The sequence below is a fragment of the Macaca thibetana genome, chromosome 12 (assembly GCF_024542745.1).
Source record: "Macaca thibetana thibetana isolate TM-01 chromosome 12, ASM2454274v1, whole genome shotgun sequence".
NCBI lineage: Eukaryota > Metazoa > Chordata > Mammalia > Primates > Cercopithecidae > Macaca > Macaca thibetana.
The window spans coordinates 77070002-77187445 of record NC_065589.1 but is presented as its reverse complement, the minus strand read 5'-3'; the positions used below and the strand labels follow the sequence as shown (position 1 = coordinate 77187445).

Sequence of the window (117444 nt, the reverse complement as noted above, 5' to 3'; positions counted from 1 at the left end):
CAAAGAAGGTAAGGATTTGCTTCAGGTACACTTGGTCAAATGCTACAGGTGTATGAGAGATGAAACTTAAGACTCAATTTCCTCTTGTATCAAGATCAACTTTCCTCTTGTACGGCTGTACCTAATTTAGTATGTGCACTACTGAAAGAGGTGTTGATTCAAAGTGACATGTGCACAATGCATTTCTTAGTTTGCAGTCTTTGTTTCTAAAATTATCTCTAAATTAGTTGCTTAGAGCCATATAAATCTATTTTAGGAGATGTAGTAAGTGGTTGAAATGGTTAATATGCTTTTAGATTTTTATGATATGATTTTAAAAATCTATTTGAAATAACAGCAGAAGAACAGTTCAAATAGTCCTATCTTAAATTCTTGAAATAGAGGCCAGGCGCAGTGGCTCACGCTTATCATCCCAGCACGTTGGGAGGCAGATGTGGGCAGATCACAAGGTCAGGAAATGGAGACCATCCTGGCTAACACGGTGAAACCTCATCTCTACTAAAAATACAAAAATTAGATGGGCGTGGTGGCGGGCGCTGTAGTCCCAGCTACTCGGGAGGCTGAGGCAGGAGAATGGCGTGAACCCGGGAGGCGGAGGTTGCAGTGAGCCGAGATAGCGCCACTGCACTCCAGCCTGGGCGACAGAGCAAGACTCCATCTCAATAAAAAAAAAAAAAAAAATTCTGGAAATAGAAAGTCATGGGGAGAAGAAAGACTGCACCTAAAGAAGAAACAAACGAGTCCTACATTTCCTGCACGTAGAACAGTCTAAGGAAAACGCATTTGCATGTTTCGTTGTCTTTTTTCCATCTCTCATTGTTTTCTCCATCCGTCTCCTCTGGACCACAGCACCCTCACAGATATAGTACAAGTAGGCCAGCCACACCCCAACCAAAACTCTCCTCCACTTAACAAACAAATCTTTTATTTCCTCAACACAGTGCCAAAGTCTCAACTAAGTTTAGAAAAAAGGCTTTATTTCATTCATAACTTTTTATCATCTCAATGATACCTATCTTATTTTATGATGGAAGCTATAACTCAAGATACATATAAAATTTAGGGAATATTAGGCAGTATAAAAAACTAAAGAACAAATCAAGCTATAGACAAGAATGCCAGAGACTCTAATATTATCCCACTTTTTAAAATAACTTGAGGGGCACTACCTCTTATAGTATTCATGGTTGTCTGAAACGTGAAATTGAATTATCAAGTCCTAAAAAACTCAAATTCCCATCCCTCATGCAATCCCAATTCCCCTAAATAGGAAGCACTTAATAATAATTTGTAACCAAAAAAACTCAATAATGCCCAGGTTTCAGTAACATGACATGTCCGAGAGGTGGATCCATTCCTCTATTTAAATTAAGTTTATGTCATGATATCTTCATTATACTAAGGGAAAAGTAAGGTTTAAAAATAGAAATCCATGGTTGTTTTATTTTTGTTTTGTTTTTAGTTTGTTGTAGCTGTTGTTTGCTCTCCGTGTTTTATTTTTACATACTTTCAAATTTACAGAAAAGTTGTAAGAGTACTTTTATGGATGGGATGTTTGTATCCCTTCCAAATTCATATGTTGAAATCCTAATCCCCAGTTTAATGTATTAGGGAGTAGGGCTTTGGGGAGGCAATGAAGTCATCAGGGTGGAGCTCTCATAAGTAGGATTAGTGCAGTTATATATGGGACCCCAGAGAGCTCTCTTGACTTCTTTTGTCATGTGAGGATACAATGAGAAGATGGCACCCTGCCCCTTAGAAGAGGATGCTCACCACAACCCAACCATGCTGGCACCCTGACCTTAAGCTCCCAGACTCTGTAGCTGTGAGAAATACATTTCTATTATTCAAAAGCCCCCTAATCTATGGTGTGTGTATGTGTTTTCTTTTAATATACTAGTCCAAGCTGACTAAGTAGTACAGAAAATTTTCATGAACCCTTCACTCAAATCCCCCAAATATTACATTTCACCTTGTTTGCTTTAACTCTCAAACATCTTTTTCCTTGAATCATTTGAGCGTATGGTCTGGAAATGATGCCCTTCACCACTAAATCCTCCAAATCACCATGGATCCAAAACCTGCTAGCTGGGTGAGTCTCCAGACCCTCTGAAGGATAAAGGCTCATAACATCTCTCCCTGGGCTTTCAGATCAACATTTGGTTCCAGTTTCTAATAGCTAGAACATCTCCTTAGAAATTTGGAGCAGCTTCTGCACTTCTCTGAAAACAAGAACAGAGTAACTATTGTCCACTCTACCAGAGCCTTTGCTTTCTAATGCTTTTCAACATTTAAAGCCACTCCAGTATTTTTAAAAATACAGCTCTTCTTCTACCTTAGCTGCTGACCTAATTTAGCTGAATACATTTTATTAAATATTTATTAAACATCAGTTCATGGAAGCACTGTATCAAATGGGTACACAAGGGTAATGCCCACTGGGCAAGTTTCCAGCTCATCAAAAAGCACAGCTCTGAATTAAGAGGGTGGCTGAGGCTCTGAAAGGAATAAGTGCAACAGTGAACTTGACTATTTGAACATGAACTTGACTATTTGAAAGAATGTTCTGTGATAATAGCAGTAAATAAAAAAAGATGGGTTAAAGAAGCAGAACCAAAAACATGATAAACACAGCGTAAGATCAGCTGTATTTCATCTTCCTGCATAGGTACTGAAATATGATCTTTTCATTTAATTTGCAATTGTTCACTTTCTTGACAACCAAAGGCGGATAAGTGTTGTGGAAGCTGAAGATTATATAATTTGGGAGTTTCTCATTTAAAAAAATGAGAACACAAAATAAAGTGTAAAAATAAATACTGAAAATGATCATTTAAATCTCAACAAATACATTTTGAAATCTCAAAAATATCACAAAAGTTAATAAAAACAACAATTGGCCAAAGTGGCTCATGCTTATAATCTCATCACTTTGGTAGGCCCAGGCAGGCGGATCACTTGAGCCCAGGAGTTCAAAACCAGCCTGGTCAACATAGCGAGATGCCATCTCTACAAAAATAAAGCAAAAATTAGCCAGGCATAGTGACATGTGCCTGTAGTTCCAGATACTTGGGAGGCTGAGGCAGGAGGATTGCTTGAGCCCAGGAGGCCGAGGCTGCTGTGAGCCATGATTGCATTACTATACTTCAGCTTGGGCAACAGAGCAAAATCCTGTCTCAAAAAATGTAGTAGTAATTTTGTTAATTAACTTACATGTCTCTATAATATTTTTACTGCATTATTTAGCTGGATACTCTCTTCATATAATGAGCACTTTCTACATACAGAATAGAAAAAATAATTCCATCTTACCACTAGCATAATAGGATACAATTTTTATCAATAATAAATAAATTGACTCCATCACTAGAGTCAATTTAAACAATTCTTCAAACTTCCCCCTATAATTATATCCTTGATCTTCTTGACAGTACAGGCAAAATTTTCCTGTAATTAACAATGAGAGGGTGGGGGTAGTATATTATGTCAAGTCCCCTCTTGGAGGAATTTATCAGAGTCTTTTCAAATGTAGAACCTTTTGTTAGAGTCAGTGTAAAAGAACAAGAGGACCTCGGGACATGGGAGAGGAAGAAGGGCAATGAAAATAAACAATAGCCTTAAAAATAGAAGCAGAAAACAGAGCTAGGTGAGAAGATGTTGAAAACTATCTTTACTGAACATTGACTCATAAGGCTTTTGGTAACTTTTTCTCTTCTCTCATCACAAAATAAATTTGAATGCCAAAGGGCAGGCACAATTCCACTGTTGAGAGAAACAGATCTAAAAATAAGTAGCAAGTAGACAAGAACGAGCAGTGAACATGAGGAGAACCATGGTGTCTACTTTTAGGTTAACTATGGAGGCATGTAGGCACAGATGGAGGAAGTTAGTTTATCTTTGCTGCTGCACTTAAAAAATAAAAACCAAAAATATAAATGCCATCAAAACGTTGACTCTTCTTTAACCAAAATTTTTGGTTTTATATTTAAGGCCAAGCCCATTTAGAAGAAAAGCACATTCATTTGGGTTTTGTGGTTTGGAGAAAGGACTGCCATAGAGGAGGTAAAAGCCACAGTGGAGCATTCCTGGACAATCCATTGCAGGCTTGGGAAATCACCATGCAGGCAGCTCCTGCTCCGTAATAGTCAAAATAGCAACATGACCACAAATAATTCAAAGGCCGAAACATTTTGTTCCCACCAGTTCAAACTCTCCTGTTTCTGTCAAATGGCTGGTAATCCTATCTCCTCTACTAAGCCTTTCCTAACTGAAACAGTGGCAACTTCTTTTGAATTCTACTATTTATTACATAAACACACAATTCTCGTGGTTCCCTTATCACTCCATTAAATGCTCTCTGATTGAAACACATTGCAAATCCTTTTATGCTACATTTGTTCAATGCTTGTTGCCTTGACTGTATATAGCCTTAATATCCGGTAGGTGCTTCTAACTAATCCTAAGTTCCACATCTAATTTACAAAGCATTTTGCTTGGCAATGCCTCTTATGATGCAAATAAACTAGTATTTATCATAAATGCTTTATGATATAGACAAGCAGACTATTTTAGAGAAAATAAGAATTAAATAATGGTAAGGAAAGCAAACCACCCCTGTGATGTGCATGCCCTCCGCCACCGCCACTTTTCCCTCCTTGGATGGTGTCTCACTCTCCACCTTCTCTTTGTCACTTGTCCTCGGTCGCACATCAATCTGGCCTCCGCCCTCCAGAGTAGACTTATTCTCCCTGCCTAAAATGTTATTTCTGCCTTCTTCATCTAACCTTGTTCCTTTTCATTATTAAATGCTTCCTATATACAGAAGACTACATAAATTATGTCTTCACGGTAAATAATAGTAATACAGTGAACAGCTGTGCATCCACTTTAATAAATAGAATGTATTTTTGAAGTCTTTGTGTGTACTCTCATGCTCGTGTCCTTCCACATTCTGAGGTAACCATGTTCCTAGTTTACTGTTGATCACTGTCTTGTGGGTTAGTCCAACTCTTACTGTTCTTTAGAGTTTTACTACCTATTTCTCCCTGAAAATACATACATTTAGTTTGGAAAAAAAAAAAAAAAAAAAAACCTCAGAGCAATCGCAAGCCTAGTGGAGTAACAGAAAAATCAACATTGCCACTAAGAGAGGACATATCCCAGAAGATGAGCTGACAGAGGCTCTCCGTTACAGCACGGTTTCAGTTTCCCTGGGAGTTTACAAAAGTCATTTGCAGGGAAGTCAGAAGGAGAGAGACTGGGGATGTAGGGCTCTCCGAGGCAGGGCATCGAGGTGGTCTGTGAATGTGAATCTGGAGCTGGAGGTCTCCAACCATAAGGCCAGGAGAGGTGGCAACTCTGCCTTCTCTGCTTCTGAATTCACCACAGCCCACCTCCTGCTCTTCAGAGTAGGTGGAAGATCACCCTCTTTTGCCCATCTGAAGAAGAAACTCCAGATTACTAATGGGAAGCTAAAGGGCAGTCGGCCAGGCAAACTCTGAGTTGTCCTTCAAAATGCAGCTCAGGGTTTCCTCTTCCAGTAGAACTTTTCTGACACCCACATGCAATGACCAGGGTCAACCTTTTAACCCCCTGTGCACTCTGTGCTAACCCCTATCAACAGCTCTCCCTCCTACTGTGATCATAGCAACAGCTGTCCCTCTTCCTCATTAAACTGGATGTTCTTCGAGGGAAAAAATTATTTTATCAATTTTACTAATAATAACAGTATCATCTGATATTTGTTTTATTTTATAAATGTGGACAAACCTCATTAACATTAAATACCAATATTTAAAAATTGTAAGGCAGAATATGTGTTCTTGTTATTCCAAATTTATTGGAAATAAAGAATTTTGAGCGTCTCTTCCGTTAAAGAAAAAGTTCTGTGAGTGCTCCTTGCATTTTTCTAGCTTCAGGCATGCGGCATCTCATAACATTTCAGTTACTGTGTCATTTGCACAGGTGAGGAGACCTTTCCACGTGGATACATGTGAAATAATGGTGTTACAAAAAGTGGTACTTTTCACTTTACTTTATGCCTAGAAACAAACACATGTGCATGGTACTACATAAATTAAAAATATGATTTAATTATCTTCTACTTTTTATAACACAACTGGAAATTGTTTTTACTTTCATAATTAGGAGGTGAACAGCAGGTCTACAAAATATTAACAGAAAAAGCTAGTAGCTTTTAATTAAACTTTTCTAACTATAACTTTTAAGATAAGCCCCTATGCTATTTTAAAGTAAGCTATAAAATTAAAGTTAGTAAAAAGAAAAAAAAAGACATTAAAATATTGGACATTACCTCACCATCCAGAATTAAGCAGGTTATAATGCTGCACATCCTCCCTGAATTCATGTATTTTTAAATAAAATAATTCTGAATATTCTGGTCTTTTACCTGATTTGTTTCATTCAACATATCCTGGGTATCTACCCATTTCAATAATTACACTTCTAAAGCCATAATGTTTAATGTCCGTATATGAATCTCTAAGCATGTAGTAAAATCATAATGCAAAATAAATAAAAAAACTTTTTTTTCAGAAGACTGGGTGTTTTGTAAATGAGAGAATTGAACTTCTTAAGGGTTTAGCCATGATTCCAAACACACAAATATTTTTTATTATTTTTATACCATACATGTTTTATATGTAAAAATTTCCATATGAAAATTATATTATTTCATAATATATGAAAATACATTAAAGCAGTCTCATTCCAATAAGTGTTTGTATTTTTTCCAATCTTCCACTGAACAAACCCCTGACAAATATTCTTCTGTTAAAATGTTGCAAATATCCTCTTTTTTAATGCTAGGATAAATTTCTAGAACTAGGATTGTTGAGCAAAATGGTTTGTACAATTTTAAGGCCATTAATATATATTGCTAAATTGCCACCCAGAAAAGTAATGTCAGTTTCCATTCCCGCCAGCAATGAATGAGTGTCATTTTCTCTCATTCTTTGCCAGCACTGAACATAATGAAGAAGAAAAAAAAAATCTCTGCCAATTTGATCAGTGAAAATTTGTGTTTCATATTTTCTCTAACTTGCATTTCTTTAACTACTAGCGTGATTAAACATTTTAAAAGTTTTTACCCATTTTCTACTTTTTCTTTTATTAATTGCTTATCAATGGTTTTTTTTCTGTTAGGGTATTATTATTCTTATGTATTTATGAGGTTATATAATTAAAGATTTCAAACTTTTGTCTGTCTCACTTGTGGCAGGCAGAATAAGACTTCCCCCAAATGTCCACATCTTAGTCCTCATAAAGCGTCTGAATATCTTATGTTACATGACAAAAGGGAATGGAGGTTATAGATGGAACTGAGGTTGCTAATCAACTGACCTAAAATAGGGAGATTACCTTGGATTATCCAGTGGACTAAATGGAATTATAAGGTTCTTAGAAGTAGGAGAGAGGTGGAGGAGGGATCAGAGTCAGAGAGAGGCTTGAAGGTGCTGCACTGCTGGCTTAAAGATGGAGGAATGGAGCCACAAACCAATAAATGCTGGGGGGCTCTAGAAGCTGGAAACAGCAAAGAAACAGATTCGCTCTTCGAGCTTGCAGAAGAACACAGCTCTGCCAGCATCTTGATTTTTGTCAAATGAGACTCATTTCAGACTTCTGATCTGCAGAACTGTAAGATAAACAGATTTATGTTGCTTTAAGCCACCTATTGTGTGGTAATTTTTGTAGTGGAATCGGGAAACTGATTCACATGTTGCAAATGTTTTCCTGATTTTTATATACATAATCTTTACAAAGCAATCAAAATGTCCCTTATATTTAGTGCCATTTAAAAATGTATTCAGTACACCTCTTCTATGCTCAACTACAGCGATGCAGATAAAATTTGACCAAAAATACAATTTTTTTTTTCTTTAAAAAAGGAGGGTGTTTCCTCTTGGCTCTTTCTTTCTCCTTTTCTTTCCCTTTGCTTGGAGGTGACTGGGGGCTGAGGAAGTTAGAAGAACAAGGAGAAAATGGCTGAGGAGATAGTCGTGAGGTCAGGAGCCAAAAAAAAGCTGATGACATAGTCAGTAGATTGGTTACATGCAGGGGGATTAAGGAAATAAACAAATATTGAAGATAATGAGAGCCAGGTTTCTCACTGTCAGAGAAGGGATTTATAAAAATGCAAATGAGCCAGTGCTTTGGCTCATGCCTATAATACCAGCACTTCCGGAGGACAAGGTGGGTGAATCACTTGAGGTCAGGAGTTCGAGACCAGCCTGGCCAACATGGCGAAATGCTGTCTCTACTAAAAATACAAAAATTAGCCTATTGTGGTGGCACGTGCCTGTAATCCCATCTACTCAGGAGGCTGCGGCAGGAAAATTGCTTAAACCCTGGAGGCAGAGGCTATAGTGAGCCGAGATCTCACCACTGCACTCCAGCCTACATGGCAGAGCAAGACTCTGTCTCAGAAAAAAAAAAAAAAAAAAAAAAATATATATATATATATATATATATGAAAATGCAGAAGGCTAAGGTATTAGGCTGTCATTGAGAAAGAGGAGGGAGGGAGAAAGGTACAGATGAAACATATATATATAGATAGATAGATAGATATACTTTTATAATTAGATGGAGATATATAGAGATAGATGATCTATAAACCCAGCTCTGTCAGCCTGGTAGTAATGAGTATACTAAGCACCCAGATCTGGATTTATAAATGCCTCTACTAAAAGGAACCAGACTGCAGAGAGAAATGGTTGATTCCAAGGTTGGTAAAGAGAAAGTACAAAATTAGCCCGAAAGTATGGAAATGTTCTAAGAATGATGGAAACATGCAAAATAAACCCACAGAACTTAGCTTGAAGAGGGTCTCTTGGCCAAATATGAGACAAATGAAGTATCAGAATAAATGATGATAGTAACCAGATTATAACCCATTGAATAAAGTAGGAATCCATCAGACCATAATGAATAAATAAATGAATTAAAGGAAAAAATTCTTGCAGTATAATGCCAACGAACTAATGTAGAAGATGACATGTGTCAGAGAGGAAGTTGAATCAGGTAGGAGTCATCAGTGGATACCAAAGCCAGTGGGCAGAAATTTGATGAAGAATTATATATTTGCACAGTCTTGAGTATCTCCCCAAAAAACACTTTCACTCACAAAGGGGAAAATGGTGGACCTATGGTCCAGGAACATGTCAGACACCAACTTGAACAGGTTGTCAATGTTAACATCTCCAGAGTTCAGATGAATTAACATTGAAGGATTCCTGATATACTACTGGAAGTACAGTATCATTTCAGTGCTATTCCTGATAAGAATGTATGGCCTGATTGTGAACAGAGGAAATATTAGATGGCTCCAGGTTGATTGACATGGCTTATGCTCTAAAACTGAAAACTACATGAAAGTCAAGGAAAAGACTGTCAAGTCACTCCATGTTGAAGGAGACTAAAATATATGACAACCAAATGCAATGCATGATCCTGTTTTGAGTTCTAGAACAAGAAGGAGAAAGAAACATTATGGGAACAGGAATATTTGGATGAGATCTTTGGAATAATTGGATGCCAGTATTGTATCAATGTTTATTACTTGATTTTAGATAGTGGTATCTCTATTACGTGGGAGAGTGTTTTTTGTATGAAACGTACTATGGGGTGTTAGGAATCATGGGACATACTGACTACAACTCCTATGATCCCAAAATGATTCAGGCAAAAAAATAATGAAGTGTGCCTGTGTGTGTGTGTGTGTGTGTGTGTGTGTGTGTGAACTTTCATGCCACAAATATTTATTCAAGCCGATAAGAGATGTTAATCACTGTAAACTAAATATTGAGAATCCAAGAATTTAAAAAATGTAATAGTTATTCCTTTATCTTAGTGGGCAATTAAAAATATAAACAATGCCTAGAAAAATAGTTTTACACAAGAGGTAATTTAAATGGGCCTAGAAGACCATAGATTTCAAACATTAAGTAAAGTAATAAACAATAGGCAAAATATAGTAGTGTAAAATTGAATGGCATTTCAGGGAATAATGAGGTCAGTACATTAGATGTAAGTGACGCGAAGGAATATAGTGAGGGGAAAAAATCCCTAAAAAAAAAAAAAAAAACAACTAGAGGCCAAATTATGACACTGGAGCTTTTGGACATTATCTGACCAAAGAGTAGAAAGCCACTGTAGCTGGGCATGGATGCTAGTGCCTGTAATCCCAGCACCTTGTGGACAAACGCAAGAGGATAGCTTGAAACCAGGAATTTGAGACCAGCCTGAGCAATATAGTGAGATCTCATCTCTAAAAAAAAGAAAAAAATTAAAAAAAATTTTAAAATTAGCCAGATGTGATGGTGCACACCTGTGATCCCAGCTACTTGGGAAGCTGAGGTGGGAGGTTGAGGCTGCAGTGAGCCATGGTTGCCTCCTCACACTCCAGCTTGGGTGACAGAGAAAAACCTTGTCTCAAAAACGAGAAAGTCATCGTAGGCTTTCAGTGGGCAAATGATGTATTCAACTCTGTAAGTTATTAACCAAAAGCAGTTTCAATATAAAAGCCCATATAAAAATACAGTTTAAGAAATAAGCACCAGAACAAATAATTTCTGAAACATTTTCAGTGGATTATTCCAATGGAAATAGATAAAAATGTGTCCAAGTAAAGAATCTGTTATAAAAATAGGTTATAAAATAAAAATGTAAACATTCTTCATACTCAGCATCTCCAAGTACTCAAAGATCCCAGAGTCATAGCACTTTAAAACTAATGTGATTTTTAGAAAGGAGTAGAAAATGTGCTTAGCATGCAGCTTAAAAACATAAAAATATTAATTTGTGCTTTTTTAATATGGCAGAGAACATCTATTCTTTCATTTAAACTGGAGTCTCGCCTTCTCCACAAAGACACAGGGAGAGGAAAATAATTGGCAAGAATAGGAAGTGAAGAATTTATGATTCTCAATAGAAGTATGTATTGAAACAAAATCGGTACTACATGTCTTCTAAAAATTGCTGCTGGATGGCCTAATAAAGGCTAGGTGCGCGCAAGGCAGCTGAAAAATATACTTGTTACCACAAGAGGGAAGGTGTTTCTCCAAGTGCTTTGCAGCAATCTACCAAAGTTTGGAAGTTGGGGCAGTAGAGTTGACTGACATATCCTGAAGCCATCTCAGGTATCAGTCTAGGGGTAGGGCAGGCAACCTGAGAGAAGTCCCTCTGATATGCACTAGAACTTCACCTGCTGCCCATTGAAAGTTGAGTGAAAGGCCAAGAGAAGTACTCCAAGTTGCAGAAAAGTGGGGGCCATACTGCAGAGAAAATATAACTCCCAAGTGACCTAGAGAGTTGGACAGTCTAGTTATAAAACAGAAAGACCTCTTCCATGATTTGAAAAACAGGTGTCTGTGCCATAAAGTATAAGGAGATCTGAAATCTCACTGATGAACAATCCTCAAGCTCTGCTGAAGACCCTAATTCTGCCCTCAGAATGTCTTTATACAATAGTGAGCTGAATCTTATTAAAGTTATAAAAAATTCAAATGTTGCTTAAGAACAGATTAGATTCACCCAACTCCAGCAGCTTAACAGAGGAGCATACCCTTTTCTGTAGATAAACATTGTCAGTCTCTACTGTTTTTCATACACAACACTCAGTATGAGATCAATAACAAAAAAGACAAGAAGAAAAGTGTTACCCTCATGACATACAATTTACTCATGTAACAAACCTGCACATGTACTCACTGAATCTAAACTAAAAGTTGGAAAAAAAAACAAAAATAAGATATTTAGAATATCATCAAATTTGGAAATTAAGCAATATACTTGTAAAGAGTTCATGAGTTGAAAAGATAAACTGAAAAATAATTTGAACAAAGTGATAATAAAAACACCATATATCATAATTGTGGTGTGCTGCAGCTGAAGTATTACAGGAGAATTTACAGCTTTGAACAAGAAAAAGGGTTTAAAACCAATTACTCAAGTTTCCACCTTTAGGGATGCACCACCATGCCTGGCTAATTTTTGTGGGTTTTTTTTTTTGAAGAGATGGAGTCCCACTATATTGCTGAGGCTGGTCTTGAACTCCGGGCCTCAAGTGATCCTCCTGCCCCAGCCGCCCAAAGTGTTGGGGTTTCAGGCATGAATCCCTGCATCAGCCAAGAAATAATATTTATATTACACATTATCTTTCAGAAAATAAAGGTGGAGGAAACAACTTTCCAAATGGTTCTATGTCCAGCATAACCTTGATAATAAAACCTGGCACATTATAAGAAAATTCCCAACTAATATCTTTCACAAATATAGACACAAAAGTACCCCACAAAATCTTAACAAATTAAATCAATCAAAATATAAAAAGTATTTGTAATGCAGGTTGTAGTCAGGGCAACTAAGTGAGAACAGAAATAAAAGGTATCCAGATTAGAAAGAAAGAATAAAACTATTTCTACACACAGATAGCATGATCTCATATATAGGAAGCCCTAAGGAATCCACTAACAAACTATTAAATCTAAAAATTCAGCAAGGTTTCAGACTACAAGATCAATATATAAAAATCAATTGTATTTCTATACACTTGCAATGAATTTAAAAAAACCTCAAAAACAAAACTAAGAAAATTTATAATTGCAGCAAAAAGAAAGACAGGAATAAATTTAACAAAAGAAGTCCAAAATTTATAGTCTGCAAACTATAAAACATTATTGAAAGAAATTAAGTATTACAATAAATGGAAAAACATCCCATGTTCATGGATCAGAAGACTTAATATTGTTAAAATGGCAATCTCTATCAGAATCTCAGATATCATTGTGGCAATTGACAAGCTGATGGTAAAGTTCATATAAAATTGCAAAGGATACATAAGAGCTAAAACAATCTTGAAAACACAGAAAGCAAAGTAGAAAAAAATCACACCTCTCAATTTCAAAATTTACTCCAAAACAATGACAATTAAAATAGTGTGGTGCTAGCACAAGGACAGAATATAGATAAATGGAATTGAATTGAGAGACCATGTTTCTATGGTCAACTGATTTTGACAAGAGTGCCACAACCATTAAATGGGAGAAGAATAGTCTTTTCAACAAATGGGGCTGGGACTATTGGATATCCCCATGCAAAATAATGAGGCTGAGCCTTTACCTCACACCATATACAAAAACAAACTTAAAATGCATCAAAGACTTAAATTTAAAACTGGAAACTATAAAAATTCATTGAAGAAAACATAGACATAAATCTTTATGACCTCAGATTTGGCAAAGGATTCTTACCTATGGCATGAAGAGTATGAACAACAAAAGAAAAAAAAATGATAATTCAAACTTAATAAGAATTAAACCCTGTCCTTCAAAGGAAACCACCAAGAAAGTGAAATGACAATTTCACAGAATTGGAAAAAATATTTGCAAATCATATCTCTTATATGGGACTTTCCAGAATATATAAATAACACAACTTACTAATAAAAAAGACAATCCAAATTAAAAATAGGCAAATAATCACAATAAACATTTCTTCAAGGAAAATACACAAATTACCAATAAGCACATGAAAGATGTTTAACACAATTATTCATCAGAGAAATGCAAATATAAACCCAAATGAGATACCAATTCAAACACACAAGGATGGCTAGAATCAAAAAGTTAGATAAAAGTGTTGGTAAGGATGAGGAGAAATCAAAACCCTCATACATTGCTGGTGGAGTTGTACAATGGTGCAGCCATTTTGGAAAACAATACGTAATTCCTAAAGTGATTAAATATAGAGAGACCATACGACCCAGCAATTCCACTCCTAGATATGTACTCAACAGAATTAAAAGCATGTTTTCAGCTAGGTATGGTGGCTCATGCCTGTAATTCCAGCACTTTGGGAGGCCAAGGCAGGTGGATTGCTTGAGCTCAGGTTTTAGAGACCAGCATGGATGACAAAGTGAGACTCCATCTCTAAACAAAATACAAAAATTAGCTGGGCATGGTGGCATGTGCCTGTAGTCCCAGCTACTCAGGAGGCTAAGGAGGGAGACTGGCAAGGCTGCAGCGAGCTGAGACCACGCCACTGCACTCTAGCCTGGGCAACAGAGCCAGACGCAGTCTCAAAAAACAACAAAACAAAACAAAAACAGGCATTCAAGCAAAAACTTATGAACTAATGTTTTTGTGTATACACAGTAGAATTATTCATAAAAGTCAAAAAGTGTCAAATGTCCATCAGGTGATTAATGAATAAACAAATGTGGCTTATCCATATAATGAAATACCATTTGGTCATAAGAAAAAATGCTGATACTTGCTGCAATATGCATGAATCTTAAAAACACTGTGCCTAAATTAAATAAGCCAGTCACAGAAAACCATATATTACATGATTCCATTTATACAAAATGTCAAGCATAGGAATATCTCTACAGACAGACAAGTAGATTATTCTTTTTTTAATCCTATGTTATAAAAGGAATACTTGTTTATGACCAAGTATAGGTTATCCCATGTATGCAAGGTTGGTTTCACACATGAAAAGCACAACATGAGTAGGATAAAGGATAAGATCCTATCATGAACTCAATTGAACAGAAAACATGCTTGACAAAATTCTACACTTATGCATGATAAAAACTCTCAAACTAGGAATAGAAGGAAATTTCCTGAATTTGATAAGTGCAAAATCTATAGCAAAGACCACACTTAAGGGTAAAACAGTGAATATTTTCCTCTTAAAACTACAGTAATCAAGACTGCGGTTCCCATAAGCAAAGACATCTAGACCAATAAAATAGAAGAGTCGGTTCAGAAATTGACACATACAAGCATAGCAACCATTGATTTTTAACAGTGGTACCGACACAATTCCTATATTAGTCCATTCTCACATTGCTATAAAGAACTGCCTGAGACTGGGTAATTTATAAAGGAAAGTAGTTTAATTGCATGGCAGGAGGGGAAGCAAATGCATCCTTCTTCACATGATGACAGGTAGAAGTGCAGAGCAAAAGGGGGAAAAGCCCCTTGTAAAACCATCAGATCTCATAAGAACTCACTCACTGTCACGAGAATAGGATGGAGGAAACCGCCCCCATGATTCAATTATCTCCAGGACATGTGGAGATTATGGGAACTCTAATTCAAGATGAGATTTGGGTAGGGACACAGCCAAACCATAACAATTCCTTTGGGAAAGCAAGTTCCCAAATGGTGTTTGAACAATGGAAAATTAAATTAACAAATCTCAACCTCCTGCATCACTCTATATACAAAATACATTTCAAGATTAATTATTGACCTAAAATAAAAGTTAGAAAAATAAAGCATCTAGAAAAAACATTGAACTAGGTCTTCATACGTTTGGGATAGGCAAAGATTTCTTTAGAGCATAAAAAGCACCAAACATAAAACAAAACTTGATAAATAACACAGCATCAAAAATAAGAACTTCTGCACATTAAAAAATATTATAAGAAATAAAATCAAGCTTCAGACTTGAAGACAATATTTACAACACAAATATTTTACAATACAAATATTTACAATACAAATATCTAACAAAAGGACTTGTATTTAGAATATACAATGACCTGCAAATCAATAATGAAGAAATCTACTCAATCAATATGCATATAATATGTAAACATTTTACCAAAAAATTACTGTTTAATATGAACATAAAAAGGTGCTTATCAGGGAAATAACAATTAAAACCACCACAAGATACATACTAGAATGTTTAAAATAAAAAAGACTGAAAATACCAAGTTTTGGCAAGGATGTGAAACCCCTGGGAATATTGCTGGTGGAAATGTGAAATATTACAACCATTTAAAAAAACCTATGGCAATACCTTTCAAAGTTAAACATACATGGTAGTGAAAACATTTCTCACTGGAAAATGTTAAAGATGTTTCATTGTAGAACTTTTTCTCCAGTGAAAAACTAAAACCTTTTAATGTTCTCCCCCCAACCTTTTTTTTTTTGAGACAGAGTCTCTCTCTGTCACCCAGGCTGGAGTGCAGTGGCGAGGTCTCAGCTCACTGCAAACTCTGCCTCCTGGGTTCAGACCATTCTCTTGTCTCAGCCTCCGGAGTAGCTGGGACTACAGGCAGCCGCCAACACGCCCGGCTAATTTTTTGTATTTTTAGTAGAGACGGGTTTTCACCGTGCTAGCCAGGATGGTCTCCATCTCCTGACCTCATCCTCGTGATTTGCCGGCCTCGGCCTCCCAAAGCGTTGGAATTACAGGTGTGAGCCCCCACGCCCTGCCACATTTTCACTTTTTTTAAAGATAAAGAGACTTGTATATGAATGATCATAGCCCCCTTATTCAAAATATTCAAAAATTTGAAATAACTCAAATGTCTGTCAATGAAAGAATGGACAAAGAAACTGTGGTATATCTATATATGGAATAATACTCAGCAACTGAAAAGAAAGTCACAAATAGACAAAAACCTCACGGATTCATATCAAAAAACATTATAATGAACAACCAAAAGCAGGTACAAAAATATATAATGTATTATTCCATTTAGATGAAACAAATGAATAATTGATGCTAATGCATGCTGATAAAAATCAGGATGGTTGCTTTCAGGGTTGAAAGTTTGAGTGGAGGGAGATGCAAAACACTTTCTGGTTTGAAGGAAATATTCTAGATCTTGTTTTGGGTGGCAGTTATAAGGATATCTGCAAGTGAAAACTCATTAAACTGAACAAATTTTGTGCATTTTATTATATATAAATTATTTTGCAATAAGAATTAATTTAAAAAAAACAAAAATTGCTGCTCGGAGAAAACAAAATATTAATATACTACCTAACACATTTTGTGGTATGAAGGAAATATTCTAGATCTCGTTTTGGGTGGCAGTTACAAGGATATCTACAAGTCAAAACTCATTAAACTGAACTTTCAAATTCTGTCATTTTATTATATATACATTATTTTGCAAAAAGAATTAATTAAAAAACAATAAAAACTGCTGTTCTGAGAAAACAAATTATGAATATACCATCTAACTGTACAGAGAACAAAATAAAAAATATAGTAATATCTTTGACCTATTTGAAAGCCAACAAAAGCAAAGCAAGAAAGTTCCTACAATCTGATTAAGTGAATGGCATTTATATATGTGTATAATCATTTAAATGTTTACAGCTTAAAGGAAAAAATAGTGAGGAAAAGAATGCTATGGTTTTCAAATCCTAAGGTTTGTACTGAAGTTGTTTGTCATTTTTTTTTTTTTTCTTAGCCACCTGGCATCTGAACTCCCTTTCTGTGCCTGTGAAATTTCCACCTTCAACTGCAGAAGCTACAAAGCCAGATACTTGCTTTCATAGCCTCCATTCCTTGAGGGCAGGGCACATGAATAGGCTCAGTTACTCTGAATTCAGTTTGGATACTGACTTGGGAACTAGTGAGAAAAGAAGCACTCAGTGGAGAATTCATTCTGGCAGCAATAATGGTAGCAGTTGCTTCGAGGATCTAGTCACAGCTATAGCAGGGGGGTCATCCAGTAGCCAGTGTCAGCAGCAAACAATGCCAATGCCAGGGAAATGAGAGGTACAAACCATTCATCTAGCGTTTGCTGGCAGCAGAAACAATATCCTCACCAGTCAAGTTCTGCAGCATAATTTTAGCTTCAAAGCTACGCGCTTTGTTTTATCTTGCCTGCCCATTTTTTAAGCCTTTTCTCTAGTGTTCCAAATGACTCTGTGAACTACTCAATATCCTTTCAACAAACTTCTTTTCCACTTAAATCATCCAGAGTTAATTTCTATTGCTGGCAATACTGACTCTGATGGAAAAATAAAATAATAAATGCACTCTAACACAGAATAACAGAAATAATGCTCCACCTGGTTAACAAGGATTTTACAAACAAGTAGAAGCTTTTGGACTTCTTTTTAAAAATACATACTTAAATATAACTTTTTTGACACCATGAATTCCACCTGTGCTTTCAAAGAAAAGTATTTTTCACAGTTAACATCATGTTTTAAAGGAGATAAATTTTCAAAAGATCCACTGGAAAAAAAATAGACTTCTCCCATAATACTTTACACAATGATTAGCTGAGATTCTAAAGGAATATCATAAAATTATGATAATATTAAATAAAAGCAAATACTCTAATAACTAACATTCAAGGGAACATGCTATGACTGATGTAGTATCAAAGGGATATGTTTAGGAAGATGCTCTCTTCTGTGTGACTCTGAAAATATGGGGACATGCTATACATTCTATTTTTTCTTATTGATTGTGAATTTGTCATCAATTTTGTTGAGTCTATTCAAAATTTCCACTTACATAAACTCTTTTGAGTAATGAGTTTCACAGATATATTGTGTGCTATGCGAACTAGTACCTCTATTTCTTGGTTCCATTATTCTTGTACTATAGGATATTGTAAATAAACCTATGTTTTCTGTAACATATCTTTTGAAGAAATAATGCATCCTCTCAGAAAACTTTTCCTATCAAGAATTTTTGTTGTTGCTCTTCATCAGTCTAAGAAAAATCTGTCTTTTTTGTCCTTTTTTATTTTTGCCCATATTTTTCTCTTCATCCTCCATTCCTATGCTCATGGCCCATCCTCACTGGCACCAATTCTGTGTTTATTGTAAACATCCTTGAAAAATAGTGTTGTTTTATTTTGAGGATATGCTGAAGTTACCTAAATTTGAACATGATATGGATTTCATTATTTCTTATCTTGCTTTTGTGAAGATGACATTTATGGAGACAAAAGATAAGTTCACACATAAAATTTCAGGTAGTGGTGAATGTAACAAGGAAATAAACATGGTGATTCAGTAGCGATGGGGTTACTTTATAGAAGAAGATGGTCTCTTCTCAGAGTGTTTTATTTGAGCAGAGAACAGAAACATGTAAAAGATACTGTTACTAGGGGCATCCAGACAAAGAAAACATAGTCTCTAAAGCAAGAATCAGTTTGATACATAAGACAAATCCAGGAGGCAACTACTCTGTCTGAAGCACACTCAGCACAGATAAGGTGGTCCTAGATGAGGCAGGAGAAATTGGCAAGGAGTGGGTCATATAGGTCCTTGCAGGCTATAACCAGAAGCAAGAATTTTACTCCAAGAACAATGTGAGAGCCATTGGAAGGTTACAAAGCAGAGGAGCAATGTTGTTTCTTATTTAAAAAGTTAAGTTGCTGTGAAAAAATCAACTAGAGGAATGACCCAAAAATAGAGCAATTAGTTAAGACATCATTTTAGTCCATGTGAGATTGAATGATAGTTTGAAGCAGAGGTGAAGATAGAAGCTTGTGGTGCCATAGAATCCCAGAGGGGAAAGAGTTTCAGAAATTTCAGAAGTGGTAGCACAATCAATTGTTTCAAATGCTGCAGAGATTAAGTAAATGACGGCAGGAAAAGGGGTATTGAATGTAGCAACTTGCAAGTTGTTTGTGGCAGAAGATATATTGGAAGTCATGGAAGAATTAATGGGGATTTCTTGTCAAGAATATCAGATTCTATCTCATTTTCTTCTGCTCTCTTCCAAAATCCCATTAAAATGACAGTAAAGATATAGGAAAAAAAATACATATCCATGGGGAGAATAGTAGGAGAAATTTAATGACAACACCGTTTTGAAGCCTGGAAAGCAAATTAATTAGTAGTTAGTCCAAAGCTATCATTGGAGAAAGCAGGGTAGTAATGCATTTCATACTACAGAACCACAGAAAGAATCAAGAACTAGTGGAACCAGGAGCCTCCAAAAATAAGAAAGATACAGTTGGGGAGGAAGAGGAGTTGACACTCCATTTACGAATCAGTTAGACTCCTCATTCCTCTCCCACACCCAAATGGAAGCTTAGACATTCATTCGCTGGATAGGAAAAATAGAGTATCTGTAGAACAGGGGCTACCAGCACAGTTGAGGACAAGAATCTTATGTTGAAAATGTATCCCCAGTCCTCTTCGCCCAATGATACTCGGGTTTACACCTTCCAGGGTGATTGGAAGATTTTTCTCTGGGGATCTAACTTGTCATTTTGTTTTCCAGCACAATGGCTGCAGTTGGGTCAGCCTACAGGAAAGACTATAGTCAATAAGCCCTCCTCAGACTAAAGAGCTTTTCGTACGTATTCAATCCTCTGTTCAATATAAACAATTATAAATCACCAGACATTAGAGGAAAGCATCTGTTATGAAATGCAGAGAGTAAATAGGGGGGAAAAAGCAGCTTGGAGGAAATAGACTATGCAAGTAGATGAAACCTTTAAAAAAAGAACTACCATTAATATTTTTATTGATAATCTCAGAAAGACAAAAGAAAAAAATCACATTCACAAAATAATAGTGGTATACAAGAAAAATTCAGAGAACAAGAATGTGCTCTTGGAAATTACAAATGACAGAAAAGAAAAACTCAACAGAAGGCTTAAAGGAGTACATTAAGAATACATCCTGGAGTATGCAAAGAGATGAAATATAGGTCAGAAAACCTTCCCTCCTATATAGACTAGAGAATCAATATGTTAAGGGTCTGATATAATAAGATTCCCAGAAAGAAATTGAGACTACAAAGGATAAAATTAATAAATATTTGGAAAAGATTGTCATAATTTAAATACATGAGTATTTAAAGAGCACAGTAAAGCATACTGTAATATAAGACTTACAGTGAAATTTAACACATTGGGGCAAATAGGATATCTATAAGTATTTGGAGTGAAAATAATAAAATACTAACAAAGAATCAAGAATCAAAAATAGACTGGAGTTTTCAATACTGAAATTTAGAAAAAAAAAGAAACAAAAAAACAAAACTTTTAAAATACTGAAAAAAGAAATTCCATCCAAGAAATCTATACTCAGCTAACCTTCTAATTGTAAGGGTAGAACACAGGTATTTTGGATATAAAGGTCTCAAAAACTGTATGCATCCTAAACCATTCCCCAGAACATTACTGTGTAATGTACTCCTCCAAAATGAGGAAGTTAACCAAGAAAGAGGAAGTTATAGTATACACAAAACAGGAGACCTAACATATGAAAGAGAGAGAGGAAACAGGATATCCCCAGAAAGATGGTGAATGTGCCCAGCATGACAATTGTTTGGATGCAGAAGTAGTAGTTGCAAATATTTTGGTTTATCCAGGGTTTGGGGTTTTCTAGGTAAGCACGATGGAAAACAGACACATGAATTGACAGTGAAAGAGAGTTGTTACAATGATGAAATATTAAAACCATTCTGGATAAGAATAAAAGTAAAGACTAGAGGAGAATGATAGTGAACAAGTAGCAAAATCAATTGTTTAGAAGTCCTGAAGAGATATAAAAAAATTTCTAGAGAGCAAGAACTAGCATAAATGAGCTAGGAAAGGAGGTGGTAATCAGAGAGGTTAAGGTGATCAAGATGTTAGAGAAGATATGGTTTCTAGTGATGACTAGCGAATGTGTGGTTGAGGGAAGGAAATGTGGGTCAAATACTGAGAGCTCAGAATGCTGGAGTTATCTGCACCGATAATGAAGTCACCCATAGAGTGATACAAGTAGAGGTATTAAGAAAGACAGACCAACAGGAACTAAAGTATTCAATTAATGTAGGGAATGAATTAAGATAAATGACCTATAGATTCATGGTTGACAGTACCACGAAGGGGCAGGGCATAATATATCCACATGACATGGCTTCAAATAAGCTGAGGCATTTTTGAAGAAGGACACACCTATCCCAAATCCTAGCCTTGAAGTACAAGAGGAATGACAGAAAACAAAAACATCTTTCCTGCACAAAGCGTACTAAAAATGCATTGTCTAAAGATATTTATTTCTGCTGTCTTTAAAGTGAATTGTGAAGCAATCTGAGTACAATCTGAATCTTCCTAGATTTTTGTTTTCCCTATCTTTTAAAATTCTCATCTACACATAACAGCAGTTTAAAAATGATTTGACTTTTTTCTAGCCTTTCTTATAAAGTCAACCTTGTCCTTTTTGCACTTATATTTTGATGGTATATAAAGTACTTAACTAAATTGTCCAAGACTAGTCTCTGGTAATATAGGAGCTTAAAAAAATCCATCATCATTGGTTATAGTAATGGGCAATTTTAGTGTGTTGCTTATTTTCTCCTATAGTTAACTATGTGATCCCCTCTCAGATTTCGGTGGACTTGCCCATCAGGTTAACCCTAGTGGATTTGGCAGTGCAGCTTACCAACCTAGAATTCTTTTTTTTTTTTTTGAGACGGAGTCTCGCTCTGTCGCCCAGGCTGGAGTGCAGTGGCCGGATCTCAGCTCACTGCAAGCTCCGCCTCCCGGGTTCACGCCATTCTCCTGCCTCAGCCTCCCGAGTAGCTGGGACTACAGGCGCCTGCCACCTAGCCCGGCTAGTTTTTTGTATTTTTTAGTAGAGACGGGGTTTCACTGGGTTAGCCAGGATGGTCTCGATCTCCTGACCTTGTGATCCGCCCGTCTCGGCCTCCCAAAGTGCTGGGATTACAGGCTTGAGCCACCGCGCCCGGCCTCCAACCTAGAATTCTTAGGACTTGGTCCTCTGGAATGAAGGCAGCATGCCAGGTCTTCTGTAGCAACCAGACCATTTGCCATGGCAGCTTCAAATTGAGCAAGAATTCCACAATTTCACACTTGAGTGCAGTTAAGTCTCAGGTGGATGGCAGCCAGGCTCCATAAATAACTCCCCATTATCATTGTTCCAAAACTCAGACTTTTAAAAGGCACTGCCTACCCTAAAGGTCCAGTCCTTAATGACATGATTTGTATGAAACTTGAGCAATAGCCTGAGGCTGCCAAATCAGGTAAGAAGGACTTTCCCATAATAATATCAACCTAATCTAAGTACGTTTCAGTTGGATCATGATATGACAACATATGAGTGATACATGCAGGGCACTCACTTTGGTTTTTTAAAAAATATTCTTAAGTTCATTTATAAAATATATTTGAGAAATAATTTTGTGTTTAGAGATATAAGCTCTAAGAGAAATATATGCTCATGGATATTCATGCCTACTGGTACTATCTACTTTAAAATTATTTGCCTTTCTTTCTGACCCATGAGACACAGCTCAAAAGCAGTAACAAGTCTTACTCTGCCTACCAGCACTTCTGATATGGTTTGGCTGTGTTCCTACCCAAATGTCATCTTGAATTGTAGCTCCCATAATTCCCACGTGTTGTGAGAGGGGTCCAGTAGTAAATAACTGAATAATGGGAGTGGTTTCCCCCACACTGTTCTTGTGATAGTGAGTAAGTCTCACGAGACCTGATGGTTTTATAAGGGAAAATCCCTTTCACTTGGTTCTCATTCTGTCTTGTCTCCCAACATGTAAGACATGCCTTTCACCTTCCGCCATGATTGTGAAGCCTCCCCAGCCACACGGACCTGTGAGTCCATCGAACCCATTTTTCTTTATAAATTACCCAGTCTCAGGTATGTCTTTAACAGCAGTGTGAAAACGGACTAATACAACTTCTGGTAGAAAATTAGGCACATAATACACATTAGTTGAAATAATCAATTGGAGAATGTAGGCTTTGTGGTTTTTTTTTTTTTTTTTTTTGAAAGAGTCTTGCTCAGTCACACAAACTGAAATGCAGTGGTGTAATCATAGCTAACTGTAGCCTCAATCTCCCAAGCTCAAGCAATGCTTCTGCCTCACCTTCCTGTATAGCTGGAATTACAGATATGTGCCATCACACCTATCTAATTTTATTTTTAATTTCATTTTTTTATTTTTATGTTTTGTAGAGATGAGATTTTGCTATGTTGCCCAGGCTGGTCTGGAACTCCTGAGCTGAAATGATCCTCCCACCTTTTCTAACAAAGTGCTGGGATTAGAGGCTGAGCCACCACGTCCAGCTCGGAATGCAGGCTTTTTAATACAAATTCAAACCTACAAACAAATAATGAGAAGATGGGGTCAATAACCAACATATGCTCTTTTTTCGTACAGCTGAGGCTTTGCCAGATTTAAAATATGAAACCAATCATACTTTACTTCTGGAACAAGAATACAGTAGATCTAAATATAAAATGACCAAAACCAAAAAAAAAAAAAGTATTAAATCTCCTAAGCAAGCATCAATTTTTTTAAAAAAAGTCATCTATCAGATGCTCAAGGAAAAGTATCCGAAATTAACACAAAATTTTCTAAATATTGAACACAGAAATTTTGCTATTCCTCATTTTTTGTGCCTCAAGAAATATCTGATGGCTTTACAAACGATAGGTGCTTAGAAATTCAGCATACAAAATTCATTTTCCCCCACCTATTATCAATTATAGATTTTACCCAAAAGAGGAAAAACACTTAATCAAATAATTACAATAGTGTTGAGGACTTTTTATTGTGTTTTCCATATAGATAAAAAATAAGGCTTTTTGATGAAAAGAATCCATTACAAAGTCAAAAATCCATTACAATTATAATTAAATCAGTAACAAAATTTAGCTTTAAATGAGTCAAGTATTCTGCATTTGAAATTTAATATCACAAACATTCAAGATTAGTGAATTTTGGTAAGAAAAAAAACACTAGCAGAAAGGAAAAGGACACCTTTTCAACAGATAGTAATTTATAAAAGTGTTTTTAAAAGTGCTTTGGGAAAACACACAGTATCGTTACTTAAGAAAAGTCATTTAAGGAAGACTTAAGTGCTTCAAGTGGAGCGGGTTGCAGACTAAAAAATGGTTTGAAAATTTCCAAGAAATTTAAGTGTTAAAAATACTCCTCTCCTTATTCAGTTTCATGTTTAAAGAAACATTTAGCAGACAAGTAAACCAAAGGCAAAAAAAAATTCACCTGCATTTTAAAATAATAAATTCTGGATCTGTAAAAGCTCTTGGTTTGTACACAGAGGCCAATGCTGACCTTCATTGATCTATTTCTATATAGTTAAAAAAATACAGTAACAAATCTTTCTTCCTATCCCCCCAAAAAACTAGGGGAAATATTTTAAATTGTGAGTGTGTGAATGTAGCTATATATATCCCTAAGTGTACAAAACACACAAACATCACTTTACTTCGAAAATTATTTTCATCATACTGTAAACATCTCTTCCCCTACATCTGGACATTTTGAAATAGTCTTTGGTATTACTAGTTACTGTGCTTTGAAACAGAAACTTGCAGAATTTCTGTAGTAGTGCTACATAGATATTTTAAGATATAAATAAGAAAAATGCACTTGGAATAAGTTACATTTAGCTGCTTTTGCATAATTTTCAAAACCTACAGTGTATGCCTAGTCACAGTTTTATGAGAAAGAATGTCTCCTTTTTCAACTTAATTTTAAGGAACACTTAATCATTTTGGCTAAATATCCATTTTTGGAGTGGATCTGATGGGTTGCATGACACTAAACTTGGATGCTCTCCATTTGCTGAAAGGCACATTTTTAAGAATGGATTGTATAGAAGTTGATCCTAGAATAGAAGGAAACAACAGACATTAAATTTCAAGACTCAGAGTTAAGTGATAAATATGAAAAAGATTTTATGGCTTCATTGAAGCAAACCTAATAGTAAATCTTTCTAAGGTGAGCCATGTCTGATAAACTCTTTTTGACTTCTAGTGAAAATGCCACCTTTTTAAGCTACTACTGTTCAATTAGTAAGGTATTACATAATGAAGAGAGGCAGACAGAACAAGGTTTGAATCACATTTTCAAACAAGAAGTATTCCCTTGATATATTCGTAAGTGACAAACTCTTAAAAACATCATAAATCATAAAAGCCAGTGTTAAGGTTTTCTAGTATTGCACAAAACAATGTTTGGGTAAGAATTGCTACGATACAGCTAAGCCTTAAACATGTTTAAAAACAGAATAGACCTGTTATGTATTCTCTCAATTCTAGGTTCATGAAAAAGTGCTAAAACAGGGTAGAAAAAAATTAATCTCTTCAAGCGAGAAGATATAATAATTTTTCTTCTCTCTGCCAGAAAAAAAAATATGACTGCTGCCAAAAGCATTATAAGAAACCCTAAATAGTAAAAAGCAAGCGACTAATAATAATTCACAGAAGTGCTCATCTGCATATATCATGGTTCAACCAAGCAACCTAATTTTTTGTTACTAAGAGTACTTAATTCATAGATATATTCTCTTATCACATGGGTAGAAACACATAACAACAAAGTTAATAAAGAGAGAAATTCTGATAGATAATATTAATGTACCATGTTCCACTCATTTTCCCAGATAAGCAAGTAGAGCTAAGAAAAACAGTTAAAGAGATGAATTAATTGCACTGAGGTACCTTCTGGATCTCCCATATCTGCTCTCCAGTGACAACTGTCTTGTGACCTTTGTAGGTACATGCCTTCAGCTGAACGAGGCCTTGGGCAGCATGAAGACATAATTCCTTCTGGATGTTGTGCCGGATTTCATGTTGAGCAGAGTATTCAAAGTACTATGGAAGGAATACACTGTTATTGACAAAAGCAACCCATGTGCTCAGTTGCAAAATAAATAAATAAATCAGCACCTCATTAAATAATGAAGTCATTTCTATTTCAACAAAATAATACAATAAAAATAGTTATCAGAAACATACGCTGAGTTTTTATGATAGACGATACAATAGCCTTCCTTCATCAACAGTTGGTTACTTCATTAAGAAGGTACTGTCTTCCTCCCATACCACAAGTTGGAAGTTATCAAGGAGAATGGAGACTACCCCAGGCATTCCTCAGAAGAGGGAATGAAGAGCTAACAAGCACTTTAATTGCCTCTCTCCCACAAGTGTTCCATTGCTCTTCTTCATCTCAATTAAAGGTGTTTTCACTAAACTAGGGACTTCAGGGTGTTCACCATGCCTCAGTTTTCTCACTTGAAAATGGATAATTTACTAGTTCCTACCCCATAGGGTTATGAAGATAAGTGGGTTAATATGTATAATACACTTAGAACAATGACTGGCACATGGTGACTTTTCATACATTTTGGCTATTGTTACTATTGACGCTTCTCTTTCTCCACATATCCAAATAATTCGTCCATTAGCTGTACTATTTCTCTCAGATGTTAACATCCCATCCATTCTTACTTCCGTGTACTCACTTCTGTTACTCAGACTCTCAGAATTTTACTGAAACACCTAGAGCTACCTCCAGTTTCTGTTCCTATCATCCAGTAATCCAATCTGCTGCCAGATAGTCTTTTATAGCATTGGTTTGATCCCTGACTGCCCTTGCTTAAGTGAATCACTACTGTTGCTGAGATAAAAGTCCACACTCCTTAATTGGTACATGAAATCTATCATTTTTGATCTTGCATCAACCATTGCCCCAGTTATATATTATGCTTCTTTCACACAATTCCACCAGTCAGAACATGTGTGTCTATAATTCTAAGATTTTGCTTTACAGTCTGTCCTCTGTCTGGAATATATTTTTGACCCTTTTCTGCCTGGCTAACTCCTTTTTAATCCTTCAAGAGCCAACTCAAATATTACCTTCCTTCTTTGGCTTTGCCTGATTTTGCCCTGCTGCACAAAATTACACTCTTTTCAAGGTTCCCATAGTACATCAGACATAACTTTTCTAGCACTGTATTAGAATTGTGTGGTATATAGAGCTGGCTTCCCCATAGACTGAAGTCAGGTAATTTATCGAGTCATAAAACCCATTACAAATCCAATATTTCATAATATTGACATTATAAAGATAAAATAAGTTAACATAATTGATTTTCAATAATGAAATAATTAGTAGGAGCATTAGTATTTGTTAAGTCCTTATTACATGCGAGGCAGGCACTGTGTTAAACTCCTTATGTATTTTAGAGCAGGCACTCTACAAACATTTGCTGAATTCACAGAGCCACATATCTTGAGTTTCCCTACTCTTAGTCTCATGCTTAATTTATCTCCGCCCACAAGCAAAACATCAGTCATTTTTATAACTAGTAGTTCTTCAGATGGAAACACTGGAAGAAAATGGGTTTAGATGATGAAAATAGCATTCTAGCTATACTTGGCTAAGAAAGAGAAGCCTTAAGATCTCGAAGATGGTAACAAAGGCTGTCAAGTATTTTACCCATTATTAAAAAGTCATTAAAATAAAAATGATAAAAAATTGAAAGTACTTTGGTAACAAAAAAGAGCACATAATTGAATAGCTAAGAATGTTGGAGAGGTCCATTACTTAGAACGAGTAGAGAAAGTGGAAGAGGCAAAGCAGTAAACATAATCAAGTTATAATGACTCAAACTGCATTGCTCTAGTAATATTGGCCAACTTAGTCACATAACCAAAATATTTATTTTTACTTGGCATACATGAATACTGTTACAATGAAGTTTTATGCTATAAAGACATTATCTGATCAAAAGTAAAAGGAAACATGAAAAATGATCAAGTTATATAATGTCACGAAATTTTAGCACTCAGGGAACTGAAATTTACAAAACGGTTTAAGTGCAATGCTTGATTAAAAATAAAATGTCAAGGAAATGAACCAAAATAAAATCAATAGCTGTGTTAGGGTAACAAAAGCCAAATTTTTCTATTTAATATGTACACCAGATAATATTTATCCTCCTGTTCAAAACTCTTCAACCATTTCTGTCAAATTCAGAATTAAGTCCATGTTTCTTAATGCGGCCTGTTAAGCCCTACATGATTAGGTCCTTATCAATGTCCCTGACCTCATTTCCTACTCCTCTTTGCTAGACCACTCTGTTCTAGGCACACTGGCTGTCTGCTTTCTCCATGTATCTGCCTCTGGGCCTCCACCCTTGGAAATCCTTCCTCCAAGATGAGCATCTTTTCCTGGAACACTCTCTCAAAGTATTCAGGCCTCCACTCTAAGGTCGCTTTTCCAAAAAGGTCTTCCTTCACCTCTTAAAATAACCACCTCACCCCAAAACACACTATTCTCTTACCTGCTATATTTTTCTTCATGCCCAAAACTACATATTTTTTTTCTTTGTTCCTGTGGAACATAAGCTCCACAAGATCAGGAGCTTTGTCTTTTCACTACAGTAACAGTCATTACAAGCTACTTTATAGGTTCTAAACAAATATTTATTGAAAGAATATGTGAATTTTTCCCATCCCCCAATTTCTAAAAGATAGCTATATTCTATTTAAAATGTAAACATATTTTTGATACAGAGCTATCATAAAGCTATTATCTTTATGACAATAACAGAAAAATGGAAAAAAAGCAATGTGTACAATATATCCTCAGCTTTTAAGATGAAATAAATGTAATGCTAGAAGAAGCCTAAGAGAAATTTATAAGGATTTACATTTAGTGATAAGATTTTTACAAATGCAGAGATATTTCCTTTTGCTCAAAATCTTAATTTTTACAAGCATAGATCAGTGTTATTTCCATAGAATGCAATTATTTATGTAACTATTTTTCTTCTAATATATGAAGGGTAACAACATTCTTAAAAAGATGCATATAGATTTATGCACATACACATATATGTACAGATATATGTATATAGGTATAGGTATAGATGTATGTCTATATGTGTCCATATATATCTCCATCCTATTTCAGAATTACACCTTAACCATCCAGCAATAGATCCAGTTCACCAGCTCTGGTTTCTGGGCATCTGTATCGTCTGCCCTCAGTAGAAAGATTGGTTTAGGTGAATAAGGATTAGAACTAGATTAAGCTGAGCCTAATGGGTAGGAAGAAATACAGAAGAGGATGGACCAGGAGATAAACTGGTTCTTTTTTCCTAAAACTGACATCTCAAAGTTTCGTCCCATTAAAATAGGACATCATGGATATTAATTATTGCAAAACTCCTACACACACATCTTGGACTCTACATCGAAATAACTGCAATGCCCATAAGAGATACTCCAGGCTCTTCTCTTCAGTTCACTTTCCTTCACACTCTTCTTATTCTGTTGCCATTCCTAACAGCCACCTCACTAGCTCCTACCTACTTTTTTTTTTTTTTTTAATGTTTTCAAATGTCATCTTTCTCAGGAAAATGTGTGGCACCCACTCTCATTCAGATGCCCTTTTCTATACCCCGAGAACCCTCTGAATGCTTTATCCTCAGGAACTGCTAGTTTACCGATTTCCTAAAGGAGTTAGAGTCTAAATAGCTTGAACTCCTCAGAGTATCTGGCATACAGGGCTCACTCAATTAATTTGTTGAATGAACAAATGAGAGAAATAGTCTAATCTTTCCAGGAGTTAATTTGCAAAAGGTAAGGAAAGGAAGCTTAAAAAAACAGAAACTTTGTATATAACATGTTCTCTACCCATAGGCACGTTAAATAGTAATATTTGACATTTGAATCTTAATCAGTAAAATCGTCAAAAGGTAGTAAAGCAGGGATGTCACTAATCAAGGAGAATCGTCCTCTTTTGTGGGAGAAGGAGGAACATATTGAAATAATATTGTGGCCCACAAAATTAATTTATAATGCTCTATTTTGTTATTAACACTTGAAGTAATTTGTGATTCAATCCAGTTATATGTGGCCTTTATGTGTAAACTTGCAAAATTACCATGCCAATAGTCATGCAAAAGTCAAAGCATCAAAGAGCTAAATAGAAGTTTCTTTTTAAAAAAAATTCAAATGGCTTATTCTATTATTTTCTCATTTTCGTTTTTCTTCTTTTTTTTTTTTTGGTTTGTGTGTTTGTTTGTTTTTGAGACAGAGTCTCACTCTGTCACCCAGGCTGGTGTGCAATTGCGTGATCTTGGCTCACTGCAACCTCCACCTCCGTGGTTCAAGCAATTCTCCAGCCTCAGCCTCCTAAGTAGCTGGGAACACAGGCATGCACCACCACACCCGGCTAATTTTTGTACTTTTAGTAGAGATGAGGTTTCACCATATTCTCCAGGCTGGTCTCGAACTCCTGGCCTCAAGTGATCCACCCACCTCAGCCTCCCAAACTGCTGGGATTACAGGTGTGAGCCACTCTGCCCAGCCCCCCTTTTTTTTTTTTTTTTTCTTAGAATGGTTAAGCTACTCAAATTGTTTTCAGAGTCAGAATAAAAACCAAGAAAATACTCATCAATATCAATTGCCAAACTCAGTCCAAAAACATTTCACACACCAGCTTACCCAAGTGTAAAGCTGCTTTGGGACTTCTGAAATATAGGCAACATCTCATTTGTGCTGGTAAATGCTTTACAAGTGAAGGATTTTTAATGCAGTGAGTGCTCACCTGGTTTCCCCCAAGTCCATGACATGTATACATAATTAATGGTTTGCCTCCTTGATTGTTTTCTCCAACATCCAGACATAGAGGCTGACCAACGCTTTTAATCTAGAGGAAAATTTTCAAGTTATGAAAAGTTTTTTAATCCATGTGGTTTATATATTTTTAAAATAACTTAGAAAGTAATGTTAATGATTATAATGTAAAATCTCAAAAGCAATAAACCAGAAAGTATTTCAGCAATTTTCTTAGAACCATAAAGATTGGTGGCAAGGAGTATATTAAGTAAAAAAGGAACAGGAAAATACTCACATATCCAGATATAACAGGATTAAGGTCTGGCACATACACCTCTGGATAAATATTGTTCAGATACCATGTAAAATTTTTACACTGAAGGCGGTGTTTTATTTCAAATCTTTTTGAAAGATCACCAAATGCTTTCTGTAGAAAGATGAGAAATGAAGGGAATGCTTAATTAAAACAACATTGAGAAAGTACTTAAAATGCTACTATTTGTATTTCTATTTAGGTATTTAAAAAAATCCATGCTAAAAATTCAAGAGGCAATTCAACAGCCTTCATCATTCATTCAAGTAAAAAGTATGTCTGCCTGTTCATTTGTGGCTTTAAAAGACAGTCAAGACCACTTCAGTGCTGATTAAAATACTAAAATGATGCTATTTTATTCTTCATTTGTGCCACAAGCATTCCCTACAAGACAAAGATTTCTAGTAAAATGTTGTGGGCAAAGTAATGGTGGTAGGCGCATCCAAAATTGGTCCCAACTTTATACCTAAAAGTGATCTGCAAAGTGAGGTGTGAGAAATCAGGTAAAGACAAACTGTGCCAATACACAATGCAACTTCTATCTCTTCTCCATCGAGATCACAGAAAACCACCAGCAAGAAATAACCCACTGGGAGTAACTTTTCTAGTTTCAGGATGTTTCTTGTTCTTAACAGTATCCCCAACTGAACCTTTAGTATAAAAAGGCAATTTTCAAGTTAAATGAATTTTATTTTCCTTTATTTTAAGGGACTAAGAAAATAATTTAAAAAAAAAACTATTATTAAACTTCAAGGTATCTGACCTACAGGCAAAATATTAGAGAAAAAGTCCATGTAATATCTAAATGTATGCAAAAGTAAATACTCAATCTTATCAGTTCAACTAAAGAAAATATTTTCTTATGCCAACTTCGATGTCTTGAACCCAGGCATTTCAGCAAAAAGTATGAGTCTTTAGGACTTCTGGCTAGCTTATTACATTTACCATGTAGATCTATGTGTCCTGTGGTAACAAACAGGTATTTGCTGACTCGTGTGCCCCTTTGTGGGGGACAAGCAGAGCAGAAGCTTCATTTAGTGCCCACTTGCCTGCTTAGCCAAGTGCTATCACTTTGTCTTCAGGGCCTTGGGTAAAAAGATAGCAATCTAACTCAATAGTGCTCTGAATTTGCATCCTAACAGGGAGATACTGGAGACCAAAGAAAAGGCGAAAGAGGTAACCAAATCGTTCTTTACCACAACAGCCAAAATATTGATACCCTTGACTCCCAATAAATACTCCACCTTCCCTTGCCCTGCAAATTAGCACTATTTCCTATAAAGAGACGAGTACTATTCACTGAAGCATGGTCTTAAACTATCTAGTTAATTTACCATATCTAGTATTAGTAAGACTATTAGAACTTACTTCTAATATATTAAGTTTCATGATTCTGCAGAAAAGAATCTATTTATGGCAGGTTAATAACAAGAGTACCATATATTTGTTAGCACATATTAAGTTTCATGATTCTGCAGAACAGAATCTATTTATGGTAGGTTAATAACAAGAGTACCATATATTTGTTAGCACTTATCACTTTCTTATTTCACAGCTACTCTGGGAGAGAGGCAGGATGTGTATTTCATCTCTTAAAACACAGAAGGAGAGAAAAGAAACATGTTAAGCATGCACTCCATGTCCAGCCACCTTGCAGCCACTCTATGAAGTGTCTTCCCTATTTTACATTCTTAAAGGCTTTGCCAAAGTAACATCTCCAGTAAGTAGTGAAACTAGAGCTTGGAAAAAAAAAAAAAAAAGGCTTGGCACTCCTGGTTTATTCTCACGCCACATTAAGACACTATATCTCCAGTGCAAAAAGTCACTTAGAACCTTTATTTAGGTGTTTTTATTTAGGTGTTATATCTCCTAAAACCAGTAAAAACAGTTCCACTTAATTTTCTTTGAGTTAAAAAAAAAAGAAAAAAAAGAAAAGAAATATCTTTCATATTAAAAACATCAAGTAGGCCGGGCGCGGTGGCTCAAGCCTGTAATCCCAGCACTTTGGGAGGCCGAGACGGGCGGATCACGACATCAGGAGATCGAGACCATCCTGGCTAACACGGTGAAACCCCGTCTCTACTAAAAAATACAAAAAAAACTAGCCGGGCGAAGTGGCGGGCGCCTGTAGTCCCAGCTACTTGGGAGGCTGAGGCAGGAGAATGGCATGAACCCGGGAGGCGGAGCTTGCAGTGAGCTGAGATCTGGCCACTGCACTCCAGCCTGGGCAACAGAGCATGACTCCGTCTCAAAAAATAAAATAAAATAAAATAAAATAAAAAAATAAATAAAAACATCAAGTAGAATTCCTGATTTTTAAAAAGCAGTTTATTTAGCTTTTTTCTTAAAAATGGAAACTCGGATTCCTAAGTTATGTACTTTAAGAGTTAAAATTAAAAATCTACTTTCAAATTTTTTGATGTTTTGTACTTGAGATGAATTGAAGCAAAAGGACATGTGAACTTGTTATAGGTTTTATTGCAGTTTAACTACTTAGCTTTAACTTACTTGTTTAACAATTTTTGCTGCATCTGTATTTCTCCTATAAAATATTTCCTTGTATTCATCCATCCAGACTTCTGCAAGGCGAACTTGGTTTCTAGCAATCACCTGAGTGCCTTTTGGAAAGCTATGAGGGCTTTTGCTGCGAAAAACATGTCCAACAACAGAGCAAGGCATAATCTCCAACTGCCCACCACATTGCCATACCTGATAATTAATGATATTTGTTTAAATTTACAGTATTTTAGAAAAATCAAATTGTTGCTTTTAAGTTCATCTTTAAGATATTATGAAAAACAAAATTAAAGAGGAGATTACAATATTACAAATAGTCTCTGTCCCCTGCCATTTCAACTTAAGTTCTTAAATGTAAGGAATTATTTCATTAAATGGCATAGACACTAAAGACAACAGAAGTGCATTTTCAGTAAGTTAACAAAATGGTGATTTCAGATTTTTCATAAAAATGAATTCCAGGCTTTTGTTTTTGCAAATAATTATGTAAGTTCTCTAATATGCACAGAAAACTAAAGGCTCTTACGCATTTGACTTCGTCTGAACTACCAACATAGTCCCTTCACTTAAACTAGAGTTTCTCTTCTAAGCTTGGGTAGAAGTGGACTCAGACCCTATTTACCTCTTGTATATTCAATTTTGTAACTAAGAAAACAATTCCAGATGGCTATTATTACCAATGACCATTCTATTGAACTTGCAAAGTAGTGGATGATTATTTGAAAATTCATGCCAATTTAGAGATAAAATGTCAAAAAACCCCTGATTTGCATTAATGTTAAATAAAATGGCAAATCATGAAATCAATGCCTTTTCACTTAAATATCTTAATAATTGACTCTGCCATAGTTACCAAGCAAAGAATCAGAAAATAAGTCATATTTAATACTATGTGCTAGTAGTAGAGCAAGTGATTACAATCTCTTTCTCTCCTTTCTTTCTTGAACAAATGAGAAGACTCAGTGATACGTTCAATTCAACAAACTGTGCTTGTGACCCAACATGTGCTAGGGGTTGGAAATACTGAAATAAATAAACAAGACCCTGCCATAAGCAGTTCAAACTTGGCTGAGATCATCACTGCCAGTATGTGATGGAGCCAGAGCCAAAACTTAAATCTTCTAACTCCTAGTTCAGTTCTTTTTCCACTACATTCCAGCCTAAGAGATGAAAAATGAATGATAAAGTTACTGCAGAAAATGAAACTCATGAAATCAAATACATAAGGTACATACGGAGTCTACCCAAAGCCTTTTTTTATATTAACTTATGTATAGAAAAAATCCAGCTCATTCAATCCAAACAGTTAAGTCCAATGTCCTTTAAAATTATTCATAAATGTTTTTCCATTCTAACTCCCTTGATGATCAACTCATTTCCTGAAGCACTAGATTTAATTATATTTATCTTGGCTGGAATTCAGTAGCTACAAGTGCATTAATTGGTGTTATTGCCTGGACACAGGAGTTTAACTGATTCCTCTTGTTACATTGGCAACAATGAACAAATATATTAAGTTACATATTAAAAGAAAATATTCTTATTCCAAAATTTCCAGCAATTAAGTTTTAGAAAGCACAAAAAGTAGAGTGCGCACATCTGTAATCATCTGTACCAGCCAATTAGAACACAATATATTTCATTGTTTAATATATCTGCAATATTTAATTCCCATAAACTTACTCTGAAAGACATTTCTATATTTTCACCTCCCCAGATTTCCATTTCTTCATCGTAACTTCCAATATACTCAAAATATTCTTTTGATATGGAAAAAAGTCCTCCTGCAAAAGTGGGTGTTCTGAAAAATAATCCATTGTCAAATTTTGTTATAAAAACTAAACAAGATAAAACAGCATATTTTAAGAACTGAATCAAATTTTAAAAATTAAAGCCATATCACATTTTCAAAGCTTTTGTTCAGATTAATAAAAACTAGAAATGCTATCTTCAAAGTCAAGATTTTTGGGGTCGGGGGGAGTACCTCGTGTCTGCTCCCATTGGAACAAACTTAAATGTCTTCTCCTAATCATGCTTTAAGATTTTTAAGTAATGATTGATGAGGAGGACATAAGAGCTCACTTACTGCTACCTCTTACTCAGCAACATTATGAGTAAGTGAGTATACAAATGAATGACTTTTAGATTCTCTTTATATAGAATATGTGTGTTCTTTATCAATTACCTCAGAGGCAATCGCTATAAAGCAAACAGTGTGTACGTATTCAATGTATGGTACAGGGTGTAAATATAAAACTCTGAGAGCAATCATCTTACTTAATTGGGTAGGTTTCATCTTTCCTTCTTTGCTTCTCATGATCAGGAAGTGACTCCCAGCCAAATGAAAGACTCCAGTCAAAATTTCCACGGTTATGGTTACTTCCATAAGGAGAAGGTTTGTTGAATTCAAACGTGTTCAGATCTATGGATGCAATATCTGGACTCACAACAGCTGTGTAGTTCTCAGCTATTCTGGCCAACAGAGGTTCTAACCAACCATAGAAACACTCACCTGGAGGGAACAGAATTTTAACTAATTCAATAAAAACAATGAAGTTTGTTATTTAGTTATTTAGGTGAAGGTTTACAGAGAAATGAGAATAACAGAGTCAATTTGTGTTTTGAACATGTATATAATGGAGACTTCTTTCTCCCTCAGATTTATTGAGATATAACAGACAAAATAAAAATTCTACATATTTACAGTGTGTATCATAGTGTTTATATATGTATACATTGTAAAATGATTATTACAATCAAGCTAATTAACATATCCATCACCTTATTGGCTTATGGAGTGGGTGGTAAAGAACATTTAAGATCTACTCTTAGCAATTTTTGAGTAGACACTACATTATTATGAATTACAATCACCACATTGTACAATTGATCCCCAGAAGGTGAGATTTCTTAAAGGTTTCTTGTGATGAGATTAAGGTAGGATGAAAAAGGTGAAACAAGATTCAGTACAGTTAGAAAAACTCCCCTACAGATGATGACCTTCTTTCTTCTACAAAAGATGCAAAATAACATTAGTGTATTTAAAGTTTAGATGATGTGTTAAAATGACCTATGAATCAAAGGTAGCTTTTTGCTGTTCCATGTCACCTGGCCCTAAACGTGTTCTGATTTATTTAAACTTGTGTCTCCCTGAGTAAGGTATAGTAATTGAAATTTTCATTTATCTGACTGGGTCTTAGGAGAAAATAAGGAGTCAGTATAAATTCCGATTTTAGCAACTAGAGAAGAAGGACCATTCAAAGCTGCCCCAGACCTAATATAAAGGGAGGGCCAAGGAATTTCATGCTGAGATAGGTCTGGGCCCTGCTCACAGGCTAGGTTGTTTTAGATAACACACAGCAAGTTCAGCCAATGAAGTGCTGTCCTATTCTGGGCTCCCCACAAAGCAGTATTTGGCAGTCATGGTCCAGGAGGACCATCAGACACATTCACCCAGTGGGTAGTGGGTAAGAATGTCCAGTATGATCTTATTGTAATTTTGAACAAGGAGAAGAAATACCAGAAGATGGTATTTTCCTTTTTAAAACACCTCTCTAGGATTACCTTTAGTCTTCTCTTCATTTTCTAAATGTCTGGTATTAAAAGAGAACTGAATGTGATGGCTCTAAGCAACCCAAGCACATGCAAAAGCCCCTCTGTAATAATCAGTGTGTGCTCAAAACCAGTAATTGGGTGAAACATAACCTAAGCACTGGCCAATTCAAAGCTAGACATTCATAGAGTATAGCCCACTAAACTCAAAGCTCAAAGGACTAAATGACATTTTAGTAATAACTAGCATGCATATGACACATTGACTCTAAAAATGCTTTCTAAATACTTTAAAAAATTTGACTCTGAAAAAAATTAAAGGACAAAGAAAAACCAACAGCAACAAAGTCAAACAAAAATTGACAATGTTTATGTAAGGGATACCAAAGAAGATGGGATGGGGCACCCCTAACCCGGCATAAAAACTATATATATAAACATATTTTGGTTTTGTGGGTTTTTTTGAAAATTCGCAGACTCCTTTTTATGCCAAGGAGTCTGCAAATAAAAAAAAAAATTAAAATATAAAAAAGCAGCAGTACTAGGACAAAGTTTAATGATAGGGTGGATTACATTCATTCATTCATTCATCCATTCATTCATTCATTCATTTTGAAATGGAGTGTCACTCTGCCGCTCAGGCTAGAGAGCAGTGGCACAATCTCAGCTCAATGCAACCTCTGCCTCCCAGGTTCAAGTGATTCCCATTCCTCAGTCTCCCTAAGAGCTGGAATTATAGGCACACGTCACCATGCCTGGCTAATTTTTGTATTTTTAGTAGAGATGGAGTTTTACCTTACTGGCGAGGCTCGTCATGAACTCCTGACCTCAAGTGATTCACCCATTGCGGCCTCCCAAAGTGCTAGGATTACAAGCATGAGCCACTGTGCCCCGCCACATTTAAGTAGTAAATAAGCTTTCACTCAAAGTGTGGGAATCAAAAAAAACAACAACAAAGAAAAAAAAAAAAACTTTTTTTTTTTTTTTTTTTAAACAGAAAAGAAACATGAAAAAAAAAATTAGGCATGGATAACTGGCTGGAACAGCTAGTAACTGGAGAACATTAAAGTTGAGGAAACTTAAACACAAAGGAGGTAAGAATTCTGCATAAGTGAAAGGAATTTTCTCCGCTGAGCTGTTATCTGCTTGGGCTGTCATTGCTATAATCACCAGTTGAAAACGCTGTTAAAGAAAATGCAATTAGGCATTTAGAAAAGAAAAGCCTTCCTTACCTTTTAAATTAGAGACAGAGGGAGGGAAAATGTTACAACCATATCCATACATATATACTTACAGTGAGCATCTAAAAATGTGAGCGTTTCAGCTGTTGCGACTGTTGCTCCTAGCAACCGAGCAGTGATCAGACCTTTTCTTTCTCTTTGTCTGACTATTTTTACTATAGAAAATTGTTTTACATATTCATCTAGTTTATCATGTAAGTACTCTGTAAGGAAAAACAAATCAGGATTAATTCTTTCTAAATTTATTTTCATATATAGCTTATGAAAGCTAATGAAACCACAGAGTAATGATCCTTCCAAATTCATAATCTTAACAGTTGCATGTGTCCTTCCAGTAAAATGAAAATTTTATCTTTAACTCCTTACTGGGGAAAAAGGTTAGCTATGCAAATGATCACTACTGTAACACATAACACTGTAACACATACTTATTCTGTACACTTCCTATCAATAAATATAATGTGTTGGGAGAGAAGTGAGAACCTTCAAATGGAGTCAACCCTAGCTGTTCAGAAGACTCATTTAGAGGTCTGAGAAGACTGACTATCAGAGTGAAAGATATGGAATCTGGTCAAAAAGATATTCAATGCTTTGACGTTAGTGTTTAAATCTAGAAACCTTAAAGAAAAATGTCAAATATCAAAAGACCTCTCATATTTAACTAAGGATCAACATAATTTAAGATCAAAATGTTGAGACAAGTCAGAAAGTCCACGGCTACAGCATTTTTGGACGACTCCTACACAGAATCAGCAGAAAAATTTGCGAAAGCTTTGGAGTCTCCTGACGGAGTTTTATTTAGTAAAATATGAACCAGGCAAATTTTAGTATTGGGTATATACTTTAAGATATTCAATATCCCAAATTGGATAAGGTTTGTAATAAGCAAAAATTGAGATAATAGGTTTTTTAAAAGTTATTAATAAATGTCAATCAAGTGTTGTTTTTTGTTTGTTTGGTTTTGTTTTGAGACAAGGTCGTGCTCTGCCGTCCAGGGTGGAGTGCAGTGGCACAACTCACTGCAACCTCTGCCTCTGGGCCGCAAGCAGTTCTCCTCAGCTTCCCAAGTAGCTGGGACCACAGGCATGTGCCAATACGCCCAGCTAATTTTTCTTTTCTTTTTTTTTTTTTGGAGACGGGGTTTCATCATGTTGCCCAGGCCGGTCTGGAACTCCTGAACTCAAGCTATCTGCAGGCCTCAGCCTCCCAAAATGCTCGGATTATAGGTTGAGCCACTCGCCGAGCTGTTCGTATTCTGAAACAACTTCTTAAGCCTGCTTTTCACAATTACATTTTTGATTTCTTATTGAGTACAAAATGCAGTTCTTCAAGCAGCCTTCATGGGCCCAAAACATAGCCTCAAAAAGATTTGGGAATGTTAAGAAAATCAATAAATATCCTGGGGTAAAAGTTTTCTTCTGCCAGATTTTAGAAGCAAATGCAGATGACTTTGACTTTATCTGTGATAATATAACCTTTTTTTCAATTCTCCAGTAGTTCAGTTAAGAGAGCTGCTTATTTAAAGCTTAAACATTCATAAGAGAGGTAAGTGCAGGAACAACCCTTGTGGAAAAATAAATCTATCTAAACACTGTTGTCTCAGAGTGATAGATTAACTTTTTAACACCTTCTAACTACCTCAAAATAATTCTCAGATTAAGCTTTTAACACCTTCTAACTACCTCGGATATAATTCTCAGAAAGACAAGCAGAATTTTAACTCATCTTAAATACATAATCATAAACATTTTCTGTTTTAAGAGACTTGTAAAAATTTCAACATTCTTGATTAGAATTATTTTAAATGGAGTTACTACAGATTCCTTCAATATACCTTCTCACTGTTGGAATTTGTTTAAAAAAAAACTTTTACCCACAACACAGGAACTTCCTGTAAATTTATATCTGCACCCTAAATTTAGCTCCCATGCACACCCTTTATTTGGGAGGTTGAGAACAGAAAGCTACATGAAATCAGATGCCCTGATTTCACTTTATAGCACAATTACTTTTAGCTACGTGATCTTGGGCAAGGAATTTTACCTTTTCTGCATCTCAGTTTATTTAAGATGAGGATAGTAGGACTTACCAGCACAAGACATTGCTGGAAGGACAAAATGAGACATCTGACCTTCAGGAATCTGATTCCAAACTTGGATTTATTAAGGAATAAATTTTGTAATCATTGAAATAATATGTATCTGTCTGATACAATATTTAAAATACTTGTGATGTTTGAAAATTTACAAGTTAGAGTATTTGTTAAATTCACCTTATGATTCCAATTTAAAATGTGTAATTTAGTATTTGACTTCCAATTTTAAGTGTAAATGTACTAAAGAATTTGGCTAACCTGGTAAGTAATATTGGAATATTTAAGAACAATGAAATAAAATAGAACACGGTGACTCTTTAGTGATTTTCAACTATTCATTTATATTATTTATTGATATATTATTTATATTAACTCATTTAGACTTTAAAACAACTCTAGAAGTTATGTACCAGTTCTGTATTTCCTCAATTTTAAGCTACATAATTGGATTCTTCTTATAATCAATTTCTTATAATCAATGGCATGCTAAGTTTAATTAGCTGTGGGTTTTCTCTAGTAATTTATAAATTAATGATATATAATACATTTGATGAAATATGGCATTATTCCCATTTTACTGATAAATCACGGCAGAGAGGTGTAGTAACTTGCCCAAGTCATATAGTTGGTTAGGAAAAGAGCTGGGATTCAAATCAAGGCAGCCTGACTCAAAGGCTCAAGTCTGTGCTCTTAACTTCTATGTCTTACAATAACAGTCTCGCATTGAGGACTATACAGTTATGAATAATGGTGTTTCATACATTTCTGCATTTGAAAATATTTGAATATGTCCATCCTTGGATTCTAATTTCATTCAGCATACCCACTATCCAAACTATTATATTCAAGCTCTGAGATGGCATAGAGAGGGCACCATATAATCAAGTAGACTTGGGATACCACCATATGGATTTGGGAAACAATTTAATTTGCATGTGCTTTCTTACCATCTACACTAGCATCATCCACCAAAATGATTTCCTTCAGCAGTATTGCAGGTGAAGAATAGAGCACACTGTGGACAGTTCTAAGCAACGTGGACCACGCTTCATTATGAAAAACTATTATGACACTGGTGGTGGGCAGGGGAGGGCAGCGCTTAAATTTTTGTTCAATACATCTAGAAGAAGTCACAGAAGTAGAAAACAGTTATAAATTTTATTATTTTATTTCACAGCTATACCATTGCTAACATTATCATTATTGAATATTTATCACTGAAAAATGATAGTTTTCTTCTATGTAATATAATCTCAATGCTATATAAAATGTAAATAAATCAAAGCAAATTTTTTACAAGCAAATCACTCACCCAGAGATGATGTCCACCAACAGAGATGGCAACATGTCAAGAATTACAACACGTTATTATAGCATTCTCAACAATATAATTTAAAATACAAATAACATCTTAAATAATGAAAATAACCTATGATGAGACAGCATGTAAAAATGACAAATCCTTATAATTGCTCAAATAAAAACCAAATTTTTCTTATTTCATGCAGAAATCATCCATTTTTCATATTTGCAACTTTAAAAATTGTACCACCTTATTAAATTTTTTTTTTTTCTTTGACGGAGCCTTGCTCTGTTGCCCAGGCTGGAGTGCAGCAGTGTGATCTCGGCTCACTGCAAGCTTCACCTCCCAGGTTCACGCAATTCTCCTGCCTCAGCCTCCCAAGTAGCTGGGACTACAGGTGCCCACTACCACGCCCAATTAATTTTTTGTATTTTTAGTAGAGATGGGGTTTTATCATGTTAGCCAGGATGGTCTCAATCTCCTGACCTTGTGATCTGCCCGCCTCAGCCTCCCAAAGTGTTGGGATTACAGGCGTGAGCCACTGTGCCCAGCCTATTAAATCATTTTTATAAAGATCATCTTTAATTACATATTTACCTAAGTATATAATATAGGTTTCTTATTTCCTAGACTTATTGAATCAATTTACTTAATCTGTATACAGAATCAAAAGGGAAAAAACAGCTTTACTGTAAAACCTATGTTCTTCTTAATATTATTTAAATTTACTCATGGAGATAAGAGCCCAACACCCTTCAGTTGCTCTGCCAGGGCCAATGGGGAAACTGTAGCTTCCAGTGTGATATTAGGGGCCTGAGAAAACCACCCTAAAAAAAGATACACAAATTATCCCATTAATTACTTTCATTTCCTACCTCAATAGGAATGTCTCTGATACCCTTTTCTAACAGCAAGTCTTTCAAATGGAATATTTGTAGTGATAAAAAAGGAGTTGGATTGGAGCAAAATATCAAGAGAAGATGTCAACAACAGATTAGAAAAAGGAGAGGATGGGTTCTGAGTGAAAGTGGCACTGCTCTTCAGTTTCTTCATGATTTCAAAGCGTGATACAGGTACACGGGCACCTTCATCATTCATAAATAAAATTATTTATTCTAAATTGAATTTTGGATAAACTGCCAATTAAAAAAAAGCTCAAACACAAAGTATTCATATACACACTTGAACCACAATTACACAGAAATAAATAACTAAATATAAGCTTATATTTTGAACCCATAAAAGTTTATAACCAACATATACTAGAAGGAAAAATTATGAAAAATTCCATACTATGGTATTTTATTTTTAAAGGAAGAAAAAAAGAGGAAACTCATGATTTGTTATAAGCATTTTGAGGAGAAAGTGAAATTCTAGTTTAAGATTTTTTTCCTACCTTTATTTGCTATGTGGTTAATTAATATAGTATTAATCGATAATTATAAAATGATTTTGAAGATTTAAAGTATAAAATTTCACAAAAATTCATACTAGTAAAATGTTATCACTTTAATCTTGCAAAATTTTCCACCAGTTTAAACTAGGATTTATTTGCTTAACTGATAATTACCAATATCAAGTAAAAATGTCATGTTATATCATTAACATAATTAATAAAATTTCACAATATACTTTCATAAACTCCATTCCTTTTGAAACAATTAACATGTTAAATGTATGCTTTGAAAATTGTTTTACACATTTAAAATAGTGCAATTAAAATAACTTGCCAAAGCAACTGTATCATCCCAGTCAAACCATTTGAAAAACCTGGCACATAGAAACATGCCTAAATTATCAGTCATATGACCATCTGGCTTTGGAAGAAACTAGATCTATATTTCTAATGAGCATGGAAAACATTAGCAGTTCTTCAGAAAACGTGTTATTTGCTGATACTGGCTACATTCGAAGTACAAAACAAAATTTTTTTTTTTTTGAGACAGAGTCTTGCTCTGTCACCAGGCTGGAGTACAATGGTGCAAGCTTGCCTCACTGCAACCTCCATCTCCCGGGTTCAAGCGATTCTCCTGCCTCAGCCTCCCAAGTAGCTGGGACTACAGGCGCGCATCACCACGTCCAGCTAATTTATGTATTTTTAGTAGAGATGAGGTTTCACTGTGTTGACCAGGCCAGGCGCAGTAGCTCATGCCTTTAATCCCAGCACTTCGGGAGGCCAAGGCGGGTGGATCATGAAGTCAAAAAACAAATCTTTACCACCCTTACAAACCCTGTCCAAAGTAAGAAATAATTAAATCTTCAACTCCAACCAAAAAATGTTGTTAATGTGCTTACTTGTTTTTCACTTACTTAGTGATTAACACTATTGAAAATTATTGCAGCTTCTTAATGCTATATTGGGAGAAAAAAGTTCATTTTGAGCTGTCACTGATTGTCATGTCAAAAGAATAAAAATCATGATTATTGATTTTTAATGTAGATGACTTTCAGTCAAAAACTCTCCTCAAATCAGTAAAGTGCAATACTGCATTCTAATCTATTACTATACAAAAGGAACTATAATGTGCCTTGTTATAACAGCTAGAATATTTTATAGATATTAGTTTCTTTACACATTCATCTAAAAATTATAAGCAACTTAAACTTGAATCAATCAGACTAGAATAGCTCAACAGAAATCTAAGTTACACAGTTTCAACATTAAGGGACTCATATAGTTGGATCCGGTATTGATAATCCTAAATCTAGAAAAACCTGAGTGAAACAATAGACCAAAAGTTATCTTCAAGTTCACCGCCAAATGTAATTCTCTAATATCCAGAAAGCAAAGCTAAATACATAGGCATTGTTTGCTTCCAGTTTGCTTATCTTGTACTTTTTTTTTTCTTTTCGAGATGGAGTTTCGTTCTTGTCGCCCAGGCTGGAGTGCAATGGCACGGATCTCCGCTCACGGCAACCTCCGCCTCCCAGGTTCAAGCAATTCTCCAGCGTCAGGCTCTCGAGTAGCTGGGACCACAGGCACACAGCACCCTGTCCAGCTAATTTTTGTATTTTTAAAAGAGACGGGGTTTCACCATGTTGGCCAGGCTGGGTTTGAACTCCTGACCTCAGGTGATCTGCCCTCCTCGACCTCCCAAAGTGCTGGGATTACAGGTGTGAGCCACCAAACCTGGCCTATCTTGTACAATTAAAAATCTACTGAGGGGCTGGGTGCAGTGGCTCACGCCTATAATCCCAGCACTTCGGGAGGCTGAGGTGGGAGGATCACTTGAGGTCAGGAGTTCGAGACCAGCCTGGCCAACATGGTGAAACCCCGTCTCTTTCAAAAATACAAAAATTAGCCGGACAGGGTGCTGTGTGCCTGTGGTCCCAGCTACTTGGGAGCCTGACACTGGAGAATCGCTTGAACCTGGGAGGCAGAGGTTGCAGTGAGTGGAGACCCGTGCCATTGCACTCCAGCCTGGCCAACATGGTGAAACCCCATCTCTATTAAAAATACAAAAATTAGCCAGAAGTGGTGCCGCATGCCTGTAGTCCCAGCTACTTGGGAGCTGACACTGGAGAATCGCTTGAACCCGGGAGGCAGAGGTTGCAGTGAGCCGAGATCACACCACTGCACTCCAGCCTCAGTGACAGAGAAAGACTCCATCTCAAAATAATGATAGCAATAATAATAATAATAATGAATAATCTGCTGAGGGTGGGCCGGGCGCAGTGGCTCACGCCTGTATACCCAGCACTTTGGGAGGCCGAGGCAGGCGGATCACCTGAGGTCAGGAGTTCAAGACCACCCTGGGCAACATGGTGAAACCCCATTTCTACTAAAAATACAAAAAATTAGCCAGCTGTGGTGGCAAGTGCCTGTAATCCCAGCTACTCGGGATTGTTCACAAAAAATAGGGCATTCTGAAATATAATTAGGTACTCAAAGACTTTGAGTCAAAGTAATCACAAAGACTGTGAATTGGTTTACAAATCTATAAAATATTATCCATCAGTTCCAAAATCTTGGCATATTTTTAAACATTTTTATTCTAAAGAAATACACAGAGAAATGGAAACAATTCCTCTACCTTCTATATTTCCCATAAAAATTGTCCAATAATTCCCCCTAAATAGATGAGAAAGCTACAGTATTTAGGAATAAAGGATTTCCTTGTGGATAGCAGTCAGATCTAGAATTCAGTTTTCTAATTTCCAAGCTAATAATTTTCATATCTGTACTGCCTCACCAAGCATAAATAGGGATATGTAGCCTCAATCATTATAAGCAAAAAATAAATACAACAGGTTAAATAAACAGTATTTGCTGATTTTCTGCCTCAGAGTAGCTAAAGAACAGGCAACTTCCTTAGCTCACCCCTTTGTCCCCTGCAAAGCCTGATGATAAAGAATAAACAATAAATATTCTTCAACATACTCAGGAGGTCGAGTGTCTGGTCCAAGATCTCGGTGCAAAGAAATCCTGTCACTTGCGAAAGCATTAAAACAGTGTTTAGCTTCCCCACGTTCCTTTTCCTTTTGCTCTTCAACACTTAAATTGGTTGTCTTGAATGCTTTACCAGAAGCACCAGGTGCATTTGAATCCTGAGGTGGACGGTCAAGAACAGGCTTCAATTCTGCTGCTGTATAATATCCTTGCAAACAAGGTCTCTCACCAACATCAATGTTTTGCCTGACAGGTGCTCCTATTTGCATTTTTGGCATTGCATCCTTAATATTGTTTACAGCTTCTAGCATTAAATCTAACATCTTGTTTTTGTTTTTCATGTTTCTTTCCAACCTTGATTCCTCTTTGGAATATTGAACACTTACTTCTCTTTGCATTAACACCAAAACTATAATAAAGAAAAAAACTACTGCACCAAGCTTCCAGAACTTTTTATGGTAATGTCTTTTAATGTGTAATTTGACTAGTCGCTTTAGGTGAGCCATTCTGACATTAAAAGCTTGTCACTTGACAAATAACAGTTATTTCTTCTGTTACTTATATTTTTTATCATAGATTTGCTGAGAAGAAGGTATCTTTAAATGGTAGTACCTATAAACAGAAATGGTAGATGGTATTAGCAGTTATTCAGTCCTACAGGCATGGCTCAACTCATTCATTTAACCAACAACCGAACACAAGCTACCAATGTACTCTTAGGGTTAACAAGAAAACAAAGATATCTCATCCTCAAGAAAATTACACTTTTAGAAGAAAATAATTGTTACGATTTACTACAATTTATTGGGGTTGCAAAATATTGATATTCGTCTCCATTCAAAAATACATTCTTTTTAAACTCTAATATCCACTATTTATAAAATTAATTTTATAAATATATTTTGAGTTAAAAAAGAATATCTTCACTTGATAACCAAGGAATCAAAGGACCTCATTGAATGAATTACAAAAAAGAGAGCTCCATAAGGAAGCAAGGGTATACTGATAGGTACTACCAGGCATCCACCTAAAATAGTGGCCTTCATTTTATATAGTTTACTCTCAAACTAAGGTGTACTCCAGCTTAACCAATGATGGTAATATAGCAGTTTCATCAGTAAGTAAACTATCATTCTCCCAGATTTTCTGACCCAATAGTACTTGTGAATCCTGAAGGAACCCCTAAAAACAAGAAAATCGGTGGCATTTAATTTGTTGTTTTATAACAGCTAGTTTTAATAGCTCACAGAAATACAAGATCTAATAGTAAAAAGAGAATTCATTAGCTTTACTTGCAGTGTCTCTAGGGAGCCTATAGAGGTCATTAAGTTAAAAATGCAGAATTTGGTTTGATAAAATATTGCTTGCAATTGACCCTAAGAAGGGACAGCAAGTTTATTAAACCCTAATATAGGACAACAGGAACAAAGGAAAAGAAAAATAGGACTTTTCAGGAAACGATTATATACTATGAGCCGTGATAGCCAGTCAAGAAATTTGCAAAGACAAAGGGGAGGGAAAATGCCTGTTCCTCCTATGGTCTAAATACATTTTAAAGAAAATATCATTTATAGCAATGAAAATTAACTTTTGACACTTTCTTTAACTTCTCTTCCAAAGTTCTCACCAAATTTAAAATAAGAAAACCAGGTTCCAAGATGGATTCTCTGGTTTTTGGCAGGAAATTTTAAGCGGAATAAACAAAATAGGCAGAACTTAGTTCTATATACTATTTCTAATTCTATATTCTTTCCAGTATGGAGTGGACACTTCTGCTCCAAAAGATAACCCCAATTCTGGCATATATTGCTCATAAAAGTGAGATTCCAATATTTCTGAGCTTTGGTTGCTTTAAGAACTTCATGTAAAAAACGAAATGACCGCTTAAGCTTTTGAAAAGAATATAAGAAGTTACAGAACCACACAATAACACAATGACAGTTGTGTAATTAATTATGTGTCAAATGTTGTGCTAGGCTGTGGTTACAAAATTAAAGATAGCCCTTACCTTCAAGAAGCAAAATTGAAATATAAGAAGTCAGAGGCCGGTCACAAAGCAGTGTGATATGTGTTATGACAGGAGACAAAGAAAGCTACACAGGCTTGGAACAGTGGCTCATGCCTATAATCCCAGCACTTTAGGAAGCTGAGGCCAGAGGATGACTTGAGACCAGGAGTTTGAGACCAACCTGGGCAACATAGCAAGACCCCATCCTACAAAAAAATACAAAAATTAGTCAAATGTGGTGGCACACGCCTGTAGTCCCAGCTACTCAGGTGGCTGAGGTGGGAGGATGGCTTGAGCTCAAGAGGTTAAGGCTGCACTGGGCTGTGATTGTGCCACTGCACTCCAGCCTGGGTAGCAGGACAATACTCTGTCTCAAAAAAAAAAAAAAAAAAAAGAAAAAGAAAAAGAAAAAGAAAAAAAAAAAAAAAAAAGAAAAAGTAAACAGCGTAGAGGGTCAGGAGAAATGTTAGGGAAATTTTCTTAGAGATGACACTGTTGAGCAAAATCTTGAAATACAAGTACATTTTAGGCAGGTAGACAGGAGGGAAAACAGAGAGGGAATGTCAGATGCAAAACCATAAAAGCAAGAAAAAGCATGATCAGTCCTTCAGTACAGCATAAGCGGAAGGCACAGGGAGAGAATGACAACTGATGTGACTCGAAGGTCACTTAAAGATCAGTTCATGAAATCTTGTACATCTTTCAGTGAATTTGGAAATTATCAATTTTTTTCCAAAATAGATGGAATGGAGAAAACTGTTTTTAAGAAAAGATCATAATCCTCACGCCTGTAATCCCAGCACTTTGGGAGGCTGAGGCGAGTGGATCACGAGGTCAGGAGATCAAGACCATCCTGGCTAACATGGTGAAACCCGGTCTCTACTAAAAATACAAAAAATTAGCCGGGTGTGGTGGCAGGTGCCTGTAGTCCCAGCTACTTGGGAGACTGAGGCAGGAGAATGGCGTGAACCCAGGAGGCAGAGCTTGCAGTGAGCTGAGATTGAGCCACTGCACTCCAGCCTGGGCCACAGAGCGAGACTCTGTCTCAAACAAAAACAAGAAAAAAGAAAAGATCATAATCAAATTTCTGTTTTAGAAAAATTACAAGTTTTTAAGCCCCTGTAAAGGTGATGGATGTTAATGAGATGAGGGGAGCCAAAGGATGGAGTGAAATGATTTCAAGAAAGTCCAGGAAGTGGAATCAAACAACGGTCTTGGTGAGAGAAAGGGAAGAATGGGAGATGAATGGTGATATGGTTTGGCTGTGTCCCCACCCAACTCTCACCTTAAATTGTAAAAATCCCCATGTGTCAAGAGCAGGGCAGATGGAGATAAATGAATCATGGGAGTGGTTTCCCCCATACTGTTTTCGTGGTCATGGATAAGTCTCACGAGACCTGATGGTTTTATAAAAAGGAGTTCTCCTGAACATGCTGTCTTGCCTGCCATCATGTAAGACGTGCCTTTGCTCCTCTTTCACCTTCTGCCATTATTGTGAGGTCTCCCCAGCCATGTCAAATTGTGAGTCCATTAAACCTTTTTTTCTTTATAAATTATCCAGTCTCTGGTAAGTCTTTATTAGCAGCATGAGAACAAACTAATACAAATGAGTAAAGTGATAACATTAACAAAGACAAGAAATACAGGAAGCAGCACAGATTCAGGGTAGGAATTAAGAAGATAATTTGTTCAGTTTTGGATGTAGCAAATGTAATATGCTAATGGAACTTCCAAAGTGAGTTTGGATGAGCAAAAAGATATATGGGACAGGAAATTATGAAAAAGCTCTGCAGTAGAGATGAAAATTTGAGTCAGTCTTGGGGTAAATGTAATGTAAAACAAATAGGACAGAGAAATACCTACATTTAAGGGTAGAAAAAAAGAGACTGACTGGAAAGAAAGTCCAATTTTTCCAATCCTATGAAGAGTGAGGGGCGGGCAAAAAAATAAAAAACACAAATGAAAACACAGATAAATTATCCATGTCAAGTGGAGGTAATTTTACAATCTTATCTCACACTTGAGAGATGTTAAATGTGTAACAGTTGGTTGACCTTTAAAACTGAACTTCCTTAGACCTGGTCTAATGGGCTTTAGTGAAAAATGAGAAGAGAACCTTGGCAGAGAGAGTAGTTGTAGTCATGCCTTCAAGATCCTAAGGCTTAGGATTCAGGGCACTTCCAGAATAATAGGGCGGTAACCTCATCTATGGGGTTCCAGGAAGGTAAGAATGGGCAAAATGTTGGGGTCTCACAGGAAAGTGGTTCCCAGTTGATGAACTACAACCTCATCCCCTCTAACTGTATCTTGATGAAAGGTAGACATTCATCAACCTGTGTTCACCTCCTTTCTGTTCCTGAGAGGACTACCCCTCCCTGCCCCGCCAAAAAAAAAAAAAAAAAAAAAAAAGGCAAAAATAGATAGCCTTCCCCAGGGCTATCTAGTGATACTCAATTTTTCTGTAGCTAGAGGTAGGCTAAATTAGGAATTTGAGAAGAATTGAGCTGGTTTCCCTGAGATATTTTGACAGAACATGGAAAAAAGAGTTCAGAGAAAGCACAGAATAGGAGGATATGACAGAACTAGATTCTTCCACAGTAGTGATAGTTTTCCCAAAACATTTTATGTCAGAAATCATATCTGTGGGTAGGGTGGGAATTGAAAAGAAGGAGAGAATTAATGATGCAGATAGAAGAGAGTTCTTTTTAGGAATAAAACATAAAGTAGAGGAATTCTTCATCAGAAGGACAGTAATCCTATCATTGTGAGTGCATGTGTATCTATGTAAGGACCCACTCAGTAGGTTTTAGTTTGGGATGCTTCTAACAGAGTCGTCGAGGAAAGCTTACGAAAGACATGGATAGCATCCTATTCATGGTTGTTTTTCTGGCACTTACCACAATGTTGGTAACACAGTAGGCACCCAGAAAAATTTGTTCACTGGAAAAAGGAAGAAAGAGGACCAAGATTTTATCAGAAACAACAACAAAAACAATTCTTAACTTGTGTTAAATGTTGACTAGGTCCCTGGTATTAAATGACATTTAATACATAAGTTCTCACTGTCTCAGCAATATTGTGAAGTATTATTACTATTTTTTTTTTTTTGTAGAGATAAGAGCTTGCTATGTTGCCCAGGCAGACTGACCTTGACCTCCCCAATCCTCCTATCTCAGCCTCCCAAAGTGCTGGGATTACAGGCATGAGCTACTGCATCTAGCCCTTGTTATTCCAATTTTACTGACCGATATGGAGAGTCAAAGAGATTAGGTGGCTTGGCCATGCCAGTTCAGTTTAAGACCAGCATTTTTCTAACTGTGTTCAAACTCAGGTTCAATGTAAAATCCTGAGTTTTTAACTGAAATTATCTAAAATAAAATGTTTGAGAGTCAAGAACTAATATCCTAAATAGAAGGGATAAGAAAAAAAAACTGAGGAAAAACCATAAAAACTATAAATAGCTTCCTATCATTGGGTAATGTTTTACAAATAAATGATTTTAAAACTTTTCAAAGCACCTTTTCAGAAATAAAGATTGAAAATAAGGTTGTAAATCTTAAAATGGAAGATTAAGAAGTTGAGAACCTTACAGAGGCAGAGCCTAGAAATAGGAAGATGATGTTTTGATCTTTTCAGACTATTTCTGAATCTTCTCTTATCAACCCTGATCACTTAAAGATTCCAACATCGATGGGATTTTCATTATGACTTTTCTGTACTTTGCTGTTAATGTGTAATATCAGGCTTCCATTAATGCTGAATGCCACTCAACACTAAGCATCTCTATCAGTTGTCTTCAATTCTGGATATACATTAGTGGAAAGCTCTTAAAAAATAAAGTGCCTTAGACTTCACCTCTGATTTAATCGGTGTGGGAGCAGGGCATATACTCTGCTTTTGTTGTTACTTTAAGCTCTCCAGATAATTCTAACAAGCAGCGAAGGTTAAGAATTACTTGTCTAGATCACAAGATTTGGGCAAATCAAAACTAGCATCTGATAAGGGTTATATCTGTCCAAAGGCAATCACATTACTAATTTCTAATATGCCAAAGATGAGTGTTTCAAAATAGACTCTTGATGTAAATGAATAGAGTTATTTAGACTTGGAGATATATGATAAAATCCAAAACAGGAATGACCCACAGTTTTCCAAAAGGACACAGGGACTTATGCTGATATATATGAGGCACTGAGGTTTTATTGCAAATTATGATTCTGTAAAATCATTTTATAAATATCTTATTCCAATCATAAAAATGGGAAAATTGATACCTGAACAATGAAAGACATAAGCCAAAAGACACACAATAAATGAATGAGTAAAATGAAACCAGGATTCTTAATTCCTTTTTCTGGGAATAATGCCATGTTCCTTGTCAGTACTACCTGCCAAATTGGAAGACCTATGTAAAAACAGCTCATGAAACAAAACAAATCTCTCCTACAGTCAACTTCCAGTTGGACTCCGAAGTTTGAGAATTGATAAGAAAAAAACCAGCACAACAGCAAACTCAGGATATAACGTGTCATATTTGCACATTAGAAATGATTAGCAGATAAAGGGTTTGTTCTTCTTGTACACTTTCTAAAACCTTTAAATGCTATGTCCAATACGGCTATTTGCTAATTACCAAAGATCAGATTCACAGAGGAAGAGAAGTCAAAAATCATAAAATAGTTTTTAAAAATTAAAAAAAAAAATTTCAGAGATCTTCTAAATTCTAAATTCTTATGAATTTCTAAGAGTCAAATTCAGAGACCTGGTTTTAAAAAGTATTAATCTGTATCCTGGTATATATGTAGACATTTTAAAAAGTCATTAATAAAAATATTCATAAAGTGAAAAGCTAAAGCAATACACACAATTTTAACTGGTTGTGACACTGTGTTAAAATCAATGGATTATTCTCAGGGGTAAAAATATGCTTCCATCTGAAATCTTACAAATTTAAAATAATCGAATTAAAAAGTGGTGGCTTCCAGTTAGCTAGACTACAGCTTCTCAAACTTTAAAGTGACTATGAATTACCTGGGGATCTTGTTTAAACACAAATTGAGAAAGGAAAATATCAAGGTAATATCCATCATGATTGTCCCTCTAGATGGAGAAGCATAGGTTGCAGAAATACTAGTTGTTCATTTAACCTAAAAATTCCAACTGAAGCAATTTTCTGAAGTAGTGGAAAGTAGAACATTATAATTTTACATGAAAGTAACATTTAATGAAATAAGATAGTGTTTCCTTTCACTTCTTGTTTCCATGTTTGTGACAATAAACCATTACAACTCCAGAGGTTTAAAGTCTGGTTCCTGATGAATTTAACTGCCATGATGTCTAATTTGGTATATAAAATTTCCTTACTACTGAGTTAAAGCATGCTGTAACGAGTTAGGGGTAACCACACTAAGCAGGAAAAAAACACAAAATTACATCCCAATATCCTAATACAGATTATAGATTAAGAAAAGTACACTATTGTGAATTATTATAAAACTCACTGGATCTTTGCCACACATTACCTATCATCTGTATTTCCTAACTGAATTCAAAACAAAACAAAGAAAAACAAAATTTAAAGATCTTGCCCTGATAATAAACCTTTAAGTGCTTGAGTAGAAGTTGTATTATGTGCCCCTCATCTACTGGTTAAAGTGTTAGGGAACAGAGGAGTGGCAGAAAGTCATTTCTGCTTGCATTTATTGGTGGATCAAATCTCATGGTGTTTTGCTGCTGTAGTTTGTTAGTTTTGATTATGTTTAAGTTCATGTTTACACCCTTGGCAGCATTTCTTCTGAGCAGGAAGTAGCATGTGGATGTATGACAAGAGACAAACACTGATGCAAATCAAACTGCATGGAGACAGCCACATTCTGTCTCAGAGCGGGTAGCAGTAGACACACCTCAAAGATCTCAGCTAAAGGCAAAGTAGAGTTACACTGGGTGGCTGGGCAACGCCACCAGCGGATAACTAAACTACGTGCAATTTTTGTAAACTAAGAACAGCTTTCTGAACAAAGATATCTGCAGGTTGTGAGACAAAAAGCTGAGTGACAGAGTTAACCATCAGCAACTGTGAGGCACAGGTTTCAATACTGACAAGGACAGGGTGAGACATCCAACTTCTCAGCTACCCCTAGACATCTCCCTTGTCGTCATCTCTGAATGTGAAAGGTTGCTGATAGAATATGGATTTGTGAGATAGTCAACTCTCTACCTCGACAGTTTGACACAAACCAGTAATTATGATACTACATTACCTGCCAAGGGAATCACAAACTCAGGGTCTCACATGCTCTTTCCTGCCACATCTGCACCTGTGAATGACTTTTACATTACGGATGAAAGATATGCATTGATTACTTATGGCATACTACGGAGTAGAGGAATTTTGAGGAGTGATTTAGGTGGATCCAGAGATTATTCATGTAACTGGTATTCCCTCCCCCCCAGGCAGAGGCACTGCATTTTAAAACATTGTCCATCAGCCGGGCGCGGTGGCTCACGCCTATAATCCCAGCACTTTGGGAGGCTGAGGCAGGAGGATCACGAGGTCAGGAGATCAAGACCATCCTGGCTAACACGGTGAAACCCTGTCTCTACTAAAAATACAAAAAATTAGCCGGGCGTGGTAGCGGGCGCCTGTAGTCCCAGCTACTCGGGAAGCTGAGGCAGGAGAATGGCGTGAACCCAGGAGGCGGAGTTTGCAGTGAGCCGAGATCGTGCCACAGCACTCCAGCCTGGGTGACACAGCGAGACTCCGTCTCAAGAAAACAAAACAAAACAAAACAAAACATTTGTCCATCTATTTACCTTGTAAACATAGTTGGTGGCTTTTGGATTAGTAAGGAGATAGAAACCACATAGTAATTTGAACAGAGAGAGTTTAATACAATCTAGTATTAAAAGAGGTTTGGAGTAACAGGAAATTGCCTAGTGGGAGTTAAGGAGAATTCTAAAGAATATAGGAGTTGTAAATACAGTATAAGGGGCAACCATTCCCCCTAAGGCTGAAATAAGTGTTCAAGGAAGAGCTCTCCTCTCACCAGGGCTGAGATCCAGAGATGTCTATGGAGATGCCCTAGTTTTGACTACCTGCTAGAAAAGTCACAGAAGTACTTCATTCATGGGACTTATCAGAAATCTGCCCCTGAAGTTCCAGAAGAGGCTGTTCACAGCTGGGGACAGAACCCTAGAACTAGCTAAGTGCTGAGGAAAACTGCCAGCTGCTGAGGGAATCTGGAATCACAGAGGTTGTCTCCTGCAAGAGTTTAGTGTACTTTCATGTGCCACACTGGCAACAACAGCTCTGGGCTGGCTGCCTGGGACAAAGGTGGGCAGCCGGCTCCCTAGACACCCAGTCTTGTGGTCTCCCAGTTGGCATGTGTGGATCTGAGGTGAGAGTTTGGGGAGCAGTGACTTGGGTGACAGAGCAGGTCCATGGTGTCTGTGGCTCAAGGGTACACCACTGCTGCCCAAATCAAGCTCTAAAGAAAGTGGAGTGTGTGGGGGACACCAACTCTAGAAAAAGCTGTGTTCTGCAGGTACCTAGTGCTGGAGAAAATCATATTGGGGAGTGAGCAGTAGAGGAAAACCATGCTCCAAAGGAGCTTAGCCAGTGAGCATCACAGAAACCAGAAAGAGAAGCCTCAGCCACTTCAGTGTCCCTCCAGTGCCCTCTACTGACAAGGCTTAACATTGAACGAGCCAGCAAAAAAGAAATATTTACAAGGCCCAGCTCCATTATTACAGAGCAGGCTAATACAGTAAATTTGGAACTAAGAGACAATAAACTGATAAGCAGCAAAGTCTGAACTTTTGACTACTCAGCTTTCACATGCACCCTCTTCCACACACTTAAACTACTGTACAATAACAACGCAATTCTATATTTCACCTAACAAAGTCTAACTGTCGTTCTTTATAAGTGAAGAAGTTCTATTGCCTCAAAAATGAGAGACATAGAGTCCTAACAGCCATTGTAGCCACTGCTGTGACTCTAAGTTACTCCTTAAATTGTATCACAGTCTCACTAAATATTCTGTTACCTAATATTTTACTATTTTGTAAAGTTGATCTCCAACGGCTTCTATTTAACTTTTTTAAAAATGAAAATGAGAGAGAATAAAATTGTTAATATATACAAAAAAAAACCTAGATATAAGAAGCAAAGAAAAAATGTGCATTGAACCTGGGAAAGCTGATGGAAAAAATTTTTTTAAAAAATATGCAAACCTACGATAATCCTCACTTACCTAATTGGCTGCGAAGTCACAATGAGTATCTATGGCTTCTTTCTTACACTAACTACTTCTCTGTATTCACCATGCCCTTAAGCATTCTAGGAGTCCACAGATGTTGGTGATGTCAAGGAAGGGCAAATCCGTATCTAGAATATTTATCTCTTCTAGTGAGGAGAAGTCTCTGCCCCCTTAATGAAGGAAGAAATCCAGTACAATGAACCTGCCACCCAGAGGCTGGCTGATCCCCGCAGGGGCTCAATGTTGGTCTCTGCAGATTAGGAACTCAGCAGCAGTGCTATCCCAGTCAACTTTAGAAAGGGGAAGCCATGTTGCTGAGCCCATGCATACACAGCTCCAGTCCTGCCACAAAGACCCTGTTTATGGGCCCACTGAACAAGCACTGAGACAGCTGGAGAGAGAGGCTGACTGATGTGCAAAATTGTCATTTTGTCCACTTGATTATTAAGAACCTCCTCTGCAATGGATGTGCTTTTGTGGGCACTCAGATGGGATACACATTTTTTCAGGGTCTTTTCATTTTGAAAGATTCGTTCACATACCTCTTCCTCAAACTAATGACCTTGTCACCAATCTTCCAATCCTGTTCCTTCCAACTCTGACCATACACACCCTTAACGACTACCTATCGACGACCAATATAGATCTGTATTTGTAGGCATGTCTCATTCCCAACATAGTGGACAACCATATTGACTGTTCAAATTTCTGCCTACAGAAAGAATGTCCCTTATCGAGTATTATTCACAGTTACTCATGGGTAGAGCTGTAGTGCTATGCAGTCTAATATTGGGTAGTCCTAGCGTATTGTTCAGATTCAGATTCATCTGTAAATCAGATTTGAGGTGCTTTTTTTTTTTTTTCTTCTAACAACTGGACTAAGGGAATCGCCAAGAAGCCACAGGCATGAGTTGAAGGGGACAAGGCAATGCCATTAGAGTTGCTACCAAAGAAGTCTGAGTCCCTGGTTCATACAACTTATTTGTACTATCCAGATCTGCTCTAGTTCTGTCTCATGTACTATTTCCACTCAGTGATATATTGCTGTTGTATATCGCCAACCTTATGGCACGATAGGTCAGATTCTACCTAATGATGGGAAACTTGGTCCACATGGTAACCCATAATTATACATTCAACATCTACCTAGTAGCAAGTTAGAAGCTGTTTACCAAAAAGTAAACAGTTATCTGAAGAAAATATTTATTTCAAAATCCTAGATGTCTGCATTGTGATTTTGCCATCGGCACTTTCCAGAGGCTCCATAGAGCATTCCTCTTTGGCACAGATACTAAGAGAGTCATTGAGTTTGCTAGATCATAAAGCTGAAGTGGTAGCATAGCCTGTACTGCTGGGCTTGCTGCAGAGCCATCTTCTACTTTGATCATCATTAAAAACTGGTAGCCTTATGAGTTACTCTGTAAACAGGTTGAGGTAGCATATTCAAATGTCGTAAATGTTGCCCCTAAATTCAAAAATGACTATTGAGGCTGGGTGCAGTGGCTCATGCCTGTAATTACAGCACTTTGGGAGGCTGAGGTAGGCAAATTGCTTGAGCCCAGGAGTGCAAGACCAGTCTGGGTAATATGGCAAAACCTCATCTCTACAAAAAAACACAAAAATTAGCTGGGTGTGGTGCTCACCTATGGTCCCAGCTACTTAAGAGGCTGAGGTGAGAGGATTGCTTGAGCCCAGGAGGCAGAGGTTGCAGTGACCCCAGATCCCACCACTGCATTCCAACCTGGGCAACAGAATGAGACTCCCTCTCAAAAGAGAAAAAAAAAAAAAAGTCTATTGAGCATAGTGGCTACTGAATGCCCAGAAATTTTGCTGAATTTCTCTGGGGCTGATTTGTCACCCTCTAATTCTTTTTTTTTTTTTTTTTTTTTTTTGAGACGGAGTCTCGCTGTGTCTCCCAGGCTGGAGTGCAGTGGCGTGATCTCGGCTCACTGCAAGCTCCGCCTCCCGGGTTCACGCCATTCTCCCGCCTCAGCCTCCCAAGTAGCTGAGACTACAGGCGCCCGCCACCACGCCCGGCTAGTTTTTTGTATTTTTAGTAGAGACGGGGTTTCACCATGTTAGCCAGGATAGTCTCGATCTCCTGACCTCGTGATCCACCCGCCTCGTCCTCCCAAAGTGCTGGGATCACAGGCTTGAGCCACCGCGCCCGGCCCCACCCTCTAATTCTTATATGCTCTACAAGGATATCTAAAGTATTTGCTACTTTCTTCTCATCAGAGACAATCAGCGTAATATCATCAATGCAGTGGATCAGTGTGATGTCTTGTGAAATATTACGATGACTAAGATTAAGAATTGATCTAGCCCTGAGGCAAGACTGTGAAGCCATATTGTTGGCCCTGCTAGATAAAAACAAATTGTTTTCGGTGGTCCTTGTAAATTGGCAGAAAAAGATACTAACTAAGTCAATAGCTACATACCAAATGCCAGGGGCTATGTGGTTTGATAAGGATATTACATCTGGGTCAGCAACTACATTTGGAGTCACCCAATAATTAAGTTGAGGGTAGTCTACAGCCATTCTCTAAGATCCATTTAACTTCTGCCTAGGCAAAATAAGTGAGCTAAATGGGGATGTGATAGATATCACAAGTCTTATTTTAAATCTTTGATAGTGACATCAATCTTGACAGTTTCCTCAGGGATATGTTATTACTTTTGATTTACTATCTTTGAAGAAAGGGGAAATTCTAAAGTCTTCTACTAAGCTCTCCTATCACATGGTCCTCCCTCTATGGGTTAGCAGGGGTGTCCAATCTTTTGGTTTCCCTGGGCCACATTAGAAGAAGGATTGTCTTGGGCCACACATAAAACACACTAACACAATAGCTGATGAGCTGGAGGGGGAAAAAAAAAAACAAGAATTACAAAAAAAAAATCTCATAATGTTTTAAGAAAGTTTACAAATTTGTATTAGGCCACATTCAAAGCCATCCAGGGTGGCATGTGGCCCATGGGCCACAGGTTAAACAAGCTTGGTTTAGAGAGTCAATATGGAGATTCTGCCAGTTACCCAGTGTGTCTACTCCAATTATTCACTAAAGAACTGGGGAAATAAGCACAGGCTAGATCTGCTGACCCCCTGGACCCACTATGAGTACAGCTGGAGCTAAGACTCCATGTGTTACCTGAGCACTGTAAGTCTCCACTTTGAACAGCTGGCCACAACACTTTTGGGCCCCCCTAGGAATTAGTATGAAAGGTCTGGTTATTTCCTTTTCCCCAAAGCATACTCTCTGGTAAATGGCTACAGTTCCCTTTGGGGAAAAGCTCTGGGAGTGTGAATTGACTTGGGCCTGAAAACTGAGTAAGATACTGTGACTCTTGATTGTAGCAACTAAAGTTAACTTTTTTGCTACCAGAGCTAGAGTTTTTCCTATTATATAGTGAAGGGATGCTATAGTACTACTTACGTAAATCATTCATTAGCTACCACTAGGCATACACCAAAGACAGTATCTCAGCTCTCAAAAACATCTGCAAGCCAATGTTTTCTGATACCTCTACGTCCCAGCTTTTCATTGTGGGAGATGTACATACTTGGTGGATAATATGTATATACTTGTGGATGTATATATATTTGGTGGATAAGGGCTTACTGCCACTTGGCTTTTGCTGCTATGGAATTTCATCATCTCCAGTGAAATCAGAGAGCCAATTTCAATGGTCTACAAAGGAGAGCAGCCACAGATTTTTTTCATGGAAAAAAGGAATCCCTTCACTAATGTACTACTTAATACTTTAGTGAAAGAAGTACTGGGCCTTTTTATGGCATGTGTTTGGAGGATGGATAGATTGCATTCAATTAATTCAACCAAATATTCCTTTTCTGAAGGAGTCCAAACACATACAAGCAGTAGGCAATTTCTCTCCATTCATTCTTCTTTTGAGGCCCCAAGAATATTAAGGAATAGGGAGTGAAGGAATAAAGAAGATTGCTTGCTCAATTGTTATCATTTTGCATTTAACTTTCTACAGGTTTACCAATGCTGATGTGATAGATACTCCTCCTCCACCTCTCAGCTTCCATTACCCTATAGAAAAAGTGTCAACAAACTTTTTGTAAAGGACTAGATAACAGACATTTTTTTTGCTTTGCTGGCCATATTGTCTCTACTGCAACTATTCAATTCTGTTGTAGTACAAAAAAGACAGTTTGTAGATGAATGAGCATAGCTGCATTCCAATTAAACTTGTTTTCAAAAACAGGTAGTGCGTCAAATTTGATCTAAGAACTATAGTTTGCTAACCCCTGCTGTAGAAATTCTAAAAGACTTCAATCTCAATATTTATAAGTCTCCCCATATTTATCGCTTCCCCATTAGCTGCCACCTCCCCAGATGTAAAACAGAATTCTTTTCAAGTCTTCCATAACATCATTTTTTATTATACATAAAATCTGTGTCTACCTATAAGATTAGGCTATATATGTGCCTAATTTGAAGCAAACAATATCCTTCCACTTCTCCAACTACCATCTGAAATTCCTGCATTATCCACTCTTCATGGTTAAGGTACAAGAAAAATTCCTTTAATATAAAATTTGGGTTGGAAATAAACCAGTCTCAGCCTGAACTTTAATTCTTCTATCAACAGATGGCCTCAAGTAGGGTAATTTTACCCAGAACCATGCATAGTCAATTACCATATACAGTGAGGCCTACTAAACACACACTGAATGCCAAGTTCCAAATAAGGGAGGGTGGGGTGCTTAATTCCACGGGATTCATACTTAATTATTTAGGCAAAGGGAGAGGCCCTGATGAGTTTTAAGCAAGGTGATGACCTAATGAGAACTGAAATTTAGAATGATTATCCTTGAAGTTGTGCTAAACATGGAGTTTTTGGGGAGGTAGAAAAACCTGATAGGAGGCTAAAGGCATTTAGGATACCCTTAAAAGCAATCCAGGCAAGAGATAAATATAAGGGGCATGGAAGCTTGGAAACAGATTTTGGAAGTAGAGTTAGCTGAACTCAGCAAATGAGTCAATGTGGAGGCTACGGAGGTTGTTAAGTTGTGATGGGTGTTAAAGATGTGTTCCGGGCCGGGCGCGGTGGCTCACGCCTGTAATCCCAGCACTTTGGGAGGCCGAGGCAGGCGGATCACGAGGTCAGGAGATCGAGACCATCCTGGCTAACACGGTGAAACCCCGTCTCTACTAAAAATACAAAAAATTAGACGGGCGTCGTGGTGCGCGCCTGTAGTCCCAGCTACTCGGAGGCTGAGGCAGGAGAATGGTGTGAACCTGGGAGGCGGAGCTTGCAGTGAGCCGAGATCGCCCCACTGCACTCCAGCAAGGGCGACAAAGCAAGACTCCGTCTCAAAAAAAAAAAAAAAAAGATGTGTTCTGGACTTATTGAAAGGTGCTAGCTAGCTAGGTGCTTGTAATCCCAGCTACTCGGGAGGCTGAGGCAAGAGGATTGCTTGAGCCCCCGAGATCAAGACCAGCCTAGGAAACACATCAAGATCCCATCCCAAAAAAGAAAGGTGCTAGCTAATGGAGTGCCTTCTCTTCTGCATTATCTTCAGTGGTAGACCTAGAACTCAAAAATATGAGACCAGAGGCCAGTGAAACTAACGGAGGCAATGATAGAGGGTAGAGTACAAGAAGGAGACTGAGGTCACAATAGAAATAAGTTTTATCCAGTTCAAAATGATGGGTCACATCTGAAAAAACAAAGGTCATGTTCAAAAAGCTCAAAGAAAACAATAATTTCTATTAGAAACCCTGTCTGCTTTATTAATTGTCCTCTAGAAATAAGCCCACTCTGCCATTAAGTATTTACTATCAGATGTTTTTCCCCCTTTCTTCTTATCTCATTTGACTTAGAATTATCAAACTTGCAGGGCTGCTTACTACTCTAGTCTCTATCAAAGCATAAATCAGATGTGAGGATGACTTCTAGAAATCTCATAGATATGCTAATACACTAGTGAAATGGCACACCTGTAACTTGCACATTAAAGCACTGTTCTAATAACAAAGGGTTGAAACAACCTAGAACTCTACCAATAGGGAAAGAGATAAATTATGATGGAGTAATATGATTAAATATTATGCAAAATAAAAAGCAAAGCTAATTTATATCCTGATATGAAATGATCCCCACAATGTAGTTAAATGGGAACAAAAAAAAGCAAGATTTGTATTTTAAAAAGAAGGAAAATACATATGTATTGTTTTTATATTTTTAAAAAATAGCATTGGTTAACTCTGGAGAAGAAAACTGGTGTCAGAGGACAACAGTGAAAGGAAGATTTATCATATACCCTTCCTAACTTTTGAAAATTGCGAACTTCAAACAACTGAAGTTCACAAACAACTGCAACTACTAACACATGTTTAAGAATTAAATAAAACAGAAAGGAAAATGTGTAAAGGTAGAATAAAGAGGTTTAGGCATGCAATATCTCACATTTCTTAATTCCATGCACCATTTTTCAGGAAGCTAGTGGTGGATATGTGTTTCATCCAAATGAGGGTGTGAATAAAAAACAAAAGTCAGAGTGCCTAAGGAATAGTGGCTCTATCAGAGATGTTAGCGAAAGAAATTCCAAACAACCACCATGGAATAGGCCTAGAGAGCAACAGTCAAAACGGGGACAAGGGCACAGATTGCTCCAGAAAGGGACCAATAAATCTGTTATGTTAGACTACATGTAAAACCAAGCTGAAAAGATGTTAGAGTACACAGAAATTGCACTCTAACTGACATATGGAAACACTAAGCCAAGTGTTTTCTTAAATGAGTTCATTATTACTCCTAGGATTTAAAAAAAAAATTCTACAAGTAAAGAATCCTACTTGTAATATGCTTGCTTGACTCAGGAGTAAACAATATCTATGTAATCACACTAAATAAATACTAAAATGCAAACAAAACAATGTGAGAATTATATTGGGAGGTCAAGGAGGGAGAGTAGAGGTGGCTGTGTATGAAAGATCTAAATATTTATCTACCATAATGGGAAGTCAGTAGATATTGCCAAATATTGATACATTAAGAAACAGCAGTGTAAGTATATTATTTGAAAAGGTAAGTGCTGGAAGAAACATTTAAATAAATGAAAGTAGTTGCTTTTAGGCAACAGGACTGGGGAGATGAGAAAGGAGGGGCAGAGTTGACTGGATTTTTATTGTTGTTGGAAGTCTTTTAATAACCCTATTTTATTTTATTTACATGTAAGTAGGACAAATGTACAGTCATGTCCTGGTATCTGCAGGAGATTGGTTCCATAACCCCTGTGGATACCAGCATCTGCAGATGTTTAAGTCGCTTTTATAAAATGATGTAGTATTTGGATTTAACCTACGCACATCATCCCAATTACATTAAATCATCTCTAGATTACTTATAATGCCTAATTCAATGTAAATATTGCGTAAATAGTTGTTATACTGTGCTTTTTTATATTATTTTTTATTGCTGTATTACTTTTTTCCTGAATATTTTCAATCTAAGGTTGTTTGAATCTATAGACACAGAATTCACGGAAATAGAAGGCGAACTGTGCAGGATTTGGAATTGTATTGCTTGGACTTGAGTCTTGGCTCTAATCTTTCACTAACCTTGTAAATAGAGGCAAACTACTTAATCTCTCAATTTTCCTATCTTTAAAATAGGGAGGAAAATAGCATGCACCTCATAGGGTTGCTTTGAAGATTAAATAAGTAAACTCATGTAAATTGCTTAAAATATGCCTGCCATGTAAGTGTTCAATAGTAAATAAGGACCAATACTTATTATGAGAATAAATATAAACTATTATTACTTGATAAAAATATATAGGCATTAATAACTAAAATCTATTTTAAAAAATATAGGCCATATATTAATGTCTGCCTCCTTTGTGGGGAAACTTTTGTTTTTTAAGTTAATGCTCTCAGGTACTAAATAGGACTTTATTTCTTTAGGCTACAGTCTTCACTCTAACCCATAGTTAGGGGGAAGGATGTGGTGAGATTGTTGAAAAATTCCAAGTTACAGTTAGGGATGAAAAAGTGGGAGCTCAAACTGGAATTTGAAGACTGCACGTTAAGTAGTTAGGCCAAAAGGGGAGGAAGAGCCTTCCAGGCAGCGAAGACCACTTGCAAAGACCTAGAGGCAAAAGGAACATAGCAATATAAAAAGCTTGGTGGAGCTGAACAATGATGAGTGTGCTATGTGTTTGATGGGAGCCAAATTATGCCAGGCCTTTGGGCATGTTAAGGAGTTTGCCTTATCTTAAGGGCCATGAAGGGCTTTATGCAGGATATAACATAACCACATATTTTGAAAAGATCACTCTGGGTGCAAGGTGAGGAACCAACAAGCAAGAAGCCAGAATTAGCTCAGATAGACAAACAGGGAGGCCATGGCAAAAGTCCAGGCAAGAGATGATGATAGAGATAGGAATGAATAAAAGTAGATGGATTTGAGAAACATTTAGAAAGTAAAACTGACAGAACTTGGCATAGGACTAGCTAGGAAGAGATGAAAGGAGGACTGCTAATTCCAAGAAATCTTTTGCCTCATTTTTGTTTTTCTTTGTTTGGGAGAGGGTTTCAGTCTAGTCTAACTCAATTATATTTTTTAAGTAAAGGCTGCTCCCTTTAAGCTCCTCAACAATAATAATATACTCAATTGTGGAATATGTATAAGCAAAAGCTGCAAGACATTTCAATTACAAAGTTAACTTTTCACTTTTAAATGATAAAACCCCCAGATCTTGGAACAGAACCAAAAGGCCCCAAAATAAAATAGAATTCAAAGTAATGAGATGGAAGTAACAGCAAACCAAATTAAAGACTAATTAAGTCAGTGAAACAAGTTCGCTACTCCCCAGTTTCTTTGGTTACTTCCCATTAAAAAAGCAGATTGGGTTGGGCGCGGTGGCTCACGCCTATAATCCCAACACTTCGGGAGGCCGAAGCAGGCAATTCATGAGGTCAGGAGATCAAGACCATCCTGGCTAACATGGTGAAACCCCGTTTCTACTAAAAATACAAAAAAATTAGCCGGGTGTGGTGGTGGGCGCCTGTAGTCTCAGCTACTTGGGAGACTGAGGCAGAAGAATGGCCTGAACCCAGGAGGTGGAGCTTGCAGTGAGCCGAGATCATGCCACTGCATTCCAGCCTGGGCGACAGAGCGAGACTTCGTCTCAAAAAAAAAAAAAAAAAGCGATTGACTTATACTGCCTGCCGATGCCTCTCCCCTCTGTGTGACACTTCTACTCCAAAATTTTTATTCCACAAAAGTCTTAATGGAAAGGGAAATTTTGCATATTTTGCAAATAATCCAAAAGGGGTATGTGTGTGTGTGTGTGTCACAGACAAGAGCAAAAGCAGAGTATATTTATATCATGTCAAGCAAATAATAGAAGTATACACAGGACACCTCACACTGCTCAGGTATATGTGGAGATGTGGGTGAGGGGACACAGTTTCCCAAATGAGGCAAGACCTTCTTGAGTCTTAAGAGTCATTAAGAGCTATAGATAGAGGTAAAGGTAGAAGGAAAGACACTCTCTGCAGTGAGAAGTGCAAAAGAAAAGCGCGCACACACACACACACACACAAACAAGAAGTCTATTGCTGGGAAATAAAATTTCAGCTTATGGAGTATCAATCCATAGTTAAGCAAGTGTCAGATCCCATGGGACCATTTTAAGGGATATCCTGTAAGCAACAGAAAATTGTTGAAGGATTTTAAGTGACAGGGGGAATTTACATTTCTAAAAAGATCATCCTCATCCTCCAGATGATGGACTTAAGGATGACAACACTATCTGCTGAGATACCAGGTAGGAAGCAGCTATGACACCCTAGTTAAGAGATGTTAAGACCCTTAACTAGAGCAGTAGAAGTAAAAGAAGAATTTATGGCTTGGAGAAAGGTGTAAATGTTAAGTGGATTCAGTGTTCTAATGGTTGTTGTCTTAGTTCATGCTATAACAAAATACCTTAAACTGGGTAATGTAAACAACACAAATATACCACTCACAGCCTGAAAGCTGGGAAGTCCAAGATCAAGCTGCTCGCAGATTCAATTTCTGGCGAGGGCACATCCCTCATAGATGGCCTCCTATGTGACCTCACATGGAGGAAGGGCAAAAGGCTAACAAGCTTTCTCAGTCCTCTTTTATAAGGACATTATCTTTTATAAAAACACAAGGGGCCAAGGCCCTCATGACCTAATCACCTCCCGAAGACCCTACTCCTAATACCAATACACTGGATTTGATTTCAACATATTAATTTTGGAAAACACAAACATTCAGACCATAGCAGTTGTAGAGGCTAAGAAAAAGAGTTTAAAATTACCTCTGGATTTTTGGTGTGGCACCTGGATGGTGGTACACATCTATGATTCACTCCCCCAAATCCCTGCAGCAAAATGTGCTTCAAAATTCAGGATTTGACAGCCTGTAGTCTCAGCTACTTGGAAGGCTGACATGGAAGGATCACTTGAGCCCAGGAGTTCAAGATCAGCCTGGGCAACATAGTGAGACTTTGTCTCATTAAAAAATCAGATTTTTTTGGATAGTAGAAAGGTGATATGGTTTCCATACCCAATGTAAGAGTGTACCCCAGCAGGGCCTGGGGCAGTATTATGTAATCAAACAGCACTATTTCTGCAGCTGGACATAATCCACTAAGTTGGATACACAATCACAATAGCCTCCTGACAGTTCACTCAGGCTTTGCTCCAACTGAGTTCAGGTTTTGCTAACAAATGAGTTAAATTTTGTTTTGCTTTGTTTTCAGAGGCTGATTTTGGAATTACAGATAAGAAATGATACAATGTACTGCTATCTATAGATAGAATACAGAAAGTGAGCAGGTTGTTTGTTCATTTGTTTGTTTTTTGATGAGATGAAGGTTCTGGTTTGAACATATATAATCTCTGGTGATGAAGAAATGTTAAAGATGTCCAAAAGACAATCATATAGAAAAGAAAATTAGTTTGGACAGTTTGAAACTGAAACAATTATAGGGAAAAGGTTTACTTGGGGGAATATTCTCTATTCAGTGCCAAAAATAAGAGCCCAACTCTGAGAATGACCCAAGGAAATGTCATATAATTGTCAGCAGTCTCTAATGACCTAGAATTCAGAGTCCTACTTGTCTTTGCTTTTCAATAAGTGAATGTACTTTCGTCTCCTGCCACTGCTGGAATTGATTTGAATTCAGTTTTCCCCCTGAGTGTACATGAGTTGTGTTAAATTTTACCCAAATTACATAGTATGAATTATTTTGATACTAACTAGATGCATAATTGAACAGGTATTTGAAAATACCTTCCTATTCAATAGGATTTTATATCCATAAAGTATCCATCATTCCAAATGTATTTTTACACTTGATGGACTAGAGAACTGAATACATGTGAAGATGATTCTGGCACTGATCGTTTCCAAAATCCTAAATATGATAATATTTTCCTTAGGAGAAATATTTCACTCACCAAGAATGTAAAGGCAGGTTAAAATTGAAAGTGTCTACAGAAGGCTTAATTATCCAATCAGAGCTTCCAAGACTACATTCCTACAAATCATTTAGGGATCTATTTTAATCTCCCAATGTAGTCTTTTGGTGGAGAGGGGAAGTATAATTCCTATAATTTGTCTCTTATACTTGTTTCATAGTAAAAGAGAAAAGTATTAAATATTAACAGAATATAAACCAAATAATAAACTGGCTATGTTTTCTCTAATAAATTTTTTAGACTCCACCCAGGACTCTAACTCAGTCATAAAACTTTAAGAGTTTAGAATAGAGCTGGACAGAATGTTTCTCCCTCAAAATTTCCCTTAATTCTTACCATCAAAATCCCCTCAGAAAAAAATATTTCTAGTTTTCCCTGTTCCCAAATACACTACAGCATGATGAGAACCCATTCAACACAAAATATGTATAATCAACAAGGCTTCATACGTTCTTAAGATTTTAAAGGCTTAATCTAGCACCAAGGTCCTGGAGCCTCAAGCCCTACCATACATGTTTAATTAGGGTTACAGTACAGTTTTTAAGAAATAATTTATTTTCTTTCATGTGAGTGGGGATGTGCCTCTGTGTGTGTGTGTGTATGTGTGTGTGCATGTGCATGTATGACACAGAGAAAAAGAAAGCTGGCAGAAAAATCAGCCTTTAAAAAAACAAAAATTCAACAGAATAGTGCTATTTTCACATTGTAGGCTCCAGCACATTCGTGGTCATAAAGAGGTCTAATGTGTTTAAACCAATATTTTTAAAAATAAAATAATAAAGAACATCCAAGTTGTAAGGTTAAGCACTGTTTTATATTAATAAAATTTGTTTCATTTATATACACTCACACTGGAGTTTATGGAGTTGAGGCAGAGAATAAATTAGTTATTGAGGATTGCAGTAAAAGAAAAAAAAGTTTAAAGAAACTTAGTGTTAAGGATGTGTGCTTGAAACCAAAAATCTGGAGTGTTGCAAACGGATGAAAGGCACTGGGTAGCTGCCTCATAAAATATATTTTAAGCCAATATAATAAAAAGATCAAAAGACTAAATAATGTTATCCACATTGACTTAAAAAATTAACTGTGGCTTGGAAATACCAAGAAGGAACTAAAAATCTCAATTGACATAGCATCGTCAATATGCATGCTATTTCACAATGAGAGGAGCATGATGCCTTCACTGGGTAGTCTCCATGAAGTCAGGCATCATTTGGAAAAAGTAGAAATGAGGGTAAATCAGAGCCGAAGAAAAAGCAATAGACTATTCTGTAATTACAAAGGCCTTACAAAGTATATGAAAGAAAAAAGATAAACATCTTATGATAAGTGAGGATGTGGGTGGTGAAAAGTAAGATACAGGAGTCATGAGTCAAGCCACTGGAATGATCATGCCATCTCTGGGTGAAATGAAGTTAGAATACCTCTCTTGCCTTCAATTTTTCACAAATGAATGGTTTCACTAGTGAATCTCCAAAGTGAGAAAGGGATCCCGAGAAGGCTAGGGCTGGAAGATATTCCTGATTGTTTTTAAGGCTTTGTTATCTTAATCTAGGAAAGTATTATTTTTCCTATTTAACAGATAGATTAAGTCACACCGTTACTCTGGCTAATGAAAACATGTTACATTTCTCACTAGAGGTTAAGAGGAAAGACAGTCTGATAACATCTGCCCAGTAAGTAATGAAGATTAATATTCAAAATTCAGGGAACAACTCCTATATCTAATATTTAAACAGTATTTAGCACATTTATTTCTCTGTATGGAGACGAGATTAAGAGGTCAGGTGACAGTCTTTCAAGAAATGTAGAAAATTCCTGGTTGAATTAATAATTACGTCCTGTTATGCTGTGGTTGGCTTTTAGATTTCCATCTAATCTTAAAAAGAAGAAGAAAAAACCCACTATATGTTGCATAAGGCATTTTAAGATAAACGTGCAAATGAAAATATATTTTTAAAATATGCAGAGATAGAACAAAACAAATCTAGTGGAATTATTATTATTAGAAACTCCTCTGTAAAAATATTGGCTAAAGCAATACATAAAGAAAGATTCTCGGTACAAACTGCTCGGAAAGTTTAACATGCGCTAGACTTCAAATATTAAAAGTTAAATTTAAAAAAATCTGATGGCAGGGTGTGACTTTAACCTCATGGATTTTAGCCACAAACTCATAGAAAAAATATATACAATAAAAGAAGCAACTGATTTTCCCACAAGCAGAGATTTTTCTAATTAAAATGCTGTCACTTTAATATTTTTTAGCTATAGAATTTGAGTGTAAATGTCTTCATTATGTACTGTAACTTCTCTAGCAAGTTATGTTAACTTAACGTTTTCAGAATCGGAAATATTGGTAACTCGATGGGATTCTTAAAACAGAAATAGTTTCTTTGATGAGTTGGAAAGAGAAGGAAATAAAAGTCTAAGGTAAGCGCCAGTTTCACCCTCAATTCTTAGGCTTCAGAAAAGCCTAATTAGGCAGGGAAAGGAATTTGGGCCTGGCACACCCAAGCTTAGACGTGGCAGGATCCTGAAACAATTTTTTTTTTTGAACCTTTGAGTCATATGCCACAGGCAAACCATAACCGCGATATACAGGTCCTTAAGTCAACAGGTCCTCTAAAGAGATGGTGTGTGGTTGGTGCGTGGCAGTTGGATTTCCTCCCGCCACGGAAGAAAAGAACTCTTCTCCATTGGACAGGAAAGTGGGCCCAACTCTGGCTTGGAGAGCGCACCCGGAAAAGTGCAGAGTCGAAACAGAGAGAGAGGGGTGTCTGCGTCCCGGCCACAGAGCCCTTTCCAAACCACTCGGAAACCATTTAAATGGCTCGGCGGCCACGGTTTGCTGCCTAGAACGTTTGGGGTCCCCGGCTGGGAAAGTTGCCTGGCAAAGCCATGCCCTTCGCCGTCGCGGGATGCCCTCTCGGGCAGAGAGGCTGGAGGAGACAGGCAACCTGTTAGCCGCAGTGGAAGCGCGCCCGCCTCCCGCCGGGCCCTCCCTCTCAGGGTCCCCACGCTGCGACCCTCCCAGGGGCAAGTCCGGGGCCACCAGGTCTTTGATCTCGGTCCAGCTCCTCTGGGGCCGCCCCATAAGGACTGGCGGGGCACCGTGGGCGAGAGGATGTGACTGGGCTCCCCCCGGGGCGCCACCTGCCCCTTGGCCCGGGGAGCCCCTTTCGGGGTCTCTCCAGGGGCAACCGAAACACTGCTCTCGAGACCGACTCCAACCGGCCACCTGGACCGTAGCCCTGTCCCCAACATGTGAACCCCCGCGGCTGTCCTCCCGCCTGCTGTAACGCAGCCCAGGGGTACCGCATCTCCCTCCGCCTGTCGCCGGCTTACCTGGCGGGTAGGCTGGGCAGGGCAGGGCAGGGCGGCGGGAAGCGGCGGCCGGGCGGGCGCTGGACGTGGGCTGGGCTCCAGGTGCAGGTGGCTGCCGCTGCGACTCCGGTTGCTGTCGCTACAGTTGCGGCTAAGTAGAGCTCCTCCTCCGCCGCCGCCTCCTGCCTTCCCGCTGGGCCTCCCGCGTTGCCTGGAGAGGCAGAACCGCGGCTCGGCTTCCTCTTGGAGTCTCCCAGGTGAGCTCCGGTCTGCGACGTCGGCAGGGGCGAGGCCCCGCTCCCGCGCCTGCGCGCCAGCCTCCCGCCCCGCCCCAGCACTACCTGAGCGCTCCAGGTGAGAACCGTTGACCGCGCGCGCGGGGTGGGGGCGCCGTCCGGGCCAAGCCTGGCTGTTGCGCGGCTTCTCTCTGCGCGGTCGGCGAGGCTGCTGCTCCGCGCAAGTTGTGGCTCCCGGCCCGTCTACATTGAAGGAATCCTGCACTGACCTGGTGGCAGTGATCACCTTGTAGCCAGAGCAGTCTGCTGGGTCCTTGGGGAAACAGAAGTTCTAGATTTCCCCCACACGCTTCCTCCCTTCCTCCTCGGTTCGCCAAAATGAAGGGGTGCGCTGCCTCCGAGGACCACTTCGGGAGGGCAGCAACTGCTGGCTCATGTGGTTTCCTCGGGCAGGGTTCAGCAGCTTCTGTCACCAGTTAGGTTTCGTGAGCTTCCTTCCCGTGTAGTCTTGATTTCATCACTTGACTCACTTCAGCGCAGCTAGTGGTTTCCGTTTCTGTACGCGGGCGCTCTGGTAGGGGCGCCTCACGTCCAAAGGAGGAGTCTCCTCCCAAAGAAGAGCCTTTGGTATTTGGCAGAGCCTCGCCAATTTGGGGCGCACCTCCCCTCCCTGGGATGCTCTCAGAAGGCAAACCAATTCCCAGAGGGAAAAACAGCCACAACAGAGAGAACCCTTGCTGTTCCTGTTTGGAAAAAGATTGGGATTTCCTGGAGAAGGCTTGCTTCTACTGTAGGTTCGTTTAAAAACTCCACATCTATTCTGGAAGGGGACAACGCAGACTCCAGGAAGACGGTGGGGTTTGCTGTTTTTAAGACAAAAAAAAATTGTTAAACAGTGTTTGTTCCGTTTATGACACAACTTTCTGTTTCAGCCTTCCTTCTGCTGCTGTAACAAACATTGACACTCCCAAAACCAGGACTTAAAATGACCTTTATACCTTTCCGTGAACTCATTTCTTTGGCTCTATCCCAAAGATATGTAGGGATATAAATCGAAAACTAGCTAAAAACTTTTTGGTGGCATGTTTAATCATATGGTGGCAGGTTTTACTATGAAGTTTAGTTGTGGCCTTCCTCCTACATTTTGACATGCTCTTATGGTGCTTATTTACTGTTTTATTAGTGCTACGCGTGACCTAAAAATAAGGTTTAAAATACAGGTTAGTGTAGTATCAACAAGTGTATCTTTAGTACTTGACTAGTCTAAGACATTGGTTTTAGCATCCATAGTACTATTTTATACTATGACACCTATGAGTTAGGTTTAAGACATTAGTAAACTAGGTAGTTCTATGCTTGTTTTACATGTTGTGCTTATTTTGCAAGCACCAAGGAACCTTCATCTATTTGCAGCATTTTAGTATCAGTACCTACAAGCAGTTGCCAAGCTCCCTTTCCCTCCAAAAACAAACAAAAAATAGTTCAGGAGATACTTGTGTGTATTGATATACTAACTTGGTAGTGTTTTTCCTTAGGTCCAGGTCCAGAACTGAAAATACTAACTACTCAAATTCTCCTTCTCCTTCTTCTTCTTCGTTGTGCCACTTTGTCGTTTACCCCTAACTGGTGGTTAATGTCAGTCTTGGGAAAATTTGTAAGGTATCCTAAATGTATAACCAAGAAACCTGTATCCTTTTTCACACACCACCCATCTCTGAATGAAGCAGGAGTCAAAGATTGTGAGAGTTTTGATGTCCCACCAAACGAAGAGCAACACTTTTCACTGACAATCAGGACAGAGCAGATGGATATAAAATAGCAATCTGGAATCCAAAGACTGAGACGCATTGACAGCAAGACTAGTAATGTCAAATAACAACTGAAAAGAGAAGATAGGGCAGACCTATAAAAAGAGAGAGCCAACAAACAGGACCAAAATGCTGGATGAGGAGTATAAAAAGAACAGAAGAAACATAAAAATGATCAGGAGTTACTAAAATTTGACTGTCAGTTTTACAATGGAGACGAACAATTTAAAGAAGGAAGCAGTTTTTCTGAATGTGGCATTACTTGTGCATGTTGAGTGTCACATATATATACATATATATATATATATATAGAGAGAGAGAGAGAGAGAGAGAGATCTTGGGGATGAGACCCAAGTCTAAACACAAAATTCATTTATGTTTCATATACACCTTATACACATAGCCTTAAGGTAATTTTATAAAACATTGTAAATAGTTTGATGCACGAAACAAAGTTTGTGTAAAATACTTATGTGTGGAATTTTCAACTTGTGGTGTCATGTTGGTGCTCAAAAAGTTTTGAATTTTGAAACATTTGAGATTTTGGATCTGTGGATTAGGGATGTTGCATCTGTACTATTTTACACAACATTACTTGTACTATTTCATAGCATTCTGAAAGCAAAGCCTTATTATTAATAAAAAATTTTCTGTCACAATAAAATGATGCCACAGGCCCAAGAAAAAAAATTATCATATTGAAATGTTTAATGCCCCAAATCTAATCAGAGGCAGGTTTTTGAAAGTACCATCCTATTCAAAATTATGAAATAAATAATTTATTTCATAAACAGAAGTTAGCATTTCATCATAAAATAAAACCCAGGAACCTTAATGTAGACATGCTTCTCAGAAATAAGCTAATTTTAATAGCATATGTTTGACATATAATGACAGTTAAGATAGAAAATTGGGCAGATTTTACACAGGAAGGAAACAAACATTCTCTATCTCTCTCACACACATACACACACTTATTACACACACACACACACACACACTCACACGACTAGCCACAAAATGGTCATTTGTATGGATTTGAAACAATACTTACTCCTTAATACTTTCTGTTAACATTTAATGCCAAGATCATCAGCACCTGGCACTTAGTAGGTACTTAATAAATATGTGTTAAATGAATAAATTGACCCATCAAGTACCATAAAAAAATATACCTAGTGTCTTGAGCAATTTACAGGTCTAAAGAATGGTTTTACCCAACAGTAAGGAGAAATAATCCAAGGCGGGTAAGAACACTAGACTGGTAATCTGAATTACAAAATTCTAAGAACAATAGATACCAGCTTTCACGTATCTACATTTCAAAAGACACTATGCAAAACAATTTACACTCCTACAAGTTACTTTATGTCTGGCTTCAATATTCTCTTCCACAAAACAAAATAGTGGTAGAAGATGATCTCCAGGCTTCTTTACATTCTGATTCAAATAAACTCCATGCCAAGAGAATTGGGCAAATAAATAAACAAATAAATAAAACCTTCTGGATATAGCAATAATAATTAATGGGACAACAAAGATGAAGAAACTGAAATTATTTAACTGAGATCAAAATTTTAATTCATAAATAATAGTTGTAATATATAATGTAATAAGTAAATGTGTAAAGTTACTAAGCCCAACTTTAAACTATTTCAGTTTGTTAATTGTTTAATTGTTGGTTACACAACTTTGCTTTGAAACATACTCTAGAAAGAGTTTTGCCTCATGAGGGAACTAGAGTTTTTAGTGAGGATCTCAAAGTCAGACTGAGAGATTTGGCTCAAAGTCTGAACAGATTGGAATAATTTCTTCTCAAAGCAGTAATAAGCATAGAAATGTTACTGATTCAAGCAGAGAGTAGAGGTAGTATCACAGTGAAGAGCCACAAATATGTGGGTATTTTTAAAATAATGATGCAACATAATTCTACATTGTGTTTAAAATATTGCAAGAGTTAAAACAGTGAAAATATAAATAGGTTATTTTAGTATGAACTTTTTTGGACATTGTTTTCTATGATCCTTCCCCCTGTAGAATCTCAGAACAATCATCTCAGATTTTCAAAGTGGTACACATACTATGAGGGGTTGACTTAGATTACAACAAAACTATGTCTTGCTAATCTTGTATTCTTAGTACTTGGCACATAGTAGGCACTCAATAAATATTTGATGAAATGTATTGAATAGAGTGCATTGTTTCAAGCTTTTAAGCATTAGCCTAAGAGCAAAAAGAAATGTCATGCTGAGTCAGAATAATATTCAATCTAACTGGCTCTAAATTCTGACAGTGGCACCAAAGAATATTTTGTGGGAAACCATGGTGATAGTCTTGCATGATGTTGACCTCAGTGATGTACTTGGGTATCCCTCACTGACTCCTTTCCTAAATTGATTTCTCTTTTTCTGTAACATGCTTCTTTAAATTGAAAAGAAATTAATATTCTTTACAGAAAAATCAGAAAATACACATAATGCAAAGAAATTAGCTTTGAAATACTCAGAATTCCTTATACTGAGATGAATCAGTGCTCTCAGACCCTTTCTATCATGTATCTTTCCAGATTTTTTTTATTGAAAAAATTAGCCGGAGGCGCGGCATGGAATGGGGAACATAGAGGGATACAGAGACAGGTTTGTAAAATAAAAACTAGATCATTCTGGGGACTTGTTTTGTAGCCAAAGTTTTCTACTTAACATATAATTAAATGTCAACAAATTTATTTTACAGTGTTATTTTAATGACTGCCTGATATCCCTTTGTAAGGATTTATTTAATCTGTCACTTACTGTTGGACAATGAAGATTGCTCCCAAATTTTGCTATTGCAAGTAGTGCTATAATGGTCATACGCTTCATCTGTTGAAACATTTATGATGATTTTCTTGTAATTGACTTTTATTTTGGTTTTTTTTGTTTTTTTTTTTTTTTTTTTTTTTTTTTGAGGCGGAGTCTGGCTCTCTTGCCCAGGCTGGAGTGCAGTGGCCGGATCTCAGCTCACTGCAAGCTCCGCCTCCTGGGTTCATGCCATTCTCCTGCCTCAGCCTCCCGAGTAGCTGGGACTACAGGCGCCCGCCACCTCGCCCGGCTAGTTTTTTGTATTTTTTAGTAGAGACGGGGTTTCACCATGTTAGCCAGGATGGTCTCGATCTCCTGACCTTGTGATCTGCCCGTTTCGGCCTCCCAAAGTGCTGGGATTACAGGCTTGAGCCACCGCGCCCGGCCTTGTTTTTGTTTTATACAGAGATGGGGTCTCACTGTGTTGCCCAGGCTGCAATTGAACTCCTGAACTCAAGCAATCCTCCTGTTTTGGCCTCCCAAAGTGCTGGGATTACACGCATGAGCCACCAGGCCAGGGATATTTTTGTCTTTTGAGACAGGGTCTTCTTCTGTTGCCCAGGCTGGATCACAGTGGTGTAATCATGGCTCACTGCAGCCTCAACCTCCCAGGCTCAAGTGATCCTCCCACCTCAGCCTCCTGAATAGCTGGGACTACAGGCATGTTACCTCATGTCTGGCTTTTTTTTTTTTTTTTTTGGAGAGATGAGGTCTTACTGTGTTGCCCAGGCTGTTCTCGAACTCCTAGACTCAAGCAATCATCCCTCTTCAGCCTCCTGTAGTGCTGGGCTTATAGGCAGGTGTCACCATGCCCAGCCCTGACTTTTATTAAGCCACTTTGTGTCAATTATCCAGATCCTAAACCATGACAATATTATTAGAGGCATCATATCACAAAAACAAGAGGTAGAATACATATTAACAATTTACCATTTTCTATTGGTATGAAAAATAATAAGAATATTAATTCTAGCTACCAGACCTTCATACAAAGAATGTTCTTTTCAATGAAAACCTTATAATTTTAGAAATAAGGAAATAGAATACCCCACTTATTTTAAAAAACTCAGATCTCTTATTTTCCTCTGATCATACCACAGTCAGTTTCCCACCTGTGAAAATCTTTGTATCTTCTAATATGATTTTCTTCCCCCTTTCCAAATCCCCTCCAGCCCAACTGAAGACCCTAGTCTCCCATGGAGCCTTGACATGGTTTGGCTGTGTCCCCATCCAAATCTCACCTTGAATTATAATAGTCCCCACATCTCAGAGACTGGACCAGGTGGAGATAACTGAATCATTGGGGTGCTTTCCCTCATACTGCTCTTGTGGTAGTGAGTAAGTCTCATATCTGATGGTTTTATAAATGGGAGTTCCCCTGCATAAGCTCGTCTGACCTGCCACCATGTAAGATGTGACTTTGCTCATTTGCCTTCTGCCATGATCGTGAGGCCTCCCCAGGCATGTGGAACTGTGAGTCAAACCTCTTTCCTTTATAAGTTAGCCAGTCTTGTGTATGTCTTTATTAGCAGCATAAGAACAAGACTAATACAAGCCTCCTGGATCAGTTCAAATCACCTTGATATTTTGTAATTCCAATGCATTGGCATAAAGTAAATTTCCTTCCTCCCTTGGCCCTCACCTCTCTCTTGAATCCAATAACACAAAGGGAGAATTGCAGAGAGATGCTACCTGGGTTTGATGTAATTTGTTGCCAGGTAAATTATAATAATTTGTTAAGGAATTCAAGCCATAGAGGATGAGGATGCTCTTTTAGCAAGTTAGGTTTGAAGTAACAGGTCAAAAGAAATAGCATTATTGTTATTAAATTCAAAAGAGAAATAATTTTTATGCATATTAGAAGGGGAATTTTGAAGGAAATTATACTTTTTCTGTATACTTACATAGTTTACTTTTTATTTACCAGAAGAAAAGGCATTTGCTGCCCAAGGTAGAATCCCATCACCATAGTCCTTTCCTACATCTAATCACAAAATCAGAATGTGCCAATTCTCCATTCCCAAGTAAGTCAACAGACCCTGAGATCACATTCCCTTTCTCCCCTCTGCAAAACTTCAAGGACAGGAGTCCCTGACAGGCAGCTGACATTTGGGGTTGCATACAAAAAAGTCAAGTCACTGCAAGAGAAGGAAGTTTGTTTCTATTGGAAGAGTTAGTGTATAACATATAAAAAGGGAGTGAGGATGGGGATATTGTAGTATGGAAGGGTTTAAAGGGCTTAGAAAATGGTTTTTTTAAAGGTGGACAGGGGAAGAGTAGAAGGCAAAGAAAAAGTCATCCATGTGGGACATCTTCTGAACACCCAAGGAGAATCTTTGGGGATACATTCCCCCCAAGATTTAAGGAAGTAACTTCACTCCTGAGAAGAATGTACAGGGAGCACAGAAGCTAAACCAGGAGCAACATCCAATTTCTTTGTCTCTCCTTCTCTTCCCACTGCAAACTCTGTACAGATTTGGCATAATTACCTGAACTTTCTCATAAAAATCATAGCCTTCATGAAGATCCATTATGTATTTGATTCACAGAAAGTTGGTATTGAATTGTAAAACACGGCTATGAATTTCTCCCTCTCCAATAGGCATGTCATTTTGGAACGCGACTTGCTGCTCTTCTTATCAAGGGTAAAGTCCGTTTCTTCACCTTTTAATCTAGAGTAGCTGTGCAACTTTCTTTGACCAATCAAATATGGTGAAAGTCATGTTGCATGACTTTCAGGTCTAAGTCTTAAAAGAGATTTTTCACTTTCTGCTTTCACTCCCTTGGAATGTTGCCCTGAGATCACCACACCATGAAGAAGTCTGGGGTGAAAGGCCATGTGGAGTGAGAGGCTCAGCTTCCCAGATGCTCTCACTGAGCACAGCCCCCAGCCACCTGCCAGCTCAATGCAACCTGGTGATGGACCCCAAGCAAATACCAGCAGAAGAATCACCTAGTCAACCCACAGAATCATGAGAAATATTAAATTGTTGTTGTCTTAAGCCAGTAAGTTTTGAGAGAGTGTTTTAACTGTTTCACCTAAGTTCGGTCTCTTAACATGAACATAAGCACTTTCTTTTTGCGTTTGTACATCCTTTGTACTCTTCCTGTTCATACAGATAAAGCTTTTGAGATGCAAAAGCTTGAATGTATTGGAATTTAGAAGTCTAAGCGTTGAAGGACTCTGTACAAAACCATGCCAAAAAAACATATATTTTGAAGAATATGTTCTCAGTCTGAGCCAGTTTTCTATTTCCACCTCAAATCTTGATTATATTGGTGCAGACTGGAGAAAGAAGAGAGTCGGGGGTAAGATGGTGGGTCAGAGGTGGATATTGACAATGCACCTGAGAAAAAGCCCTGTAGCCTCTCACCATGCTAGAATACCATATTGCACAACCTCATGGACTGCCATTTAGATAGAGTAAGATGTTTAGTAATGCATCTTGACCTTTGAAACCAGACTGGTGAGAGGGCTCACCAATGAAAGTGAAGCTAGGCTCATAGCCCCTACGATGGAGATTGGTAAGACCCCAGAGTTATTCCTTGCCCAATGTTAAGTAAGAACAGAAAACATTTCTAAAGAGGATCCTGAGGCAGACAGGCCTTAGGCAGTCCCACAGCCCTCATATGTCCCAGGAAGATGCAGAGAGCCCAAAAGTGGTTTTTCAGTGCAGGTGAGAATGGTTTAGATCCACATGTTTTTGTAAATTAGTTTTTATTGGAAGAGAGGCAAACCCATACATTACCTGTTGCCTACGACTGCTTTGACACTACAATAGCAGAGTTAGGTAGTTATGACAGAGATCATATGGTACACAAAGCCTAAACATTTACTATCTGGTCCTTTATTTTTAAAAAGTCCTTATATTAGATGAAACACAAAGAACTGGTAAAACTTAAGCCTTGTGTAATAATACAAAACACAAATAAACCATGTGGACCATAATCGAAAGGCCCATTGTCTTCAGCTGCTGACATTGGGACCAGGGTGTAGTGTCAGAGCATGAAAGCCTGATACCTGCGATGGCCTAATTTTCTTATACAAATGCATCCTACCACTCCCATCCTATATATCTTATGCTAGATAGGATCCATGGAGTTAGCTGCATCTCTAATGAAACAGGAAAAGTCCCTAATTTACTGAGATTTAGCTATTGTCACATGGTGTAATAGAGATTTAAGAGAAAAAAATAACCTTAGGCATAGACATAGGAATATAATGTTAGATTAAGTTTCTTATATACCTGGTTCTGTCTTCAGAAACTGGCACGCACTATAAAGCCTTCCATAGTGATAATTATCACAGAAAATTGATAAAAAGGAAATGCCTGCTGAATGTTCTGCCTCAGTAGATTTTCCCTTGGTCTTTTACCTTAGAAAACTGCATGATAGCATTTTTCTATCATTTTTCTATTATTTTGCCATTGCACGTAGGAAGCATGTTATTCACAACTTATGTATTATAAAATCTTTTTCTGATGATGATGATGCTTGTTAATTTTCATCTCCTTCCTTTATTGTAAGTTTTTCTATTCCCTGAGACAACTATTTCTCTCCCTTGCCCTAAGCCCCAAGGATACAAGAGGTGCATAGGAAAACATCTATGAAGTGTGTGGGAGGAGACAACAGGGCAGGGTTCCAGAGGTCTGTGGTTTATTGCACATAAAACACTGGAAAGTGCTTTGGATGATAAGGAAGTAGCTTGTTGTCCTTTGCAATGGCCTGACATTCTTACACTGAGAAAAATCTTACTCCCCACTTTGAGCTGGGATGTGGGAGCTGGGAGTTCATTTACTGAGTATTAACTCTGTGCCAGGAATTGTTCCTACATTATCTCATTCAGTCTCCAGAAAACCCTACGTAACAGGTGAGAAGACCTCAGTGACAAACTCAAAGATGTATAGCTAAAGAGCTGAAATGTAAAAGCAGGTCTGCCAGACTCAAAACCCATGCTCTATAAACTACATCATAGAAGTTGTAAAATAATTTTACCTGGAATCCAAGGGTAAATAATTTGTCATCATTAGGTTGCCCTTTGGCATTCATAAACAATTTCTACTTTCCCAGTTTTTGTTCCATTCATACAGGAGTAATATGTGGAAATATTAAGCAATAGAAGGCTTTGTTTTCATGTATAAATTTTACAACATTTTCAAATGTAATAAAGCCAAAATTGTTAATTTCACTTCACATAGAGATTCCTTCAAATATAAGATACTATGAAACAGGGTCATACCAAAAAGCAAACACACTTAATTATATAATCAAAACATTGAGGAACACAGGAAACTCTAGATAACTCAGAGGAAAAAGGGAGTACAAAATTGGGTTGACACAATGCTTTATTTAAGAATAAGAACATTGTTCATTTGGGTACTGTATAACTGTAAGTATAATGAGGTTTTGTTAAAAAATTGATTGTAACAATTTTGGTATAATTGTATAATAACTTGGTATGTGGTATTTTTATTTTTATTTATTTATTTAGTTAGTTATTTTGAGATAGAGTCTCACTCTGTTGCCCAGGCTGGAGTGCAGTGGTGTGATCTTGGCTCACAGCAACCTCTGCCTTCTGGGTTCAAGCAATTCTCCTGCCTCCTAAGTGGCCACCATGCCCAATTAATTTTTGTATTTTTAATACAGACAGTGTTTCTACTAAATGTTGCCCAGGCTGGTCTCAAACTCCTGACCTCAAGCAATCTGCTGGCCTCGGCCTCCCAAAGTGCTGGAATTACATGCTTGAGCTTATCAAACCCAGCTGTATGTGTTATTTTTAAAACATAAAATGATCCAAAGTAATACTTTATAATATTTCATAGTATAATTTGGTCCATTAAATTATAACTAGAAAAAAATAAATAAAATTCTTCCAAATTGATATCCTGATGTAAAAATAAGGGTCTCTCCTTTAGGTCTCTCCATAAACTTTAGTTGAGAGTGAAAGACTTTTGGACCAATAATTCTTAACTAAAGCAATTTCTTGACAGAAGCAAAAATGTGAAATGAGAAGATACAATGAATTTAACATCAAAACTAGAACTGTAAGTTTTATCATTTAATTTTATTGAAATACATACAAAGCCCTAGATATGTGGAATTTCAGAGGCATTTAAAGAGTCATTCCAAATGTATATGAAATTATTTCATGAAAAGGTCGACCAAAATAAGAAGAGAATACTCATAAATAAAAATATTTTATAATATCTCGATTATAACCGTTATTCCACAGTAACTTTTCCTTTCTACATATTGTGAAGCACAATAGACCTGAGACAGCCTGTCAATTTGCTTTATGGAATTTGACTTTTTGCAGCCTCACAAACCACGATGAACTGGTATTACCCGTTTTGCCATCTTATCTTTTTTTAAAAAACAGCAATTAAACACTGCCACAAAATCATGAAATAATGTTCCAGACCACATACAAGTGGATGAGTTATGAAGGACTGAAGGATTATATTACTTTTAAAATATTTTGCTGAGATAGAATAATGGCAATAAATATTAGCACCCTTTGTTTTATACTTTTACAAAATATTGAGTAGTTTCAAAGGAACACTTACTAAATACATGCAATGCATAAGGAATCATAATACAATAAACAACTATGTACCTACTACTTACTTAAAGAAAAATATTTTTGTATCTATCATGGAACCCTCTCAGATCCTGTCTCCTCCTAATTCTGAATTTTTTCAATCACTTCCTTGTTTTTCTTTAGAGGTTCACTGCATATGCCTAAACAAAATACTGGTTAATTTCACACTTTTTACAGCTTTGTATATTAATGAAGTGTATGGATATTATTTTGCTACCTGATTTTTTTTTGCCCAAAATTGGATACATGAGATTTGTACATGTTGTTGCATGTAGCTGTAATTAATTAACCTTCACACTGTATTATGTTAATCCATTCTGCTCTTGATGAACATTTGAAAAATCTCCAGCTGCATGTGTATGTGTGAGAGAGATTACAAATAGTGCTGCTAAGAACATTTTTATACTCTCCTTCTGGTTAAAGAGCATGTGAAAGAGCTTCTTTTGGAAAAATAACTAAGAGTAAAATTGCTGGGTAGTAGCAAATTTACCAGATAATTCCAATTATTTTCCAAAGTGCTTATATAACACACTTATGGTTTTAATGGCATGCTTCGTTATTAATTTATCTCTCTTTCTCACACACACACAGGCACACACACATACACAATATATCATTTTAATGTAGTGCACTCACCTTTTCTGAAAATGATTTTATATACTAAAAATCTAAATAATAATGTTAGTGCTGGCATTTCAGAAAACCTAGAATTTTGAAAGATGTGGTTGATTGGGAATTTTTGTCATTTGTTGCCAGGAAACAAAATATTAAGGAAAAAATGGGAAGAATGTTTTAGTTGTATCTTCTATTTTTTTTTTTTTTTTTGAGACAGTCTCTCTCTGTCGCCCAGGCTGGAGTGTAGTGGCGTGATCTCCGGTTCACGCCATTCTCCTGCCTCAGCCTCCTGAGTAGCTGGGACTACAGGTGCCCACCACCACGCCCGGCTAAGTTTTTTGTATTTTTAGTAGAGACGGGGTTTCACCGTGTTAGCCAGGATGGTCTCAATCTCCTGACCTCGTGATCCGCCCTTCTCGGCCTCCCAAAGTGCTGTGATTACAGGCGTGAGCCACCGCGCCCTGCCACTTGTATCTTAACAGATGGAAAAACAAATGTATTTATCTTTCATTTGCCTTCTGTTACACTTCTGATGTCTTCATTTATAGGACCAAAATATGCATTCACTTTATTTTCAATCTTATTATTCGGTCTTTTAAAGAAGCCCAAAGGCTAACTGGTAACATTCAAAATAACGTGTTATGCAGGAAACCAATTTTAGGGATGGAGGATACTTCCTCAGCTATAACTCCTAAAAATCATCAGAATTGGAACACTGGAAAAGAATTTATTTTTGTCTACTCTGTAACTCTTTTTGTACTTTTTTTCTCTTATAACAATCATCTACTTTAAGTTGAAGAGGATCCATTAATTGCCCAACTAAGTATATTTCAAATGCTGTAAAAGTACAGACTTGACTTAACTAAAATCCTCTGGGTACAATACTACCAGAAGCACATGCTTCTCATATATATCTAATAAATGAGATAAATTTATATCTAATACATTTAATCAGTGAAGGTCTATTAGAATGTGATATCTCTTAAAAGAAATGCATTGCTCAATTCCAAAAAATTATTTCTTTTATACTCTCTTTGTGTAAATATCCTACTTTTCAAAATTTCCCAATGTTATAAGAATTCCAAATTAATTAAATTAGAATCAAGCAAATGGTAATATTATTTTAAAATGTTCGTAGACTGGTACCCTCCCAGCTCTTGCACTCTGCTGTTTTTAATGTGTGGGCCCCGATAGTCTCTTCCATGAGAACCAGAAATCTGTAAGACTCTATCTTGCAGTTAAGATAAAGTGGTTTAGGTACTTCATTATGTGTTCATTTCAGTGGTGTAGTGCACTCACTAATATGCTTTGTCAATACTAAATGAGTAATCCAGTGTATGTATGAGCAATCATTGATATTAATAATGAGAAATTATTGGACACTAAGTACTATGATAAGAAACATCATAGGTTTATATTGCAAATTAAATAGAGAACTGCAAAAATTTTCTAAGCAAAATACATTGGGCCCTAAATTATTTGGCTATTGTTATTGCTTTGTTGGTGGAGAAATACTCAGCACAGAGATGCTTTTCTAATCTTCAATCCAATATCACAAAGCAAGCATCCACCCTTAAAAAAATCAAAAATCATACATCAAATAATAATAAAAATATCAATGGAATATTAATGATATTATATGTACCAATAACTTTACATACTCTATTTTGTACAAAAGTTTTTTCAGGTAGGTAATATTACTATCATGTTGCAGATGAGGAGACTGAGTTTTAGAAGATTTGTGTGCATTAACCAACGCAACAAAGCTAGTGAGCAGCAACGTGAGGATTCAGCTCATGCCAGCTGATGTAGAAGCTATGTGCTTACTATACTATGCAACTCTAATAAGGTGATGTGCTTACTATACTATGCAACTCTAAACATCAGTTAGTTGCACAATCTAAACTGCTACTGTAACTAGATAAACATGTTAAAGAAATGTCTTTGGTACATCTGTACTTGGCTCTGATCCCTCTGAGCATAGCAAGTCACAAAGTGTTGAGTTGGAAAACTTTGTAATGACCAAAGAAGTATTATGAATATAGGAAGGCCAATTTTAAAAGAAGTCAACAAGAAAGGTATACAAACTGCCCAACTATAATCAAACACTTGCATTAAAAAAAAAAAATTGTAGGTAAGACCTGCTTGTATTAAAGGTTTTTCACAGAAACATAAAACTCAGAGATGTATGAAACTAAAAAAGTATGGAAGATTACTGAATTAATCCTGAGGTAAATAATGTCCCAGTAGAAATTAGCAGTAAGGTAAGCACTCCAAAACAATCAAATTCGCATGGTTGACATAAACTGATATGAGCGTAAGGGGGTGACTAGTTAGAAATAAGAAATCAGACTACAGCCAAATTTAAAAAAAATTTAAATATAATATATTGATGCTTAGTTTCCTTTAAGCATTGCAACACATGATATTGACAAATGTGGCGACAGCTGGTAAAAACTGTGTTAATTGCCAACGTCACATAACTAATATTTACTATAAAAAGTTTCCCTAAAATAACTTTCTTTCATCATCAGATAGCCATATCCATCAGGCATTCCCTATTTATGTTTTGAAATGTATGTATTATATATATTTTTTCTTCTCCTTTTAAGATTAAAATATAAAGTTTTATGTTCCCTAATATATCTACTTTAAGAATATTCTAAATATTGAAAATCAATTTTTTTAAATAAAATACCACTGACAGCTGTTCTCTACTTATCATTTCTTAGCACAGTGAAGATTATATTTGCTCACATAAATGGGGTCTTTATAATATAAAAAGCTTCTCAGGGCTGGTGCGGTGGCTCATTCCTGTAATCCCAGCACTTTGGGAGGAGGAGGCAAGCACCATCACTTGAGGTCAGGAGTTCTAGACCAGCCTGGCCAACATAGTGAAACCCCGTCTCCACTAAAAATACAAAAATTAGACAAGCATGGTAGTGCATGCCTGTAATCCCAGCTACTTGGGAGGCTGAGGCAGGAGAATTGCTTGAACCTGAGAGGCGGAGACTGCAGTGAACCAAGATGGCACCACTGCACTCTAAACTGGGTGGCACAGTGAGGCTCCATCTCAAAAACAAACAAACAAACAACAACAAAAGAAAAAGCATCTCAGAAAAATGTTCCCCTTTTTCATTGTTTCCATGCAAATGATATTTCGCCCTATTGTTTACTTGTCCTGAATTCACAGCAGCAGAAATTCTGCTATACATTTTCCTTTTATCTGGTATTTATTGAAAATGTATTTGGTTTTGATTTGAAGTATATAACATAGTGACTGAAATATAGGTTTATTTTCTCATGTAACAAGTCAAGAAGTAGGTGGTTGCTGCCTTTCTTTCAGTTATTCAACAATATAATCAATAACTGTCTTGTCTTTTTATATTTCTGTTCACTATCTTCAACGTGTTGGGTTTCCTTCCTGGTAGGTGTCATATCAGGGTCACAAAATGGCTGCTATTGCCCACTAATACTTGAGTGCTCCAGCGAGGGCAGGATGGAGGGAGGGGCTGCCAGCTCTATCTTTGTCTCTTTTGTCAGAAAAGCAAAAGGTTTCCCGGAAGCTCTCTTAGCGACTCCTTACATCTCAAGGCCACAAATTTCAAAGAGTAGAAAAGCAGAAAACAAGATTCTCATTTTTGGCACCATTGTGAGACATTGCCTAGGAAAAGGCATATTGACAATTCAAACAAAATCTTAAATTCTAGTAGTAAAGGATGCAGAGGAATGAATATTTGGTAGGGGACAGAAAGGATCTGCCTAAATGCCCTAGTTCATTTGAATGTAAAATTCTTAAAGGCTGGGATTGTGCCTGTTCTCTTCTTTGTGTATAGAACTCAGACCATAAGAAAAATGTTTGACACTACAAATTCTATACACTAAGGCAGTATCCCCAAATTTCACTCAATTTTTCTAATATGAGGGGTGCTATTTGAGCACAAAACTAGAGAGAGATTATAAATATACATATTCATGGTCATCTTAGGCTACTGTAGCAAAATATGATGAACTAGGTGGTTTAAATGATCTCCTCTTAGTGTCCTTGCATGGTGGAGAGAGAGTTCTCTGGCCTCTCTTCTCTTCTTATAAGGACACTAATCCCATCATGGGGACTTCATCCTCATGTCCTGATCTAAACCTGAGCACCCCCGCAAAGGTTCCACATTCAAATACCATCACACTAGAGGTTAGGGCTTCAACATATAAATTTGGGGGAACATAAATGTTTAGACCATTATTTATTTCTATGTTAAAAATAATATAGAATATTCCCAGAAGTCAATTTTTGCTCCATGTATTAGAATACGTATTAAACCTTCCTATGCCCCGCAAAATTGTAGACGCTGAAAAAAAACCAACAGAAAATGGTCCCAGCTTTTAATGCATTTAAACTGAAATAAGAAGTGGTGAATACAGATTCAAATTGAACTAAAATGTTATATAATCTATAATAGAAACCTTTTATCTGTTGCCTATTACGTAATAATGGTATAACATACTTTAATCTTCACAACAACGCTGCTAGGTAGTTATTAGCCTCATCTTAAGTGTTAGAAAACTGTGAACACTGAGAGGCTAAGTAATTCATTCAAGGCCACCCAGGGCATAAGCAATGGAGCTGAAGTTTGGACAAGATCTCTTTTTCTCCCCAAGTCATGCTGGCACATAGTACACATACCATAACATGCTGATTAATTCATTTTGTGAATGAAATCTTCCCTTCTTTTATAATTCTGCTTTGTTTTTACGCTTTTTCATTCCTAGCTTTCTCACTGGTGACTTATGTAGATGAATCGACGGAAATAAGGTCAGATCATTGACAGATGAGAAAATAATGAGACATTAGATTATTAAGAGAGATGAAGTTAAGAGTGAGAGGTGAATAAAAGGGAAGAAGGGGTGAAAGCTCAGGATTATGAAGGCTATAAACAGGAAAGAGGAGAGAGAAGAAGAGTGAACACTACCCAGATATTTCTCTGGGCACTGTGGATGTGATGGAATAGTGGTATCCCACCCCGTGACCCTGTCTTCTCTGATCTCTGGCCAAGCATGTGGGTTGGCACTGCACAACTAACAGTTAGCAGCATTCTGAGGAGAGACTCATCATGGTAGTGACCAGATTGCACTTTCCCTAGCTATTCTTGTGTTCTAATCCTCCACTGAAGGTCTTTTATGGTTAATCTCAAACCATATAAATATTTAACTCTCCTTTTAGTTACATTGCAGAAGCCTGTTCTCAAACAACGATATGTTTCAGTAACCACAAATTGATATTAATCTACCCTAATGTCTCTGTGTTCGTCTTCTTCAAGTGAGTTGAAAGCATGGATCCACACAATTTGTCTTGTTCAGTTTGTACCTACTTTTATCTTCCATTAACATAGTATAGACTCTCACGTATGGAAAATAGATTAAGATCCAACTACTCCCCGCAAGATTTCAATCCACCTCTCTCCAGGACGTTTTTTTTTTCTTTCTTTCTTTTAACATTCTCCATTCAAACTGGTCGTATAGCTATATCGAATACTTCCAGTCCATGGAACCTAATACTTCCTCAAGTAGTCCTTTCCATGCTTAAACAACTGCGACTTTAGAGCATGCTTTCTTATTTCACCAGTCAGGATAGCTAAGCTGTTCTGCAGTAACAAATAGCCCTAAAAGTCAACTCTAATACAACAGAGGCTTTTTTTTTTTTTTTTTTTTTTTTTTTTTTTGCTAACATTATGTGCCTATCAAATCAGCTTGGCTCCGGTATATATTGATATCCATATGGGATCCTGGCTGAGGGAGAAGCCCCTCTCTGGGACATTTCTGATCTCATGGCAGAGGAAAAGAGGTCCTGGAGAATCGTTTACTGCCCATTAGAGAGAAGGACAAGAGCAAGACAACCCAGAGAACAGCAGTAAATATCTGGAATAACAGTGCAATGTACCACATAGTTATTGAGTCAAATCCTTTTTCAACTAATATCCCTCCTTCCCCATTGCCTTTTCTCTTTACCAGCTCTACAAATGTTAGGAATCCTTAGCCATGTTTTCTTCAAGCTGTCTTTCTTCTAGTCTAATTGGCTGCAATTCCTCCACTGACCTGTTCCCTGTATCTAGTGATCTTACATGACATTCTCTTCAGAGCCTTTTAAGCTGTCTTGAGTCAACTGGTGAGAGAATTGTTGGTCTAGTCTCCAAAGGAAGTGGTCCCTTGACATACTTTTCTTTAGGTTGATGGGTTTGGGTATGTGGCTGAGCCTTCTAGACAAAAAAAAAAGCTTTCCTTAACAATATCTCATCTAATCAGTCTCCAAATTTTTTAGTAGCTTAAATCGTTAGGCTTTTCACAAATGCGCAGGCAATTTGCCTGTTATATATTAGAATGTAGAGATGTTTGAGCACTTCCAGAGGGCAAATGTCACATCCCTGACTATTCTTTAGGTAACTTAGCAATATATATACATAGTTGTATTGACAAAACTCCTCAAACCTACTATTTTTTCATAGGACTGGCTCAGAATGTGGACTTTGGAAATAACCAGTCTAGGATCAAACCCTGATTCCACTCAGTACTACCTATAGGACGTTTGACAAATTAATTAATCCTGAGCTCTTATTTCCTCATCTAATGAGATACAGATAATAATAGTTATCTTTCTCATGTGATTGTTGAGAGGACTAAATGACAACAGTGGGACTCAATCAATGTCTTCTTTTGTTACCATACTGGGGTCCTAGCACTCAGAGCTATTTCTGGTCTTACTCAAGGACTAGGTCCTCTAGCATCCCTGGGTTTACCATGGTTATGCATAGCTCCCTCCTTGCTCCCAGATGTCCTTCTCTCCTCCTGAAATGTTTCATCCTCGAGTCAGCATCATCCGAGCTTGACCAGTATCTTTCAAGGTGTTGTCCAAGAACCCGGTGCCCATGATATAGGTACTATTGTTAACCTAAGTTTACAAATGAGGAAATGGAAGCTTAGATTGGTTAAGAAAAAATAAAACTTACTAAGGCACAGTTGTGCTTTAATCACTACTCTAAAATGACAAATGAATGATGTGAGTATAATAACCTGAGATGAGACAATGGCTGAGTAAAAAGGGTTTTGGTCTTGGAATAAAAGGACTCAGTTTTTCAAATGCCTCGATTATGGGGTTATTGTGAAAAATCAGCTAAGATACTGTCTCTTTTAAGGCCTCTGTAAATGTACGCAAAACAAACACAACGCGTTACTCTATTACACGTAAGACAGAATGGTTTGAGAGTTAGCAAATTCCCATCGAAGAACTAAAATTGAGGGAGTTCACACTTGATATTAGAGGGAGAAAGATGGCTATATGACTATGTGATTAGGTATTCTGATGCTTGGGAAGTTGGGGCAGACAGAGGAGGATGGGCCCAAGATTCTTTCTAGGAAAGCAAAAGAGGAAATACCAAATGATGAGTAGGTGTTGGCTAGCATGGCATGGAGATGTTTACATCAAAATAATAATAATAATAATAATAAAGAAGCAGAAGGAGACAGAGACATCCAAAGCCCAATTCCAAACTAGAGTAACAAGGAAGCGGATTTTTCTCTGGCTGTTGGATTATCTATGTTTGCTAGTGTGGCTGCTGAAACAAATGCTAACCTGCTCTGAAGAAGAGGAAACTGGGTCCTTGGTCTTCTGCATATTTGTTCTGTGGATGCATGGGCCATCTAGGTTCTGTCTACGGGCTTCGCTTGCTTTGCTTTTTCTTTCCTTCCTTCTTTCCTTCCTTCCTTCCTTCCTTCCTTCCTTTTCTTCCTCTCCTCCCCTTCCTCCCTCCTTCTCTCCTTGCCCCCTCCTTTCTCTCCCTCCCTCTGCCTCCCTCCCTCCATCCCTCCCTTCTTTTCCTCCCTTCTTTCACCTTCTTTACCCATTAGGGCCTTTATATGATAATAAGTGTAATCTGATATCCCCAATTAATGAGATAGAGTGGCCCATATATGAGTGACCTCAAAGCACTTTTTCTGTACTGCAGATGCAGTGTAAAATTAGGAATATTAGGAATATTACGACTGCTTTCTTCAGAAAATACTCAGGGCAATATTGTTGTGGATAATGGGAAATAAATGGTGGTTTTCGAACAAGGAAAGTGAATGTCTTATAGAATAGAATAGAATAGAATAGAATAGAATAGAATAGAATTCTAGAAACAGAGAATCCATGTAGACCAGTAAGTCTGAAGTCAGGGTCTCTGTGCAGCAACAGAGGACATAATCTGAGAGGCCACCTTTCACGACTGTGTCAGCACTTACATCACCATTGCTCTTCATCTTAGAGTCAGCACAAAACTATGCAAAAGAAAAATCAAGAACATATTTAGGACACAGCAGGGAAGGTTCCTATAAACATTTTTTTGGGGAAAAAAATAGATATTTGATGCTTCTTTAAACAGTTATCAGTGGAAAAATTTGGAATTTCACAGGACTTTGTTATATTTATTTTTGACTTAGAGTTCATTTTGTTTGGTTTGTTTGTTTGTTTTTAACTATGTTTTTGGAAGGATAGAAGGTGGATGGACATTGTAATCTTCTTTACTATTTAGAAACTCTAAATGTCTTAATCTGATTTAGTCCAAGACTGCATAGGAATTACTTGACTTTTGCCATTGAGATAGGTATCATAATCCCTTTACTGCCCTATCCGGAGAATGTTGTGTTTTTCCCCCTTTTAAGAAGTGGAATCTGTCAGTATGGTCACTCCCTTATGACTAACAGGTTAATTATGCTTAAGTATTCTACATGGTCCCTCCCATAAAAACTGCCTCAGAAATCTCCAGTGCCTCAAATACTCTTGTCCTTGAATGGTACAAAGAAGTAGAGGATTCCTGGGGCATCTATGATACTTAATCTCTCTCTGCCTACTGACATTCTAACATTTTGGTGAACCCCATTTTATTTGCTATGGAATTTGACAAATAGCTCGATCCCACAAACATTGAGTAAGCAAGTACCATATGCAAGCAATTCATTCAATGAATATTTTCAACTCCTACTATGTGTCATGCATAAGATTCAACTTAATGAAGGAGAAGGAGGAGGAGGAGAAGGAAGGAAGGAGAACAAGGAAGAAGTTGGAAGTAATCCTTGTTCTCAGGAGCTTCAAATCCTGCCGGGGAGAAGACATGTAAACATAAGGGCAATAGAAATCTTGTGCTGCCTCTGTGGACTGAGAGTGAGAGGGATAGATCCTTGAAGAAATAACAGTGTGCTTGGGGGAAACATGCTGGGCAGGCAAAAACTTCTGCTGAAAAATACAAATTGAGACGTGAGTCATGCCCGAGGGAGAAGTAGAACTTTGATTCCAGTTGAAGCACAGGCAGTAGAAAATGTATGGATTTGAGAGTTAAAAATAATTTTGAACCCATCTTCACCAATGAGCTGTGGTGACTGTGAATAAGTTATTTTGCTTCTCTAAGCCTCCACTCTAAAATAGGAATTGTGATGTTTAGCCCAAAGCGTTGAGGTATACATCTCCTCAAGCCTCAAGGCAGTCTTGTATAACAACTTAGAGCATGGACTCTGAAGCCAAACTGCCTCAGTTTGAAGACTGGTGCTAACACTTAGCTATTAAACTTAGGCAAATTACTGAATTTGTCAGTGCCTCAGTTTCCACATCTGAAAATAGAAATGATAATAGCAAACTGACCCCTCAGTAGTTGTAAGTTAAACAGATAGGTTAATGATATAAAGTACTTTAATAAGTGACTACACATGGTAAGCCCTATAACCATTTGCTATTATTACCAAGTGTTTAGTGATGCAATATAAGCCATTACATTGCCATATTACCCGGATAGTAGATGCTATTTTTTTTATTATAGTGCACTGTGTTAAACAATGTAAGAAATATGAATGTTCCTTGTATTTTTAGGGAAGACATGAAAGAAATTATAGCCTAGTCATAAGTGACATTCACAAGTAATCATAATAAAGATGGTATGTAATAAACATTGCAAGAAAGATCAGATATGTCCAATTGATAGTTCAGAAGAATAAGGGATCAGGAAGAAAAAAAAGCTATAATTGAGACATGGCCTCCTCATCATGGCCTGGGCATGATAGCAAGACCCCATCTCTTAAACAAATGAAGAGATATCCCCCAGGAGCATGTGATCCTAGAGGAAGACATGGGTGTACCTTCCAGATTGAAAGGAGAGGTAATGATCCTTGAGTCAGCAATGCAAGATTAGGTAGACTATTGCTAGGTGGATTAGTGCAGGGAAGGCATTCCTGATGAAACCAACAATGGTTGCAAAGGCATAGAAGGGTGAAAAGGCAAAAGGTGTGTGTGTGTGTGTGTGTGTCTGTGTTTCTGTGTGTGTCTGTGTGTGTACATGTTACAGAAAAAGACAAAGCAGTCAAGAGAGATGGGATTATAAGATGTGTACTTGGGTACATCACATGAGCAATGGAGACACAAAGATGAATAAGACATGAAGGAAATATTTTTGGATGATGCGTGCTGGAGACTGTTTTTGTTTTTAGTGTCATTTTGTCCTTACCTTTCTCCTTCCTTTTTTCCTTCAAAATACATTTGTTGATATTTACAATGTCCTAGAAAAATATGACTTTCCTTATATCACCTGTTATATAACGTAGCTTTGTCCCATGATAAGTGATATAATAGAAATCACCTCATATCAAAATTATGTTATATGAGAAATATGATAAATAATTTTCCAAGTTACAGTGAAAATAGGCCCCAAATACGGTTCTTTCATTAAACTCTTTGTTGAGTTGCTTTCTCTCACTCCCATGTCCCTACAATACATGAATAGTAGAGAATCCTTTTTTTTTTTTTCAGTTTATGTGGGCTTAGTAAAGAGTGGGCAGGCAATAGAGACTTGCAGATCTCAACTGAATTACTAGAGAATTTAATTTTAAATGCTCTAGAAGGTATCTTCTTCACAACTTGGTGGCAAATTCTTTCAGGAACTGAAAGTTGCACGTGTTTTAAAGGGGCATAAGCTTGTGGAGAGCCTTTCTCTTTGGTTTAGCTGCATCAATATGCTGATTTTTTAAAAATACACTGAACATGCAAAAATGAGTATATTATTGACCTTAAATCAATGCCCATCACTGTTTCTATCTTATATAGTTAGCTTTTTGGCTTTTTAATGTTTTCATTGTGAAGTTATTCCAATGAAGACAAAATTTTGTAAAGTTTATTACGCAGGGAGCTTTTAAAATGAAGCAGAGAAATTTTGACCGAGCAATTTCACTTCTAGAATTTTATTCTATGTGTGCATACTTATACATATGTGCAAAGACATATATATCTGAATGTTTATTGTTTTTTGAAGCATTGTTTGCAGGGAAAAAAAGCAGATAACAGCCAAACTATCCTTCAGTAGAGAACTAGTTAAATTATGATATATCCATATAATTAATATTATTCAGTCATTAAAAAGAATAATATAGATTTATATGAGCTTATTTGGAATGATCTCCAGGACATGTTTTTAAATTAAAACACAAATACAAACAAAATAAAGAGAGAAAGAAAAGTACAGAATAGGTACAAGGAAGATTTCCATTGGTGAGACATAAATATTTTTCTGTGCTTTATATATTCATTTAGTACACGTGAATGCTATGTATGCATGGAACATTTCTGAAAAGATCAGCAAGAAAGTACATATAGTGATTATTTCTGGATGGGAATCTGGACTAAGCAGCAGGCACACTTTTCATTGTCCTTTGTATTATGTGATTTTTACCATGCTAATATATTTTTATTAAAAATTATTTAATTAAAGAAAGAATAACTACTAGAGATAAGCCTTTTTTGGTCAGTTCCATAGTGGCTAGTTAGAGGCTATGTGATATGCAATCATGAAATTAATGCCCAAATTAATAAACCAGTATTTCCCAGTCCTGGTTTTATTACAAGTTCATTTCTGAATAGTTCAAGAACTTGTAGAATTATTTTAAAGATCTCAAAATAAAAGTAAGTGGTAATCTAATTTTGAAAGGAAATATGTTTCACACAGTTTGGGAAGAGAGAAGTATTGTTTTCAAATAGGGAGCGGTACCTTAGTGAGTAAATTCATTTGCATTCCTGTGTATCTTTAAGCTGAGTACAAACTAAGAAAAACTGTTCTTGCAGAATACACTGTAAAATTACTTTAATCAGTAATTAATTTGACCTTTCCCTATCAAAGGTCAAAACACCAGAGAGCCTATTGCTCTTAACATCAGCTCCTCTGTGTAATATTTCTCTTTGCTCTGGAACACAATTAGCTCTTGGGAAAAGAGGCCAACTTTTCAGTTTCTGCCTTTCATGGTTTCTGTCTTCCCCTCTGCTTCAGTGCAGGTCAGTCACACAGATAAGCATTATGCCCAGAATAAAACTGGCTCTGTTTATCTGGGCTAATAAATGAATGGAACCAGTTATTTTCATTGGCTTAGTCTGGAAGGAAACCAAACTAATTTCCACAGACCTTAAATTGGACCTAATCCAAGCTACTTGTCCTCACTAATAAGAGCAATAGCAATTAGTATAAAAGTAAAAAATTTTACAAAAGAAATCCATATTTACTGTCGGGCAAGGAAATTGGATAAAACTAGGAACTAACATGAGGGACTCTGAAAGCTCTGAGAAATCCACTTCATTTCTATTTCAATGAGTTTGAGCCTTGCAGGTGAATACAACCTTTCTTTAGGTTCTAGATATTCCAGTTTCTCTCTGGTCAATTTTTCTAATCAAGTTGTGCTAATTTCTGCTGATGAGCAGAAAGTTGTGTATGGTACGGTCAAAACTTTTGCACTTTTGTCTTACTTAAGAAACTTAAAACTCACATTTGTATTCCTAGGGTTTCTGACAAGTCGGCATACTTTGTTTCACAATGTGTTCATGGAACAGTGAGATTTTGACTTCCATTGTGCACATGTAATAAAATGTTCTCATTAGTGATATTCACTCAGTATATGAAAGCAGTTACTGCCTCTGCCCAAAAGGCATTGCTCGTTCCATTTAAGATTTATGGTTGGCCTTATAATTATACTCCCAACACTGCCCCTAAATATATTCCCATGGAAAAATATATGAAAGTATTTAACTTAATTATTATCTTGCTCAAAGATCAGGGCAATATCTTGGAGCTGCTTCCAAGACCATTGCTTTATGATTTGAAAGCTGTTTAGCTATTTTTACCAAATAATTAATTCAGATATATAAAGAATAGGATAAACTCTTTATTGAAATGATTTGTAGAGAACTTAAACTAAAGAGTAATTTTCCATATGTATTTTTAAATGAAAATAACTTATTCTTTCTTTCTGATTAAAAATAATGCCTACTTATAGCAAAACAAAATAGGGGAATTCATTAAAAAATTGTTTAAACCCAATGCAACCCACCTATATTTCTAGGTACCCAAAGAATATCACTATGAAAATGTTCATGAACATTCTTTCAGATATTTATATGGATAGACATTAGGCATACACATTTTTTAAAACAAATGGGATAATGCTGGAGGAGTTCAGGACCTGCCACCCCAAAATATGTCCCTTTGGCGTACTGATTATTTTGATTTAAAGACACTTGGGGTTGGGCATGGTGGCTCACGCCTTTAATCTCAGCACTCTGGGAGGCCAACATAGGTGATGACTTGAGGTCAGGAGTTTGAGACCAGTCTGTCTAACATGGCAAAACCCCATCTCTACCAAAAAAATACAAAAATTAGCTGGAAGTGGTGGAACTTACCTGTAGTCCCAGCTACTCAGGAGGCTGAGGCTGGAGAATTGCTTGAACTCAGGAAGTGGAGGCTCCAGTGAGCTAAGATTACACCTCTGCACTCCAGCCTGTGTGACAGAGTGAGATCCTGTCTCAAAAAAAAAAAGACATTTAGGAGACAGTAGGTATTAGAAGGACTTTCTGACCACTCCCTTTCTATTTAAAAACAGGCCATAAAATTTCATATGAAAAAGATGCCTTCCTTGTATCAAAAAGTGAAGAACATCCTTATCAGCAGAGACTGGGAATCAACACTAAAATAAATCCATATACACACATTTACTGAAATAACTCTTACTGTCCACTAGTTTTCCCCACTTTATCTTTTAGTTACTTCCCCACAATTAACTGCCCCATAACCCAAACCACTTTGTCTTGTCATTTCTTCACAAATTCATCATTTCTTTGTCCAAAAGGTACATATGCTTTCTACTCTGGTCACTTCTTCATGGTTTCATTTTCCTGTGAGGATTCCCATGTACATGTACCATTCTAATAAAACCTATGTGCTTTTCTCCTATTCATCTATCTTATGTCAATTTGACTTTTAGGTCTAGTCAGAGACCCCAAGAATGTAGAAGACACATTTTATTTCCTCTAAAATACCATACTCTTTTAAAAGTAACAATATACTCTTTAAAATTTATAAAATCAGTAGATGATTAGACAGAGAGATCTCCAACTCACCACTTAAAGTGCTGCATCATATTAGATTCTATTTTACATATTTTACCAATCCACTATTGATGGACATTTAAGTAATTTCAATTCAATTTTAAATAACACTATAGCAAATACCAATGTGTGTTTCTCTAATTATGTCTTTAGGTTTTATTCCCAAAGATTACTGACTATGGATATTTAAAATGTTTGAAATGTATTCTTAACTTCTCCCTCAACAATGTTAAAACCAATGGTTTTAATATCCTTAAAGGTAGTTTCTACTTTACACAAAGGTTATTTGGAAGGAGATTTTGGGTAAAGGAAGTGATTAGGAGGGATAGAGGATTAAGAGATGAGGATGATACTGGATATATTTCTTAAGAAAAAAGTCTATGAGATTATAGAAAAATGAGTACAGCTTAGAGATGCTGAAATATCCTAACAATAGAAAAGGTATGTGTTACATGAAGTTGGGCACCAATCCAAAGAAGTTGCTGAGAGAACAATCTTGTGAACCTACAAGTTAACTATAGTAGAGAAACCCAGAAGTTTTAGTATGAATGAGCTGGAAGGTTACTGTTTCACTCAGGAGGTTAGAAAGATAACAAGAGACCTTGCTTAAATCTGTTTTCAAATATAATGTTAATAATTTTTTCAGTAGGCTAAAAAAAAAAACCAGTCTCCCTTTCTTACTAGAGTTAAAAAACTGCATTGTCCTTTTCCCCCCCACACGTCTGTTTGTACCAGGACGTTCTTTTTTAGATCAGGTTAACAAATACCTTTAGGAGACACTACATTTAGAAAAAGAAGTTATTGTTTTGAAATCTTTCCAAAGTGAATAAAAATAATTCTTATACTTCTACAGATATTTAAATCCAAATGTGTTTGTTAAATGGATAAAACCATAGAGGTCTTTAATTTTGCAAAACAAGCCTACGGCAAACCTATGAAATAGAAAAATGTATTATTTTGAATACTGCCGTCCAATCTTCCCCCACGCTTTCTCTAGTGCCCAACCTTTTCAGCTGACACTGCTACACCTCAGCCTGAAGCCTCTCCCCATCTCGTTCAGCTCTGTCCCTGCAGACGGAACTTCTAGGTGGGGCCCCAAAGACCAGATTTACCTCACTCTATACCCTCTGAATGCTTTAGCCTTTGGCTTTGTTTCCTCAAGGCACTCCAAAATGATGCTCTTTTAACTGATGAACTATTTTGAAAATTAATGACTGACTGTAGACCAGTGTGTTACTACTCCAGGTAGCAAGAGCAATTTAAAAGTGTCCTTCAGTGCTTCAGTGGAAAGAAGTCTGTTCCATCAAGGGAATTCAGGCTTCTTGCAACAGGATGTTTTCTGTTAAATCCATAGTCATACCAAGCGGGGCAACAGCTCTTAGTTTCTAGTCACAATCATAGATACAGATAGGAGCTACTGATAAATATTATTTCATTGGCGCTTCAATTCTATTTAATTTTTAATTTTATCAGAGTAATATACAGATGCATGCTTTTACAAAGTAAAATAGCACTTAGAGAGCTTTTAATAAAAGTAGCTTGCCTGCTACATTGCCTCACTTCAAAAGCAGAATCTTCAACACTTGATTTGTTTATATGTATTTCCAAATTTCTAAACTACCTGCCCACTTTACTGACTTTTCAATTTTAGATATCATTATTGAATGATTTCCCTGTTATGGGAAATTAAGATTAAGCAGTCTGATGCACGCTTCTCACCACACACCACAAATACATGTCCCTCCTTCCATCTTCTTACTCTATAGCAGACTTTGGGGTTAAATTAATATTTAATATTTCCATTGATGTCACTGTGCCTATCAATCACAGCTGGAAAATGCCATGTTTTGTAATTTACATTTCTTTTCTCATATTAATTTCCATTATTCCTAGCCTTTAAAATAGCCATGCACTGTTTTGTTTTCTTGTTTCCTATGTGCCTATCATTCATGCAATCTCAAATCTTCTGATACTGCTGCTAAACTCTCAGTAAAATTAAGACACATTAGGTGAACTATCGGTAGTACTTTTCCTTTCCTGGAGACAGTCTTCCTGGGGCTGTCTGTCCTTTTGCTTCTCTGGTCCAAGGCAGATACTCTATTATTCCTAATTGTATCTCTTCATTCAAATGACAATAAAACTCAATATCTAGTGAAGAGCAGTCTTGACCTGTGACCTGAAGATACAACTTTATTTTCATTTTGATTATTTTTCCTATGTCTCAAATACGGTTTCTTGTGTGAGTGAGGGATAAGCAGGAAAGAGCAAATGTTGCTGTGTTTTGCCTATAAAATAGACACAGATTCCCAAGAGTGTCTCTCTACAAGAACTTTTCCAGAGATTCCTTAGTTCATCCTACTCTCAGATGGCTAATTTTATTCCCCTTGCAAGTCTTTACCAAAAATGATTTTGTAGCCTGAACTGCTGTGGTACTAGAAATGTCATCTGCTTTTTTTCTGAGTATTCTCATTCTTTCTCATTTTTAATCAGCCCGGTATAGTTTAGATTTCATGTCCTCCTCTTTTTTGGTTGACCCTCTCATTGTGAAGAAGCAAATCGTTCAGCAGCCTCTTGAGAAGTAGGATTTGAGAGGTAAATATATTGAGGTACTGCATGTCAAAAATATCTTTATTCTGTTCTCATGCTTGATTGTGGCTTGGCACAGTACCAAATTCAAGGTTGGAAATCATTTTCCCTCAGAATGTTAAAGGCAGTGCTCTGACTGGAACGGGGCCCATGCTGCTGTTGAGAGGTTCAGTGGAATCTGATCTGGATTCTGAATCCTTGTAATGAGAACTGATTTTTCTCTCTGGGAGACTTTTAAGGTCTTTTCTTTATCTCTGGCTTCCTGATGATAAGCCTTGCTTGATGTGGGTCTTTCTTCATTCATTGTGTTAGGTTCTTAATCAGCGTTTTCAATCTGAGAATGTGCCCTTCAGTACCAGAAATGTTTATTCTATGATTTCCTTGATAATGCTATGCCCTCTGTTATATCTCTTCTCTGTTTGTGGAACTCCTATTAATCCATCTATGCCTAGTGTTCCATTATTGGAACACTAAGCTTGTGAGAGTTATTTATATCTTACTGCTCAAGGTCATCGCCAAGGTCTGATTTTTCACACAAAAGAAATTTGCAACCTCCTGCATAAATGGGTTAATTGGATGTGAAACCTCTGATTCTTGTCTTTTCTATACTGTTTTTCATCTCTTTGATTTTTATTTTAGTTTCTAACTTTCTCAAAATTTGTGTTTAAATTCTTCTGTTCTTATTTGTGTTACTGTATTGTTTTTTTAAAAATTTATTCCTTTTAGACAGCATTCTGTTCTTTTTCATGGGTGCAAAATCTACTTTTGTTTCTGGGGGTATGACTTACAGAAACTTTTCCTGTTACTCCATGAATGGTTTCTAGTATATGGTGTACTGGCTGGAAATTTAGACTCTGCATCCAGCTTAAATGCCAATCAGTACTGCCATTGACTGTACCTATGACCTTGGGCAAGTTATCTAACCTCTGCTCATCAGTTGTCTCAGTAAAATAGAAACAATAAGAGTACACAATAACACATGGCATTATTGTGAGGTACAAACGAGAGCAAAATGTAGCTGGCACTCAGAACAGTAGCTGGAAAAGAGGAAGCCTATATAATATGTTATTATATCCATTTCCTCTAAGTTCCTTTTTTCCTGTTTTATTTTAGTCTTTATCATTTGTGTTAGACAGTTTCCTCAAATGCCTGATGATCCTTGGCTGTGTGTTCATGTTTAATAATGAAGAACTAAGAAGTAGATTGGAAACTGTCTGCCTTTGAACTCCTGAAGAGCCATGTGGGAATCTAACACCCCAGAGCTGCAATGCTAGAAAGACCTCATGATAGAGAGTGGTGATCAAGGAGCACCAGATGTTGCAATCACTGCCTGCGGCCATATGAGACACCCCAATAAGAACCGCCTCACTGAGTCCAGTAAGCACCCAAAACCATGAGACATCATAATAACAAGAAGTGATTGCTGTTGATTTGTGCCATCAAGTCATGTACAATAGACAAATTATGCAGAGAAGAATAGGCCCTAGAATGAGCAAGAGCCCCACCTAGTATCAGACCTTGTGACTTGTAAGTTTCCCTTCCCATCTAGGAACAGCCTCTCAATCTCTATTCCTTTAAAATCTACTAGACAATATCCTTGTTTGATTCTCTATAGACATTTTAAAGTGTTAATCTTTCCTTGAAGTTTAAGACAGGTCATCCAATCCCAGCTGAAGGTAAGTTGGAGTGTTGGAGAGGATGCCCCTCTGAGGCATAGCAATCCCTTGTTTTCTAAGAGTCGAGATGACACATAATGATAAATTACCTATGACAAACACAATATAACTGTTACCTGGATTAATAATCCTCTTTTTCTCTTCACATTTCATCAGTTCCCTCTCTTATCTAAATACATTCCTATGCCAGAAACAGAATTTCAGAAAATAGATTACTTTGCAAATTCAAAAGTGTCTCAAATTTAGGGAAAAGAAAGGGAGATGAGAGTGCCAGTGAAACCTTCTCCAAAGCTAAAACAATCTTTGAAAATAGATGCCCACAAATGTTGCAGCTTGATTTACAGAGGCAGATAATTCAGCATTAAATGAGGTGCAACATGATTGCTAAGAGTATATATGTTTAAACTTTGTCAATAGCTATTACATTGCGAAGAGGGATTTTGGATTTTGAACATCTTGTCAAGTCAAGAGACCTTGTTTACATTTCACTGCTCACTTTATTTCTGCCACCGAAAATGAGATTTGACTTCCTCCAAAGAAGTCATTGCTACAAGGAAGGGTATAAAAGCTGAGAGTAGTCAAGGTGATCTCACAGGGGAGAAGGTAACTAAGCATCCAAATGGAAACACTTAAATTTAAACAGCTGTAAAACATGTAATCAGCCATTCAAAATGTAATTGTCAAATCTGGCTACACTTACTGAACATTTTACTCTGCATTTGTTTGAAATGTTTTGAAACTCTAAGTTTAGGTTGAACATCATATTTGGCTAGTAGGGAAAATTTTGCCTATTCTGATTTACAGTGAACTACGGGAAGTTAATCAGTTGCCTGGAAGATATTGACTGAAACTATGATCTGCATAGGTCACTTAGTTACTAACTGGTTGTGGGAAAGGCATGGCTAAGCCTACTGCACCAAAGATTTGAACTATGAGCACCACACACAGGAGGAACCTTAACCCTTAGCAGTCAAATGCTGCATATAATAATATGCAGAGGAGGAAACTCTATCCTTTAAGTTTGTTAAAAACCAGCACTTTTAGGAGGAACCATCTGCCATTCTCTGACAGTTTACATGTGTTTCCATGAAAAATGAGATAAAGTAAAATAAAATAAAAATAAGCACAAGTTTACTCAGAGATGATGAAACCCCAAACTAGATTGGTGGTTGAGAAACATGATGTTCATGGCCTTCATAGTGAAGGCATTGTTGTTAAGCACTCTACTCTCATTACCTCTTTTAGCCCTTGTAACTGCTGTGATGGATATGTCTGTATCTCCCCCTCTATATTTGAGGAAACAGAGACTAAACAATAGGTTCAACAACCATCCTGATTTGCCTGAGACTGAGAGGTTTCCCAGGTTGCAGAATTTTCACTCTTAACACCAGGAGACTCCTGGGCAAACCAGAATGGTTGGTCACCTTATTCAGCAGCAGGCCACTTACTTACTAACTGGTCATGGAAAAGGCATGGGTAGGCCTACTGCACTAAAGGTTTGAAAGCAACTCCACATGGCAGCAAGCATTTCTTTCTGTGTTATAGGGTATCTTCCTTTTTTGGAGACAGAGCCTTGCTGTGTCACCCAGGCTGGAGTGCAGTGATACAACCATAGCTCACTGCAGCCTCGAACTCCTGGGCTCAAAGGATCCTCCCACCTTAGCCTCCCAAGTAGCTAGGATGACAGGTGCCTGCCACCATGTCTGGCTAATTTTTTTAAATTTTTATTTTATTTTTATTTTATTATTTTTTTTGAGATGGAGTCTCGCTCTGTCACCCAGGCTGCAGTGCAGTGGCACGATCTCAGCTCACTGCAAGCTCCACCTCCTGGGTTTATGCCATTCTCCTGCCTCAGCCTCCCGAGTAGCTGGGACTACAGGCACCCGCCACCTTGCTCGGCTAGTTTAATTTTTAATTTAAAAAATTTTAAAATTGGGGGTCTCACTGTGTTTCCAGGGTGATCTCAAACTCCTGGACTCAGGCGATCCTGCTTCCTCACCTTCCCAAAGTGCTGGGATTACAGGTCTGAGTTGCCATGCCCAGCCTTATAGGGTATTTTTCCTTGTACTGATTTAGATATTCAACCCTCTCCACCTATCCTTAGACCTGAGAGATACTCACACTATATGATCTGCTAAACCATTCAAAAGTGAACATGCCCCCGTGCCCCTATGAAGCTGAAATGGCAGCATTCACATGTATCTGATATAAAGTCTTACTTTTATGATAGAGGAAGCTAAAGCTTAGAGAGGTTAAAGTAGTTAACCAAGGTGCCATTTAACTTGACTTCTGTAAATCACCTTGAGACTTAAAGGAACAAATTGTTTTTCCTTTAAATTAGAAATCTTTAATACCTGGATTAGGTTCAAAGGGTAAACTGTCAAGGGTAAATTTCAAGAAGAGATAGTATTTCAAATTGGTGGTACTGAATGATAAAAATACATAATCTGTAATGCATATTTGCAAGTAATCAATTCGGCTGTAGAAGGCAAGAAAATAAACAGGATGCGTGAAGCTCAGAAGATGCATTAAGCATAGATAAATAAATTAGTAATCTATAAGACATGTGCAATATAAATGAGTGAAGCATATGTGTGTGAAAATAGAAGTGGTTGAAAGGACCAAGTGACTTTATTCATGATATACTAATTATATATCAAGCATGTGTGTTGCCAACTAGTCACGTTACACAAAGTATATAATGTAACTTGTAAGTATTCAGAAGAGGAACTCTTGAACTATATATGAAAGGGAAGGTTTCTAGAAGAGGTGATACCTAACCAAATTCTAAAGGCTCCAAGAAGGTAAGGGTGGGCTGGGGAGGGGCATTCAGATGGAGACAACCATAGGTGGTTGGGTATATGGATGCATACAGGGTAAGGAATCACTGTAGGTTGATTCTATGAAAATGATTGAAGTCAAAACGGAAGCACGGTCTAAAAAGTATGCAGGATGGAACTCAAGGAGCTCACAGACTGTCAAGGAAAGAGGTAAGATGATATGTAGCGTTTGACTTACTTATATTGCAAAGAACTCAAAGCATGTATTAATATCTTTAGTAATAATAGATCTAGGTTGGGCCTTGGGAATAGGTATAGATTTGGACTTACCATGTCAAAAGACATTAATGTTCAAAAATTCTATTACCATGTCGTCAAAAACATCTTTACTTAGGAACCTAAGAGGTTTTATTTTAATACTAATATAGCAACTGAAAAGAGTAAAACCTTGACATGCATCTGTTAAAGTCTCATCTATCATCATCATTATCATCATTGTTACCTTTATTAAGTAAATCTACACTGTGTTAAATAACCACCACACATTATCTTACTTAATATGTAATACTATAAAGTACTATACAATATACTACACTAATACTATAAAATAAGTACAACAGTCCCCCACTAATCCATGGGGGATAAGTTCCAAGACCCCAGTGGATAGCTGAAACCTAGAAGAGTACCACACCTGATGGCCATCAGTTGGAATACGTATCTGTTCATGTCTTCCACTCACAAGTTTAATGCCTTTTCCATCTAACCAAGCACTTAGCATGCACTGTGGCTGTAATTTCTGCAATTTGTGATGTGACAACCAAACTGGCAGAAATTTCTTTTCCTTCTTCACAATTTCACAGACAGAACATCTTAGCAATCTCAGCATATGATTTTTTTCCTCCCTAAAATTGACGACTTTTATCTTTTCGCTTAAAGGAAGCAACTGACGCCTTCTTTTTGGCATATTCAAATTGCTAGTATCCCTCCTCTTGCACTTTGGAGCCATCAGTAAGTAAAATAAAGGTTATTTGAGTCCAAGCACTGGGCTGCCAGGACAGTCAATCTGATAACCAAGACGGATACTAAGTGACTAATAGGCAAGTAGTGTGTACAGCGTGCAGGTGAGGATTCATGTCTCGAGGAGGACAGAGCGGGACAGCATGAGATTTCATCACGCTACTCAGAAGGGCACAAAATTTAAAACTTAAGAATTGTTTAATTCTGGAATTTTCCATTTAATATTTTCAGGTTGACCAGGGCTAACTGAAACTGCAAAAATTGAAACCATGGATAAAAGGAGACTACTCTTGACTTAAATAAACTTTAACTGAAAATGAGGCTCTGAGAGTTGAAGTTTATATGATCAAGAAGTGGCAAAGTTGGCCTAAGAAGCCTAATGTATATGATTCCAAAACAATAAGGTTTGTATCCAGAATCAGATACATTCGGCTTCTTAGGCCAACTTTGCCACTTCTTAATTGTATAAACATGATAAGAAATACATTCTGATAATAAATGTTTTAACAATTAGACTTTAGTTAACATAACTCAAGTCAGTACAAATTTCAACAAAGCTGATAGTACCAGGAGTCGTTCCAAGTGCTTTTCATGATTATATAATACTTTTCTAGCCTTCTATAGCCACAAGCAAGAAGAAAGAAGCACAATCTGAATGCCAACCCTGCCCACAGTGTTCAGTAGACAAAAATTTCCCTTGATACTCAAAATTGCCTGGTGCAATCTCACCTACCACCAATACCACTGTGAGGATTTATTTAGCAGCTTCATGATCTATGCATTCTTCGCCATCAACATCAAAGGCTAAATAGCAAAATCACAACGTTAACCTTTCTCCAGAGTAATTTATATACCATTAAGAGATGCAGTCTATCAAAGGAATATATGCCATTGAAGGTAGAATTTTAATCATTGACAAACATCCTTAGGAGAGATTTTGTGGTTTTCTTTTTTTTAGATGAGGGAAGGGAGATAGAGATAGGATGTCAGGGGGTATGGTAGAGAGTAGTTTGGGGAAAAGCAAACCCTCTCTTGCCAAAAGTCCCTCACTTTATTTGTAATGACTCTACCTCTGGATTGTAAGTATTGGGAAAAAATCATTAACAAGTGCAAATTGTTGTAAGTGACAAAATAGAAAGTTATTAGTCTTTACACATATGTATGTGTGTGTTATCAATACACTGCTGTAAACAGTACATGGTGTGTTATGAATTTAGCACTAAAAACATTATGCATAAATTGGAACAACTATCTGTATCATTAGGTAAGAGCTATCTGTCAAAACAAGGGGCCTATAGTGCCAAGAAATGGAGTGGGAGGATTTTATGGAATACCGGAAGAGGCACTCATGATTAGTGGTCCACTTCCCATAACACAACCAAATTCAGTTGACTGGTTAAAACCAAGATTCAGCAGCTTCCAGGGCCACTTCTACTTAGAATACCAAGAAAAATACTTCTGCTGTCCACTCACCTGTAAAGAACAGAAGGACTTTTCCAACTCACAGGAAATGCATTTCTTTCCAACCTGAAGAATTAAGAGTTGGCTAGTCATTCTCCCTACTTTTTGTTCTCTTTCCTGTATCTTGGTCAAAAATGTGGGAAAACCGAGGCGTGCTAAAGATATTTTGAGCTCTCCTAATCCTTGGTTAAAATTGTCTGCTCTGCCGCTCTGCTGAGGCAGGAGAATGGCCTGAACCTGGGAGGCAAAGCTTGCAGTGAGCCGAAATCGCTCCACTCCTGGGCGACAAAGCGAGACTCCGTCTCAAACAACAAAACAAAACAAGCAAACAAACAAAAACAAAAACAAAAAAAATGTCTGCTCTGGAGAATGGTAATGAAATGTAATAAAAGCTCTAGAAGGAAACCCCATATGTAAAAACTTTTCATCACACCAACTGGTTATTCTTTCTGAGATGGGCCTGAAATTAAACCAATCTTTAAAGACAGAAGTTCATAGCAATCTCTAGGATGAGAAAACCTGGGCTCATTCGTTCATACTTTCTTTCTTTCAACAGGATTAACCAAGTGACTTCTAGGTGTGCTGCACTTCTGTGTCTTTTTGTTGAGCGTTGAAGCAGAAAACGAGTGGGAGCCAAACCATGACAAAGTGCCTGACACTGAGAAACTGGAAAATTGAAATGCAGATGGGGTTTCATTTTTGTCTCCTGATAATGTTTTTGGAAGTTTTGATTTCCTCCCCACAATTGAATTCCCAATAAAGGTATGGAAAGTTCATTGTGCAATGGCCGGGGAATTCCTGGGTCACTTGCACCTCTTGAAGAAGCGATTAGGGATGGGGTCACTGTGTTCCCCAATAACTGTAGTAGAGCTGGGAAGTCAAGGACCCAGTCACTTTCCGAGCTTTTGTTTCCTCAGATTTCAAATAGGCATTGAAAAATAAAACAAAGCACAACCTATTTCACAAAGAATTAAAGAGAACTTCCACAAAGAACCTGATCATTGCATGTGAGATAACACATCCAAAATTGCTAAGTCAGGAACTTGAACCAAAGATCTTCTGGTTCAGTTTGCAAGAGATCTAAAAAGCCATTTGAGAGGGTCAGACAACAATTTTACTATTAAACGAGGGCTTAATTTGTTTTTCTCTGGACTTCTGACCACTCAGGGGCCATGTGATGTGTTCTGAGAAATGGTGTCGTGGCAGTAAAAGATAGTGGCCTTCTTCAAAGAGTCATGCCTTACGGAGCCTCCCTAGTGTTTCACCTGGGCAAAAAGAAAAACAGAATTTCACAGAAAATTAAAGCTTCACTCTCTTTCTTTGACAAAGATATTTGGCAAGATTCATCACACAGTTCCACAAGCATTAGTCATTGATGGATCCAAAGCACGGACTGAAGAACAGAAAAACCTGCTGATACAAGTCCCTTCTCAGGAATGGCTTGGACTGACCAGGCTGGTTCTTCCACCCAATTTGGCCACTGGATTTCAAAGACAAAGTTTTGGACTTGAATTTAGGTAACTTTAAGTCTATTGAAGAACCTTATTGTTTTGACAAACTTGAGAGATGATTTGTGTGTACTTGTCTGTTTTATGTAATAAGAGAGAAACGGCGAACTCCATAAGAACAAGAATTGTGTTATGTCTGGCACATTGTAAGTGCTCAATAAATATATTCACAACATAAATAAATAAATAAATAAATAAAGGCCAAAAAAAGCCTGCAAAATTTTTGGAAAGTTTTAATGATAGTGTGGTAAAAAATAAATAGAATAATAAGAAGAAATGAAGCCACGAATTCATTATGTTATTAAAAATAATTTGAAAAGAAAACCAACATACCCAGAAAAGCAGAGCCTGAGAAACTGCAGAAAAATGGAGCAGAAGCCTGCTTTATCTCTGGACTTGGTGTTGAGACAATATGTTTCCTCATTGCTTAAGCCAGTTTTTCTATTATTTGCAGTGAAAAGTGCTATAATTGATTCAAGATCAGTGCATTTACTTCCAGTGGGGCATATTCTTTCCAATAACCACAAGGCATTAGTTGCTTCCCCTAGACACTCCTTCCTCTATTGGAAGATCTGGGAAACCAAATTAGTTATTGGAAATTTCTCTGCCTCAACTCCTCCCTTCCCTCCTGAAGGTGAGTTCTTTAAAAGGGAATGGGATGAATTTTCAGAGAGCTTGAAATAAATCTTTAGAAATCCTGTTGAAGTACTGCAACCCAGAAACAAGATCCCCTCTCTAGTGACTGGGAGATTCAAGACACTTCACAGTGAGAACTTTTTTTTTCTTCGTAAACAATGGTGAAGACCCTCTGTCCTTGTTTTCTCCTTTGCTTCTCTTTGTGTAGACCATCATTGTTCAAAAAGTATATCTCACATGAGCTTCTCATGCAAGCTACATATATGTAGTTTAAATTTTTCTAGCAGTTACATTTAAAAAGTAAAAAGAAATAGGTGAAAATAAAGTTAATATTATGTTTTATTTAACCCAATATATCTAAAATATCACTTCAACATGTAATTAACATAAAAACTATAGAGTTATTTTACCTTCTCTCTCTTCTTTTTTTTTTTTTTTTGAGATGGAGTCTCGCTCTGTTGCCCAGGCTGGAGTGCAGTGGCACCATCTCAGCTCACTGTAAGCTGCATCTCCCGGGTTCACATCATTCTCCTGCCTCAGCCTCTGGAGTAGCTGGGACTACAGGTGCCCGCCACCGCACCCGGCTAATTTTTTGTATTTTTAGTAGAGACGGGGTTTCACTGTGTTAGCCAGGATGGTCTCGATCTCCTGACCTCATGATCCACCCACCTTGGCCTCCCAAAGTGCTGGGATTACAGGCATGAGCCACCGCACCCGGCCTACATTCTTATTTTTATACTATGTCTTCAAAATCCTGTGTGTATTTTGCACTTAGAGCACATCGCAATTTGGACCAGCCACATTTCAAGTGCTCAATAGACAGCACGGTTGTAGCCACACATGAATCTCCTTTACTTCTGTTACAGCATAAAACTCTTAGACACATAGCGTTTAGCATCTAATTAATTACATAACTGTATTACATTGTTATTGCAATCATCATTAAACAAGTCTTATTCCAACCCCGTATCTGATTTAATGCAATCTTACATGAAACAGTTTATTATATTGAGATATAAGCCAGTCTTGATGGCTATAGAGATGTCATTTCTCTTTATCCAAAGATTTCCTTATTATTCTTTACTGAATGTCACTTTTACAGCTATTAGATGGGAATATTATAATTTATTCTGGAAACTTCTATTTTTAAACTATGTATTAACCAAAAGTACACATGTTTGGGGTACCTGCTTATTTCTGGTAAGCCCACTAGCTGATGTAGCAAATAGGTATCCAGGCCAAAAGCAAAACTTTGATAGCTGGCCTTTTGTTTAAAAAGTGTTTTATATCTGATTAGCTGAATTCTAACTTATCTATCTTAGGAAATAGATTACGAGTATAAGAGACAGTCTACTGTGGTGGAAAGAGCATAAACTTCAGAGTCAAACAAACTTAACCCTATCACTTACTGGCTTTGTAACACTGGATATATTCATTAGCTTCTCACTTGTAGAATGAGAATAATAATATATTATGTCTGAGACTGCTAGTTTTACCTCAATATCCATTCTCCCCTTCTTCATCAGTAAATACCCCCAAAAGTTAGCTAGACACAGATGCCAGAAAAAAGTCCATGTTGTCAGCCCGTTCTTGCAGCTAGATGTGTTTATGTGGTTAAATTCTGGACACGGAGGTCTAAATAAAAGTGGTGGCTGTAACTTCCAAGAAGTTTTAAAAGTTTTAAAAAGGAGGGAGAATGCCATTTTCTTCCTTATGGCTAGAATTCAGACATGATGTGTGGAGCTAGAGAAGTCATCTTGAACCATGAAATGTAAACTGTGTTGAGAACAGTAGAACAAGAGCAGAGCCCTGGATCCCTCCTGACCATGGAATCACCACCAAAGCCCAGGGTTTTAGAAAAGAAAGAAATGCATTTCTATTTTTTTTTAACCATTGTTGTTACTTATTTTCTCTAACTTGTTGCTGAACCCAACACATGCTTAATCCATAGGATCTTTTTGAGGATTAAATGGGATGGCATATGTAGTCCACTTTGTACAGTGCTTGGCACCTGGGAATGCAGGTGCTTAATATAGCACTGCTTTTATTGCTAGCATAAAATATCTCCTTAAAAGCGTCACTATAAGGGTCAGATGAAACCTATAAGTGAGCTTGCTTTTTTAATCTGTAAATCTGAGAATCACTGTATAAATGTTGGTTATAATTATCATCACCGCCATTAAATTATTACAAGGAACTGGCTAACTGCCAGCATGCTCTACTATGAACAATCTATATTTAGGTCAATTAAAAAATAGATACAGACTTCTTTGTTTTTGTTAGGTTTATTTAACTTTAGTCAATTGTGAATGTTTATAGGCTGGCCATTACATTGATGCTTCAGAACTTAGATGAAACACTCATTTGGGTGGTATAAAGAAAATGCTTAGAACTTGATGAGTCTATGACATCTTTTATTCATTTACTTTTACCTTAAAAAGTTCTCTATTACAAAAATCAATATAGTGTTTGTAGTTAAAATAAATTATAAGGACGTGAGTAAAGTGAAAGAAGACAGTTCACCCCCTTCCTTCACTTCCATCCCATTCTTTGGAATTAACCATATTACAATGTAACCAATTATTCCTTGTATGTAAATATCATTTTTATATAATGGGATATACACATGTATAATATACATTTTCTATTTCCAAATGAAAAAAAAAATCCTTTTTTTGCATAAAGTTCAAAGTTGTTGAAAAGAAAATCTTTTGCAACAGCTTTTTTGTTTTGTTCATTTCCCAACTTAAAATGTCTCATGGGCATCTTTCCATGTAAATACATATTCATCAATCCCATATTTAACACCATATACGGAGTCATTTAAACATTTTTACTAATTAATTATTGGAAAGTTGTTTGTAAAATAAAGGAGACTGCCCTTAAAATAAAATAGCAACTTAGCTAGGATTAAATAAGGTAATTCAGAAAAATGCTTAGCAAAGGTTTGGCAGATTGTAAATGATTGATGAATAAATATTAGCCATTATGATATTGATGATAGTGAGGATTAAAGATGACTCTCTAAGCTCACTCTCAGTAAATTTCTGTTGTCAGAGAAGTGGTTTATTTTATTTAATTGCCCAATATGTACATTTATATATAATATTCCCATCTTATATTTTCATTTTAAGGCCGTACTTGGCTGTGTTATATGGTGGAGGTGAGTGCCATGTTCTGGAAGGACTGTCAGACTCAAGTTGGTTCTCTTCAGGATCTGCCCAGCCCATGGCGACCTAGTACAGTGCCAAAATTGAATTAAAAAATACAATCCATCCATCTGTCAGCTAGTGAGGCAGCAAATGAGGTATTTAGCTTCTAGGGCATTTACAAGCCTAAGTTAATTCTATCTAAAAGAAAAACATCTGCTGGATGGGACTCACCTCCTCTGAGGCTTTGAAACCAGTGGGGATTTAAACAGGTATAAATAATGACTCTTGAATAGCCACCAGGCAGCCAGTGGTGCAGCCTACTCTGGGGAGATGAGTCACAGGCTGAGCCGTGGGTAGTAGCAAGTCCCTCGGAGAAGGGAAGAGGGGTGTCTGGGATCCCAGGAAGAGCAAGAAATGCAGTCTGTCAGCTCCGCAGCAGAGGAGGGGCTGCGACAGGAGCCCTCACCCAGAAGGGGTGAATGGTAAATCTACCTCAATAGACAGTGGGCTGTGCATTGTAAAGCTGATCATTTTGCTGTCCCCAAAACATCTTAAGTATAATTATACCAAAGTCTGAAAAAAGACTGGCTAAAGAGAAAACTAAAATAGATTTTTTTAAATGCAAACACACAATTCTGCCTACAAAAATGTTAAGTGCCAAGAAAAATACTGTTAAAATCCAAGAGGACCTCCTTTCCTAAACTGCAGTGTTCAGGAATTTATATGTATTATAAGGTTGGTAGTGACCATGGACAAATCATTGCCTACACCTCTGCCAGAACGTCTCTCATTTCTCATGAAGCCAGAACTTTAAATGTCACAACTAGATCAGAAATAACATTGATCTCAGAACCATGATGTACTTTTTTTCCGCTCTGCATGGGAGCATCAGGGGTGCCTAAAATGCATCCCTCACAGCTCTTGAAAAGCCCTGTGCCTTGCAGAAGGGATGCCTTTCAGTGCATCCGCGAGGAGGTGGCGCCTTTTGATAATTCACACAAAGTAGAGGGAGGCTTTGCTAGTAGAGGGAGGTCTTACCTTGACTGGATGAGAGACCTAAGTTTGGATCTCGACTAAAGTGTCTTCCAAGAGCCACATTCTTGTTGACATAACATGCCATTCTCACCCCCTACACACTCATAGATTTATGGAGTTTTGAACTAGTAAAATGCTTTAGAAATGACCAGTACCCACCCATTTTGTTGACAAGGGACCTGAAGCATAGAGAAGTGAGGTAGTTTGAATATTTGTCCCTACCCAAATCTCATGTTGAACTGTAATCCCCAGTGTTAGAGGTGAAGCCTGGTGGGAGGTGTTTGGATCATGGGGGCAGATTCCTCATGAATGGCTTGGGCCATCCCCTTGGTGATAAGTGAGCTCTGAGTCAACACTGAGATCACGTGGTTTAAAAGTGTGTGGCACCTCCCTCCCACCTCAACTTCCTTTCTTTTGCTCCTGTTTTTGCCTCATGATGTGCGTACTCCCCCTTGACTTCTTTCGAGAAAGGGTCTCACTCTGTCACTCAGGTTTTTATGCAATAGTGCAATCATAGCTCACTGTAGCCTCAAGCTTCCAGGCTCAAGCAATTCTCTCACCTTAGCCTCCCAAACAGATGAGACCATAGGCATGCACCACCATGCCCAGGTGATTTTTGTATTTTTTTGTAGAGATGGGGTTTTGCCATGTTTCCCAGGCTGGTCTCTATATTTTGTGCCAAGCGATCTGCCCCCACTTGGCCTCTCGATGTGCTGGGATTACAGGCTACCACCACACCTGGCCTTGCCTTCTGCCATGATTGGAAGCTTCCTGAGGCCACCCCAGAAGCAGATGCTGCTACTCTTCTTGCACAGTTTGCAGAACTGTAAGCCAAACTTCTTATTTTATAAATTACCCACTCTCAGATATTTCTTCATAACAGCACAAGAATGGTGTAATACAAAAAGTAAAGAGTTTGCCCAAGTTTAGATAATCGTAATTTTTATTAAATGATATTAAAATATAATCTTCATTGGGTTTGTTTATAGATTCTTTTTACTAATGCATCAGTAGAACTATATGTACTTATCGATTGAAGTATAAGCTACAATTTCAAGCATGTGAAATAAAGGCAATTCTTTTTGCTCTTTAGATCATAAATGTTTAGTCCTCAATATAGATTTCCACATTCTACCACTTCACTACTGTACTACGTTTTTAATTAGATTTGTGAGGTCACATCTGCTGAGAAGTCTTTTTTCCCCTCCAGAATGGGTTGGGTTCCCTCCCAGGTGGGGTAGCCCGATCATCACTTTGGGCTTTCTCTGTGATCCTGTTTGTGACAGTATCTTGGGATTGTCTATATAATTTTGATTCCCTAGTTACTTATAAGCTCTGTGAAGATTAAGACTGACTGGGCATTTTTTTCATCATTGTATCCGCAGTACTTAAAATAGTGTTTGCAAATATAAAGGGGGATAAATAAGCATTTGCAGGAAAAGGAAGAAGGAAGGAAGCAGAGATGGAGGGAGGGACTCATACAGAAATTGATACGAAAAATGGAATAGCAAACGAACGTTAAGGAATAAGAGATAGAAGCAGAACTAAATGTAAAGAATTGAAGAGTTACCTAATTCACAGATTTTAAGATTTCTAAATAAGTAGGACAGAGCATAACACTATTCAGCAGAGTCTCTGGTCTTTGTCTTTGTCTGTCTACCCGCAGATGGTGGTGTTTGAGTCATGTGGCAGAAATGCTCCAAGATTTCTGCCTCCTAGTGTTCACATCTTTGGATAATTCCTTCCCATTTAATGTGGCCAGAAGCTACTGTGACTTGCTTCTAACCAATGAAATATGGCAAAGGTCATCAGGTGTCACTCTGTGATTATGTTACATTTATATAAGATTCTGTCTTGCTAGCAGACTCTTCTAGAGACTCTCCTTCCTGGCTTGATGAAGTTACAATAGCAGCCATGTTAGGAAAGCGTGGGTGATGAGGAACTGCAGGTGGCCTTTGGGCACTGAGGGTGGCCTCTAGGAGCTGAGGGTAACCTCCAGTCAACACCCAGCAAGAAGCCAGAGCCCTCAGTCCTACAATTGCAAGGAAGTGAATTCTTCCAACAATGTGAATGAGCTTAGAAGCAGATTCCTCCTTAGTAAAGCCTCCAGATGAGAATACAGCCCAGTTGACACCTTGCTTAAAGACTGGTGAGACAGTAAGTAAAGGACTCAACTAAGCCATGCCCAGTCTCCTGACTCACAGAAAGTGTGAGATAATAAAAGTGTTTGGTTTTAAGATAATAAGTTTGGGGGTAATTTATTAAACAGCAAAAGTAAGTAATATAAGGTGTTTGGTTACAAATAAGCTATAAAAATAGCCAAAAGAAAGAGAAAGAGAGAAAAGAAAGAAAGAAAAAAAGAAAGAAAGAAAGAGAAAGAAAGGAAAGAAAGAGAAAGAAAGAAAGAAAGAAAGAAAGAAAGAAAGAAAGAAAGAAAGAAAGAAAGAAAGAAAGAAAGAAAGAAAGAAAAGAAAGAAAGGCAAAGAAAAGAAAGGCAAAGAAAAGAAAGGAAAAGAAAAGAAGAAAGGGAGACAAAGAAAGAAGGAAGGAGAAAGAAAAGATGGAAGGAATATGGCCTTAGTTAAATTGTATGTATTTTTTTAGATTTAATTTGGTGATTTTCAAATCAGTATAGAAAACATCTGAAGAAATTATAAGATTTTAAGAAAATGACAAACATCAGCAATTTACCAGGCCTGCAAGGGAACATAAGAAATCTGATAACTTATCACCACTAAGGCAAATTTGTGTGAGTGAATTCTATGAATACACAGGACTGGACAAGATCTTAAGAAGACAGATGGTCTATACTCATCTTCAGGTTAGGCTTTTCCTAAATACTTCCAAACAATGATAATGATGATGATGACATCAGTACTTTGAGCTTTTATTTACTGAGTTCCTCATATATATATATCATATAGAATAGGAAGAAACTAATTTTTATGAAACACCTGCAGTTGTCCATGCGCTATACTGCAAACTTTATATGTCATCTTACAGAAAATAGCAAACCCATACAATAAGTCACAATTATTTCCCCCATTTTACACATGCACAGCCAGCCAGAAACACACAAAGTAACTTGCTCTAATTCACCCAGCAATTTAATTGTAAAACTGTGATTCAAACACATGTTTAATAGTCCTCACGATCTGAAAAATTTCCCAAGTAATCTAATTTCCAACTTCTATGCCATCTTCTAAGCCAAAAGATGCTAGATAGGTAGCCATCCTAATTTTTTTCAATCATTTTACATTAAAAAAACTGTGAATATGCTATAAAGTAAGACAAATTTAAATATTTGGAAAATATTTGAAAACACAATTAATAGAAGAGAACTTCAAATGGCTAACAATGTTTGGTAAAATGGTCACCCTCACTAATAACCAGAAAA

General features: G+C 37.1%; 1 protein-coding gene and 1 long non-coding RNA gene across 4 annotated transcripts; one reads left to right on the top strand and one right to left on the bottom strand.

Moving 5' to 3' along the window:
* Positions 1-24315: 24315 nt before the first annotated feature.
* GALNT3 (polypeptide N-acetylgalactosaminyltransferase 3) lies at positions 24316-72857 on the bottom strand. Of its 3 annotated transcripts, XM_050752890.1 has the most exons (12): positions 71684-71977; positions 51483-51525; positions 46569-47189; positions 41832-42004; positions 38843-38992; positions 36274-36508; positions 35680-35797; positions 33988-34188; positions 31462-31593; positions 31156-31257; positions 26256-26408; positions 24316-25420 (listed from the first exon to the last, which is right to left on the bottom strand). In XM_050752890.1, exons 3-12 carry the CDS (start codon positions 47081-47083, stop codon positions 25298-25300), a joined length of 1902 nt encoding a protein of 633 aa, XP_050608847.1. In that variant the 5' UTR covers positions 47084-47189; positions 51483-51525; positions 71684-71977; the 3' UTR covers positions 24316-25297. The 3 variants fall into 3 exon arrangements, with proteins under 3 accessions (XP_050608847.1, XP_050608846.1, XP_050608848.1); XM_050752889.1 differs by lacking the exon at positions 51483-51525 and having other exon boundaries at positions 71684-72857; XM_050752891.1 differs by lacking the exons at positions 51483-51525; positions 71684-71977 and adding an exon at positions 48586-48929.
* On the top strand, positions 71936-109413 carry LOC126933195 (uncharacterized). Its single transcript, XR_007718450.1, has 3 exons — positions 71936-72016; positions 108273-108478; positions 108884-109413. It is a non-coding gene; the product is annotated as an uncharacterized LOC126933195 (long non-coding RNA).
* Positions 109414-117444: the final 8031 nt, after the last annotated feature.

Bases quoted from the DNA above. Each gene is read 5' to 3' on its own strand.
- GALNT3 (XM_050752889.1), bottom strand. From the start codon at position 47,083: ATGGCTCACCTAAAGCGACTAGTCAAATTACACATTAAAAGACATTAC. The intron at 38,993-41,831 runs GTAAGAAAGCAC...TTTTCCTTACAG, and splicing joins GGATGATGCTAGTGTAGATG to AGTACTTACATGATAAACTA. The intron at 31,258-31,461 runs GTGAGTATTTTC...ATTTTCCTCTAG, and splicing joins ATCCTGTTATATCTGGATAT to ATTAAAAGCGTTGGTCAGCC.